Source organism: Cetorhinus maximus, chromosome 1 (genome assembly GCF_964194155.1).
Source record: "Cetorhinus maximus chromosome 1, sCetMax3.hap1.1, whole genome shotgun sequence".
NCBI lineage: Eukaryota > Metazoa > Chordata > Chondrichthyes > Lamniformes > Cetorhinidae > Cetorhinus > Cetorhinus maximus.
Window position 1 is genome coordinate 205,331,264 of NC_135879.1, and position 144,179 is coordinate 205,475,442.

Genomic DNA, 144,179 nt, shown 5'->3' on the forward strand with positions numbered 1-144,179 from the left:
AGTTTGAGTAGGGAATGGCAGGTTCTGCTTCCTAAAGGACATTAATAAATGGTCAGTTATTCAGCATGCAGTGATGAGTGCCTCAATGTACTGTTTGGAGGATGCCAAGAGAGGCAGAGAGGATAGCCGTAGGCTTATGTAAATAGGAGTCAAGTCTGGGACAGTGGAAGGGTAGTAAGAAGGTCAAAAGTGAAAAGGGGTAGAAAAAAAGTGGAAATAGAAGTGATGGGCTCAGGTTGGAATGGCAGCCAAAATGCATCCATTAATGGACTCAAGAAAAACTCAAGTTACATAGGTCTGGTTACATTGTAATTATTAGAATATGTATACTGATAATAAAAGGGGAATAGTGAATGTGGGAATTTGTTGTGCATAAAATGGCTGCTGCATTTCCTACGTGACAACAGTGACTACACTTCAAAAAATGCTTCTTTGGCTGTAAAGTGCTCTGAGACTTCTGGTGATCATGAAAAGCATTATATAAATGCAGGTTTTTCTTTTAGAGATAGGACAAAGTCCAAAGTTAAAGTCAGAGAACTCATGGTGAAATAAAATTAATTTAGGTCGGGTGGAGCCAGCACAGAGCATCAATGAATTGTTGACAAATTATATCCAGAAGGAATTTAAAGACTACAGTATTGGAGAATTGCACTGAAGGAGGTATTTCCATGGGAATCAAGATCCATGAGGCATGCAGAATCAGTTGTGGGACAAAATACAGTACGTGGCAAGTTGGGAGGTCACCATAAGATCCAGAGTGGCAAAGGATTGTCTGTCAGCGCAGGTGTTGAATCGCTGATGAGGAACCAAACTGTAACTGAAGCTGAAAGGCCAGTAGGCAACCAGGGTGCCAGTCACAGGCTCAGGAGGGAACAGTAGCAATGGGGGGGTGGTGGGGGGGAGGGCTGGAAGCTGACTAAAATTCCTTTGAAATTTATGCCACAGAACAGCAGATCAGAGACATGGCAATTGAGTCTCACTGTGCAGTCCAGTGCAGAAACACAGTCTTGATGGCCAGAAAAGTTCAAGTTTGACTTCCCTTTCCTCGCCAACATTTTTGAATATGATGTCCCCTTCCAAATTTGTGTCCAGTTTTTCTGGGTACTGTTATAATCTCAGTAGAGATTAGTGACTTTTTTTTTAAAAAAAAGTTAAAGAAATTTGAAATCAGTTATTTACTTAAAGAATGAAGCCTCAGAATTCCAGAGTTTAAAGCAGAAGAATTTTTTTTACCAGAAAAGAGTCAAACAAAGCAAACACAAATACTATTTTAGTTAATCGCCGATACTCCAAAACCCAAAGTCAATATTAGTTAAACATGAATTAACAGGCAAATTATGGTTGATTTTAAGCTACAAATTATACATTAAAATGGCAGCTACAACTAAGATCAGCAGACCCAGTAAAAAACCCTTTAGAACTCTGTCTTCCTTACAAAAGAATTTCAGCTTCTCTTTTTGTAGGATCTAGCCTGATCCCCAGCTAACAGCAGCGCATGACCCAAACACGTTCCACAGGTACTGTCTTCACCAAAAATGGTACATATCCACAGAACCTCCTCAACTTGGTCTGGATGGCAAAGATCCGCCAATGTTATTGCCAGGTAATGGACACTGCTGCAGCAACTGCTATTTGCTCATTCTGAGCTTCTGGATCTAGTTTGTCTTCTTCAGCTTGCCTATACTCCACTGCTGGGCTCATCAACTTCTGAGCTTGGAGGGCTCTGTGTCCTTTTACATATTTCACCCTTTTTCAGGCCCCCTCAAAGTTTTTGTTTCCAATCGCATTTTCAGTTTTAGTTTCCTTAGAAACGGGGAGTATAAAGATTTTACTTTATGTAATAGACTTTTGAGAGGAATACAGCATGATAAGTGCCAAACCACTTCCCAGATTCTAACCTCTGCAGCATTTGCTTTGACAATTAAGCTACAAATGACATCACGTATCCTGTAATCAAGCCATAAAATGTAACAGTGGATTTCCTCCAACATTTGTCCCATAGTAAAACCATAAAATGTAAACTTACTTTGGCCTAAGGCAATATAGCACATTTTACTTAGGAAGGAGGAATAGACAAAGGCTCAAAGTACGATACTAACGTCTGACATAGAAATATAGGAGCAGGAGTAGGCCATTCAGCTCAGTCGAGCCTGCTCTGCCATTCAATATGATCATGGATGATCATCCACTTCAGTGCCTTTTTCCCCCCCACACTATCCCCATATCCCTTCATGGCATTGGTATTTAGAAATCTGTCAATCTCTGCTTTAAACATACTCAATGACTGAGCTTCCATGGCCCTCTGGGGTAGAGAATTCCAAAGATTCACAACCCTCTGAGTCAAAAAGATTCTCCTCATCTCAGTCCTACATGGCCTCCCCTGATTTTGAAATTGTGTCCCTAGGTATAGACTCCCAAACCAGAGGAAATATCTTACCTGCATCTACCCTTTCTACCCATTAAAGTATTTTGTAGGTTTCAATGAGATTATTTCTCATTCTTTGAAGCTTTAGAGAACACAGGCCCAGTTTCCCCAGTCTCACCATCCCGAAACAAGTCTGGTGAACCGTCGTTGCACTCCCTCTAGGGCAATAATATTCTTCCTAAGGTAAGGGGACCAAAACTGCACACATTACACCAGGTGCAGTTTAACCATGACTTCACTAGTCCTGTACTCAAATCCTCAAGCAATAAAGGCTAAGATACAATTAGCCTTCCTAATTGCTTGCTGCACCTACATGTTAGTTTTCAGTGGCTTATTCACGAGGACACCCAGGTCCGTTTGTATATTCACACTTTCTCATCTCTTACCATTTAAGAAATATTCTGCACATCTGTTCCTCCTACCAGAGTGGATAACCTCACTTTTTTTTTTTTTTACACATTATATTCCATCTGCCATGTTTCTGCTCACTCACAATGTATGTCCAAATCCTCTTGAAGACGCTTTAAATCTTCCTCACAACATAAATTTCCACCTAGCTTTGTGTCATTTGTGAACTTGGAAATATTACATTTGGTCCCCACATCCAAATCATTGATATATATTGTGAACAGCTGGCGCCCATGTACAGATCCTTGCGGTACCCCACTAGTCAAAACAATTCAATGCGAGAATGACTCATTTATTCCCACTTACTTTAATCATTAAAAGGAATCAAGGGTTATAGGGAAAAGGCAGGAAAGTGGAGTTGAGGATTATCAGATCAGCCGTGATCTCATTGAATGGCGGAGCAACCTCGATGAGCTATATGGCCTACTTCTGCTCCTATGTCTTATGGTCTCATGGTCTACTCTGCTTTCTGCCTGTCCTTAATCCATGCCAGTATATTACCTCCTATCCCATGTGCTTTAATTTTGCTGACCAACTTCCTGTGGAGTACTTTACCAAGAGCCTTCTGAAAATCCAAGTGTACTATGTCCACCGACTTCCCTTTGTCAATTCAGTTAGCAACATCCTCAAAAAACTCCAACAGGTTCGTCAAACAAGATTTCCCATTCATAAATCCAGGTGGACTATGCCGAGTCAGATCATTATTATCCAAGTATCCATTTATCACATCCATTACAATAGATTCCAGCATTTTCCCTATTATTGATGTAAGGCTAACAGGTCTGTTATTTCACATCTTCTCTCTCTCCCTTCTTAAATAGTGGGGTGACATTTGCTACCATCCAATCTGCAGGAACCATTCCAGAATCTATAGAATTTTCAAAGATGATCAACAATGCATTCACTATCTCTTTAACACTCTGGGATGTAGAATATCAAGTCCCCGGGACTTAAGTTATGACTGATCCCTGGGCAAGGGTCCCCTAATTTGTTACGATCCCAGCCAAGGTAGCCCAAATTGTTATGCTCCTGGGTGAGGACAGATGAACTGGCTCCCTTTATTTCCCCCTCGGTTGATCGCAACAAGGTTAATTTAAAAATGATCCCTTCCCTCGTGGATACTTTTTCCCCAGTTCAAATGTATTTATGTTTTAAAAGGAGCCAAATTAACCAGGTTTTCTTGAGTCAAAGAGTTTATTAGTTACTAAACACGAGAGAAAAAAAAATAAAAACATAATACACATATTAGTGATGAGAAATTGAGTCCAAAATTAATAGTTAAAAAATATACACAAATCAGTCCTTTGGCTTGGCCCTGAGAAGTAGATGGTGAAACGTTGGAAACATTCCGGCCATTAAGTTGAGCTGATTCCAATAGCGCTGACTTTGGCAGCTGATTTTCGGGATTCTTGGTTCTGCAGGTTAGCTGAAAGGAGCTGTTTTGTTTCCTTTTCGACTGTGGCTTTGCTGACTTGTGATTTGCTTCCAGCAATCAGAGAGAGAGAGAGAGAGAGAGAGAGAGAGAGAGAGAGAACGAACCTTTTTTTAACCTGCAAAGACAGCGATCCCCAGTTGGGGTTCTTCAGCTGTGACCTTCACAGCACATGCACACACCAGAACAGAACACCAGACTAGCACACAGAACTAGGGTTGCAGTTGGCTTTTTTTAAACCCTTTTACTTGTGTATTCCTGGAAGGGGAAAAACAAACATGTCCTCACCCAGATGTATTTTCTTTTCAATTCAGTTCATGCTCACAGTCTGGGATATAACTCAACACAAGGTGGTTTCAGCTGAGATGGTAATCCTTTTCCATTATTTCTGTAACCACAGGTTAGTTCAGTTCAGTTTGCATTGTATTTTTTCCTTTGAAGTGCCTCTGTCTGAAGTAGGCTGTGACACCCTTATTAGGTTCGACATTCCGTTCTCTCTGAACTAGTTGGTCAAGTAATTTTCCAGTGAGTGGTTATCTTACAGTCTGAGCCTGCTTTTGCTTGTATGTCCTTTTTTAAAAAAGACATGTCTTACTTCAAAGTTCAATATGTCCATAAGTAACTTGGGGGTAGAATCCATGGTCATGACATAATGAACCATCAGTATCATTAATTTCATCAATAAACCTTCTTATTAATATGAGTTTCCTTCAATTCCTCTTTCTCCCTAGTCCCTGCTGTATTCTAAAATCCTCAGCTTTACAACTATTTCTGGCAACTTTATAGGTCTTTTCTTTTAATCTTATACAATCCTTAACCTTCTTTGTTAGCCACAGATGACTGGCTTTATTTGGGGTTTTGTGCCTTGAAGGAATGTATAGTTGCTGTAAACTATGTAATGATTCTTTAAAGTCTGTCCATTGCTTATGTACTATCATACCTTTTAGTGTACTTTCCTCATCTACTTCAACCAATTTTCCCCTCACACCTTCATAATTTTCTTTGTTCAAATTTAACACCCTGGCTTCAGATTGAACTACCTCCCTTTCAAACATAATGTAAAATCCTATCATATTATGGTCACTCATCCCTAAAGGTTCTTTTAAAACAAGATTATTTCTTAGCCCATCTTTGTTGCGTAATAAAATAGCCTGTTCTCTAGTTGGTTCCTCAATGTACTACTCAAGAAAACGATCCCTAACACCCCAGAAACTCATGCTCCACAGCATTAGTGCTCATTAGGTTTACCCAGTCTATATGCGTATTGAATTCAACCATGACTACTGTATTACCAATGCTACATGCTTCTATAATCTCTTCATTAATACCATGCCCCACACTACCACTACTGTTTGGTGGCCTGTAAGCAATTCTTACTGCCCCTTGCTGTTTCTTGGTTCCACCCAAACAGATTCCACATCTTGTTCTTCCAATCTGAGATCCTACCTTACTAATGTACTGATCCCATCCCTTATTATCAGTGCAACACCACCTCCTTTTCGCTTTTTAAAAAAAAAAACAATCATTCACGGGATATGGGCTTTGCTGGCTAGGCCAGCATTTATTGCCCATCCCTAGTTGCCCTTGAGAAGGTGGTGGTGAGCTACCTTCTTGAACCACTGCAGACCATGTGGTGTAGGTACACCCACAGTGCTGTTAGGAAGGGAGTTCCAGGATTTTGACTGAGCGACAGTGAAGGAACAGCGATATATTTCCAAGTCAGAATGGTGAGTGACTTGGAGGGGAACTTGTAGGTGATGGCATTCCCATCTATCTGCTGGCCTTGTCCTTCTAGATGGCAATGGTCGTGGGTTTGGAAGGCACTGTCTCAGGAGCCTTGGTGAATTCCTGCAGTGCAACTTGTAGATGGTACACAGTGCTGCTACTGTGCGTCGGTGGTGGAGGGAGCAAATGTTTGTGGATGTGATGCCAATCAAGTGGGCTGCTTTGTCCTGGATGGTGTCAAGCTTCTTGAGTGTTGTAGGAGCTGCACTCATCCAGGCAATTGGGGCGTATTCCATCACAATCCTGAATTGTGCCTTGCAGATGGTGGACAGGCTTTGGGGAGTCAGGAGGTGGGCCACTCGTCGCACTATTCCTAGCCTCTGACCTGCTCTTGTAGCCACAGTATTTATATGACTCGTCCAGTTCAGTTTCTTGTCAATGATAACCCCCAGGATGTCGATAGTGGGGGATTAGTGATGGTAATGCCATTGAACATCAAGGGGCGATAGTTGGATTCTCTCTTGTTGGAGATGGTCATTGCCTGACACCTGTCACTTGTCAGCCCAAGTCTGGATATTGTCCAGGTCTTGCTGCCTTTGGACATGGACTGCTCCAGTATCTGAGGAGTCGCGAATGGTGTTGAACATTGTGCGATCATCAGCGAACATCCCCACTTCTGACCTTATGATGGAAGGAAGGTCATTGATGAAGCAGCTGAAGATGATTGGGCCTAGGGCACTACCCTGAGGAACTCCTGCAGTGATGCCCTGGAGCTGAGATGACTGACCTCCAACAACCACAACCATCTTCCTTTGTGCTAGGTATGACTCCAACCAGCGGAGATTTTCCCCCCCTAAATCACCTTGACTCCAGTTTTGCTAGGGCTCCTTGATGCCATACTCTGTCAAATGCTGCCTTGATGTCAAGGGCAGTCACTCTCACCTCACCTCTAAAGTTCAGCTCTTTTGTCCATGTTTGAACCAAGGCTGTAATGAGGTCAGGAGTTGAGTGGCCCTACTGGCACCCAAACTGGGCATCAGTGAGCAGTTTATTGCTAAGCAAGTGCTGCTTGATAGCACTGTTGATGACCCCTTCCATTACTTTACTGATGATGGAGAGTAGACTGATGGGGTGGTAATTGTCCAGGTTCGAGTTCTCTTGCTTTTTGTGTACAGGACATATCTGGGCAATTTTCCACATAGCTGGGTAGATGCCAAAGTTGCAGCTGTACTGGAACAGCTTGGCTAGGGGTGTGGCAAGTTCTGGAGCACAAGTCTTCAGTATGATTGCTGGAATATCGTCAGAGCCCATAGCCTTCAGCTGTTTCTTGATATCAGGGGGAGTGAATCGAATTGGCTGAAGGCTGGCATCTGTGATGCTGGGGACCTGCAGAGGAGGCTGAGATGGATCATCCATTCGGTCCTCCTGGCTGAAGATTGTAGCAAAATCCTCCTCCAGTGAGTTGTTCTGATGAATAAGCATACAGACTTGAAACGTTAACTGTATTCCTCTCCGCAGATGCTGTCAGACCTGCTGAGTTTTTCCAGCTAATTTTGCTTTTGTTTCAGATTTCCAGCATCCGCAGTATTTTGCTTTTATCTTATTGTAGCAAAAGGTGGCTTCAGCCTTATCTTTTACACTGATGTGCTGGGCTGCTCCATCATTGAGGATGGGGATATTTGTGTAGCATCCTCCTCCAGTGAGTTGTTTAATTGTCCTTCACCATGCACAACTGGATGTGGCAGGACTGCAGAGCTTAGATCTGATCCGTTGGTTGTGGAATCACTTAGCCCTGTCTATCACTTGCTGCTTATGCTGTTTGGCACGCAAGTAGTCCTGTTTTATAGCTTCACCAGGTTGACACCTCATTTTTAGGTATGCCTGGTGCTGCTCCTGGTATGCCCTTCTGCACTCTTCATTGAACCAGAGTTGATCCCCTGGCTTGACGGTAGTGGTAGAGTGAGGGATATGCTGGGCCATGATATTACAGATTGTGTTCGAGTACAATTCTGCTGCTGCTGATGGTCCATAGCGCCTCATGGATGCCCAGTCATTTGTGGCTAGGTCTGTTCAAAATCTATCCCACCTAGCATGGTGGTAGTGGCCACATAACACTAAGGCGAATATCCTCAATGTGAAGACGGGACTTCGTCTCCACAATGACTGTGCGGTGGTCACTCCTGCCATGGACAGATGCATCTGTGGCAGGTAGGTTGGTGAGGATGAGGTCAAGTATGTTTTTCCCTTTTGTTTGTTCCCTCACCACCTGCCGCAGACCCAGTCGAGCAGTAATGTCCTTTAGGACTTGGCCAAATCAGTTGTTAGTGGTGCTACTGAGCCACTCTTGGTGATGGACATTGAAGTCCTCCACCCAGAGTACATCCTGCACCCTTGCCCCCTCAGTGCTTCCTCCAAGTGGTGTTCAACATGGAGGAGCATGGATTCCTTTTTGCCTATCCTTTCTAAATGTAAAATATCATTGAATATTCAGTTCCCAGTCTTGGTCACCCTGCTGCCTTGTTTCCCTAATGGCAATCAGATCATACCCATTTACCTTTATTTGTGGCTTTAAATCATGTACGTTTCTGTGAATGATGCATGTATTCAGATAGAGTGCCTTAACTTTGTTCTTTTGATATTATTCTGCATTCTAAGCTTAGTTGATGCTTGCCTTCTAATTTCACTCGCCACTTTTTTTACTTCCTGTTACCAGCTTTACTTCCTTCCAATTAGGCCTACACCTCAGGTTGCCATCCCTCTGACATGCCAGTTCAAACCCTCTCCAACAGCACTAACAAATCTCCCTGTGGGGATGTTAGTCCCAGTCCTGTTAAGGTGTAACCCGTCCACCTTGTATAGGTCTCACCTGCCTCAGTGCGTCAGAAATCTGATGCCTTCCCTCCTACACGAATTCTCCAACCACATGTTCATTCGATCAATCCTCCTATTCCTACGCTCACTAGCACATGGTACTGGGAGTAATCCTGATATTAGTGCTCTTGAAGTTGTGCTTTTTAATCTCCTTCCTCACTCCCTAAAATTTGCTTTCAGGACCTCACCCCTCTCACTACCTATGTTGTTGGTACCAAAGTGGACCACGACCTCTGCCTGTTCACCCTCCCCCAGAAAGATGTCCTGCAGCTACTCTGTGACTTCCCTGACCCTGGAACCAGGGAGGCAACAGATCACCTTGGAGTCATGTTTATTGCCACAGGAACACCTGCCTGATCCCATGACTATGGAATCCCCTATCACTATTCCTCTTCCACTCCCTTCCTGTGCAGCTGAGCCACCTGTGGTGCCACAGATTTGGCTCTGGCTGCACGCCCCTAAGGAACCATCACCTTCACCAGTATCCAAAATGGAAAATCGATTAACAAGCAAGATGGACTCCTGACTACCTGCCTGGTTCTCTTAGACTGCCTGGAGGTCACTCTCCCTCTCTGCCTGTACACTCCTAACCTGTAGTGTGATCACCTCCATAAACATGCTACCCACATAGTTCTCCACTTCATGGATGCACAACAGTGACCCAGCTGTTGCTTGGGTTCCAAAACCTGGAGCTCAGACTTCTGCAGCCAGCGACACTTCTTGCAAATGTGTCCATCTAGGACACATGATGTGTCCATGACTTCACACATATCACATTCCACTCAACTGGGCTGACCTGCCATAACTTTAAAAACTACTTATTACAAGTAGAAAAACTTACCAGTTACTCACCAATCAGCTTCTTTCCCTGTACCAAAGTAAGTCCCAACTACTGGAGGCTGGAAAAAGAAAGGAGCACCTCTCTCAGCGAGCAACCAAACTCACACTTTACACCCAAAGCAACACTCTCAGTACAGACAAGGCAGCACTGAGGAAGGTCTATTTTATGCTCCCTGGAAAACAACTGATTCAAGCTTCTGAAAACCAGTTTAAACTAGCTGCCAAATTGACTAGCTGCAGCTGCTCTCAGAGAGCTTGTGCACCCATAAAATTTAACTTCTCTTAGCTTAAAGAGTAAATTTTAGTTAATTTCTAAATTAAAGAAAAAAACTAGACTTAGATAGAAACTAACCCTTAAAACCCTTAGAATTGATTAATACACTTTGATTCCTTGATAATTGCACATAACTAAACTGAAACTAATTATTAAACATGGAACCACTACAGTGGGTCTGGACTGGAGCCTCAACTTTTTACAATTTACATCAATAACTTAGATGAGGGGAGTGAAGACATGGAAGTTAAATTTGCAAATGCAAATTTCCAAAGATAGGTAGGAAAGTATGTTGTGAAGAGGACATGAGGAGGTTGCAGATGGATATTGATAGATTGAGTGAATGGGCAAAGATCTGGCAAATGGAGTTTAATGTGGGAAAATGTGAAGTTGTTCACTTTGGCAGGAAGAACAAAAAAGCAGAGTATTACTTAAATGGAGAATGGCTGCATAATTATGAGGTGCAGAGGGATCTAGGTGTTCTTGTACATGAGTCACAGAAGGTTAGTATGTAGGTACAGCAAGTAATTAAGAAGGCTAATGGAATGCTATCCTTTATTACGAGAGAGATTGAATATAAAAGTAAGGATGTTATGATTCAGGGCATTGATGAGACCGCACCTCGAATACTGTGTGCAGTTTTGGTCTCCTTATTTAAGGAGGGATGTAAATGCATTGGAGGTGGTTCAAAGGAGGTTTACTAGTCCTGAAGAAGAGTCATCTGGATTCGAAACGTTAACTCTTTCTCTCCACAGATGCTGCCAGACCTGCTGAGTTTTCCAGCAATTTTTGTTTTTGTTTCTGACTTCCAGCATCCGCATTTTGTTTTTACTGGATTGATACCTGGAATGAGTGGGTTGTCTTATGAGGAAAGGTTGGACAGACTGGGCTTGTTTCCACTGGAGTTTAGAAGATTGCGGGGTGATTTGACTGAAGTATACAAGACCCTGAACAGCCTTGACAAGGTGGACGTTGAAAGGATGTTTCCTCTTAGATGAGCCCAGAACTAGGGGACACTGTTTTAAAATTAGGGGTCGACCTTTTAGGACAGAGATGAGGAGAATTTTTTTTTCTCAGAGGTTTGTGCGACTTTGGAATTCTCTGCCTCATAAGGTGGTGGAGGCGGGGTCATTGAATATTTTTAAGGCAAAGGTTCTGGTTAGGCAAGGGAATGAAAGGTTATTGGGGTTAGATGGCAATGTGGAAATCGAAACCCAAGATCATCAGCCATGATCTTATTGAATGGTGGAGCAGGCTCGAGGGGCTGAATGCTCTACTCCTATTCCTATTTCTTATGCACTTTGCTACAGGGGAGTCAGTTTCCTTTCTTAGTTTTCCTTTTTGGTTTCCCTTTTCAGTTGGGATCTGTCTCAAAAATTACAATCCATACCATGGATTCCATCAAAGCACTTTGCAGCCCTGTGGCCTTAACATCAACTTTTAACAACTTTATACATTGATTAGTTCCCCACTTTCAATACAATAGTTGGTGCAAACATTGGAATATTGCAGATTTGCTGGTGTTTCTAAGGATGGAGACATGGAATAGGTTGGTACTTGGGATGGGGACCCAATTTTGGAACAATTATCTGCATTCTTTCATTCACCAAATCCTTGGAAAGGTGGAGTATTACTTACACCTCTCTCTCTTTCTGCATAGCCTTTCAATTCTGTCTTGTATGCCTTTCCTCTTGTTATATCTTCTTTTTGTCTTCTGCTATCCCTTTACATTTATCTTCTGTTTGCCACCTAAGTGCTTCACACTAAAGAATGCGTGTGTGTGTTTTCTTCACCACATTCCCTTGTTTTATTCTCTTTTTAAAATGTCAGTCATCCACAATATACTCTGGTCTTGATGCAGGGTCCAAAACCTGAAAACATTCCCAGCATTTTATTTTCCACTGGACAGGTCACAGGCTGGGCAATTAACCCTGCCTTAAAGCAACAAGGTGGCGGTGGTGAGGGAACACAATTGCCCCTGAGTTTTGGCAATCCAGGTCTTCTGGGCTAGCTGAATTGGGAGATGGGAGTGGAAACAGCACCACTCAAGTGAGGCCTCTTGACCGATGGAGCGGTTGAGTGGGTGGGTGGATTAGTCGTTGGGGGGGGGGGGGGGGGGGGTGGCTCGGGCTGGTGTAGTTTCGCGATGTCTGCTGGGTAATTGCCGGCTCGCGGCCATGACTTAGCAAAGAAGCTGGAGTCCGCCCGATGACGCAGGGAGGGAAGGCGGGGTCAGGTGATGAACGTCTTTTGAGGGACAACTCTCTTCGCCAATCATCGCAAAGCATCCGGCAATTACGCCGTCGGAGTTTGTGGTCATTGGCCAATGGGCGGGAGGGAAGCGGAGTGGGAGGGAGTTTCCAATCTGGTTTGGTCGGTGCCGGTAGAGGATTTCCCTCTTTCACTTTGTTTGTGTGATTTGCCGACAGAGCGTTTCTTTATTTTTAAATTTGGATTTGTTTTATTAAAAAAGTGAGACCTGGACTGGGCTGGACCGGGAGCCACTGACGGTAAATTATATTCGACACAATTCACTGACGATGAGGGTGAAAGTGGTGGTGGCCGACGCCGAGTTTCAGCCGGAATTGACCAACGCTGGCTGCAGGTTAACGGTGGTGAAGTTCACCATGAAAGGGTGAGTGACCGCGGCGGCCTGGCACGGGGCAGAGTTGTGGGGGTGGGGAGGGGGGGGGTGGTGTTGCTGCTTTCTGCTGCTAGCCCAGGCTTTGCGGCCTAACTGCCTGCGTTGTATCTTGTAACCCGGGAACGTCGGCTGCAGCGGACGGAACTGCGGGTTTCCTCATCGACATTCCTGGCGGCCTCCGCCTTCTTTTGGCCTCTGATCTGGAATGGGAGCATAATGCTGCTGGTTCTGAGCAGAGACTTGAGAGGGGGCGGGGGGGGGGGGGGGGAGTGGGCTGACAGTGTTAGTAACGGAGCCTGTCTCAGTGCAAAGGCTGTGCTAGGGACTGGATCCATTTGGATAGCTAAGAAATTAAAATAGTAGCCCGACTAAAGTAGTCGGCATTATTTATTGTTGCAAATCCATATGGATAATTAAGAAATTAGAATAAGAGTAGCACACTTGTTAGTAGGCATTATAGCAGACCAAACAGTGGAGATAAGGGAAGAGGGGAAGACTCGTAATTCTGAGTGGCAATAATATTGAGGTTTCTTTCAACATTTTTTTCTAAGGATGGGTAGTGCAGTATTCTGTCTTGTAAGACAATGGTTTGTGTTGTGGTAGTTAACTCCCATTAAGCATTACTCAGTTCTGTTGAAGGGTCATGAGGACTCGAAACGTCAACTCTTTTCTTCTCCGCCGATGCTGCCAGACCTGTGTTTTTCCAGGTAATTCTGTTTTTGTTTCCCATTAAGCATCGCCTGGTATGGCTCAGGTGCCCCACTCGGGCATGGCAGTCTTTGGTGCAAAGGAAGATGTGGGCTGACAAGGTGCACGGATTTGCTGGCCTGTTTTCTTTGGACCCTTTTCTTGGCCAGCTGAGCTTTTGGTTTCTGCTCGCCTCTTCCAATGCCCTTCCAAATAAGTCAGCCTCCAGATGACACGTTCTGGGGATCAATGGAATAAATTAATGTGATTAAAACCGGGAATGCTTTTGGAATACGTCTAGGACCGCTTCCTGCATTAGTTTTAAATCCAGCAAGGAGGGGATTGCATGATTCACTTCTGGGGGAAAAAAGAAATGGAAGAGTAGAATGATTGGAAAATAGTGACAAGAGGATAGTTAAGTTCAGTGTGAGGATAGAAACGGTTAACAAAATGTCCAAGGATAAGGGTGCTGGACAGGAAAAAAAGACTTACAATGATATAGTGATCCAACTATATAGTGATAGGTTGTCCAAAAACACTTTACAGCCAACTGGGTACTTTGAAAGTGGAAAAGGCAAAGCTTTGCAAGATGAAAAGGGATCTGGCCAAAATTAATTGAACAGAAAAGTTAGCAAAAAAACATGTTGACATATAAGCAATGAGAAGTTAGAGGTGAAAAAGGGTCTTTGGCAAAGTCTTGCATTCTATGGATAATTACTAAACACAAGGGGGGCATATGATAAATTTAGGGCTTACAAAATAAAGAAAATCTTGAATATAGAAAGTAGTCGGGATGAGAAAAGAAGCATCTTGCATTAACTACAGAGTACGATTTCAGGATTCTAATTATCCTAATGTGCACTTAGATAGTAAATGTCAAGGGCAAAGAGGGCATGAATTCCTGAAATGTGTACAAGGGAATCTTTTTGATCATTGCTTTCATCCTAGCGAAGAAGGAAGCAATGTTAGATCTATCTCTAGAGAATGATGTGAGGCAAGTAGAGAATTTTGGGGAACGGTGATCATGGTGTCATCAGGTTTAGAATAGTTATGAAAAATGACATGGAAAGGTAGTGTAACAATGCTTAACTGGAAGAAGGCAAATGTCAGTGAGCTGAAAGGGGCATGGTCCAGATGGATTGGAATCAAAAATTGGTCAGCGAAACAGTAATTGAATAATGGGAAGTTTTCAAAGAGGAAATGATTCTCGTATAGAGTAGCTGCATTCTCTTGGAATGGAGAATCCTCTGGTGTATGTACACAAATCTTTTGAAGGTAGCAGGACAATTTGAGAAGATTTTTTTTAAAAGAAGCATATGAGGTTCCTGGTTTTATTGAGAGACATAGAGTATGCAAACAATGAAGTTATGCTAAACTTTCATTAAATGCAGGTTAAATCACAGCTGGAATGTTGTTTGGTTCTGAGTATCATTCTTTTGGGAGGATGCCAGGGCCTGGGAGAGTGCAGAAAAATTTACTCAAATGGTATCAGGGATGAGGGATTACCGTTGCTAAGAGATACTGGAGAAGCTGGGGTTGTTCTCCTTAAAACAGAGGAGATTTGAAGTGTTCAAAATCAAGAAGGGTTTTGACTGATTATATAAGAATGAACTGTTTCCGGTAGCAGAAGGGTCAGTCACCAGATGGCAAAGCTTTAAGGTGATTGGCAAAAGAACCAGAGATGACATGCAAAATCATTCTATTTTTGAGTTACTATGATTCTGAAATGGTGGTGGAAGCAGATTCAATTGCAACACTTGAACAAGAATTAGGTATATGATTGAAAGGAAGAAATACAGGGCCATGGGGGGGTGGAAAATTAGGAGTTGGACTAGTTGGATTGCTCTACCAAAGAGCCGGTGCAGGCGCGATGGCCTGAATAGCCTTCCACGTTGTGTCATATCATTCTATGGCTGATAAACTGCCCACCACCCAACATCCCATACCCCTTCAAATCTGCTGTCACCTTCTCGAACAACCCACCAATAACCCCTCTTGCAAGCAACCAATCCATCTCCTAATCTGAACTAGATTTCCTGCATTGTCATGTTTGAACTCCTCCAGTCAGGTTTCACTGTCCAGAAATGGCCCTTATCAAAATCAAAATGACAACCTATGTGACCTTTCCTCATCTTTTTCAACCTGCCTACAGCCTTTGATATGGTTGACCACATTGACCTCATCCAAAGCCTCTTCTCTGTTATTTAGTTGGGCCGGACTGCCCACGCCTGATTTTATTTCAGTCTATCTAGTTATAGCCAGAGAATTATCAGCAATGGCTTTGCTTCCAGCTTCTGCACGAGTTCACTAAGGATTTACCCATGACCTGTTATTTCTCCACAGCAATGTTGTTGGAAGGCACAATGTCAGGTTCTACATATATGTTGACAACACCCATCTCTTTTTTAACTCCTCTACTGCCTCTGATATGTCATGCTTTTCGCCCAACATGACGCATTGGATGAGCGGATATTTCCTCCAAATAAATATTGGGGAAACCAAAACCACAGTCCTTGACATATACTCCATCCCCTAGCCCGTGACTCTATTTGTTTCCCTGGCAATTTTCTTGGGCTAAACCAGACTGTTCACAACCTTGGCATCCGATTTGACTGTTAACTGAGCTGCCAATCCCATATTGTATCTGTCACGGGAATTCCCAACTTCCACCTATGTAACATTGTCTGACTCCCCTCCTGCCTCTGCTCATCTGTTGCTGAAACTCTTATCCATATTAGACTTCCCTGTTCCAATGCACACTTGGCTGGCCTCCCACATTCCACCCTTTGTAAACTTGAACTCATTTAAAATTACTATATCTGAACATGCACCCAAAGTCCCATTTGCCCATCATCCCTATGCTCACTCACCTACATTGGCTTTGATTTGACAGCACCCTCAATTTGAAATTATCAAAGTTATTTTCAACTCATTCCATGGCTTTGCATATTCCTATCTAGGCTTTTCCGATCCTACGCTCTCCAAGGTCTCTGCACTCCTCCAATTCTGGCCTCTTGCACATCCTCTTTTTTTTCGTCTGCCATCGGCTGCTGTGCTTTCAGCTGCTAACGTTCTAAGTTCTGGCATTCCCTTGCTAAATCTCCACCTGTCTGCTTTCTCCACGTAGGAACAGAAATAGGCCATTTTGCTCCTGCCTTCCCCAATATGTCTTGTTACTTTTGGTTATCAAATCTGAATCTCCGATTTAAAGTTAACATTGATCAAGCATCAGTTGCTGGTTTCAGAAGAGAGTTTCAAACTTCTGCCAAAGATTATGTACATAAGTGTTTCCTAAGTTCACTCCTGAAACATCTGGCCCTAATTTTTAAAGTATGCAACCAAGCCCTTGACCCCTCCCCAACCAGTGGAAATAGTTCCTCTCTCTGCTCTCTACCTACTGCATCTATACCGCTTTATCATGAAAACCTCAACCATGTAACCTCTTAACCTTCTAAGTTCCAGGGAATGCATGCCTGGTTAGTCTAACCTTGCCTTTTTAAATTCATCTATGGGATGTGGGCTTTGTTGGCTGGACCAGCATTTATTGCCCATCCCTACTTGCCCTTGAGAAGGTGGTGGTGAGCTTCCTTCTTGAACTGCTGCAGTCCATGTGGTGTAGGTACACCCACAGTGCTGTTAGGAAGGGAGTTCCAGAATTTTGGACCCAGTGACAGTGAAGAAACAGCGATATATTTCCAAGTCAGGATGGTGAATGACTTGGAGGGGAGCTTCCAGGTGGTGGCCTATCTATCTGTCTGCTGCCCTTGTCCTTCTAGATGGTAATGGTCGTGGGTTTGGAAGGTGCTGTTGAAAGAGCCTTGGCGAATTCCTGCAATGCATTTTGTAGATGGTACACACTGCTGCTACTCTGCGTTGGTGGTGGAGCGAGTGAATGTTTGTGGATGTGGTGCCAATCAAGCCTGATGCTTTGTCCTGTACGGTGTCAAGCTTCTTGAGTGTTGTGGGAGCTGCACTCATCCAGGCAAGTGGGGAGTATTCCATTACGCTCCTGACTTGTGCCTTGTAGACGGTGGACAGGCTTTGGGGAGTCAGGAGGGGAGTTACCTGTCCCAGGATTCCTAGCCCCTGACCTGCTGTTTATATGTCTAGTCCAGTTCAGTTTCTGGTCAATAATAACGCCCAGGCTGTTGATAGTGGGGGATTCAGTGATGGTAATGCCATTGAACATAAAAGGGCCATGGTTGGATTCTCTTGTTGGAGATGGTCATTGCCTGACACTTGTGTGATGCGAATGTTACTTGTCAGCCCAAGCCCAGATGTTGTCCAGGTCTTGCTGCATTTAGACATGGACTGCTTCATGATTATGATCTAATCTTTGGAGTTAAGATATAATTCTCATAAATCTATTTTTCACTGCCTCCAAGTCCAATATATCCTTTCTAAGGTATACTGTTCACAGTACTCCATGTGTGGGCTAAACAGGCCTTTGTATAGCTGTAAAGGCGTCAACCCCTAGTCCTGGAGATTGCCCTCGAGAAGGTGGTGATGAGCTGCTTTCTTGAACCACGACAGTTCACCTGGTGCAGGTACACCCCCACAATCCTGCTAATAAGGGAGTTCCAGGCTTTTGATCCCGTGACAGTGAAGGAACGGTGGTATTGTTCCAAGTCAGGAAGATGTGTGGCTTGGAGGGGAACTTGCAGGTCACGGTGTCCCCATACAGCTGTTGCCCTTGTCCTTCTAGATGGTAGAGGTTGCGAGTTTTGAATGCGCTTTCGAAGGACCCTCAGTGAGTTGCTGCAGCGAAGCTTGTGTATGGTACACACTGCTGCCACTGCACATCGGTGGTGGCGGGAGTGAATGTTTAAGGTGGTGGATAGGGTGCCACTCAAGCGGGCTGTTTTGTCCTGGATGGTGTTGAGCTTCTTGAGAGTTGTTGGAGTTGCACTCAACCAGGCAAATGCAGAGTATTCCATCCCACTCCTGACATGTGCTTTGTTGTTGATGGACAGGCTTTGGGGACTCAGGTGATGAGTTACTCCCAAACTCTGACCTGCTCTTGTAACCACTGTATTTATATGGTGGTTCAGGTTCTGGTCAATAGTAGCCCCAGGCTGTTGATAGGGGATTCGGCATTGGTAATTCTATTGAACGTCAAGGGGAGATGTTTAGATTTTGCCTTGTTGGAAATGGTAATTGCCTGACACCATTTAGCTGAAACTAGGAGCAGGAGTCATTCAGCCCTTCGAGCCTGCTCTGCCATTCGATATGATCATGGCTGATCGTCTATATCAACGCCATATTCCCGCTTTCTCTCCATACTCCTTGATGCCCCTAATATCCAAGGCATTATCAATTTCTTTCTTGAATATGCTCAGTGACCTGGCCTCCACAGCCATCCTGAGAATTCCACAGGTTGACCACCCTCTGAGTGAAGTTTTTCCTCATCTCAGTCCTAAATGGCCTCCCCCTATCCCTATCCTGAGACTGTGGCCCCTAGTTCTAGACTCCCCAACCAGGCGAAACACCCTCCCTGTATCTAGTCTTTCTAGCCCTGTTAGAATTTTATACGTTTCAGTCAGATCCCCTCTCATTCTTCTAAACTCTGATTCGTCTGTATTCACTAATGTGTCCTCATACGACAGTCCTGCCATCCCCAGTATCAGCCGAGTGAACCTTCGCTGCTGTAGCCTCTATGGCAAGTATATCCTTTCTTATGTAGGGAGACCAAAACTGCATGCAATATTCCAGGTGTGGTCTCACCAAGGCCCTGTATAACTGCAGTAAGACATCCCTACTTCTGAATTCAAATCCGCTTGCAATGAAACTCTTTCGAGTTATCAACAGTCACAGATTGCAACTCTTTTCGAGTACAATCACAGTTCTTGGTTTCCGGGAGTGGGACATGAACCCACAACCCTCTGATTCAAAGGCGAGGGTGCTATGAACTGAGCCACAGCTGACACCTCTCCGCTTGCAATGAAGGTGAACATACCATTTACCTTCCGAATTGCTTGCTTCACCTGCCTGTTTACTTTCATTGACTGATGTACAAGGACACCCAGATCCCTTTGTACATCCACATTTCCCAATATATCACCATTTAAATAATACTCTGCCTTTCTATTTTTTCACTTCACATCTATCCACATTATACTGCATCTGCCATGTGTTTGCTCTCACACACGACTTGTCTAAATTGCCCTGAGACCTCCTTGCATTCTCCTTACAACTCAACCCTGCCCAGTTTTCTGTTTGCTCAAAACTTGGAAGTATTGCATTTCGCTTCCTCATCCAAGTCATTTATATATTTATAAGACCCATTTATTCCCACTCTCTGTTTCCGGTCCGTCAATCAATTCTCAACCCATGACGGCATATGACTCCTGATCCTACGTGCTTTAATTTTGCCCACTAACCTCTTATGTGGGACCTTATCAAAAGCCTTCTTGAAATCCAAATACACCACATCCACTGGTTCTCCCTTATCTATTCTTATAGCTACACCCTCAAAAAGCTCCAATAGATTAGTTAAGCATGATTTTCCCTTTCTTAAACCCATGCCGACTTTGTCTAAACCCATTAATGCTTTCTAAGTGTTCTGTTACCACTTCTTTTATTATAGACTCTAGCATTTTCCCCACTACTGATGTTAGGCTAACTGGTCTTTAATTCTCTCCTTCCTTTTTTAAATAGTGGGGTTACATTTGCCACCCTCCGAATCTGTAGGAACTGCTCCAGAGTCTATAGAATTTTGGAAGATGACCAGCAATGCATCCAATGTTTCCAGGGCCACTTCCTTTAGTACTCTGGGATATAGATTATCAGGCCCTAATGATTTTTCAGCCTTTAACCCCTTTAATTTCTCCAGCACCATTTTTTTTACTATTACTGATTTTCTTCAATTCTTCCCCCTCACTCGATCCTTGGTTCCCTAACGTTCCTGGGAAATTATTTGTGTCCTCTTTTGTGAAGACAGAACCAAAATATGTGTTCAATTCTTCTGCCTTTTCTTTGTTCCCCATTATAATTTCCCCATTTGTGACTGTAAGAGATGTACATTTGTCTTTGCTAATCTTTTTCTCTTCACATATTTATGGAAGTTTTTACAGTCAGTTTTTATGTTCCCTGCAAGTTTACTCTCATACTCCATTTTCCCCTTTTGATCAATCTTTTTGACCACTTTTGCTGAATTCTAAACTGCTCCCAGTCCTTAGGCTTGCTGCTTTTTCTGCCAATTTTATATGAGTCCTCCTTGGATCTAATACTATCCATAATTTCTTTTGTAAGCCATGGTTGAACCACCTTACCTGTTTTATTTTTGCGCCAGACAGGAATGAATAATTGTTGTAATTCATGCATATGTTCCTTAAATATTAGCCATTGCCTATCCACTGTCAACCCTTTTAGTAAGGTTCCCCAATCCATCATTGCCAACTCGCGCCTCCTACCCTCGTACTTCCCTTTATTTAGATTGAGGATTCTAGTTTAGGATTCAACTTCTTCACTCCCCATCTTAATGGACAATTCTATAATTTAATGTTCTCTCTTCCCCAAGGGAGCCTGCACAAGATTGTTAATTAATCCTTTCTCATTGCGCAATACCCAGTCTAGGATAGCCTGCTGTCTAGTTGGTTCTTCAACGTATTGGTCTAAAAAGCCATCACGTACACCCCAGGAAATCATCCTCCACAGTATTATTGCTAGTTTGGTTTGTCCAATCTATATGCAGATTCAAGTCATCCATGATTACAGTTGTACCCTTACTGCATGCATCTCTAATTTCCTGTTTAATGCCTTCCCTTACACCTTTGTTACTGTTTGGGAGCCTATGGACAACCCCCAGCGTTTTCTGTCCTTTGGTGTTTCTTATCTCCACCCAAACAGATTCCACATCATGATTTTCCGCCCTGATATCCTTCCTCACTATTGCGTTGATTCCCTCCTCTACTAACAGTGCTACCTCACCTTCTTCCCCTATTTGCTTCTTAGGTCCTTCCTAAATATTGAATACCCCTGGATGTTCAGCTCCCATTCTTGGTCACACTACAGCTATATCTCTAATTGCAACTATACCATAACTGTTTATATCTATTTACGCTGTTAATTCATCTACCTTTATTGCAAATGCTCTGCACATTAAGATACAATGCCTTTAGACTTGTCTTTTTAACCTGGTTAGCCACCTTAGCTTTATTTTGCATTATGGCCCTATTTGTTTCTCGCCCGTGCTTTTCGTGCCTTCCACTTTTGCTTCTTACTTTTCTGTATATCGTTTCTATCCTTGTTTTCCCCCTACTCTGTCTCCCTGCTCAGGTTCCCATCCCCCTGCCATTCTAGTATTCCAGTTTAAACCCTCCCCCGACAGCACGAGCAAACACCACCACCCCCCCAACCAAGGACAGTGGTCCTGGTCCTGCCCCAATGCAACCCGTCCTGTTTGTACTGGTCCCACCTTCCCCAGAACCAATCCCAATGTCCCAGAATTTGAATCCCTCCCCACTACACCGTTTCTTCAGCCACATATTCATCCGATATATCCTGTTATGTCTACTCTCGCTGGCAAGTGGCATTGGTAGTAACCCTGAGATTACTACCTTTTGAGGTCCTACTTTTTAATTTCTGTCCTAACTCCCTATATTCCGCTTGTAGGACCTCATCCTTTTTTTAAACCTATGTCATTGGTACCAATATGTACCACGACCACTGGCTGTTCGCCCTGCCCCCTTCAGAATGCCCTGCAGCCTCTCCGAGGCATCCTTGACCCTGGCACCAGGGAGGCAATATGCTATCCTGGAGTCTCTTATCCGGCCGCAGAAACGCCTGTCTATTACTTACTATTAAATCCCCTATCACTACATCCCTGCCACTCCTCTTCCTCCCCACTTGTGCAGCTGAGCCACCTGTGCTGCCATGGACTTGGCTCCTGCTGCTTTCCCCTGCTAAGCCGTCTCCCCCAGTAGTATCCAAAACAGTGTATCTGTTAGAGAGGGGGATGGCCACAGGGGACTCCTGCTCTACCTGCCTTCCTCTACTCTGCCTGTTGGTCACCCATCCCCTTTCTGCCTCTTCAGCCTTTACCTGAGGTGTGACCACCTCACTGAACATGCTGCCCACAACAATCTCAGCATCGCGGATGCTCCACAGTGATTCCACCCACAGGTCTAGCTCCGAGATGCGGTTAGCCAATAGCTGCAGCTGGACACACTTCCTGCACGCATGGTCGCCGGGGACACTGGAACGTCAAGACTTCCCACGTACTGCAGGAGGATCATATTACGGGTGTGAACTCTGCTGCCATGACTTCCATTAGATTAAGCTCAGTAGTTACTCCCTTTAAAGAATAATTATGCTAGGGGCCTTATTCCACTTGAAACACTTGTGCTACAGTCCAAAGTCCTCACTTTATTATGTTTAAGCTAATGGACTGCAGCAGTGTAATTAGTAGAAGTACTCAGCTGACCCTACTTACCAATCCGCTTCCTCCCCGCGTCGTGTCACTTTTTGAAACGTGACGTCACTTTGAACTCCACCGCCTGAAGGCCCTGAGGCCTTCCTCTTCTCTCTGGTCTCGGCCTCTGTTTTTTGCGCCCTTTCATGTTGCTCTCACTGGCCTTTCCTCTCCGGCCTAAAACTCACCTTCTTCCAACGCTAACAGCAACTTTTAGTTCTTTGCTAAATTAAAGAAAGACTAGACTTTAGATAGAATTTAACTCCTTCTGTCACCAACCTCCAGCTGAAGCTCTCTACTGCAGCCAAACACAGCACTCCTTTGCAGGTCGCAATTTTGTCCAGACCTTGCTGCATATAGGTGCAGACTTCAGTATCTTGAGGATTGCTAATTGTGTTGAACATTGTGCAATCATCAGTGAGCATCCCCACTCCTGCCCTAATGACTGAAGGAAAGTCATTGATGAAAGTTGGTTGGTTCTGGTATACAACCCTGAGGAACTCCTGCAGCAATGTCCTAGGACTGAGAGGACTGACCCCCAACAACCATAACCAACTTCCTTTGTGCTAGGTATGACTCCAACCAGCTAAGAGTTTTCCCTCAATTCCCATTGACTCCAGTGGAGCTAGGGCTCCCTTATCCCACACTCGGTAAAATGCTACTTTGATGTCAAGGGCAGTCACTCTCCCCTCACCTCTGGAGTTCAGTTATTTTGTCCATGTTTGGTCCAAGGCTTTAATGAGGTCAGGAGCTGAGTGCCCCTACTGGAACATAAACTGAGCGTCAGTGAGCAGGTTATTGCTGTCTAAGTGCTGCTTGATAGCAACTGTTGAAAACACCTTCCATCGCTTAGCTGATGACCAAGATTAGGCTGGGGTGGTAATTAACCTTTTCTGGACAGCACAATTTTCCACATCCTGCGAGATGCCAGTTTTCTAGCATTTAGAAAATACTCTGTCCTTTAACTGATGAATCACAAGTGAATGACCTCATATTTCCTGACACTGAGATCAATTTGCCATAGTTCTACCTGTCCAGTTCATCAATATTGTATTGTAATTTTATGGTTCCATCCACATTGCTTACAGTGCAGCCTCTGTCAATGAAAATATGCAAATTTGGAAATATGTGGCTTTCAATCCTATCATATATATTGTAAATAAATTTGATAAATTGTCAAGGCCACAACTCAGCTCCTGGTAGGACACCGGTCACATTGAAGAGTTCCTGCCCATTATCCCTACTTTCTATCTCCTGCCACTGAGTTGATGTCCAAAACAGGTCAATAATTAGCCTTCATTTCCATGAGCTTCATCTTGAGCTAACAGGCTATATTAGGGAACTTTATGTAAATAACATCCATAGAGATTCTCCGTTTCACTATTTTAGTCAGCCTGCTTGATTGACAACCCATCCACAAACATTCACTCCCTCCACCACTGACACGCAGTGCTGCCATTGTGTATCATCTACAAGATGCACTACTGGAACTTGCCAAGCCTCCTTGGACAGCAGCTTCCAAACCCACCATCACTATCACCTAGAATTACAAGGCAGCAGACACATGGGAACACCACCACCTGGAAGTTCCCCTCCAAGCCCCTCACCATCCCGAATTGGAAATATATCGCCGTTCCTTCAGTCAAAATCCTGGAACTCCCATCCTAACAGCACTGTGGGTGTACCTACACCAGATGGACTGCAGTGGTTCAAGAAGGTAGCTCATTACCACTTTCTCAATGGCAACTAGGGATGGGCAATAAATGTTGGCCTAGCCAGCAATGTCCACATCCTGTGAATGAATTAAACAAAATTTAGGTAACTAAATTTACCTTCCCCAGCTGCCATGGTGAGGAATGAACTCATGTCCCTGGATCATTAGCCCAGGCCTTTGTTCACTTCCAGGATCATATACAAAAAGCAAAAGAGTAGTGGATGAGGTTTAACCATTTCAGAGGGCATTTAGGAGTCAACCTCATTGCTGTGGGTCTGGACATTCACGTAGGCCAGACCGGGTAAGGATGACAGATTCCGTTGCCGAAAGGACATTAGTGAACAACAGTTGACAATAGTTTCATGGTCATTATTGGACTTTTAATTCTAGATTTTCACTGAATTTAAATTTCACCATCTGCTGTGGATGGGATTCGAACCCCAGTCTCCCAAGAATTATCCTGAGATTCTGGATGAGTCGTTAAGTGACAATATCGCTGCATCACTGCCTCCCCCATAAATTTATATAATCTGGAATTACAAAGCTAGCTTCAATAATGGTGAAATTGTCTTAAAACTGTCTTGTTCACTCATGTCCTTTAAGGAAATCTGTCCTTATCCAGTCTGGTCTATACTTGGTGATTCTAGACCCATAGCAATGCGGTTGACACTCTCCTGTCCCCTGAAATGGCCTAGTATGCCTCTCAATTATGTTCAAGAACATGACTTACCAGCTCCACCTCAAGGACGGTTGTGGTCTGCAGCAGGTGCTAGCCTTGGCAGCAATGTGCACATCCTGTGAATTCAATTTTTTTTATAATTTATTTATGGGATGTGGCATGGCTGGCTAAGCCAGCATTTATTGCCCATCCCTAATTGCTGTTGAGAAGATGGTGGTGAGCTGCCTTCCTGAACCGCTGTAGTTCATGTGGTGTAGGTACACCCAAAGTGCTGTTAGGAAGGGAGTTCCAGGATTTTGACCCAGTGACAGTGAAGGAATGGTGAGATATTTCCAAGCCAGGATGGTGAGTGGCTTGGAGGGGAACTTCCAGGTGGTGGTGTTCCCATCTGTCTGCTGCTCTTGTCCTTCTAGGTGGTAGTGGTCATGGGTTTGGAAGGTTCTGCCTGAGGAGCCTTGATAAGTTTTTGCAGTGCATCATGTAGATGGTACACATTGCTACCACGGTGCATTGGTGTTGGAGGGAGTGAGTGTTTTTGGAAGGGGCTCCAATCTAGCGGGCTGCTTTGTCCTGGATGGTGTCAAGCTGCTTTAGTGCTGTTGGAGCTGCACTCATACAGGCAAGTGGAGAGTATTCCAACATACTCCTGACTTGTCTTGTACATGTTGGACAGGCTTTGGAGAGTCAGGAGGTGAGTTGCCCGTCCCAGGATTCCTAGCCCCTGACCTGCTGCTGTAGCCACAGTGTTTATATGGCTAGCCCAGTTCAGTTTCTGGTCAATGGTAACCCCCAGGATGTTGATTGTGGGGGATTCAGCAATGGTAGTGCCATTGAATGTCATGGGGTGATGGTTAGGATCTCTTGTTGGAGGTGGCCATTGCTTGGCACTTGTGTGGCACCCATGTTGCTTGCTACTTGTCAACCCAAACCTGGATATTGTTTAGGTTTTGCTGCATTTGGACATGAACTGCTTCAGTATCTGAGGAATCGCGAGTGGTGCTGAACATTGTGCAAACATCCCTGCTTCTGACCTTATGATGGGAGGAAGGTTATTGGTAAAGCAGCTGAAGATGGTTGGGCCTAGGACACTACCCTGAAGAACTCATGCAGTGATGCCCTGGGTCTGAGATGATTATTAAAAAGTAAGAGAATTTGTGGGTACAGGGTAAACTGATGCCCATTGACAAAGTAGTTTTGAGCATGTTTATGGCTACTTGTTACAAATATATTGTAAGGGAATTCTGGTAACAGCTTTATTCTATGTGATCTTGAGGGTACTGAATCATAAATTGATGAGGGCCATCTCAACCCTATGTAAGTGATTCACAATTAGAATACAGTATTTTGGCACTTTATTGTGAATGGCATGGATGCCTTGAAGAGAGAATAGAGAGCAGCAGTTTTAAAGCTTAATGCCATGAGGAATATAACTAATGCTTTCATTGGAGAAAAGCAGATGAAGGGGGAGCATAACTCAGATCTTTATAAAAGAATGAGAGACATGTGATACTATGAATTAAGACACTGAAAGCCTGCACCCTGTCCAGTACACCACATGATTCATGGCTGTCAAGTAATGTGATATTAAAATAATAGTCCTTTCACTGGTTATTTTTCACTCCAGTGAACAGCTATGAATCACTGATGAAAAAGTGTTCATCTCTAATAATGGCTGAGTAATAAGCTAGTTGTGATTTCTTTTTAAAGATGTGGACCGTGTGTGAGAATAGCTCCAGCTTTCAGTGCAATGAGTTCCAAATACCCACATGCTGTCTTTCTGGAAGTTGATGTGCATCAGTGTCAGGTGAGTGGATTGAAAATTCCCATAATTAATTCATAAATTAAAAATAAAGTTATCCTCTGGAGTAAAGGTATTTTTATTTTGTATAAAACTGAAAATGCTGGAAAAGTTCAGGCCTGGCAGCATCTGTGGAGAGAGAAACAATTAATGTTTAGAGTCTATGACTTTTCAGAGCTAAAGAGAAGTAGAAATGTGATGGATTTTATACTGTGTAAGAGGGAGTGGAGTAGGTGGAGCAAAATAGGAGGACAGGAATAGGTGGGAACTAAGGAATTTGACAAATGTCATGGACATAAGACAAAGGGAGCGTTACTGGTAGTATTAAAAACTAAAGAAGGTGTTGTTAGTGGCGTAAAGATAACAATGTGTTAATAGTAGAACAAGGTTTGTGCTCTGAAAACAAATCATAAAAACAAGTGATAGCTGGCCCTGTGTGGGGGAATGGGGGTCCTGTTGCTATTCACGATATATATTTATGATTTAGATGAGGGAACTAAATGTAATATCTCCAAATTTGCAGATGACACAAAGCTGGGTGGGAAGGTGAGCTGTGAGGAGGATGCAGAGATGCTTCAGTGTGATTTAGACAAGCTGAGTGAGTGAGCAAATGTATGGCAGATGCAGTATGATGTGGATAAATGTGAGGTTATCCACTTTGGTAGCAAAAACAGGAAGGCAGATTATTATCTGAATGGCTATAAATTGAGAGAAGGGAATGTGCAACGAGACCTGGGTGTCCTCGTATACCAGTCGCTGAAGGTAAGCATGCAGGTGCAGTCGGTGGTCAAGAAGGCAAATGGTATGTTGGCCTTCATAGTGAGAGGATTCGAGTACAGGAGCAGGGATGTCTTGCTGCAGTTATACAGGGCCTTGGTGAGGCCACACCTGGAATATTGTGTGCAATTTTGATCTCCTTATCTGAGGAAGGATGTTCTTGCTATAGAGGGAGTGCAGCGAAGGTTTACCCGACTGATTCCTGGGATGGCGGGACTGACATATGAGGAGAGATTGAGTCATTCAGGATTATATTCACTGGAGTTCAAAAGAATGAGGGGGGGGATCTCATAGAACCTATAAAATTCTTAACAGAACTAGAAAGGGTAGATGCGGGAAGGATGTTCCCGATGGGGGAGTCCAGAACCAGGGATCACAGTCTGAGTATATGGGGTAGACCATTTAGGACTGAGGTGAGGAGAAATTTCTTTACCCAGAGAGCGTTGAGCTTGTGGAATTCGCTACCACAGAAAGTAGCTGAGGGCAAAACATTGTATGTTTTCAAGAAGCAGTTAGATATAGCTGTTGGGGCGAAAGAGATCAAAGGATATGGGGAGAAAGCGGGAGCAGGCGATTGAGTTGGATGGTCAGCCATGAAAATGAATGGCGGAGCAGGGCCGAATGGCCTACTTCTCCTATTTTCTATGTTAGGGAGAAAAAGGATTTAAAAAAAAACTTTTAAAAGCTAATTAAATAAATAAATAATAAAACTTGATTAACAATAAGGTAAAGGTGGAGGAGAGAGTTCATGGTCTGAAGTTATTGAACTCGATGTTTAATCCGAAAGGCTGTAAAGTGCCTAACTGGAAGATGAGGTGCTGTTCCTCCAGTTCAACAATGAGTTCAACAACTTCATACCATGAATTTCATCTTTACCCCTTTTTTAATCCAATTTTAAAAAAAATTTATTTTTTATACCATTTTTCCTCAACAGACCCCCTCCTCCCAAAAAACACAGGGCCACCTGTCACTTGTTTTTCTTTTGCTTTCACAGAGCACTGACCCATATTCTGCTCTTAACACATTCTGTTATCTTACCTTGATGCCACTATGAGCACCTTCTTTATTCTTTAATTAACACTCCTGTCCTGTGTCCATGACATTTTTGTTAAATTTCTCCTTAGTTCCCGCCTATCCCTGACTTATTTTGCTCCATCTGCTCCACCCCCTCTTAAACAGTATAAAATCCATGACATTTCTGCTTCTCTTTATATCTGAAAAAGAGTCATACGGACTCGAAACGTTAACTCTGTTTCTCTCTCCACAGATGCTGCTAGACCTGCTGAGTTTTTCGGACATTTTCTGTTTTTGCTTCAGATTTCCAGCATCCGCGGTATTTCGCTTTTATCTTAGTTTTTATCCCACACTTCAGTTTCAATTAATGCCCCTCCCATGCTTTCCCCTCTTGCTTTCCTTCCGGCATCATCAGTGTGTTGTAATCTGATGAATGCTTATTTCAGTTGTTGCCAGGACCTCAAAACTCTAGCATTTTGCTACTGTTATCTTCAGATCTTTGAAATGCAGACTTGGTGTATCACCTAATCACAACTTCCTGATTTCCCTGCACATCTACAGTTTTCTGTCTTCGTATCATCTGGCTCAGAGTCCATGCCAGCTCTCTATAGAGCATTCCAGTCAGCCCCATTCCCCCACTTTATCACTGTAACCTTGCAAGTTTATTTCCTCGAGTGCACATGCAAGTTTCCTTTTGAAATCATTAATTGTCCCCACTTCCACCACGCTCAGAGACAATGAGTCTCTGCATTAAAAAAAGCTCCTCCTTACCCTTCCCCCTGCATCTGTTGCCCAAAGCCTTAAATCTCTGTCCCTCAGTTCTTGTACTGTTAATTAGTGAGAACAAATTTTTTGTCTATCTTATGTAAACCTGTCATGATTTTGTACACCTCCAAACAAATTTCCCCATAATCTCCTTAGCTTCAAGGAGAACAACCTCACTTCTCTAACAGAACCTTGGAACTAAAATCCCCACATCCTTGGACCCATTCTGATAAATTGCCTCTTCGCCCTCTCACTTCTTCCTAAAGTGTGGTGACTAGATGCAGTACTCTAATTGTAGCCTAACCAGAGCTTCATAAATGTTCAGCATAACTTTTTCCTGTTTTTGTACATAGCACTTCTATTTATGAAGTCCAAGATCCCATACGTTTTGCTAACCACTCTCAATATGTCCTGCCAGTTTCAAAGATCTGTGCACATGAACACCATCCCCTACCCCACCCTATTCTTTAGAAATGTGCCATTATGCCTCCACTGGTTGCCCTTATCCCTTCTGCTGAAATGCATCACCTCACATTTCTTTGTATTAAATTCCATCTGTCACCGGTCTGCCCTTTCTGTTAGCCTGTTGCTGCCCTGTTGCAGTCGATTGGTATCATGCTCACTGTTTGCTACACCTTTGTGTCATTGGAAATGCCTTCACCTAGGCTTCACAATCGGGGAAAATAAATCACTAAGAGAATTCTAGAAATCCTGTCAGTTACAGACCCAGCCTTGTTCCTTCTGCAGTAGATTATTTAGCGCTCTTTATTTCTCATGATTCTATTTTCTTAAGCTTGCATACCATGTGATCTCACTGCATTGCGGGTGCAAATTTAGGCCAAGAGAGGCTCCCAATTTCATATGTGCTGCTATAGACTTAATCAATGTGCTGCTTTTAGCATAAACTTGGGTAAACTGAGCAGTTTTTTGAGCTAGTTGTTTTCAGACACATGATGCAACTTAAACTGTACACCAATGCATCATGTGTTTCCTTTCTTGTCCCAGCGTGAACTGTCAGTGCTATGCAACATGTGGCAAGCTTGGGAAAGGTCTTGTCACTAGTCCCTGTACAATTGCTACTCTATAGCTTGTCAAAGGAAATGTATGCAATATTGCATTGCTAAGTAAAGCCTGTTAGCAAAAGATGCATTGAGCATGCTAACGCTCAGATGTGTAATGACAGCCATATTGAGCAAACAAACTATGTACTGACATTTACATGAGTAAACAGCTTGTTATAGGAACGAGAGCCCAGAACAAATCTTTATACTTTGAGCTGGAATGGCCAGTGTTTTTTATTCGGTCATGGGATGTGGGCGTCACTGGATAGCCAGCATTTATTACCCATCTCTAATGGCCTTGTTCAGAGGTCATTTTTAAGTGTCAAGGCATTATTGTGGGTCTGGAGTCACCAGGTATGGACAGCAGATTTCCTTCCCTAAAGGACATTAGTGAACCAGATGGGTTTTTACGACACTCTGCAATGGTTTCATGGTCATCATTAGACTTTGAATTCCAGATATTTATTGAGTTCAAATTTTATGTGCCATGATGGGATTCGAGCACGGGACCCTAGAGCATTACTCTGGGTCTCTGGATTACCAGTCCAGTGACAAGTGAGAGAAATACTGATGCAATAGGGAGTGGTTTTTTGAGACTCAAGTAAATGCAAGCTTTCTTCCACATGGAAATGCCATCTTAGACCAGGGGTTGGCAACCTTAATATAAAAAAGATTAACTTTTTAAATCTCATTGTCACAATATTTTAAGAGCCGCAATGCTGTTACTCAAATGTCAATAATGAAAAAAAAGGACTGAGATGCATTTCAACAACATTAGGTTTTTACAAAAAATTGTATATTAATATTTTCTCAAATGCAATGCTAATAAAAGTTTAAGAAAACAACCATACCATTTAGTTACCATTAGTGGGTTTGATTGATCATGGTCAGGAGCTGTGCATGAGTCCTATTGACGTGTGCGCAGGTTGCAGATCCCTGACCTAGTTGAATTGCAAATGCTTTGTGCGACCATGTGGTGCGAAAAGCAGAAAATATTAAATTCTCAATGTTGACATTCCTCACTAATGAGATTAATGGGTAAAAACTTAACAAATGATAGCTGCCTGTCACCTTCCTTCTTTAAAGCATAATGACTTGTTGAGATCTTAACAGTTTGTATCAGGTGCAGTAAACCAGCAAGTGCATTTTTCATGGCAGCTTCCCCTTGCATTGCATGTTTGGGAGTTTCTTGTTTAACTTTCTGAAATGCATGTACAACTTAAATTGGCATAACATCTTTTATGTTTCACTGAAAAAGGTGGTTTATGGGGAATGGAGGAGTCCAAATAGTACATGGAATTGTAGTTATGTGACCAAAAGTGCAATCAAAGTAGTTTTGAGGTGTCTTTTGAAGACGCCAGAGAAAAGCAGTCAGGTAGCAATTTATAGAATGCAGGTTGTTTAATTAGTTGAAAACAGTCTTAAATATTGTGAGGAACAAATCAAGGTGCACACAGCAGAGAGCGTGCTGAACATCAGGCTGGAAAAGGCAGTGAAGAGACTTGTAAGATGAGAATTTCTAATGTGATGTCCCTTGTGATCTGCAAGAATGTGGATGATTGCGCTTGAATTTTTATAGACTCGGATATAAGCTGTTAAGTTCAAAATGGGATGTGATTAGGGTGGAGTTTGAAACTGATGAGAACGTTCTTGGAGAAATCAAACTTTGGGGTTTTTCAACAATGGTAACGGTGATTTGGAGATGCATGTTTCAGAGGGTGGGCAACTCGGTTACAGGACTTGAAACTGCAGCTGAGGATCGAACAGGATGTGCATAATTTAAGTGCAATTTTGATGTTAAGGCTCTTTTCTCTCCCACCAAACCTCACCTCTCTCCGCTCCTCCACTTCAACATTGACCGGCATTTATCCTACAATTGGAATTTTGGTTTAAATCCCGAGCAATTGAAGTTGGAATTAGTTTTGCTTTATAAAACCTTTTCTTAAATGTTCTTAATAAACTTATTACTGTTTCAGCAAACAGCAACAGCCAATAACATCACAGCAACACCATCATTTTTGTTCTTCCGAAATAAAGTGAGAATTGACCACCTTCATGGAGCAGATGCCAATGGATTAGAAGAGAAAATTAAACAACATCTGGAGAATGATCCTGGAATTGAAGATCTGGACATTCCCAGAGGATATGTATGTAAAACTTGCTTTGAAAATTGTAAAAACATTTGAGAGATATCGCTTCTTTGTCATTCATCTCAAAATTATCCTATCTTATTTTTATTCTCTGGACTGTTTTTTTTGGATACCCTTACTCTGACCTTGAGAAAGAGCCAGGATCGGTACAATAGCTCTTTTCTCATTCTTCCAAATTGGCCAAAAATTTAAGGGGAAAATGATGGGAATTTTTTGTATCCAGCAATTAGAATCTGCAATGCACTACCTGAATGGATAGAAGCAAATTGAATTGATTGAATCATAACTTTCAAAAATGATTAGATACTTAATAGAAAAGAAATTTGCACAGCTGTGGAAAAAGAGCAGGAGAGTGGGGATAATGGACTCTTTCTGGCAATTTGGACAAAGAGCTTCCTTTTGTGCTTTATGATTCTAAAGTTCTATTCTGTTATTCTGCACTCAGGCTAGGGATCCTGAATAAAAGGTTTACAAGCAGGCAAGAACATGGTTGTTCTCATCTAATTGAAACTAAAATGGACTATGTCTTACCAGTTGCTTAATTTTCACTTATGTAATCAGACTTAACAGAATTGAATTAAGGAAACTAAGGAAATGGAAGCAAGTAAACAGTGGTTCTCCACCCGCCCCCCCCACACGCGCACACACACACACAAAGCGTTGGTATTAAGAACATAACAGAAGCAATAGGAGCAGGGGTAGGCTATTTGGCCCTTCAAGTCTGCCCTGCCATTCAATAAGATCATGGCTGATCTGCCCCACGCCTCAGCTCCTCATAGCCCTCAACTCTCCGCTATTTCAAAAATCTATCTACCTCCTCCTAAATACTTTCAATGATCTAGCTTCCACAACTCTCGGATGTAGAGACTTCCAGACGTTCACTATCCTGAGTGAAGAAATTCCTTCGCATCTCAGTTTTAAATGTGTCCTCTTATTCTGTAACTCTGTCACCTAGTTCGAGATTCCCACATTAGTGGAAACATCATCTCAACATCTACTCTGTCAAGCCCCCTCAGAATCTTGTATGTTTCAATAAGATCACCCCTCATTCTTCTAAACTCTAATGAATAAAGGCCCAAACTGTTTAGTCGTTCTTGATAAGTCAACCCCTTCATCCCAGGAATCAGCCTAGTGAATCTCTTTTTGAACTGCCTCCAATGCCAGTATATCCTTTCTTAAATACAGGGACCAAAACTGTACACACTACTCCAGGTGCAGCCTTACCAACACCTTTTACAGTTGTAACAAGGCTTCCCTAATTTTAAACTCCAACTCACTAGCAATACAGGCCAAAATTCCACTTGCCTTCTTAATTACTAGCTGCACCTACATGCTAACCTTTGTTTAATGCACAAGGACACCCAGATCCCTCTATGCTGCACTCGTTTGGAGTCTTTCTCCATTTAAATAATAGTCTGCCAACCACTGAAGTACCAATCTAGATTATGTCTGACAGGCATGATGGACCGAATGGCCATCTTCTGCGCTGCATCATTCCATGTGCTCACTCTTTAGAGTGAGATTTGAACTCATGACCTACTGACTCAAATGTGAGAGTAATATCACTGAGTCAAGGCTGACAGCTGAAGGTGAATCTCCTTCACTAAGTAAATAAACATTCTTTCTGGGGGGAGGGTGGGAAAATACAATTGAGACTGAACTAATGAGATTCTTGGAAATCCCATTTACATTTTTGGCATATAGCACAAACCTGGTAAGCACATTGATAGTCTGCTTTAATTTATATTGAATTGAACAGTAATTTAATTGAGTACAAAATGTTATTGCTCAGCAATATAAGGCTTTCAGTAGTTCATGGGAAAGAGCCTAAGTTACATACCAGTGATCTGCCCTGATGACCTAATGGGTAAAGACTTAATTACTGACCAGGAGGGTCCAGACAGAAAATCATTGAGCTCTGGGTAGGGAAGGAAAAAGGTAATGATTCCCATTCCAAATTCTACCCAGTGAATGATTAGGTATGACTATCATGTCATTTATAGTTCACTTGCCTGTTGATATTCACTGTTTAAGCTCATGTGAGGCAGTCACTGCGTGAAAGTAATTGGTGGTGTGGGGATGTGAACACTTGGAAATTTAGGAAACCTCCAAATGCACATTTAGGAAAGGAGCTCCATTTATTTCTGAAATGAGGCTTCAAGCCTTGAATGCAGTAGCTAGAATTTGAACAAATAGCATATAGTACAAAATTCAGAACATAAGAGTGGCATAAAATTGATACTGTGCTAAACCTTTCTTAACTGCACTTTTAGATATTTTTGACACCAGATTAGTTTTTTTGGATTCCTTTTTTTTAATTCATTCATGGGATGTGGGCATTGCTGACTGGGCCAGCATTTATTGCCCATCCCTAGTTGCCCTGGAGAATGTGGTGGTGAGCTGCTGCCTTGAACAGCTGTAGTCCATGTGGAGTAGGTACACCCACAGTGCTGTTAGGAAGGGAGTTCCAGGATTTTGACTGAGCGACAGTGAAGGAATGGCGATATATTTCCAAGTCAGGATGGTGAGTGGCTTGGAGGGGAACTTCCAGATGGTGGTGTTCCCATCTGTCTGCTGGCCTTGTCCTTCTAGATGGTAGTGGTTGTGTGTTTGGAAGGTGCTGTCTCAGGAGCCTTGGTGAATTCCTGCAGTGCACCTTGTAGGTGGTGCACGCTGCTGCTCCTGTGCATCGGTGGTGGAGGGAGTGAATGTTTGAGGATATGGTGCCAACATAGTGGGCTGCTTTGTCCTTGATGGTGTCAAGCTTCCTGAGTGTTGTGGAAGCTGCAGTCATCCAGGCAAGTGGAGAGTATTCCATTACACTCCTGACTTGTAGCTTGTAGATGGTGGACAGGCTTTGGGGAGTCAGGTGGTGAGTTACTCATTGCAGAATTCCTAACCCCTGACCCGTTCTTGTAGCCACAGTATTTATATGGCTAGTCTAGTTCAGTTTCTGGTCAATGGTAACTCCCAGGATATTGATAGTGGGGGATTCAGTGATGGTAATGCTATTGAACATCAAGGTTAGATGGTTAGATTCTTTCTTGCTGGAGATGGCCATTGCCAGGCACCTGTGTGGCGCGAATGTTACCTGCCACTTGTCAGTCTAAGCCTGGATATCGTCTGGGTCTTGCTGCATTTGGACATGACTCGTCAGATGCTGAAGCAGTTGCGAATGGTGCTGAATATTGTGCAATCATCAGCAAACATCCCCACTTCTGACCTTATGGAAGGAAGGTCATTGCTGAAGCAGCTGAAGATGGTTGGGCCGAGGACACTCCCCTGAGGAACTCCTGCCGTGATGTCCTGGAGCTGAGATGACTGACCTCCAACAACCACAACCAACTTCCTTTGTGCTAGGTATGACTCCAACCAGCGGAGAGTTTTCCCCCTGACTCCCATTGATTCCAGTTTTACTAGGGCTCCTTGATGCGACACTCTGTCAAATATGGCCTTGATGTGAAGGGCAGTTCCTCTCACCACACCTCAGGAGTTCAGCTCTTTTGTCCATGTTTGTGCGAAGGCTGTAATGAGGTCAGGAGCTGAGTGACCCTGGCGGAACCCAAACTGAACATCAGTGAGCAAGTTACTGCTAAGCAAGTGTCACTTGATAGCACAGTTGATGACCCTTTCCATTACTTTACTACTGATTGAGAGTAGACTGATGGGGCGGTAATTGGCTGGGTTGGATTTGTCCTTTTTTGTGTACAGAACATACCTGGGCAATTTTCCACATAACCAGGTAGAGGACAGTGCTGTAGCTGTACTGGAACAGCTTGGCTTGGAACGTGACAAGTTCTGGGGCACAAGCCTTAAGTACTATTGCTGGAATATTGTCAAGGCCCATAGCCTTTGCAGTATCCAGTGCCTTCAGCTGTTTTGTGAATCGAATTGGCTGAAGACTGACATCTATGATGCTGGGGACCTTTGGAGGAGACTGAGATGGATCATCCATTTGGCACTTCTGGCTGAAGATTGTAGCAAATGCTTCAGCCTTATCTTTTGCATTGATTTGCTGGGCTCCCCCATCATTGAGGATGGGCACATTTGTGGAGCCTCTCCTCCAGTGAGTTGTTTAATTGTCCACCACCATTCACGACTGGATGTGGCAGGACTGCAGAGCTTCGATTTGATCCAAGTGGGATCACTTAGCTCTTACTATCGCTTGCAGCTTATGCTGTTCGACACTCAAGTAGTCCTGTGTTATAGCTTCACCAGGTTGACACCTCATTTTTAGGTATGCCTGGTGCTGCTCCTGGCTTGCTCTTCTGCACTCTTCATTGAACCAGGGTTGACCATCGAAATGGTAGAGTGGGGGAATATACCGGGCCATGAGGTTACAGATTGTGTTCGAGTACAGTTCTGCTGCTGATGGCCCACAGTGCCTCATGGATGCCCAGTCTTGAGTTGCTAGATCTGTTTGAAATCTATCCCATTTGGCATAGTGCCACACAACACAATGGAGGGTATCCTCAATGTGAAGGTGGGACTTCATCTCCACAACGATTTCGTGGTGGTCACTCCTGCCAATGCTGTCATGGACAGATGCATCTGCCACAAGTAGGTTGGTGAGAATGAAGTAAAGTATGTTTTTCCCCCTTGGTTCCCTCACCATCTGCTGCAGACCTAGTCTAGCAGCTATACCCTCTAGGACTCTGCTTACTTGGTCAGTAGTGTTGCTACCAGGCCACTTTTGGTGATGGACAGTGAAGTCTCCCACCCAGAATACACTTTGGGCCATTGCCACTAAGTGGTGTTCAACATGGAGGAACACTGATTCATCAGCTGAGGGAGGGCAGTACGTGGTAATCAGGAGGTTTCCTTGCCCATGTTTGTCCTGATGCCATGAGACTTCATGGAGCCCGGAGTCGATGTTGAGGACTCGTAGGCCAAATCCCTCCTGACTGTACACCACTGTGCTGCCAGCTCTGCTGGGCCTGTCAGCGGGACAGGACATAGCCAGGGACGGTGATGGCATTATCTGGGACATTATCTGTAAGGTATGATTCCGTGAGGTTGACTATGTCAGGCTGTTGCTTGTCTAGTTTGAGACAGCTCTCCCAATTTTGGCACTAACCCCCAGATGTTAGTAAGGAGGACTTTGCAGGGTCGACAGGGCTGACTTTGCTGTTGTTGTTTCTGGTGCCTAGCTTGCTGCCAGTTGGCCCCTCCGGTTTCATTCTTTTTTTTTGAGACTTTGTAGCAGTTTGATACAACTGCGTGGGTTGCTCAGGCATTTCAGAGGGCATTTAAGAGTCAACCACATTGCTGTGGGCCTGGAGTCACATGAGGCCAGACCAGGTAAGGACAACAGATTTCCTTCCCTAAAGGACATTAGTGAACCAGATGAGTTTTTTTTAGAACAATCAACAATGGTTTCATGGTCATCATTAGACTTGTAATCCCAGATTTTTATTGAATTCACCATCTGCCGTGGCAGGATTTGATCCCGGGTCCCCAGTGTATTGCCCTGAGTCTCTGGATTACTAGTGCAGCAATAATAACACTGTGCTATTGCCTCTCCCCAGTGCCTGGGATGAATACAATCTGGTCAAATCTGTAATTTAAGATGGTTTTTAATTAAAAATGGTGGATCAATAATGCATTAAATATCTTCGTGTACATAATTTGTCAATAAAATGCTAGAATTGTTGCATTTTTGTCACATTTTAGCTACCTTTTGCTATTAAACTGGAGGCTATATTACATCTACATGCCCTGGTTAAGGTCACTCCTTAATCTCTCTTCACCGGAAGGATACGCTAGGTGTGGTACTACAGGAGGTCAGCGAGGAGTATTTGAAAGCAGAAGATGCTGGAGACATTCGGGTTTGGCAGCATCTGTGAAAAGAGAGAAGCCGTTAATGTTTCAGGTCCGTGACCTTCCATCAGAACTCACTTTCCGATAGAAGGTCACAGCTGAAGCATTGACTGTTTCTGTCTCCACAGATGCAGCCAGACCTACTGAATGTCTCCAGCATCTTCTGTTTTCAGTTCAGATTTTTAGCATCCATAGTATTTTGCTTTTGCAACTAGGAGTTTTTACTTGGCTAATTTGGTTCATTCACTTTTTGTTTTTCAGATGGATTTGACGCCATTTATAAATAAGGCTGGGTGCGAATGTCTTAATGAAAGTGATGAAAATGGATTTGACAATTGTTTACAAAAAGACCAAACATATTTGGAATCTGATTGTGATGAACAGGTAAGGGTTTTCAATGTTTTTAGACTAAAATGTTATTGACTAAGGATTCACTAAGATTGTACTTCTTGCAGTGATTTAACATGCATCATTTTGTATCCTTCAAGTAACTTAATTTTGATCTCACTTCTGCTCTATATTATCAAGAAAGAATAACCTGCCTGAAAACTTTTATTCTTTTCAGTGAAATGATAATCGTTTTCACTACAATGAAAGATTATATACCGGATTGATGTGTTGAAAGTTTTCAGTAGCCGACATTAAACCGGATATTGAAATTCACTATGATCTGTCATGTTGCTTTTCAGAAAAGTGTCATTGGGTGCACTAAGGTTGGAGAAGTGCTTGGTCTTGCCCTTACCAGTTTAAAAAAAAAAGTCAGCAGCTTGATGAACTTGATTCAGATCCAGTAGATCTAGGAGGATATATTAAAGGGTACTAGGAAATAGGATTAGTGTAGAAAGCCTTGATGTAGTGTTCACACACACAGCACAAATGGTTGTTCTTTTGGCTTCATTTTCTGATTGATTTTTTTTTTCTAATTCTTTCACTGGACGTGCTGCCCAGTATTTTCCTATATCCCAGCAAGCCACCTGTGCCGAGCAGGCTAGTTCAGTATAAGTGCTAGGCCAGCATTTTTATTGCCCTTGAGAAGGTGGTGACGAACTGGTGCCTTGGACCGCTGCATTCATTGTGGTGTAGGTACACCCACAGTGCTGTAAGGGAGGGAGTTCCAGGGTTTTGATTCAACGACAGTGAAGGATATAGTTCCAAGTCAGGACGATGAGTGGCTTGGAGGGGAACTTGGTGGTGTTCTCCTGCATCTGCTACCCTTTCTAAGTGGTAGTGGTCTTGGGTTTGGAAGGAGCTTTGTTGAGTTGCTGCAATGCATCCTCTAGATGGCACACATTACTGCCACTGTGCATTAGTGGGGGAGGGAGTGGATGTTGAAGGTGGTGGATGGGGCGCCAGTCAAGCGGGCTGCTTTGCCCTGGATGGTGTTGAGCTGCTTGTGTTGTTGGATTTTGTGAAATAGATTGAGTTCCTTAATCTAAAGTGGCTTTGTTAGTAAGATGTACCGGTTCTTTTTCTTCATTTTTAAATGCAGTGCTTCTCAGACAGAATATTAAGTGTGACGATGCAGTGAATTGAATTGCTCTGGATTTTAAAAAAATTTAGTTGAGGCTAATTCCTGATGTCCACAGAAACTTGAAAATCCTGTGACCTAGCCTGATGGGTACAGGTAGTTTACTGCACATGGCAAAGTAATGGCAGCATGTTGCAATCGTGTTGAGGTGCTTGAGAAAAAGCTGCTTCATAGATACTTTATTTAAAAAATGCAATGCATCGATGTTTTCAAGTTTGAGTTCTGTTGTATCTAATTTTGAGAAAATGGGATTGGAGTATATGACTGTGGTGTATAATTGTATTTGGAAATGCGTTGTGCATGGAAATGTCCATCTGTACTGATTTTCCTAAGAAATTTTACTCCATCTAGAATTTAATTTCTGTAGCTTCAACATTAATTGAGACTCTTCCTGAATTGGAACAATGGTGGGGCAGAATTTTTAAGCGAAATCTGTTCCTAGCATGGACTCCAATTGTCTTGTACTCTGGTGTATGTTTGTAAAGTGGAAAGCCAATTAATTTTCGTAATTATTCCATCATTTATTAGACAAAAGAGCCTATGAAGTCAAATAGTTAAGTACTAAATGAGTTGATTTGCAAATTAACTGCTGTCCAGACTGGAGATTAAGTTTCCCACAGTGTTATAGCTCTAGAGCGCAAAACTATATATTTTTTATTCTTTTGGGATGTGAATGTCACTGGCAAGGCCAGCATTTGTTGCTCATCCCTTGTTTTCCTTGAACTGAGTGGCTTGCCACAGCATTTCAGAAGGCAGTTAATAAACCACATTACTATGTAACTGGAGTCGCATGTAGGGCAACAGATTTAAAGGGCATGAGCAAACCAGATGTGTTTTTATCACAATTGATAGTTTCACCACCACCATTGGAGACCAGCTTTTAATTATTTTTTTTTACAGATTTTTTTAAATTGCAGAATGTATTAATTGAATTTAAATCCCACCAGCAGCCATGGCAGGATTTGAACCAGAGCATTAGCCTGGGTCTTTGGATCATTCGTTGAGTGACATTACCACTATGCCACTCTCCCTTTAGGGCCATAAGCATGAGTCGCTAATGAAACTGCTTTACCAGAGTGGTAAGTGTGGCTGAGGCAAGCTGCATAGCTGCAGAAAAGCATGTGAGGACGAATAGACGAGGGAGACTTGGTAACGGGGTGAGAAGCAGTAAAGTAGGAGGAGGTGCGATTGGAGCTTAAACACTGGGATAGACATGCTGGAGCAAATGTCTGTTTTTGGTGTTGTAAATTCTATCATTAATAACTCTTGATCTTTAAGGGATTCATTTTTTGTTTTAAACAGCTTCTTGTGACGATAGCATTTAACCAGCCAGTCAAGCTTTATTCAATGAGGCTTCAAGCCCCTGACAATGGTGAGTTACATAATTCAGATTTTTCAATATTAGTCTTTTTAATATTGTTTTTCTCTTCAATTATTTGTCATTGTTGTAATGATTATACATATGAAGAATGGAACTGAACTTATTATCCTCAAACTTCGCTCAATAGCATTGCCTCTATTTTTTCCCACATTCTGCTTTCATTTGTCCAGTTCTGAGTTTGAATTCATCTGTTTATTGCCATATGTACATTCAAGTTGTCTATTTTGGAGAGTTTTCTGTCAAATTAAAGAAAGAATTCACTAAGAGAAGGCACTAACTTCACACGAATCTGTTCCAAATTGCTCAAAATATCGCATTGTTGAATTTCTCAGTAGTTTGTGCTTAAACTATTAAATCATTTTACTTATTGCATGTTTATATTGTAAATGAGTTTTCATTTTCTGTGGCTGAACTCTGCCATTGGAATTTTGTTCAGATTGTTAGTTCAGAGGTTCAGATTGATGGCACTGTGCTATCTTTTTGTAATGGGGGGAAACTGAAGAAGAAAATTGCATAGTTAAGAAACAGCATTGCATTCTAAGTAAAATGGTAAATGTGCTGAACAAATTTTTATACATTTCACTATTGCCCAACAATGATGGGTATTTAAAAACAAAAAGCTAAAAGCTACTGCGGATGCTGGAAATCCAAAACAAAAACAGAATTACCTGGAAAAACTCAGCAGGTCTGGCAGCATCGGCGGAGAAGAAATCAGTTAACGTTTCGAGTCTTCATGACCCTTCGGCAGAACTGAAGCATAGTTAGGAGAAAGGTGATATATAAGCTGGTTTAAGGTGGGGGGGCGGGGGGAGAGAGAAGTTGAGGGTGTGGTGATTGTGGAGATAAGCAAGCAGTGATAGGAGCAGATAATCAAAAGATGCCACAGACAAAAGGATCAAAGAGGTGTTGAAGGTGGTGATATTGTCTAAGAAAGGTGCTAATTAAGATGCCTCCGTCGCATCTGTTCTGATGACGCTACCTTCAAAAACAGCTCCTCTGACATGTCCTCCTCCTTCCTTAACCGAGGTTTTCCACCCACGGTCGTTGACAGGGCCCTCAACCGTGTCCGGCCCATATCCCGCGCATCCTCCCTCACGCCTTCTCCTCCTTCCCAGAAACATGATAGGGTCCCCCTTGTCCTCACTTATCACCCCACCAGCCTCCGCATTCAAAGGATCATCCTCCTCCATTTCCGCCAACTCCAGCATGATGCCACCACCAAACACATCTTCCCTTCACCCCCACTGACAGCATTCCGTAGGGATCGTTCCCTCCGGGACACCCTGGTCCACTCCTCCATCACCCCCTACTCCTCAACCCCCACCTATGGCACCTCCCCATGCCTACGCAGAAGATGCAACACCTGCCCCTTCACTTCCTCTCTCCTCACCGTCCAAGGGCCCAAACACTCCTTTCAAGTGAAGCAGCATTTCACTTGCATCTCACCTAACTTAGTCTACTGCATTCGTTGCTCCCAATGCGGTCTCCTCTATATTGGAGAGACCAAACGCAAACTGGGCGACCGCTTTGCAGAACACCTGCGGTCTGTCCGCAAGAAAGACCCAAACCTCCCTGTCGCTTGCCATTTTAACACTCCACCCTGTTCTCTTGCCCACATGTCTGTCCTTGGCTTGCTGCATTGTTCCAGTGAAGCCCAACGCAAACTGGAGGAACAGCACCTCATCTTCCGACTAGGCACTTTACAGCCTTCCGGGCTGAATATTGAATTCAACAACTTTAGATCTTAAACTCCCCCTCCCCCCATCCCCACCCCGTTTCTCCCCCCTCCCTTTTTTTTTCAATAATTTATATAGATTCTTCTTTTCCCACCTATTTCCATTATTTTTAAATCTAAAACTAAAACTTTGTTAGTCTTTCCACCCCACCCCCACTAGAGCTGTACCTTGAGTGTCCTGTCTTCCATTCTTAATTAGCACCTTTCTTAGACAATATCACCACCTTCAACACCTCTTTGATCCTTTTGTCTGTGACATCTTTTGATTATCTGCTCCTATCACTGCTTGCTTATCTCCACAATCACAACACCCTCAACTTCTCTCTCCCCCCGCCCCCCCACCTTAAACCAGCTTATATTTCACCTTTCTCCTAACTATGCTTCAGTTCTGCCGAAGGTTCATGAAGACTCGAAACGTTAACTGATTTCTTCTCCGCCGATGCTGCCAGACCTGCTGAGTTTTTCCAGGTAATTCTGTTTTTGTTAATGATGGGTATTTGCTGACCTGCCTTGATGTCAAAACAGACTGGTCATCCTTTCCTCTTTACTCATCTTTCCTCTGCCAACATGGAGTTGATAAGGGAATAAATACTGAGTGTGAACCTGCTTCATCATTTTTCAGTGCAGTAAGTTATTTGCCCATATGATTGGCTTTAATTAAGACCTTGAGGGAAATTTCAGTGCTAAGTAAGTGACTGCCCTCAATGTTCATGAACTTACCACTATGCTGCAACAAAGAAGGACATATGAAATACATTGCATTTTAAAGCAAATCCATTTTTTTGATCTGGTAACTAATTGGGAACTTCATGTCTAGCCTTTGTCAACATTAAATATATATACTAATGTAAATTTGAATTTGTGGAAAGTATCCTGTATTGTGTGGTATTCCCTACTTTGTTTAGGTGAGGAAAAATGGGTAACCAATTTATTAACTGAGTATGATTAGTAATGAACTATTTGGTACTAGAGATAGGAACATAGTAAAACATGAGACAATACAAGACTGTCAGTCTCAAAAACTAATACCTTTCAATAGATAGAGTTAACCAGAGCTGAAATCAATGGATCAGTGTGAAGCTCAGTAGCCAGAACATATCAGTCAAGAACAGTCATAGATATTCGGGCAACTAGCAGGTGGAAGAGGAAGCTTCATCTGCGTTTTGACCTTGGTTGTGGTGGAGCCTAACATGAGTGCAAGAACCAAGGCTGAAATGTTTCCAAACATCTTCAGCCAATAGTGCCAAATGGAAGGATTACACCTGGTTTCTTCTTGAGACCACCCACCACCCCACCCCACCACTTTAACTGATACCGTTGTCCATCTACTTCAGTTCACTCTGTGACATTGAAGCAGGCTGTACTGGTCCTAGCAACGTTCCAGCTACAGCACTGAAGACTTGCATGCCTGAACTAGCAGCCCCCTAGCGAAGCTATTTGAGTGAACATAAACACTGGAACCTACTTGACTTTGTGGGAAGTTGCCCAGGCATGTCACTTTCTCCAAAATGTTGGACAAATTGAGCCCAGCTAACAACAGTTCTGTCAGTTTGTTTTATCAATTTTCAGAGTCATGGATGAAGTCATTAACAGCTTCATCAAGCAACAACTGCTCATGAATAACCTCGCTTGATGCTCAGTTCAGATTCCACCTGAAGCACTCTGCTCTGGACCATGTCACAGACATGGATGCAAGAGCAGAATGCTCAAAGATCAGAGTTGCTGATCTTAGCATCAAGGTAGGATTCAAATGCTGCAGTGCTTGTGATTTTGAGGGCTTCAGTAAATTGACCTGTGGTATCAATGAGTAAAAACAGTCAGACCGAATGCATTGAAAGATGGTGTTTTTGGAGGTCAGTCATTGCAGTCCCAAGACATTGCTGCAGGAGTTCCTCAGGGAAGTGTCCTTGGCTCAATCAACTTAGTAACCTTTTGCTCCACCACTAGCATGCTGGGGATCACGATTACCAGATTGGCCTCCAATCATATGGGTGCACTTAATTTTTGACCCATAACAAATAGTAACTTTGGCCAGAAAGAACATTAAACATAACCTGGACCTCTGCTTTCTGATGAATGATACTCCTTTGAAAGTTTCACAAGCTATTTGCAACCAGTTCTACCCCATTGTTCTGCATGTTGACTTTGAAGCTCTAATTAAATCAACACCAAAACTACTTTGGATGAACTGGATTGCATTCCTATGCTAATCCAAGGTAATTTAGCAGTTGTATGGTTTATTGTATGGGTCCTTGTTGGCAGCAGAGACAGAAATACTTGTCAAAGAGTATGCTAAGGGTGGTGAAGAAGTAGAGTTGATGATTCTGTTTGTGTGAATTGATGGAACAGACCATTGGAGGATCTTGATTTCTTGCATTCCATTTGCAACATAGCCACGGTCTTGTGACTTAAAGTGGGGAACTGCTGATTATAATGGAATTTAGCTATTCATTGGGAAAGATTTCAAAAAGCTGGCATGAGGCAATAATTGCTACAATCTTAAATATGGGAAACTATCAAATTATACAGTCAGCTATGGACAATATCACTCCTCTCCACAGAAGAGGGTTTTACCAACCCATTTGTTTTAGGTCATCCCCAGGGAATAAGTTGCTTTCGGATGAAGTTGCTGTAACCAGGCACTATCCATTGAGTCAAATTTGAGACTAACTTCTCGTGCAATCTGATTACCAGAATGGAGATAAATTCATATCCCTGTGACATGTATGTGATATGGGTTATTGTTCAAGACATCGAGCGTCATCAAGTGTTCGCACCACAATGTTGAACAACCTTAGATAGCGTGTTCCTTTGAATGAACAGATCATTTGAGTATATCCCCTGATGATTTTACCCCCAGGATGCGTCAGCTGTTTCCCTTGTGCAATATCTATACTAGTGATTCTTTTTTTCTGGTCAATTTTATGTAAATTTACATATGCTGATCTCATTCTTGCACTACAAGGCAAGGACTTTGCCTTCATAGACAAGGCCTTCTATTGATCTGAAGCTGGCCACTTTGTTTAAAAACCTGCAAAGCTGTCATAGCAACTTTTCACCAAACAGCAAAGCTGCCAAGGAACCCCACAGTGTCACTTTTTGCACCCAGTGAGTTTAAAATGAGCTCTATTTGAGGGACTTGTGTGTAATCTTGAACAGAAGCATAACTTTAAAGCTCACCTGGAAACATCTCGCAAGGTGACTTGCAATAAAGTCTTTACTATTCCACTACTTTGAACGTAGATTTTCTTGAAGTTGAGCAGTTCAGCATCCCAATGTGTTCTACTTTAATTGAGGGCTGTATAATAGTACAACACAACTATATAACAGCATTTGGCTAGTCAGCGTTTTATTACACTAATCCAGATTGATACTGTGGATTTCACTTTACTGACACTTGCATACTTTGAAAGGAGAAATTTGTAAAATGGGCATCAAGGATTATCATTCTTCATGTTGACTACTTGTGGCCTGCTTTGAATAAATATAGGACTTGTTGCGTTCTTGAGAGAGACTCGGCTCAGTTGTTTAGGCTGTTAGCTTTCCTGGGTGATGGTTAATTAACTAACCCATAATTTCACTATATAGTTTAATAATATTCTTGCATTCGCAGGTCGAGGTCCTAAGTTTGTAAAAATATTCACCAATCTGCCACGTTCGTTTGATTTTGATGATGCTGAAAGAAGTGAGCCAACCCAAACCCTGGAGTTGACACTAGAGGACCTCAAAGAAGATGGAATTGTGCCACTGCGCTATGTCAAATTTCAGAATGTTAATAGTGTAACAGTGAGTGTTGATGTTTGAAATTCTTTCAAAGTATATTCAATATTTGTTCCCAAAACATAATCTGATTAAATGATCCTGCAATGCCAATTAACTGTACAATAATTCCTAAAACAGAACACACATGATGGTTTCCATGGAAATGCTTCAGATTATTGTGAAATGATGCCAGTCAGCATAAAGTAGTGTAAATGAAAAGATCTTAGCTGAAATTTACTGGAGTGGAACATCTCATGGCATATGCTGTTAGTTTTCCTGCACCCTTGAGTTCAAATTTTGCACCCTAATTTAGTGGAAGTGAGAGCTGATAATGGTGTGATGAGGTACCAGGAAATCTGGGACATTGGTGAATGGAAGAACCAACAGTGTAACTCATTAACCAATGAGATTTAAAGGTTGAGAAATAAAGTCAAATGACTGACGCTGGCGAATTAATCAAATCGGGTGCAGAGAAATAAAACTGGATTGAGAGAGAAAGGAAATGTTTTTAAAATATCAACTTTTTAAATCTCAGCAATTCATAGTCTGAAAGAGTGAGACTGTTCAGTTTATATTTATATTCTGACCTAGAGAGGTTGGTTGGCAGTTGTTAAGAATCATGTTAAAAAGGTGTTTGCACTATTAATTACTAAATTTTCTGCGTTTAATGTGCAAATGGAACAATTTTGTGAAAATAAGAGGTTACAGGTACGATACTATTTATAGAATATAGCAAGTGGTTTTGGATAATTTGTTTGGAAAAATTGCAGTCTTGGACATTCTTAGAGTGCATTGGCTTCATGTCTTTGCCCTTTTTCCTCCTAGAGTGGCAGATCTTGATAGAAATAAACAAAACCACATTGCAAGCTGAAGATGTGCTGGTTTTCCTATAGCCCTTGAATATGTCAGCATGGATGCTCATGTAAAATGAGTAATTGCTTCAGGAAAGCACAGTAATGTAAAAGGACAAGTATAAGTATGATTAGTCATTGCAAAAGGTGAATTTGTTTGTGTTTGTTAAATCTACCATTTATTTTTGGCTTTCAGCTTTTTATCAAATCAAACCAAGGTGATGAGGACACCACAAGAATTAACTACCTTGCATTTATTGGCACCCCCGTGCAAACCACAAACATGTTGGACTTTAGACGAGTAAGTTTTTCCAATAATAGTTGATGATGTTTTGAAGTAACTGGGCTAGCGGGGCACATCTGGCACTTACCATGTGCCTAATTACAGCTTCCATCTGGTTGAACTGATTAGCCTAGACACCGGAGGCTACACTTGCATATCTCCAACTGGTGGCTGTATGGGGAGAAAGGCAACAATTCAAAGCCAATAGGCATTAAATGTTGTGCCTAACAAATCTTTGGAATTTTTAGAGAAAAGGTGGTGGATGGTAATCGTATGGAAACTTATTTCTTGGTTACTAGCTAATGTGAAAGTAAGGAATAATAAACCCTAGCTGCTTGTCTCCACTGCCTTGAATATTCTTGGGTCAGACCTGATTTTACCAGAGAGATCCAGAAACCATTAAAATTAAGTAACATTCATTAGGAGCTTTGGTGCAAGCCATAAACATGAGCAAGTTTTAGCATTACATAGCTGTTTCACTTGTTAATAATTATGATTATTCAAGACATGCTCTAATAGCTTTCAGAATTGGCTACCTTGATGACAACATTGCTTGTGCATCTAAAACATTGGGCTGAATGTCAGAGTGTATCATGGCTACAGAAGATGCACAGTCATGAGAGATAAAGTAGAGAAAAGTGAAGGGGAAAAAAGTGCAACCTGCCCTGAGTGGTGACAAAAGCAGTGACTTTGGATTTTACATCAGATCTATCATGGCGGCATGGTAGGTAGTTTTGAGTTCCCACTGATTTGATAACTTATCACATGACAGATTAATTATGTTTAGCGGCAGTGGAGTATTATAATTGGCCTTTAACCCTAGGGGTTTGATGGGTAGTGGGTGGGTGGAAGAAATTACATGAAGTTCCAGATGCTTTCAAAAGATATTTGTTGGAGATTTGTGGTTGCTGGTGGGTAATAAATATTAAGAATGTGCATCTGTTCCCCCATTTGTTTGATCTAAAATGGTAATTTTAGTAAACTGCAACTTGCCAGCTTGTGCCAATTAATTCTGGGGGGACAAATTCTAGGTAAGTTTATGAAGTGGCAGATTAATATTCAAAGCATAAAAGCAATAAACTGTGGATGCTGGAAATCCAAAACAAAAACAGAAACAGAAATACCTGGAAAAACTCAGCAGGTCTGGCAGCACCGGCGGAGGAGAGCACAGTTGACGTTTCGAGTCCTCATGACCCTTCAAGAGGACTAAGTAAAAATAGGAAAGGGGTGAAATATAAACTGGTTTAAGGGGGGGGAGGGTTTGTTGGAACGAGCAGCCAGTGATAGGTAACCAAAAGATAACCAAAAGCTGTCACAGACAAATGGACAAAGAGGTGTTGAAGGTGGTGATATTATCTAAAGGAATGTGCTAATTAAGAGAAGAAGACAGGATAGATAAGGTAAAGATAGCTCTAGTGGGGGTGGGGGAATACTAAAAGGTAGAAATAAACAATGGGTGGAAATACATTTTAAAATAATGGAAATAGGTGGGAAAAGAAAAATCTATATAAATTATTGGAAAAAACAAAAAGGAGGGGGAAGAAACGGGAAGGGGGTGGGGATGGAGGAGAGAGTTCAAGATCTAAAATTGTTGAACTCAATATTCAGTCCGGAAGGCTGTAAAGTGCCTAGTCGGAAGATGAGGTGCTGTTCCTCCAGTTTGCGTTGAGCTTCACTGGAACAATGCAGCAAGCCAAGGACAGACATGTGGGCAAGAGAGCAGGGTGGAGTGTTGAAATGGCAAGCGACAGGGAGGTCTGGGTAATGCGGACAGACCGAACGCAGACTGGGTGACCGCTTTGCAGAACACCTTAGGTCTGTCCGCAAGCATTACCCAGACTTCCCTGTCACTTGCCATTTCAACACACCACTCTGCTCTCTTGCCCACATGTCTGTCCTTGGCTTGCTGTATTGATCCAGTGAAGCTCAACGCAAACTGGAGGAACAGCACCTCATCTTCCGACTAGGCACTTTACAGCCTTCCGGACTGAATATTGAGTTCAACAATATTAGATCTTGAACTCTCTCCTCCATCCCCACCCCCTTCCCGTTTCTTCCCCCTCCTTTTTGTTTTTTCCAATAATTTATATAGATTTTTCTTTTCCCACCTATTTCCATTATTTTAAAATGTATTTCCACCCATTGTTTATTTCTACCTTTTAGTATTCCCCCACCCCCACTAGAGCTATCTGTACCTTATCTGTCCTGTCTTCTACTCTTAATTAGCACATTCCTTTAAATAATATCACCACCTTCAACACCTCTGTCCTTTTGTCTGTGACAGCTTTTGGTTATCTCCACCTATCACTGGCTGCTCGTCCCAACAAAACAACCCCCCGCCCCCCTAAACCAGCTTATATTTCACCCCTTTCCTATTTTTACTTAGTTCTGTTGAAGGGTCATGAGGACTCGAAACGTCAACTGTGCTCTCCTCTGCCGATGCTGCCAGACCTGCTGAATATTCAAAGCATAATGTTTGAAGTATTTATCATAAACTAAATATGCTCTTTAAATTTATTTTCCTAGATTGCTGGAAAGAAAGGAGAAAGTCACTAACTGAATGAAGGAAAGACTAGGAATGCTGACTGTGTTGATAAGACCACATTTGGCCAATACTGTGTTTTCTGGACTCTTGCAATATCAATACCATGACTCGATTTGGTTCATTAAAATCTCTTGCTTCCAGACTTCCAAGCAAATCATTGTTCAGTTCAAAATATTTTGTGGATTATTCTTGATTGTGATGAACTGGTTTAATTATATTCTTCAAAGTGAGAATTAGTCATTCTGGAAGTCACCTTGGAATGCACCTGAAAGTTAAAGTTGTGCACTTAGGTTGGCTAGTTATAGCAAGGCTAAATGTGGTGGTACTTTTCAGATCTTCGTGACACATGGATTCCAATGGTAAGCTGGTAGCAGTTTCCACTAAATTTAAGAGATCTAAACATGACTGCATTTGCTGTCTGTCAACTCTGATGCTAATAGTGTTGGATAATTAAAATAATGTTTACCTTATTGTGCCAACTGATTTGTGATTTTTTTTTTTAAATAGACATATTAAAGATTCACTTGGATATTAATTTTTCCTGGTAAATTACACTTTATATATAATTATTTACATTACTTTTTATGCTGGGTCTAGTCCAAACTTTACCTGGGTAACCTTATCAAGCTCCTTCTGTATTTTGCTCTGATTATGGGGGATACTCAAAGATCAATGTTGTGTACCACGAGCCTTTAATACCCGAAGAATGGTTACGTTGTAGCAGGAATGTCCAAGAAGTCTTGTGCACTTTCATGGTCACTGCCCCTAAGAAACATAAACACAAATATCTGGGCTCCCTACTGTAAGGGATAAAAGAATTTGCATTTGTACAGCATCTTTCACTACCTTAGGATGTCTTGACATGTTGTGGGCAGACACATGGAAGATGCAATTTAATAGCAAGTGTAGAGTGGTATACTCTGGGAGAAACAACATGGAGAGAGAGCATAATTTAAATGGTAATATTTAGAGGTTGCAAAATGAAAGAGGGACAAAATGAGTATAGTCACAAATGTTTGAAGTTTCCAGGAAAGTTGATACAAAATCAAGGAAGTTATGCTAGACTGTTACAACCTACAACTGCAATATCGAGTACACTTCTGGGCATCATACTTTGAGGATGTCAGACTTTGGAAAGGGTGCAGAGCAGGTTTACCAGAATGATATCCAGGATGAGTTACTTCAGTTATGTAGAGAGATCGGTGGAGCTGGGATTGTTCTCTTTAGAGCAGAGAAGGTTAAGGGGAGACTTAATAGAAGTATTCAAAATTGAGGTATTTATCAGAGCAAGAAGGGAGAAATTTTCCTCTGGCAAATGGATCTGTAATCAGAGGTCTCTGATTCAAAGTAATTGGCAAAAGGCCTGGGGGTGGTTGAGGTGGAATTAAGATTTTTTCACTTAAGGTTACTATCTGGATTGCACCACTTTACTGGTGGAAACAGATTCCTAAGGAACTCTGAAAAGGCAATTAGGTATGTACCTGAAGAGGACTAATTTAAGAACATAAGGAATAGGAGCAACAGTAGGCCATTTGGGCCCTCAAGCCTGCCCCGCCATTCAATAAGATTGTGGCTGGTCTGCCCCAGGCCCCAACTCCCTTTTCGTGCCAGCTCCTCATAGCCCTCAACTCCCCGATATTTCAAAAATATATCTACATCCTTTAAATTCTTTGTGATCTCCAACCCCCTAGCAATACAGGCCAAAAATCCATTTGCTGCCTTAATTACTACCTGCACTTGCATGCTAACTGTGTTTCATGCACAAGAACTCTCAGAATCCCTCTTTGGATTCTCTCTAAATTTAAATAATAGTCTGCCTTTTGATTTTTCTTGCCAAGTACATGACCTCTCACTTTCCTACATTAAACTCCATCTGCCAAGTTTTTGCCCACTCACTCAAGCTGCCTGTATCTCCTTGCAGATTTCTCATGTCCTCATCACAACATGCCCTCCCATCTATTTCGTATCATCAGCAAATTTGGATACATTACACTCTGCGCCCTCCCCCAAGTCATTAATATAGATAGTAAATAATTGACTCCCTAAGACTGATCCTTGCGGCACTCCACTAGTTACTCCTTTCCAACCTGAAAAATATGCATTAATCCCAACTCTTCTGTGTGATAACCAATCCTCAATCCTTGCTAATACATTACCCCCAATACCGTGAGCTCTTGCACAATAACCTTTTATGCAGTACCTTAGATTCTGAGGGGGCATGGCAGGGTAGATGCTGAGAGGTTGTTTCCCCTTGTGGGAGAGTCTAGGACCAGAGGGCATAATCTCAGTAAGGGAAGCGCCCATTTAAAACACAGATGATGAGGAATTTCTATTGAGGGTAGTCAATCTGTGAAATTCTTTACTGTAGCGGCTGGGTCATTAAGTATATTCAAGGCTGAGTTAGATTTTTAATCAGCAAGGGAATCAAGGGTTATGTGCATAAGGCAGGAAAGTGGACTTGAGGATTATCAGATCAGCCATGATCTTATTTGAATGGCGGAGCAGTCTCGATGGGCTGAATTGCCTACTTCTCCTACGTCTTATGGTCCTATGATAATTGAATGCTTTCTGGAAATCCAAATACATGACATCTACCTTTAGGTTCCCCTTTATCAACTCTGCTTGTTATATCCTCAAAGAACTCTAACAAATTTTTCAAACTTGATTTCTCTTTCACAAAACCATGTTGTCTCTGATTGCATTAAGCTTTTCTAAATGTCCTGTTATTTCTTCCTTAATAATGGACTCTAGCATTTTCCCAATGATGGATGTTAGGCTGACTGGCCTATAGTTTCCTGCTTTTTGTCTTCCTAACCCGTATGGTTACAAAAAAAAACTAACTTGCACTTATATTTTGACTTTCAAAGGACGTTCCAAAGCACTTTACAATCAATTGTTTATTTTGAAGAATAGTCTCAATGTGCCATTTTTCTCATAGCATGCTTCCACAAACAGCAACGTGATTATGAACAGTTAATCTATTTTTGTGATTAAGGGATAAATTTTGGACAGGGCACCAGGGAGAAAACTCCTGCTTTTCTTAAGTAGTGCCATTGGATCTTTAAATCCACCTGAGTGTGCAGCTAGGACCTCAGTTTAACCCTCATCTGTAAGGCAGCACGTCCGATAATGCAGCACTCCCTCGGGACTGCACTCTGCTCAAGTCTTGAAGTTGAACCTTCAACCCACAAGTTTCTGACCTTGGGAAGAAGTGGCATCAAATGAGTGAGGGCTGACAGTATATGGGCAAAATGTTTGTGTGGGATTGCATTGCAAAGTTCTTTCAGAGCCAGCTTAGTCATGACGAACTGCCCTTATTTGGTGCTGTGAAGTTCTATGCTCCTGGGATCTGATGTCATTGGAGAGAGTGAGATCTGTGACGTCTTGTTCTGGGAGTACTTAAGAGATTATAAAATAGTATCATGGAATAGTTCTAGCACAGAAGGAGGCCATTCAGCCTGTCATGTGCATGCTGGCTCTCTGCAAAAGCAACTCACCTAGACCCACTCCCTGCCCTTTTCCTGTGGTGCTACAAATTTTTCCTATTCAGATAATGATCCAATTCTCTTTTGAATGGCATGATTGACACTTGATACTGCCTTCGCCATATGTTCAGCCACTTGTTGCTTTTAGAAAAAGGTTTTCCTCATTGCTATTGCTGCTTTTGCCAATTACTTTAAATCTGTGTCCCCTGGTTCTTGATCCTTCCACCAATTGGAACAGTTTCTCCTTATCTACTCTGTACAGGCCCCTCATGATTTTGAATACTTCTATCAAATCTCCTCTCAACCTTCTCCAATCTATGTAACTGAAGTTCTTCATCCCTGGAACTATTCTTGTAAGAATTTTGGATTCAGGCCCACAGATACCTAAATAAGCAGTTGTCTAGTCTTAAGTAATTTTCAGATGGTTTATTAGGAAACAAGTGTAGATATACTTTTTCTTTCTAATTAGCTAATGTATCTGACCCGTAATAGTTGAGAGCAGTTTACTGATCCCGGAGGATAAATGGATGGTTGGCACAGTGTGAGTTGATCTCAGTAGCTTGTGATAACCACATTCTGCTCTCTCGTCGATCCCTCGATCTTCCCCCTCTATCCATCTTCCATCTGAAGAAGGCAGCTGCCCAATGAGCACTGCCACCTCATCACCTCAGTCCCTGTATTACCAGGACACGGCCCCTGTGCCTGAGCACTTGTTAATATACCCTATTTTTGGGGGCTCGTAGCTTACCCAGTATCAATCACCTATCCAAATTCTTTGAACCAATGGATATAGGACGTGTACCCAAACTGTCAAGATGGTTACCCCCCCACCACCCATTTGTCACCCTGCTCAAGGTCAGCTTTTCAGTTAGGTAAGGGGATGCACAAGATGCCATCTTACCAGGTTAGGAATGTCAATATGGCAGCCTGAACTAAGTGACCTTGCTGTTTCTAAAGACCATTCAGAGGTCCAAGTGTTTAGAAAATCTCTTCCCAGAGAGGCAATCAATGTTTTGCAAATCCTATAAAGATTCTATAGTAGGCAGAAAATACCAGTTTTTAAAGACCACAATTTCTTACATTCTCATCAATCTTTTCTGCACCCCTTCTAATGTATTCATCCTTCCTGAAGTATGAGAAAGGTCAGAAGCTAGGACAGAATATAAAGAATAGCAAAAAAATTAAGAGGAAAATTAGGGTACGAGAGAAAGCTAGCTGGAAATATAAAGATGGTTAGAAGGGTCTCTATAGATAATTAAATAAGAGTTAAAGTGACCGGTGGTCCTATAGAAAGTGAGTCTGGGGAATTAATGGAAAGTAAGGAGGTGGCAGATGAAATGAACAGATGTTCATGTTAGAGGATATGAGTACATCCCAGGAATAGCTGGAATTCAGGAAATGGGAAGGAGGGAGGAACTCTGGGAAAATTACAATCTCCAGAGAAGTGGTATTGAGCCAAATTGTTGGAGCTGCAGGCTGACAAATTCCCGAGTCCTGAATGACTTGAAAGAGGTGGCTAATGAAATAGTTGATGCGTTGGTTTTAATTTTCCAAAATTCCCTAGATTCGTGGAAGCCTCCATTAGATTGGAAAATAGCAGATAATAACTCCTTTTATTCAAGAAGGGAGGGAGACAAAGCAGGAAACTACAGGCCAGTTAGCTTAACATTTGTCATATGGAATTAACATAGGGAAAATGTTAGAAGCTACTATTAAAGATGTTATAGCAGGGCATCCAGAAAAATTCAAGGCTACTAGGCAGAGTCAACATGGTTTTGTGAAAGGGATATCATGTTTAAGTAATTTATTGGAGTTCTTTGAAGAAGTCAAGTGCTGTGGACGAAGGATAAAGTGGGTGTACTGTACTTGGATTGCTTGAAGGCATTTGATAAAATGCCACATCAAAGGTTATTGTGAAAATAAAAGCTCATGGTGTAGGGGGTAACATATTGTCATGGATATGAGATTGGCTAGCTCACAGGAAACAGTATCCATAATGGGTCTTTTTCTAGTTGGCAGGATGTAATGAGTGGTGTGCCACAGGTATCATTGCTGGGGCCCCAACTTTTTTACAATTTATATAAATGACTTGGATGAAGTGATGGAAGGTATGGTTGCTCAGTTTGTTGAGGACACCAAGATAGGTGGGGAACTAAGTAGTGAAGAAAGAGGCTACAAAGTGACATCGGTTAAGTGAATGAGTAAAGATCTGGCAAATGGAGTATAATGTGGGCAAATGTGAAATTGTCCATTAAGGCAGGAAGAATAAAAAAAGCTGATCTAAAGGGTGAGAGTTTGCAGAGCTCAGATTCAGAGTGCATGAATCACAAAAGGCTAGTATGCAAGTATGGCAAGTAATTAGGAAAGCTGAAAGAATATTATCATTTATTGCAAGGGGAATTGAATACAAAAGTAGGGAGGTTATGCTTCAGTTGTACAGGGCACTGGTGAGACCACACCTGGAGTATTGTTACAGTATTGGCCTCCTTATTTAAGGAAAGTTGTAAATGCATTAGAAGCAATTCAGAGAAGGTTTACTAGACTAATACCAGGAATGGAGAAGGTTTACTAGACTAATACCAGGAATAGGCGAGTTGTCTTATGAGGAAAGGTTTGACATGCTAGGCTTGTATCCGCTGGAGGTTAGAAGAGTAAGAGGCGACTTGATTGAAACATAAGATCCTGAGGGATCTTGACAGGGTGGATGTGGAGAGGATGTTTCCTCTTGTGAGAGAATCTAGACCTAGGGGGTCATGGCTTAAAAATAAGGTGTTGCCCATTTAAGACAGATTAGGAGAAATTTTGTGAGGACCGTGAGTCTTTGGAACTCTCTCAAAAGGCAGTGGAAGCAGGGCCTTTGAATATTTTTAAGGCAGAGCTAGATAGACTCTTGATTAACAAGGGGGTGAAAAGTTATTGGGGGTAGGCGGGAGGTTACAATCAGGTCAGCCATGATCTTATTGAATTGCGGAGCAGGTTTGAAGGGCCGAAGGCCGACGACTCCATGGTTATCTGGTGCCCAGAACTGGACATAATACTCCAGTTTAGGCCGAACCAGTGATAAAAACAAAAAACTGCGGACGCTGGAAATCCAAAACAAAAACAGAAATACCTGGAAAAACTCAGCAGGTCTGGCAGCATTGGCGGAGAAGAAAAGAGTTGACGTTTTGAGTCCTCATGAAGACGCGAAACGTCAACTCTTCTCCGCCGATGCTGCCAGACCTGCTGAGTTTTTCCAGGTATTTCTGTTTTTGTTTAGGCCAAACCAGTGTTTTATACACCTTTAACATAAATTCCTTGCTTTTGTACACTCTGCTCCTATTGGTAAACCCAGCTTGTTATATGTTTTATTAACCACACTCAAGCTGCTCTGCAACCTTCAATGATTTATGTAAATATACAGCCAGGTCCCTCTGCTCCTGCACCCTATTTAGAATTGTACTCTTTATCATTTCACTACGTTCTTCCGATCAAAATGAATCACTTCACACTTCCCTGCATTGAATTTCATCTGCCACTTGTCTGCCTACTCCATCACCCTGTATGTCATTTTGATGTTCTAAACTATCCTCCTTACAGTTCTCCAATGCTTCCAAATTTCATATCTGCAAATTTTGAAATTTTGCCCTATACATCAAGATTTAGGTTATTAACATATATCAGGAAGAGCAGGGATCCTAATGCTGATCACTGGGAGACACCTACAAACCACCCTCTCGCCCAAAAAACAAACATTCACCACTACTCTTTGTTTCCTGTTGCTCAGCCAATTTTATATCTGTGTTGCTTCTGTCTCTTTTTTCCCCATGAGCTCTAACATTGCTCACAAGCCCGTTGTGCCACAGTGTATCAAATGTCTTTTGGAAGTCCACGTACACCATGTCAAAAGCATTACCCTCATCAACCCTCAGTTAATACTGCAAAAATCTTTAAATTAAACACAATTTTCCCGTAGCAAGTCCATGTTGACTTTCCTTGATTAAACTGCATTTGCCTATATGACTATTTATTTTATAGTCTCATAGTTATACAGCACAGAAACAGACCCTTCGGCCCATCAAGCACCTATCTATTCTAATCCCATTTTCCAGCACTTGATCTGTAGCCCTGTATGCTATGGCATTTCAAGTGCTCATCTACATACTAAAATGTTGAGGGTTCCTGCCTCTACCGTACCCTCAGTGTGTTCCAGATTCCAACCACCCTCTGGGTGAAACAATTTTTCCTCTAAACCTCCTGCCCCTTACCTTAAATCTATGCCCCCTAGTTATTGACATCTCTGCTAAGGGGAAAAGTTTCTTCCTATCTGTGTCCCTCATAATTTTATATACTGCTATCAGGTTCCCCCCTCAACCTTTCTTTGCCCTCAGGAAAACAACCTTAGCCTATCTTCATAGCTGAAATGCTCTAGCCCAGGCAACATCCTAGTGAATCTCCTCTGCATCCTCTCCAGTGCAATCACATCCTTCCCATAGTGTGGTATAGAATTGCACATGCTGCAGCTGTGCCCGAACTAGCGTTTTATACAGCTCCAACGTAACCTCCCTACTACCCTCCTTGAATAATGGTACCACATTCGCTGTCCTCCAGTCCTCTGGCACCTCTCCTGTGGCCAGAGAGGATTTGAAAATTAATGTCAGAACCCCTGCAGTCTCCTCCATTGCCTCACATAGCAGCCTGGGATACATCTCAGAATCACAGAATCTCTCAGTGCAGAAGAGGCCTTTTGGTCCATCGAGTCTGCACCGACATGTGAGAAACACCTGACCTACCTACCTAATCCTATTTACCAGCACTTGGCCCATGAACTTGTGTCCCCTCGTGACTGACCCTTCACCTCATCTGGATCTGGGGATTTATCTACTTTTAAGCCTGCTAAAACCACTAATACCTACTCCCTTTCAATGCTAATTTGTTCAAGTATATCACAGTCCCCCTCCCTGATTTCTATATTTACATCGTCCTTCTCCATAGTGAACATAGATGAAAAGTAATCATTCAAAACCTCACCTACGTCTTCCGGCTCCACGCACAGATTGCCACTTTGGGCCTTATTCTCTCCCTGGTTATCCTCTTTCCCTTAACATATTTATCAAATTTTGTACTGAATCATTGTTTCTAAAAAAAACCTTTCCGACAGCTGAGGTTGTTGGACTGTAAGCCCTTTTTTTTTAACAAGGGTGTAACATTTACAATTCTCCATTCCTCTGGCACCACCCCTGAGTGTAAGAGTGGAAAATTATGGCCAGTTCCTCTGCAATTTCCACTTTCATTTCCCTCAGTATTATTGGATGCATCTCATGTGGTCCTTTCAACTTCAAATGCAGTAAGCCTAAATATCTCCTGATCAAATTTAAACCCATCAAGTATCTGAACTATCTCCTCTTTCACCATGATCGAAGCAGCATCTCCTTCCTTGGTAAAGACAGATATGAAGTATCCACTTAGTATCTCAGCCAAGACCCCTGCCTCCATGTGTAAATCCCTTTTTTGATCCCACTCCTTTTACTATTTATATGCCTGTGGAGGATTTTTGAATTCCCTTTAATGTTAGCCGTCAGTCTCTTCTCATACTCTCTTATGGGACACTTTGAATTAGATTGTGTTTGTTTGGAGATTGGTGGGTGGGGAGATCATTGGGCCCTGGGCACTGTACAATAGATTTTTGAACACTGAGAACTAAAGTTTTGTAATGTTGGGTGTTGTCTATTATCTGGACATGGCAGTATTTGTGTCGGACAGCTTTTGTCGGTAGGGAGCCCTGAAAAGTTGCACCCAAATTCCCATTGACTCATTTCAAACTCTCAGTCCCTGACCTCCTTCTGTGTTTAGCCCATCAGCCACCTCTGATATCCATCTAAAGCCCATTTTACACTTCAAAAGTACTTCATTGGCTGTAAAGTGCTTTTGAGACCCTCCAGTGGCCGTGAAAAGCACTATATTAATGCCAGCCTTTTGGGGCATGCCCAGTACTTTCCCCATCATTACCTTTTTAATGTTTCTGCTTTAAAGCAGTTAGCCATAAATTTGCTGATGCTTATGGTTAAGGATGAATCATAAGCTGAGTTCACAGCCTCCCGATATAGGTCCCTGACATTCTGCTGGATCACAGAAGCAGACACTTTAATGCACTGATAGTGAATTTGTTGATTTATACAATCCTTGAACATACATTTAAATAGACAAGAAAAGGAATGGCTAAATCTTTCTTGTGAAATTTTCATATCATGTATAATATAGTTTAAACTTTAAAAATGGTTCAGAAGGCATTTTTAATAGCAAATAAAATTCTGTTGCCTAGACAATATTTTTCGAACTATCAACAAAGTGATTATCACAAGGTTGCTGTGGTATCTAGGTATTGTCGCCTGTTGATAAATTTAAATAATACTCGACTTGCCTGAAATAAAGCTTTGATAATTCAACCGCCAGTTTCTCCAGTTTACAAGATGAGGTGTACCCTCCTACCTTTCCCTGTTATGTACAGATTGCAGGCTGAGAAATGTTGTAATTGAGAAAATTACATAGAATGTCCAGCACCGAAACAGGTGATTCAATACAACTGGTCCACACGAGTAATGATTCACACAAGCCTCCTCCCTACTTCATCTACTTTATGATCATAACCTATTTCTTTTTAATTTTCCTTTTGATGCATTTATGCTATTTGTCTGAACTGCTTGTGGTAGAAAATTCCACATTCTAACCACTCTGGGAAAGAAGTTTCTCCTGAATTTTCTATTAGATTTATTAATAACTATCTAGTATTTACAACCCCTAGTTTTGTTCACCCCACAAGTGAAACATCAACATCTACCTTATCAAAACCTTTCATAACCGTTATCTTTATTGGGGTCACCCTTTGCCCTTCCTCCTCCTCCTCTTTCATGATGGGAATAACCTCTCAATTCTGCTGTCATCTTCAAATCGTTTTTATACCTTCCCAAAGTGCTTCTGTGCACAGTACTTCCAATTGTAGTTTAATCAAGATTCTATATGAAATTCACAATGTACATTCTTGAGATTTAGTTGAAAACTCTCTAATTCCAATGAAGTAATATTCAGTTAAGCTACACTTTTTCAGAATTAGAAACCTTCAAGTAAAAGCTGCAACTCAATGGTTAAATTAAATGTTGAGAGATCTTTGAATTTTTAATTTAAGGTTAAAGCCCCCTTTTATACAATATCAATTTTAATTACTGATTTTAATAAGCTTTACCAGAAACACACACAAATGGAGATTTAAGCATCTCAGTGAAATCAATTGTTGAAAAACAAAGATTTTAAAGTGCACAGCTAAAGGTACAGGAATGAAATTAAAATTATTTTTGCAGGGATCAGTGCTGATAAAATGGGATGTGCTATAAAATTATAATTTGCTTCACTGTTTTTAATGCATACTTTCTGTAACTTTCTTTCCATATCCTTTCAGCAATTACTTGCATCCCTTCCACACCTTGCTATTCCCTTTTCTAACAGGTTAGGTTCTGAGTCACTAATTGCAGAAAATCCAAGAATATGCAAAAAAAAACAATAGTGACATGGAGAATAATGATGCAGGAAGCAGGATCGAAATTAAATCAGAAGAGTAGCAGTAATTTCCATTGTAGAGATCATGGGATAGATTACTGTAGGACAAAAATTTCTTTGCACCAGTATTGTCATTGGACTAGTAATCCAGAGACCCATAGCGCTGGGGACCCAGGTTCAAATCCCACCATGGCAGAAGGTGGAATTTGAATTCAATCAAAAAATCTGGAATTAAAAGTTTAATGACGATGGAGCCATTGTCGATTTTTGTAAAAACCCATCTGGTTCACTAATGTCCTTTAGGGAAAGAAATCTGTTGTCCTTACCTGGTCTGGCCTACGTGTCATTCCTGACCCACAGCAATGTGGTTGACTCTTAAGTGCCCTAGCAAGGTAATTAGTTGTAACAAACTGCTACACAGTTGCAAAAAAGGAATGAAACCAGACACACCACCTGGCATCAACCTAGGCACTGGAAAACGACAACAGCAATCTCAGCTCTGTCGCCCCCGCAAAGTCCTCCTGACTAACGTGAAAATTGGGAGAGCTGCCTCACAGTCTAGGCAAGCAACAGCCTGACATGGTCATCCTCACGCAATCATACCTTACAGATAATGCCCCAGACACCATGATCACCATCACTGGGTATGTCCTGTCCCATGGGCAGGACAGGCCCAGCAGAGGTAGCGGTTATACAGTGGGGAGGATGTTGCCCTGGGAGTCCTCAATATCGACTCCGGACCCTATGATGTCTCATGGCATCAGGTCAAACGTGGGCAAAGAAACCTGATTACTGCATATCGTCCTCCCTCAGCTGATGAATCAGTGCTCCTCCATTTTGAACACCACTTGGAAGAAGCGCTGAGGGTAACAAGGGCGCAGGATGCACTCTCGGTGGGGGACTTCAATGTCTATCACTACTGACTGAGCTTGCCGAGTCCTAAATGACATAGCTGCTAGACTGGGTCTGCAGCAGGTGGTGAGGGAACCAACAAGAGGTAAAAACATACTTGACCTCATCCTCACCAACCTGCCTGCTGCAGATGCATCTGTCCATGACAGTATTGGCAGGAGTGATCACCACACAGTCATTGTGGAGACGAAGTCCCGCCTTCACATTGAGGATACCCTCCATGTTGTATGGACATGTATATGACCTCCTTCTGACAAAGCCATGCTGACAATCCCTGATCAAACCTTGCCTCTCCAAGTGGAGATAGATTCTCTCCTTCAAAATTTTCTCCCAATAGTTTCCCTACCACTGACGTGAGACTCACTGGCCTGTAGTTCCCTGGCTTCTCTTTATAACCCTTCTTAAATAGCAGAACCACATTCGCTGTTCTCCAGTCCTCTAGCACCTCCCCCGTGGCCAGAGAGAAATTAAAAATTTAGGTCAGAGCCCCAGCGATCTCCTCCCTTGCCTCCCTCAGCAGTCTGGGACACAAATCATCCAGACCTGGAGATTTGTCCACTTTTAAGCCTGCCAACACCTCCAATACCTTGTCACTCCCTATATCAATTTGCTCAAGAACCTCGCAGTCTCTCTCCCCGAGTTCAATACCTTCATCCTCATTCTTTTGGGTGAAGACTGATGTGAAATATTCGTTCAACACTCTACCGATGTCCTCTGACTCCACCCATAGATTGCCCCCTTGGTCCCTAATGGGCCCTACTCTTTCCCTGGTTATCCTCTTCCCATTGGTATACTTATAGAATATCTTGGGATTTTCCCTACTTTTACCAGCCAGAGCTTTCTCATATCTCCTCTTTGCTCTCCTAATTGCTTTCTTAAGCTCCACCCTGCACTTTCTGTACTCCACTAATGCCTCTGCTGATTTTCTCCTCTTGCACCTGCTAAAAGCCTCTCTCTTCCTTCTCATCATATCCTGAATATCTCCTGAATAAGGGATAAGAATGGTTCTTCTTATCCCTTCCTATCACCCTAGAGGGAATATGTTGAGCCTGTACCCTCCCCATTTCCTTTTTGAATGCCCCCCACTGCTCCTCTGTAGATTTCCCCACAAGTAGCTGTTCCCAGTCTACCTTGGCCAGATCCTGCCTTATTTTACTAAAATCTGCTCTCCCCCAATCCAAAACATTTTTTTGCAGCTTGTCTATTTTTTTGTCCATAACAAGCTTAAATTGTACCATGTTGTGGTCACTATCACTAAAATGCTCCCCCACCACCACCTCAAACACCTGTCCAGTTTCATTCCTCAGAATTAGGTCCAGCACTGCGCCGTCCCTTGTTGGACCCTCCACATATTGACCTAAAAAGTTCTCCTGTACACATTTCAAGAAATCCACTCCATCCAAGCCCTAAACACTATGTCTATCCCAATTAATGTTGGAAAGTTGAAATCACCTAATATAATTACCCTATTCGTGCTACACAAGTGTCAGGCAATGACCATCTCCAACGAGAGAATCCAACCATCGCCCCTTGATGTTCAATGGCATCGCCATCATTGAATCCCCCACTATCTACATCCAGGGGGTTATCATTGACCAGAAACTGATCTGGACTAGCCATATAAATACTGTGGCTACAACAGCAGGTCAGAGGCTAGGAATTGTGTGATGAGTAACTCACCTCCTGACTCCGCAAAGCCTGTCCACCATCTACAAAGCACAATTGAGGAGTGTGATGGAATACTCCCCACTTGCCTGGATGAATACAGCTCCCACAATGCTTAAGAAGCTTGACACCACCCAGGACAAAGCAGCCCGCTTGATTTGCAGCTCATCCACAAACATTCATTCCCTCCACCACTGATGCACAGTAGCAGCAGTGTGTACCATATACAAGAGCCCTGCAGGAATTCACCAAGGCTCCTTAGACAGCACCTTGTAAACCCCCGAACACTACCGTCTAGAAGGACAAGGGCAGCAGATAGATGGGAACACCACCACCTGGAAGTTCCCCTCCAAGTCGCTCACCATCCTGACTTGGAAATATTTCGCTGTTCCTTCACTGTGCTGGGTCAAAATCCTGGAACTCCCTTTCTAAAAGTACTGCAGATGTACCTACATCACATGGACTGCAGTGGTTCAAGAAGGCAGCTCACCACCACCATTTCAAGGGCAACTAGGGATGGGCAATAAATGCTGGCCCAACCAGCGAAGCCCAATTAATTTTTAAAAACACTGTCTTCATTTCCAGTGCTATTTTGTTTCCATATAACTGGAGGATACAATGAATTGATATTGCAGCCTCTGATTTAAAGCAGCTGGTTACATGTGAGGAAGTTACACTGCACAAGTACATGCAATGACAACACAATACCCAGATAAATGTGTTTACCTACTCAAGATTCCACCTCCTGTTTTCAGTGAGGTGTACTTTTTTTGATTTGTTTGCAGGATGTGGGCGTCGCTGGTTAGGCCAGCATTTATTGCCCATCCCTAATTGCCCTTGAAAAGGCGGTGCTGAGCCACCAACTTGAACTGCTGCAGTCCATGTACATACCACTTACAATGCTGATGGGAAGGGAGTTCTATGATTTTGACCCAGTGACAGTGAAGGAACAGCGATATATTTCCAAGTCAGGATGGTGTGTGGCTTAGAGGGGAGCATGCAGATGGTGGTGTTCCCGTGTGTCTAATGCCTTTGTCCCTTTAGGTTGTAGAGGTTGTGGGCCTGGAAGGTGCTTTCAGGAGCCTTGATGAGTTGATGCAGTGCCTTAGTAGATGGTACACACAGCTGCCACTGTGTGTCGATCATGGAGGAGTGAACATTTAAGGTAGTGGATGGGGTGCCAATCAGTGGGTTGCTTTGTCCTGGATGGTATTGAGCTTCTTAAGTGCCATTGGCGCTGGACTTATCCAGGCAAGCTCCTGGGTTGTGCCTTGTGGATGCTGGAAGGCTTTGGGAAGATAGGTGAATTGCTCGCCACAGAATTCGTATCCTCTGACCTCTGGCAGTCACGGTATTTATATGGTTGGCCCAGTTCAGTTTCTGGTCAATTGTAACCCCAGGATGCTGATAATGATGAATTCAATGATGGCAATAACATTGAATGTCAATGTTTATATTCTCTCTTGTTGAAGATGGTCATTGCTTGGCACTTGTGTGGCACAAATGTTGCTGGCCACTTGTCAGCCCAAGCCTGGGTGTTGTCCAGGTCTTGCTGCAAATGGACATGGACTGCTTCAGTATCTGAGGAGGCATAAATAGTGCTGAACATTGTGCAATCATCAGCGAATATCCTCACTTCTGACCTTATGGAAGAAAGGTCATTGATGAAGCAGCTGAAGCTAGTTGAGCCTTGGATACTACCATGAGGAACTCTTGCAGTGATGTCCGGGACTAAGGTGATTGACCTGCAACGACCCAACCATCTTCCATTGTGTTAGGTATGACTCCGACCAATGGAGAGTGGTGCCCTAATCCCAATTTTTCTGGGGCTCCTTGATGCCAGGCCTGGTCAAATGTTGCCTTGATGTCAAGGGCAGTCACTCTCACCTCACCTCCTGGAGTTCGGCTCTTTTGTCTGTGTTTGGTCCAATGCTATATTGAGGTCAGGAACTGAGTGGCCCTGGTGGAACCCAAACTGAGCATTAGCTCAGCAAGTGCTGCTTCATAGCACTCTCAGTGACCCTTTCCATCACTTTGATGATGGTCGAGAGTAGTCTGATGGGGCGGTAATTGTCCAGGTTGAATTTGTCTTGTTTGTGCACAGGACTTACCTGGGCAGTTTTCCAAATGCCAGCTGTCACATTTCAAATGTGTACTTTCACAGAGGCACCCACTACATCAAAATGTTGCAAACTGTAGGTCTTATTTGACCACTGGGGGTGGGGCAAACTTCACCCTTGCTTTTGTTTGCTGTTGAACACATCCCTGAAATTTGGAAAGGGATAATCGACAGATGAAAGCGGTGAGTAGCTCATGCAAAAGCAACTCTTAAAAATTCCCAACACTGATGCAAATACATCATGGACCTTCTGCCAAGCCTCATGCTTACTTGTTGGCCAAGCAGCTACCCAGTAATCCTCCCATTTCAAATAGAAGACCATTTAGTAGTACAGTGTGTGGATATCAAACAAATAGAAGTTCACAGCAAATGTGGTTTATAAAATATATAAATTAAATATGCACACAATGGAAAATACAATTAAGTTGTTTCATTTTAATATCTTGCAGCCTCATTCTGCAGAAAATTGTATTGGGTCAAACAAACAACATAATCTTCTAGTGCAAAATTTTTGTGAAGCTACAGTTTGTGTAGCTGCAGAATTCTGCATGAATTCATGCAGATCTCAGCAAGGATTTAAGAAAAAGTAAGACTCTGCTCATTTTTTGCTAGGGTGAATCTATTACAATGGAATTAGGAGGCTTATATCAGTGCTAAATATTACAAATGATTTGTTCATCTGTTCTACTGACATTACACCACATTTTACTGTTACTTTTTGGCCAAAATTACTGGAATGTGACAGCTCACTAATCTTCAGAGATTATATCAATAACCTTGCGTTTCAAAACTTTTCAATGGTCATGAATTTCATTTTTTCAATTGGCATTAATTTCATTTTATTGAAATTGATATATATTATAGAAATAGTAAACCATGAGGAAAAGATTTAATATAATCTAAGTTTAAATGATGCCCATAAATTACTTTTGCTTTGTGCCAGTGGCTTATGTTGCCTTCTCACCATTCAGAATAAATTACAGCCTTATTAGCCACTCCAATCATCCATAATTCTAAGCCTGTACACTTACTGATGCCTCTCATTTCTCTCTTGTTCCCTTGTTATATGTCTTAAAGCTGCTGGTTAGAGACAGCCCAGGGACAAGAAATCCTCCCTATCATGACATTATGAAGTTCCACTCCAGTGACGTTATGAATAGAGATTGCTGTCCATAACCCACTGTCTGCATTCACAATGTTGTTGCAGCAAGAACTTTAAGATACCGCTACAGGGAAAATTGTACACAAGAGGTCTGTTCACTAGCTGCTGTTGACCAACAATTTTAAAGCATGCAAACAAAGGACCAGTGGGAGATATCAGTAGATGCACAGTAAGTCTTCAATTCCAACACACTTTTGCCATGATCTTAAAAATGTGCTGCCACTTATCTCCTTTCCACAGGCTCTTCAAACTGGGCAGAAGAGTTCCATCAGCTGCATTGCACAGTATGTAATTTTGAAAGTACTCATACTAGATGACGTTAGATAAGATAATACAAAAAGAATGTAATTAAATATGTAACTGGGACAAGGTAAACCACATCTAAAACATTATGAAATTTAGAGAAGAAATGTCAGGAACTGATTGCGATAAATAAAAACAGAAAATGCTGGGAATGCTTTCAACAGGTCGGGCAACATCTATGGAGAGAGAAACAGTTAGTATTTTAGGTTGGTGATCTCTCTCCAGGACTGGATAACAGTTTTAACCATGGTCAAAGCGTGGAGAATGAAAATGACAAGCGACTCGAAGCTAAAGATCATGCTTGTCATCAACAGAGATAGGAGCAGGAGTTGGCCACTTGGCCTCTTGAACATTCTCTGCTAGCCAATAAGATCATGGCTGAACTGACGTGGCCTTAACTCCACTGTGTCCCATAACCCTTCACTCCCTTGTCAATCAAAAATCTGTCGAACTCAGCCTTGAATATATTCAATGATCCAGCTTCCACTGCTTGCTGGGGGAGAGAATTCCAAATGCTAATGACCCTCTGAGAGAAGAAATTCCTCCTCATCTCAGTCTTGAATGGGAGACCCCTTATTTTGAAACTGTGCCCCTAGTATTAGATTCCCCAGTGAGGGGAAACATCCTCTCAGCATCTACCCTACCAAGCTCCGTCAGAGTCTTAAATATTTCAATAAGATCTCCCAAACTCCAATGAGTATAGGCCCAACCTACTCAACGCTTCCTCATAGACAACCCCTTTATCTCAGGAATCAGCCTAGTGAATCTTCTCTGAACCGCCTCCAATGCAAGTCTATCCTTCCTTAAGTGAGGTGACCAAAACGGCACACCCTATAGGTATATCATCAATGCCCTTTACAGTTGTAGGAAGACTTCCTTACTTTTATACTCCATCCCCTCGCAATAAAAGCCAACATTCCACTTGCTTTCCTAATGTACACGCATGCTAACTTTTAGAGATTCATGTACAAGGACACCCAGATCCCTCTGTACTGTAGCATTGTGTAATCTCTCTCCATTTAAATAATACTCTGCTTTACTATTCTTCCTGACAACCTCACATTTTCCCACATTATATTTTATCTGCCAAATTTTTGTCCATTAACTTAACTTATCCATATTCCTTTGCAAACTTTTTGCATCCTCCCCACAACTTGCTTTCCTACCTAATTTCATATCGTCAGCAAATTTGTCTACAATACATTCTGTCCCTTCATCCAAGCCATGAATATAGGTCGATATAGTTGAGGCCCCAGCAATGATCACTGTGGCACTCCACTAGTTAGTTTGCCAACCTGAAAATGACACATTTATCCCAACTCTCAGTTTCCTGTCAGTTAGCCAGTCCTCTATCCATGCTAATATATCACTTCCAACACCGTATGGTCTTGTTTAGTAGTACCTTATCAAATTCCTTTTGGAAATATACCACAGCTACTGGTCCTTCTTTATCCACCCGGTTTGTTACATCCTCAAAGAACTCTAATAAATTTGTCAAACACGATTTCCTGTTCACAAAATCATTTTGCCTCTGGCTGATTGTATTATGATTTTCTAAATGTCCTGCTACTACCTCTTCAAGAATGAATTCTAGCATTTTCCTATTGACAGACGTTGGGTTAACTGGCCTATTGTTCCTGCTTTCTGTTTCCCTCCATTTCCAATCTGCTGTGACCTTTCCACAATCTAAGGAATTTTGGAAGATTACCACCAATGCATTCACTGTCTCTGCAGGCAATTCTTTTAGGATACTGACCATCAGGTCCAAGGGACTTATCAGCCTTAGTTCCGTTGGTATTCCCATTAATTTTTCTCCAGTGATAGTGATTGTTCTAAGTTCCTCCCTTTTGCCTCTTGATTTTCAACTATTCATGGGATACATTTGTGTCTTCTACTGTGAGGGCGATACAAAATATACCTTAATAGCTTCTGCCATTTCCTTGTTTCTCTTGATTAATTCCCCAGTCTCGCCTTCTAAGGACCAATACTCAATTTAGCTACTCTTTTATATACCTGTAGAAGCTTTTACTGCCTGTTTTTATATTTCTTGTTAGTTTTCTCTCGTACCCCAATTTCTCCCTCTTTATTATTTTTTTAGTCATCCTTTGCTGGTTTCTAAAACTTGCCCATACTTCTTCCCTATCACTGATTTTCACAGCATTGTATATCTTTTTTAATTTGATGTCATCTTTAACTTCCTTAGTTAGCTAGAGATGATGCATCCTTCTGGAAGAATCTTTCTTCTTCAGTTGGATATACCTTTATTGAGAGCTATAAAATATCTTCTTAAATGCCTTAAAAAGTCTTAAAAGCTTCTCTACTGTCTTACCTTTTAACCTATTTTCCTAGTGCACTTTAGCCAACTCTTTCTTCATACCCTTATAATTGCCTTTATTTAAGTTTAAGACACTGGTTACAGATCCACATTTCTCACTCTCAAACTGAATGTGGAATTTTATCATGTTATGATCACTTTTCCCTAGAGGATTATTTACTATGAGGCCCTTAATTCATTCTGTCTCATTACACATCATCAAAATAGCCTGGTCCATGGTAAGTTCCATAAGACCATAAGACATAGGAGCAGAAGTAGGCCATTTGTCCCATCGAGTCTGCTCTGCCAATCAATGAGATTATGGCCGATCTGTTAATTCTCAACTCCACTTTCCTGCCTTTTCTCCATAACCCTTGATTCCCTTACTGATTAAAAATCTGTCTATCTCAGCCTTGAATATACTTAACGACCCAGCCAGAATGTATTGTTCTAAGAAACTGCCCCAGAAACACTATGAATTCAACCTTTCAGGCTATCGTTGCCAATTTGATTTTTCCAATTGATGTAAAAATTAAAGTCACCTACTATTATTGCAGCAACTTTCTTGCAAGCCATCATTATTTATTGAGTTATATTCAGTCCTACTGTGGAACTACTGTTAGGGGACCTATAAACTACTCCCACCAGTGACTCCTTTTCTATGCTATTGCTTATCACTACCCAAACTGATTCTACACCTTGATTTTCTGAACTAAGATCATTTCTCACTATTATACTGATCTCATAGTTTACTAACAGAGTTAAACTGCCCCCTATCCCTTTCCTTCTGTCCTACCAATGTGTCAAATACTCTTGAACATTCAGGGCCCAGCCTTGGCTACATTGCAACCATGTCTCTGTAGTGGCCGTTATATCATGCTCATTTATTTCCATTTGTGCTATCAGTTCATCCACCTTGTTATGAGTGCTGCGAGCATTCAGATAAATAGACTTTAATTCTGTATTTTTAGCATTTTTGCTTACTATGATCTTATTTGCTGGTGCACACTTATGCTTGCACACCCTGTCCCTTCCTGTATCATTACCGTGCACTACTACACTGTTGCCTTATACTTACTCTTTAACTTTCCAAATATCCCTTCATGGCAACCCCCAACCACCCCCAACACTATTTAGATTAAAGCCCTTTGAGAGTCCTAGTTATATAATTCACCAGGGCACTGGCCTGAGCGAGGTCCAGGTGATGGCTGTCCCAACAGTACAGCTCCGTTTCTCGCCAGTACTGGTGCCAGGCCCCATGAATCGAAATACATTTCTCCCACATTAGTCTTTGACCCATGCATTCAACTCTCTGATCTTATTTACCCTGCCAATTTGCTCACGGCTCAGGTATTCCCCACTTGGCTGAATGTGTGCAGTTCCCACAACACTTGACACCATCCAGAACAAAGCAGCCTGCTTGCTTGGCACCACATCCACAAACATTCACTCACTCCACCACCGACGCACAGTAGCAGCAGTGTGTACCATCTACAAGTTGCATTGCAGGAATTCACCAAGGCTCCTTAGCACCTTCCAAACCCACTACCACTACCATCTAGAAGGACAACGGCAGCAGATAGATGGGAACACCACCACCTGGAAGTTCCCCTTCAGCTGTGGCTCAGTCCATAGCACCCTCGCCTTTGAATCAGAAGGTTGTGGGTTCATGTCCCACGCCCGGAAAACCAAGAACTGTGATTGTACTCAAAAGAGTTGCAATCTGTGACTGTTGATAACTCGAAAGAATTCAAGTCACTCACCATCCTGATTTGGAAATATATCCCTGTTCCTTCACTGTCACTTGGTCAAAATCCTGGAACTCTCTTCCTAGCAACACTGTGGTGTACCTGGACCTCAGCGGTTCGAGAAGGCAGTTCACCACCACCTTCTCAAGGGCAACTAGGGATGGGCAATAAATGCTGGCCCAGCCAGCGATGCCCACATCCTATAAATGAATAAAAGGAAAGTAATCCAGAGATTATTACTTTTGTAGTTCTGTTTTTCATTCAGCCGCTAGCTGCTCATATTCCCTCAGCAGAACCTTTTTCTTAGTCCTACCTTTGTTGTTGATGCCTACGTGGGCCACGACAACTGGTTCCTTCCCCTCCCACTCCAAGTTCCTCTCCAGACACGAGAAGATGTCCTTAACCCTGGCGCTGGGTGGGTAACATAGCTTTCTGTACTCTCACTCTTGGCTGCAGGGAACCACATGCATCCCCCAATTATATTGTCCCCTACTGCAACTACATTCTTTTTAATGCCCCCCGACTTGAATAGGTTTCTGCACCACTGTGCTGTGGTCAGTCTGCTCACCCTCCCTGCAGTCCCTGCTCTCATTCACGCAAACTGCAAGCCAGTTGAATAACTGCAAGGGCTGAGACTCCTCCATTGCTACCTTCTGGATTCCCAAACCTGCCTCACTTGCAGTCACACTCTCCTTTCCATGACCATGGACCAAATGTGAAGTACCTAGCCTAAGGGTTGTGACTGCCTCCTGGAACAAAGTGTCCAGGTAACTTTCCCTTGCCCTCTTACATCACAGAGTCCAAAGCTCAAACTCCAGCTCATAACTCTGAGCTGAAGTTCTTCGAGTTGGAGACACTGCAGATGAGATTGCTGTGGATCACACGGTGTCCGTTAGCTCCCACATGCTACATTTGCAAAACGTCACCTGCCCTGCCATCTTTATTGTGTTTTATTTAACAGTTTTAGAAATATCATTCAACAATTACCTGTAGTTATATCAAGTGGTTTAATTAGTTATGTTATAAATTTATATCTCCCCAGTACCAGTTTTAACCATAGAACCATAGAAAAGTTACGGTGCAGAAAAAGGCCATTCAGCCCATCATGTCTGTGCCGGCCAAAGGAGAAAAAAGAAACTAGCTGCTCATTTTAATCCCACTGATCCATAGCCTTGCAGGTTACAGCACTTCAGGTGCAGATCCAGGTACCTTTTAAATGAGGTGAGCGTTTCAGCCTCAACCACCAACTTAGGCGGTGAATTCCAGGCACCTACCACCCTCGAGGTGAAAAAGTTTTTCCTCCTGTCCCTCTAATCCTTCTGTCAATCACCTTAAATCTATGCCCCCGGTAATTGACCCCTCAGCTAGGGGAAACAAATCTTTCCCGTCCACCCTATCTAGGCCCCTCATAATTTTGCACACCTCAATTAGATCACCTCTTAGTCTCCTCTGTTCTAAGGAAAACAACCCTAGCCTATAAAAGGTGTGGCTATGGGTACCCGCATGGGCTCCAGTTATGCCTGTCTCTTTATGGGGTATGTGGAACATTCCTTGTTCCAGTCCTGTTCAGGCCCCCTTCCACAGCTCTTTTTGCAGTACATCGATGACTTTCAGTGCCGCTTCATGCTCTCATCTGGACCTGGGAAAATTTATCAATTTTGCTTTCAATTTCCACCCCTCCATCACCTTCACATGGTCCATCTCCAACACTTCCCTTCCCTTCCTTGACCTCTCTGTCTCAATTTCTGGTGATAGACTGAATAACAATATTCATTACAAGCCCACTCCCACAGCTACCTTGACTACAGCTCCTCACGCCCTGCTTGCTGTAAGGACTCCATCCCATTCTCTTAGTTCCTTCGCCTCCATCGCATCTGTTCTGATGATGCCACTTTCCAAAACAATGCTTCTGACATGTCTTTCTTCCTTCTTCCCTAACCATCCACTGTGGTTGATAGGGCCCTCAACCATGTCCGACCGAGTGTCCGAGTGGCAGAATCGGACAGCGTCAGCATGGATTTACAAAAGGGAAATCATGCTTGACAAATCTACTAGAATTTTTTCGAGGATGTAACTAGTAGAGTTGATGAGGGGGAGCCAGTGGATGTGGTTTATTTGGACTTTCAGAAGGCTTTGGACAAAGTCCCACATAAGAGATTAGCGTGTAAAATTAAAGCGCATGGGATTGGGGGGGTAGTGTATTGAGATGGATAGAAAACTGGTTGGCAGACCAGGAAACAAAGAGTAGGAATAAACGGGTCTTTTTCCGAATGTCAGTGGGGTACCGCAGGCCTCGGAGCTGGGACCCCAGCTATTCATAATATATATTAATGATTTAGTGAGGGAACTAGATGTAATATCTCCAACTTTGCAGATGACACAAAGCTGGGTGGGAGGGTGAGCTGTGAGGAGGATGCAGAAATTCTTCAGTGTGATTTGGACAAGGTGAGTGAGTGGGCAAATGCATGGCAGATGCAGTATAATGTGGATAAATGTGAGGTTATCCATTTTGGTAGCAAAAACAGGAAGGCAGATTATTATCTGAATGGCTATAAATTGAGAGAGGGGAATGTGCAACGAGACCTGAGTGTCCTTGTACACCGGTCGCTGAAGGTAAGCATGCAGGTGCAGCAGGTGGTAAAGAAGGCAAATGGTACGTTGGCCTTCATATCCAGAGGATTCGAGTATAGGAACAGGGATGTCTTGTTGCAAATTGTACAGGGCCTTGGTGAGACCACACCTGGAATATTGTGTGCGGTTTTGGCCTCCTTATCTGAGGAAGGATGTACTTGCTATAGAGGGATTGCAGCGAAGGTTTACCTGACTGATTCCTGGGATGGAGGGACTGACATATGAGGAGAGATTGAGTCGGTTACGATTATATTCGCTGGAGTTCAGAAGAATGAGGGGGATCTCATAGAAACCTATAAAATTCTAACAGAACTAGACAGGGTAGATGCGGGAAGGATGTTCCCGATGGTGGGGGAGTCCAGAACCAGGGGTCACAGTCTGAGGTTACGGGGTAGACCATTTAGGACTAAGATGAGGAGAAATTTCTTCACCCAGAGAGTAGTGAGCCTGTGGAATTCGCTACCACAGAATGTAGTTGAGGCCAAAGCATTGTATGTTTTCGAGAAGGAGTTAGATTTAGCTCTTGGGGCGAAAGGGATCAAAGGGTATGGGGAGAAAGCGGGAGCAGGCTATTGAGTTGGATGATCAGCCATGATCATAATGAATGGCGGAGCAGGCTCGAAGGGCCAAATGGCCTACTCCTGCTCCTATTTTCTATGTTTCTATGACCCATCTCCCAACCCTTTGCCTTCACACCCTCCTCTCCCTCCCAGAAGCATGATAGGGCCCCCTTTGTCCTTACTTTTCACCCCACCAGCCCCCATATTCAAAGGATCATCTTCCGCCATTTCCGCCAACTCCAGCATGATGCCACCACCAAACACATCTTCCCTTCACCCCCATGGTTGGCATTCCGTAGGGACCATTCTCTCTGGGACACCCTGGTCCACTCCTCCATCACCCCAGCATTTCATCCTCCTCCTACAGCACCTTCCCATGCAATCGCAGAAGGTGCAATACCTGCCCCTTTACCTCCTTCCTCCTCACTCCTTTCAGGTGAAGCAGTGCTTCACTTGCACCTCCTTCATTTTTGTCTACTGCATTTGCTGCTCCCAATGCGGTCTCCTCTACATTGGAGAGACCAAACGCGACTGGGTGACCGCTTTGAGGAACACCTTGTGTCTATCCGCAAGCATGACCCAGACCTTCCTGTCGCTTGCCATTTCAACACACCACCCTGCTCTCATGCCCACATGTCCGTCCCTGACCTGCTGCAATGTTCCAGTGAAGCTCAATGCAATCTGGAGGAACAGCACCTCATCTTCCGATTAGGCACTTCACAGCCTTCCGGACTTAACATTGAGTTCAACAACTTCAGACCATGAACTCTTTCCTCCATCCTCATCCCTTTTTTTATCCCCCTTTTCTCATATTCTTTTTGAATTATTATTTTTTATCCACTTATTTTTATTTTTATTTATTTTAATTTTCATTCACTGTTTTATCCTCACCTTTTATCCTATTTTCAATCTTTTTCCCACCACCTCCCCTCCCCTCACCCCACCCCCACAAGGTCCATCTGTCACTTGTTCATGTTGTTCTTTCCAGAGTGCTTACCCTTGTCCTGCTATTATCACATTCTGCTTTCTGACATTAATGCCACCATCAGCACCTCCTTTAGCCAGTACCCGTACCAACAACACCCCTTTATCCTTTTATTCATCATATCTTTGGCAATCTCTCTTTTGCCCCTACTTATCGCTGGCCTTCTATCCAGCTTCACCTGCTCCGCCCCCTTAAACAGTATAAATTTCATCACATTTTTACTTCTCTTTAGCTCTGAAGAAGAGTCATACAGACTTGAAATGTTAGCTGTTTTTCTCTCCTCAGATTCCGTTAGACCTGCTGAGATTTCCCAGCATTTTCTGTTTTTGTTTCAGATTTCCAGCATCTGCAGTATTTTGCTTTTATCCTAGCCTATCCAATCTCTCCTCATAACTTCAATTTTCAACCCTGGCAACATTCTTGGAAATCTCCTCTGCATTCTCTCCAGAGCAATTATGTCCTCCTGTAATGTGGTGACCAGAACAGTACACAAACTTCCAGCTGTGACCTAACCAGCATTTTATATAGTTCCATCACTACATCCCTACTTTTGCATTCAATTCCTCGCCCAATAAATGAAAGCCTTCCATATGCTTTCTTGACGATCTTGTCCACCTGTCCTGCCACCTTCAAGGACCTATGGACATGCACTCCAAGGTCTATCACTTCCTCAACAACTTCCCATTTATTGATTATCCCCTTGCTTTTTTTGCCCTCCCAAAATGCATTACCTCACAGTTTTCTGGATAAAATTCCATTTGCCACTTGTCCGCCCACTCAACCAAACCAATGATATCATTCTGGAGTTGACAGCTATCCTCTTCACTATTAAATACATGGCCTATTTTTGTGTCATCTGCAAATTTCCCAATCATGCCTCCCACATTTAAGTCTAAGTCATTAATATGTACAACAAACAGCAAGGATCCCAGTTATGACGTGGCAGATGATGCATACCAGGCAGACCAAATTCACGAGGGAAATTTGTCGTGCTATCACAAAGGTTTTGTAATTTGTATTTATTTTGAGATGCATGCACTGAATTCAGAAGTAATAATTCCACAAAGACTTTTAGAGATTTAAAAAAATTAAATTAAAATATCTATTAACATATGAAAAGATTTCAAGCACATACATAAGACTACAAATTCCTTCTAAAATTCCTAATTACCCTGACTCCCCAGTTACATCCCCTTTTAAGGCAAACAGATCTTAGATTTTAAACAGATCCAGCAAATTAACACAATACCCTGGACAATAGAATTCCAAATGGCTTTCTCTAGCTTCAATTCCAGTGGACAGCAGGCTTATACACAAATACTGGAGGCATCATTAAGGCTATTTTATACATTTCTGTTGGATCTCACAATTTCTTCTTCTGGCATATAGCCTCATTCTCCTTTATATATGTTTCTCTCTTCTTAATATGTCAATTCTATTGTTTCATAAGTCTTTGAAACTGTATCTCCCTCATAACATAAAAACTTATATGTTGTCAATATTTATTGTCATTAACCCTTGGGAAAAATAAACACGCTCCTTAGCCTTGCTTACCTGGCTAGTTGTAAACAAACTAAAATCCCTTTGAAATCCAAATCTCCCTTCATTTATTTAAAAATGCAAATTCCCTTCACACCTTACATGTTAAGCCAACATTCATGTCTACTGATTAGCATATCAAGTACCTAGCTTCTTTTGATGAGCCAAAGCCTGCAGTTTACTTGACTCCAAATGTAGTTAAATCATACACAGACAGACCTAACTATACTTACCCCCATAAACCTACTTTACAATAAACCAGAAAAATATTATGAAAATTATTATACTTCCATGACAGCCCCAACACTGAGCTCTGTGGAACATCACTGGAAACCGTTTTCCATTCACAAAAACATCCTTAAACCATGACCCTTTTTTTCCTGTCACTGAGCCAATTTTGGATCCGACCTGCCACCTTCCCCTGTATTCCATGAGATCTCACTTTCCTGACCACTGCCCCTGTTCAGAGAGATAAAAAAACATGCAGCTGCCAGTAAGAATTTCCTTACACACCTTAATGGGCTCCATCTGAGCTCAAATTCACTTTGAAATGGAGCAGTCAAATGAACTCCCTTCCCTTGACATGGCAGTTGAGAAATCTGCCAATGGGTTCTCCACTGCTATCTACCGCGAACCCACCTTCACAGGTCAATATACGCGCTGGGATTCCTACAGCTCCACGCACTATTAGATTGGTCTTATCAGCAACCTTGTAAATAGGGCCTGCACCATTTGCTCACTGTGCAAGCTTGATGCTGAAATAGGGCGCATCAAAGCTATCCTGTGGAATAATGGCTACCCCGATCAGATCATTGTGCGCTGTATATCATGCAAATTCGTGAATGAGCCTAAGGCTGCTAATTTCGGTCCTGACAAGTGCCCAGTCTACCTCAGATTACCCTGGAAGGGTAAAGTGTCTCAAACATTTGAGCAACAGATGAAGCTAGCTGTCTCACGCTGCTATTATGCAGTAGCAACATGAGTGGTGTTAGTTACTAACAGAATGCTGCCATCAAGCCAAAGGAGGTTCTGTCTACCCCACAAATGGGTAAGGTGGAATTTGAATTTCAGTGCTGGTGTGATGTCAAGTATGTAAGCCGCACACCCCAACAACTGGTGGATTGTATCAAATAGCATATCCCTTCAGCTGTTCGCAACAGGCAAAGTACTAACCGTATTCATCAGCCAGTGCTTGCAAAACTCAGAACATGGAGTCCAACATTAGATGTGATTCCACCATTGGACAACACTTACTAAACAATCCCGATTATGCTAAGAATTACACTAACAACCAATTTATGATTATCAGTCAGGCTTGCAGTATGGCTCACTTACACGTGGTAGAGCTGCATATATTCACACACAGGGCTCTGTCCTTTGCAAACAGAAAGAACATATCCATGCATTGTGCCTTTTTCAACTTAGCAGGGACAGCCATTCCCTGTTTCATCCCCCATGGCAATGCCTTGACTAATCAGAGTCTACCTACAATGTTTGAATTTAAACTAAAGCTTGGCAGTTAACTGTTCCCTGGTGCATTCTCCAGAGTCCATTGCCAACAAACCTCTTATGCAATATAAATTGTTGTTCCCTTTGAGATTTGGTATTCTTGCAAATTTGTCCTGATGAGTGCCAGCTGGAAACCTTTGACAGCATGTCTCTTTTCTCAGCAATACTTGAGAAAAAAAAGCCTTAAATACACTACCACTAACCTATGTGCTCACCTGATTAATGCTTCCAGGCTTCAGCTTTCACGTCCTGCAAATAGTCTCTGGTTCCCTCTCTTGGCCCACTCCTTTTATGTAAAAGGTCAGAACAGCACCTCCTCCCTCATTGCACTGCCTTGTGGTCTGAATGAAGGTGCCCCACAAAGCGACCATCCAATTTGCATTTGACCTTCCCAGTGCAGAGGAGACCATGTCATGAGCAGCAAATACAGAATACTAAATTGAAAGAAGTTCAAGAAAATCGCTGTTTCACCTGGAAGGACGGTTTGAGGCCCTGGATGGTGGGAGGCATCAAGGTAAAAGTGCAGTTGTTGCATCTCCTCTGCTTGCACAGAAAGGTATCATGGGAACGGGAGCAAATGCTGGGGTGACTGAGAATGGAACAGGATGTCACAGGGGAAAGTCTCTGAAATGCTAAAAGGGGAGGGAAGGGTTGTGTTTGGTGGTGGTATAATGCTAGAGGTGGCAGAAATAGTGGAAGATGATCCCTTGAATGGCTGATGGACTAGAGACAAGGGAAACCCTATTGTGATTCTGGGAGGGAGGGGAAGGTGTGAGAACAACGGACACAACAAAGAGCCTATTGCATTAGAAGGGCTTCCTCGGTTGACGGAAATTTTTTAAAAAATTCATTCATGGGATGTGGGCTTCGCTGGCTGGGCAAGCATTTATTGCCCATCCCTAGTTGCCCTTGAGAATGTGGTGGTGAGCTGCCTTCTTGAATCGCTGAGGTACATGTGGTGTAAGTACACCCACAGTGCTGTTAGGAAGGGAGTTCCAGGATTTTGACCCAGCAACAGTGAAGGAATGGTGATATATTTCCAATATATGATATATGAGGAGTGGCTTGGAGGGGAACTTCCAGCTGATGGCACTTCCATCTATCTGCTGCCCTTGCCCTTCTAGATGGTAGTGGTCATGGATATGGAAGGTCCTGTCTCAGGAGCCTTGGTGAATTCCTGCAGTGCATCTTGTAGATGGTACACACTGCTGCTACTATGTGTTGGTGGTGGAGTGAGTGAATGTTTGTGGATGTAGGGCAAATCAAGCAGACTGCATTTTCCTGGTTGGTGTCAAGCTTTTTGAGTGTCAAGGGAGCTGCACTCATCCAGGCAAGTGGGGAGTATTCCATCATACCCCTGGCTTATACCTTGTAGATGGTGGACAGGTTTGGAGGAGTCAAGAGGTGGGTTACTCATCACAGGATTCCCAGCCTCTGACCCGCTCTTGTAGCCACAGTATTTATATGGCTAGTCCAGTTCAGTTTCTGGTCAATGGTAACCCCCAGGATGTTGATAGTGGGGGATTCAGTGATGGTAATGCTATTGAACATCAAGGGGCGATGGTTGGATTCTCTCTTGTTGGAGATGATCATTGCCTGACACTTGTGTGGCGCAAATATTACTTGCCACTTGTCAGCCTAAGCCTGGATATTGTCCTGGTCTTGCTGCATTTGGACATGGACTGCTTCAGTATCTGAGGAGTTGCGAATGGTGCTGAACATGGTGCACTCATCAGTGAACATCCCCACTTCTGAGCTAATGATGGAAGGAAGGCCATAGATGAAACAGCTGAAGATGGTTGGGCCAAGGACACTACCCTGAAGAATTCCTGCAGCGATATCCTAGAGCTGAGGACTGACCTCCAACAACCACAACCATCTGCCTTTGTGCTAGGTATGACTCTAACCAGTGGAGAGTTTTCCCCCGATTCTCCTTGACTCCAGTTTTGCTAGGGCTCCTTGATGCCACACTCTCAAATGCGGCCTTGCTGTCAAGGGCAGTCACTCTCACTTCATTGAAAAAACTGCTATGGATGTAGTATTGTCAAAACAGAAGTAACAGAGATTGGGAAACTAATAATTGTAATTCCGTATAATTGTGTTGTTCTCAGAGAAGATCTAAGATATTGTAAGATTGCAGTGTAGACCTTGTGCAAAATGATCACGAGGGATATGGAAACAAAATTGCTACTATGTGATTACCTGGCATTAGCAAGAAAGATGAGGAAGCTGTGAAGTTCTAAACAGCTTGCCAAGCAGGTGTAAAATAATCGGGAACGACTTGCAATGTCTGAATTCCCGGAATACCAATATTTGAAAGCAAGCATTTGTTTCTGTACCAGTTCTAACCGGCAACCATCTATTCATAACTCTAGATGGTTAGTTGAGCTTTTAAGTGGAAATTCTGAAGTTGCTAACTGCTCAGGCCACAATACAATAGAATAAAAAATGATACAGCAGAGGAGGTTATTTGGCCCATTGTGCATATGCTGGCTCTTAGGTCAAACTATCTAATTAATCATAATCCACCACTCTTTCCCCAAAGCCCTGTCATTTTTTTGCCTTCAAGTATTTATCTAATTCCCTTTTGAATGTTACTATTGGATTTGCTTCCACCACTCTTTTAGGCAGTGTATTCCAGTTCACAACAACTTGCCATGCAAAAACAAATTTCCCCATTTGCCTCAGTTTTTTTTGTCAGAAACCTTAAGTCTGTGTCCTCTAGTTACTGACTATTCTGCCACTGGTGAAAGAATCTCTTCATTTACTCCAGCAAATCCATTTATGATTTTGAACAGCTGTGTCGAATCTCTTCTTAATCTTCTCTACTCTCAGGAGAACATCACTGACTTCTTCCATCTCTCCACAGAACTGAAACAATTTTAGCGAACCTTTTATGTACCGTCTCCAAGGCGTTGACATCTTTCCTAAAGTGTGGTGCCTAGAATTGAACACAATGCTCCAGCTGAGGCCCAACCAGTGTTTCAGAGTGATTTAGCATTCTATTCTTTTGTACTCTATGGCCAGGATTTTGCGGCCCCACTGCAGCGTGTTTCCCCCCGGTTGATGCGGCAAGCCATTTAAATCTCCATTCAGTTTTGCAGGACCGTAATATCCCGCTGGGTGGGAGGGGCCATAAAACCCTGGCCTATGCCTCTATGAATAAAGCCAAAGATCTTGTATGTTTTTTTAACAGCCCTCTCAACTTGGACTGCCGCTTTCAAATATTTGTGCGTATGGATCCCTTGGTTTCTCTGTTCTTACACCCCGTTTAAGATTGTACTATTTATTTCCTATTGCTTCACTCAATTGTTCCTACCAATAACTGGACAATATTTTGCAGCTTATACATCTCCAGAGTAACTCACCTCCTGACTCCCCAAAGCCTGTCCATCATCTACAAGGCACAAGTCAGGAATGTGATGGAATACTCTCCACTTGCCTAGATGAGTGCAGCTCCCACAACACTCAAGAAGCTTGAAACTGTCCAGGACAAAGCTTGATTGGCACCACATCCACAAACATTCACTCCCTCCACCACCGACACACAGAAGCAGCAGTGTGCACCATCTACAAGATGCTTTGCAGGAATTCACCAAGACTCCTTTGACAGCACCTTCCACAACCACTACCATCTAGAAGGACAAGAGCAACAGACGCATGGGAACAGCACCACCTGGAAGTTCCCCTCCAAGCCACTCACCATCCTGACTTGGAAATATATTGCCGTTCCTTCACTGTCGGTGGGTCAAAATCCTGGAACTCCCTTCCTAACAGCACTGTGGGTGTACCTACACCACATGGACTGCAGTGGTTCAAGAAGGCAGCTCACCACCACCTTCTCAAGGGCAACTTCGCCCAGCCAGTGAAGCCCACATCCCGTGAATGAATTAAAATAAAAGAAATTGTGAAGGCTGATAATGGTCAAAACTCCAACAATTCCCTGAATATTTAGAATTTTAGCACAACATTATCAGAATGTTGCCCAGGAGAAGAAGGATTTTTTAAGATATTAGAAAAGACAGTTCACCCAACCAATGCTGAAAGAAAATCATGGCAGTATATATGCTAACAATCAGCATTTAACACAGAGTGTGCCACATGTGCAGGACAAGTCCATAAAAGTCCATGTGAACTTGATACCTCTCTCCTGAATGTTGCTCATATAATAATTCAGGTGCTAGTGGACTTGATGCTAGGGATTCTGCCTGGATTTTATAGATAGGAATTCTTTTGAAAACAGGAGTTCCCACCTATCTTATCAGTCGCTGGTATCCCTTCCATTAGCAATTGGAGTGGCACTGAGGGGAAATGGTTGCAAGATTACAAAAGCATGGATGTTATGTTCTTCTTAATTCTTATTCTTGAGTCCTCTGCTCAAAGGCAGGTACGACCCACAGCACCACAATCTCCACCATGGGTAGGGCAATCAGGCATGTCCCGAATCCATCCCAGCCGGAACACGGAATTGAGACCCATGCTGTAGGCACTAATCTGATCCATACCAGCTGTCTATCCAACTGGGTCCCCAATGAGTTACTGTGGCGACATACATTTTCACATGCATGCCATAGCCTGGAGCTATGGACAGTGATGGTAGGGGCTCCAAATTCTTCCCATCACCTGGCTGACCAGGAATCTAAAACTAGGGGTCACTTTAAAAATAAAGGGTTGCCATTTAAGACAGAGATGAGGAGAATTTTTTTCTGAGGGCAGTGAATCTTTGGAACTCTCTTCCTCAAAAGGCAGTGGAAGCAGAGTCTTTGGATATTTTTGAGGCAGTGGTAGATAGATTCTAGATAAGCAAGGGGGTGAAAGTTTATCGGGGGTAGATGGAAGGTTGCAATCAGATCTGCCATGATCTTATTGAATGACAGAACAGGCTGGAGGGGCCGAGTGGCCTACTCCTGTTCCTAATTCACATGTTCATATGAATCTCTCCTGGTCTTACTGTCTGCCATTGGCTTTGTTGGAAGGGTTTACAAGTTGATACTCAGCTTGTTTGGCCATTTTACGAACGCATCTTTCTTGACCATCGAGTCTATGATGAAAGTATAATAATTTTCATAATATTTTTCTGGTTTATTGTGAAGTAAGTTTATGGGGGTCTGTCTGTGTGATTTAATTACATTTGGAGTCAAGTAGACTGCAAGCTTGAAATCATCAAAAGAACCTAGGTGCTTGGCATGCTAATGAATAAACATGGATGCTGGCTTAGCATGTAAGGTGTGAAGGGAATTTGCATTTTAGATAAATGAAGGGAGATTTGGATTTCAAAGGGATCTTCATCTTTTTACAATGAGCCAGTAAAGCAAGGCTAAGGAGTGTGTTTATTTTTCCCAAAGGTTACTGACAATATTGGGAACATGAAAGTTTTTATATTATGAGGAAGATACAATTTCAAAGACATATGGAACAATAGAATTTACACATTAAAAAGTGAGAAACAAATATAAAGGAGAATGGAAGGCTATGTGGGAGAAGGCCATGTAGGATCTAACAGGAGTGTGTGAAATAGCCTTAATGAAGCCTCCAGCCTTTGTGCATAAGTCTGCTACATAACAAAACTGAAGTTGGGGAAAAGCCATTTGAAATTACACCATCAAATGGGTATTGTGTTAACTTGATGGTTCTGTTTTAAATCTAAAATCTATTCTGGCCTGTTGCCTTAAAGGGGGTATAACTGAGGGTCAGGTTAATTAAGAATTTTAGGTGAAATTATAGTAGTAAGTAATTGTAGTCTTATGTATGTGCTTGAAATCATTTATTTTGTTAATAAATATTTTAATTTAATGTTTAAAATCTCTAAAGGTCTTGGTGGACTTATTACTTCTTAATTCAGTGCACAAATCTTCTCACAATAAATGCAAATTGCAAAACCATTACGATAGTACAACCAAGTTTTCCTTATGGAATTTGTCCACCTGGCACACACCACCTACCATGTCATAATAAGTCCTAGAATGGGTCTTGAAACCCAGAGCTTCTGGCTCAGAGGCAGGGATGCTACCATTAAATCACAAGACCTTCCCTGGAGGTTATATTACTGGAACCTAAAGGCTTGGAGGAACCTGAGACATGAGATTAAATCCAAGCATGACAGCTAAAGAATTTAAATTCCACTTAATTAAGTAAAGCCGTAATGAAAAGCTAGTAGCAGTAATGGTGATCACTACCGGATTGCAAAATGAAGACCTTTGGGTTTACTATTGCACTTGAAGGATGAAAATCTGCCAACTTTACCTGGTCTGGCCTGTATGTGACTCCAGATCCAAAGTAACATGTTTGACTGCTAAATGTTGTTAAGAAATCCAGACTTGTCTTGTCAAGAGTGGAGGCTGGGAACTCCAAGTCCCGGCAGGCCTTGGAAGTTTCGTGCACATGTAGGCTGGGTGTGGGCAGTACAAGCGCAATTTGGCATCTTATAATTCTGCGGGCTGAGGATGGGCCCAGTGCACCTGTGCAAAAAGAAAATGGTGCACAAACCCAGACCATGAGATCAGGAGTGGCATGCCATAGTCAAAGCAGAGTCCCAGGCAGGGTACAGGGAGAGGTCCTAAAGGGAGAGGAGACAGAGAGGGATCCCATTTGAAAAGAAAGGGTAGATAAAGAGGCCCCAAGAAGATAAAGGGCTGCAGTTGACAGACCTTAAGTGAAGAGGACTCAGCGGAAGCCCTGGCATCGAAAAAGGCAGCAGAAGGTTGGTGACTCCATGCTGTGGGCTGTTGTGGCAAAGGTACACCTTTGGGGCAGTAGTGTTCTGCTTGGTGCAGAGATCTAAATCTTTTTCTCATCGCCCTTTTAAATCAGAGAAGGATAGAAAGCGGGAAGGTGAAAGGGAGATGGGTAGTCAGGGAAGAGAAGGAGGAGGTGGAAATTCCCAGGAAGTTTTATCTCAGGCTAAAAAGGGTTGAAGTGACACTTGAAAATTGAAGTGTGTTCATTGTAGTAAAGTTGGGCACATGAAGTCAGTGTGTTGGAAATTACAGGGAAAATCTGTTGGCATTACTGGGATGCAGAAAAATACAGGAAGTAAAAGTTCTGTGGGTTCTGAAGTTCAGGCACAGGAAAAACCATTGGTTTGTATACAGGTAAAACAGGAAAGATCAGTGATAGGTAAAGAAGTGGGAATGTGTTCACAATTTATTCAAGGGAGTTCTGAGGAGCAGGCTGCAGAAATCTTAAAGATTTTGTATGTGAACGGGAAGCCTTTCCATGTGTATCGGGTGGAGTAGGTAAAATTTTAAGAGACACAGGGGCTAGTCAATCCTTACTGTTGTAGGATAGTAATATTTGTTGTTCAGAAGGAGTATTGTAGGAACAGGTGATAATAATTGGGGTTCTTGGAGATGCTATACTATTTCCATTGTGGAAAGTAAATTTAAAAAGAGTAAGTGGAAAACAGTGTTGCAGAAAGGGCATGTGGGGTTGTTTCCCGATTATGTGGTAAAAGGATAACAAGCTCAGAGGTTGAAACAGGAAGGAGAGGAAGTTAAAAGGCAGGGAAAAGGTTCAATTAGCTGACATTGTCTTTGATAAGATTGTTCAGGAAGAGAGAAAGGAGCGGAATGCAGCTGAGGTATTTAGCTCAAGGCAGTTGGTAGAGTTACGATAAAAGCATCCACAAATAAAACATTCATATCATACAGCTAACTCTGAAACAGAGGCAGAATGTATTCCAGAATGTTATTACATTTAGGGTAATGTGTTAATGAGAAAGTGTGGTGGCCACCTCAAGTTTCAGCAGATGAAAACTGGAGGGAAGTACATCAGATTGTTATAACATTTGGATATAGAAATGAGATACTGAGAATAGCTCATGAAAGTCCAATGAGGGAACATTTAGGAATTAGAAAGAAACAGGCAAAAATACAAAAACATTTTTATTGGCCTGGATTGCATGTAGTTAAATTACATGTCAGGTGATAGGGAAACTACAAGCAGTGATTAAGCTGAAACTTTTAGTTCCAATTCAAGCATCTGAAGAACCTCTTACTATGGTCATGATTGATTGTGCCGGAACCCTCCCTAAGTCTAAAAGTGGAAATCAGTACTTACTGACAATAATGGATGTGTCTACAAGGTTTCCTGAAGTGATACCTTTGAGAACTATTAAAACAAAGAATTGTGGAAGAGTTGACTAAATTTTTTTACAAGCTATGGCTTACCAAAAGAAAATACAATCAGATCAGGGTTCAAATTTCATGTCACAGCTGTTTAAGGAAGTAATGAACAGTTTGGAGATAAAAGAAATTGGCGGGTCAAAATTCAGGAACTACTCTCCTGGATTATGTATCAAACTTCAGAGAAAGATTGTACAGAGCATGTGAGTTAGCTAGGTAACATTTAAAGATATCACAGCAAGTGATGAAAGTGAAAGCAGATAGGAAAGTTACAGCTCGTAGTTATGTTGCTGGGGAAAAAATGTTAGTTCTGTTACCAATACTGGATGACTCATTAAGTGTAAGGTTTAGTGGGCCTTACAGGGTTGAAAAGAAATGGAGTGAAGTAAATTATTTAATAAATACTCCAGATAGAAGAAAGAAGCAGAGGGTGTGTCATGTAAATATGCTTATAAAGTACTTTGACAGGGAAGAAGACCAAAAGGAGGTATTAGTGGTGATAGATGAGGAGAAAAAGGTAGAAATGAAGGATTCTGAAATTGATTTTCCTCTAATCAAATTGGATAATGAGGGGGTACTTGAAAATTTAAATGTAATATTTCAATATTACCTTCCAGACGAGTGTTAAAGTGATTTGGAGAAGCTATTGCAGTCACACAATGCTATTTGTGGGAATAAGTTGGGGGGGACAAATTTAGCTACATTTAGCATTAAATGTGAGTGTAGAAGTTTAATCTTTGATAAGGCGATATCTTTATAGATTAAATCCAGCAAAGTTATCACAAGTACAGAAAGAAATTGAATTCATGCTTCAAAATGACATCATTGAGTCTAGTTGCAGTAACTGGAGTTCGCCTAATGTGATGGTACCGAAACCAGATGGAACACAAAGACTGTGGGTGGACAATCAAAAGGTGAATGCAGTAACAAAAGTGGATTCATATCCTATACCACGGTTTTAAGATTGCATAGAGAAAGTGAGACAATCAAATTTTATCACAAAGATTGACTTGCTGAGTGGATATTGGCAAGTACCATTATCGGAGAGAGCAAAGGAGATACCAGCTTTTGTGATTCCAGATGGACTATATCAGTTTAAAGTTATGCCATTTGGTATGGAAAATGTGCCCACAATCTTTCAAAGACTGACAAACAAAGCAATTGCAGGACTGAGCAATTGTGCTGTTTATATTGACAACTTGATAGTTTTCAGTCAAACATGGGAGGAGCATTTACAACATTTGGAAGAATTACTTAGTTGACTACAAGGAGCTAATTTGGTGATGAGTTTGGCTAAAAGTGAATTTGCAAAAACGCAAGTTACATATCTAGGCCATACCATTGGACATGATAAGGTGGCTCTGAGAGATGTAAAAGCCAAAGCTATCATGGACTTCCCTGTGCCTACAACAAAACAAGAAGCTTTGAGATTTCTGGGCATGAGGGGTTTTACTGGAAGTTTGTACCGAATTTTAGTATGGTTGCTCCATTGATTGAACTATTAAAAAAGAACAAGAAGTTTCAATGGACACAATCGTGTCAGAAGGCATTTGACAGTTTGAAAACTGTGTTGACAATGACACCAGTTTTGGCAGTACCTAATTATGACAAGCAATTTAACCTTCCATTGATGCAAGTGATATAGGCATTGGGGGTGTACTGTTGCAAGAAGATGAAACTGGAATTGAGAAACTGCTCGGGTATTTATCATGAAAATTGAATGTACAACAGAGAAGATGTTCAAGGTTGAAAAGAAGACTCTGAGGCTGGTGTTAGTGTTGCAGCATTTTGAGATTTACATTGCAAACAATTCGTCAGAAACAATTGTTTATACAGACCACAATTCTTTAAAGTTTCTGGACAAATTTTGAGACCAAAGTGCAAGGCTATTCAGGTGGAGTTTATTACTGCAACAATTTCATCTACAGATTATACACATGGCTGGATGAGAAAATCTAATTGCAGGTGCATTGTCAAGAGTTTAAAGCTCAATGGATAATTGGGCATTTAGAACCTGGACACTGGACTGAAATGACTTCTGTTGATAGCAAGGATTTGTATATATTATGTTAATACACGCATCTGTTAATGTATTGTGTGAGTATATAGGTAAGTATAGGAGGTAGTGTAAAATGGGTTAAGAAAATGAAGCTGTCCTTTTAAATGATGACAGTTCATTTTTTCGTAAGGAGGAGGTTATCACAAAAGTTTAATAATTCTCATATTATTATTGTGATTTATTGTAAAAGTAGGTTAATAGTGGGCTTTGAATAGTTTCTCTGTGTGTGGGTGTGTGTGTGTTTTAATTCAACTGGAGACAGCTGGACTGGAGGCTTTAATTCATCAAAAGAAGCTAGGTTTGAAATGCTAAATATGTGAACATGGCTGAAGTCTTAGAATGTGAGGTGAGGAGAATTTTCATTTTTAGATTAATCAGGGCAATTTGAACTTCAAAGAGATAGTAGGATGTTACAGCTAGCCAGAAAAGCTAGGCCAAGCAATATGTTTATTTTTCCCAAACGTTACTGATAACATTAGCACCATGAATAGATTTATATTTTGAGAAAGGTAAAGTTCCAAAGACATATGGGAACAATGGGATTTGAACTAAAATGGAGAAACAAGTATAAAGGAGGAGAGGCTATGTGTTAGGGAAGACATTGTAAGATCTACCAGATGTGTGAAAAGCCTGCAGTTTTTGTGCATCAAGCCTCCTGTCTACAGAAACTGAAGCTGGGAATAGCCACTTTGAATTCTACCGTCCAGGGTATTGTGTTGACTTGCCTGGATCTGTTTAAATCTATTTTTTTTACTGTTGCCTTAACAGGGGTGTAACTGGAAGCCAGATTAATTAGGGGTTTTAGGAGTTATCATAGTATTAATTTGTAAACCTATGTATGTGCTTGAAATCTTTTCTTATAAGATAGATATTGTAACTTGTTGTTGGATCCAGTGCCCTTTAGTTTGTTGGGGCTAAAGGATCCCTGTTGCACACTTGTATCGGGGTGACTGAGTTGGTACTAAGACAGGGAACATCAGTAGATTGTTGTTAGAATAAACACATGCTGTTTATTGACAAAAGGTTCTCAGCAGCTATACTCCCATTTTCCAGCACTAGGCCCATAGCCTTGTATGCCATGGCAGTGCAAGTGCACATCCAAATACTTCTTAAATGTTAAAAGGGTTTCTGCCTCTACCACCCTTTCAGGCAGTGAGTTCCAGATTCCCACCATCCTCTGGATGAAAAAATTCTTCCTCATATCCCCTCTAAACCTCCTGCCCCTTACCTTAAATCTATGCCCCCTGGTTATTTATCCCTCCACCAAGGGGAAAAGTTCCTTCCTGTCTACCCAATCTATGCCTACTCTATCTATGCCCCTCATAATTTTATACACCTTAATCATGTCCCCCCTCAATCTCCTTTGCTCCAGGGAAATAACCCCAGTCTATCCAATCTCTCCTCATAACTAAAACTTTCCAGCCCAGGTAACATCTTGGTAAATCTCCTCTGCACTCTCTCTAGTGCAATCACATCCTCCCGATAATGTGGATTCCAGAACTGCACACAATACTCTAGCTGTGGCCGAAACAGTATTTTATACAACTCTTGCATAACCTCCCTGCTCTTATATTCTATGCCTCGGCTAATAAAGGCAAGTACCCCATATGCCTTCTTAACCACCTGATCTACCTGTCCCGCTACCTTAAGGGACCAGTGGACATGCACACCAAGGTCCCTCTGATCCTTGGTATTTCCCAGGGTCTGACCATTCATCGTGTATTCCCGTGCCTTGTTTGCCTTGCCCAAGTCCATCACCTCACGTTTATCCGGATTAAATTCCATTTGCCACTGATCAGCCCATCTGACCAGCCTGTCTAAATCCTCCTGTAATCTAAGACTATCCTCCTCACATTTACCACTCCACCAATTTTCGTGTCATCCGTGAACTTACTGATCAACCCTCCTACATTCAAGTCTAAATCGATCATATATACCACAAACAGCAAGGGACCCAACACCAATCCCTGTGGAATCCCACTGAACACGGGCACCCAATCACAAAAATATCCCTCGACCATCACCCTCTGCTTCCTGTCACTCAGCCAATTCTGGCTCCAATTTGCCAAATTGCCTTGGATCCCATGGGCTCTTAGCTTCGTTATCAGTCTCCCGTGCAGGACCTTATCAAAAGCCTTGCTGAAGTCCAAGTAGACGACATCAAATGCATTGCCCTCATCTACACACCTGGTCACTTCTTCGAAAAATTCAATCAAATTGGTCAGATCTGACCTCCCCTTAACAAAGCCATGCTGACTGCCCTTGATTAATCCCTGCCTCTCCAAGTGTAGATTAATTCTGTCCCTGAGAATTGCTTCCAATCGTTTCCCCACCACTGAAGTTAGACTGACTGACCTGTAGTTCCCTGGTTTATCCTTTACTCCCTTCTTGAATAACGGTACCACATTGGCTGTCCTCCAGCCCTCTGGCACCTCTCCTGTGGCCAGAGAGGTATTGGAAACTTTTGCCAGTGCCCCTGCTATTTCCTCACTTGCATCACTCAACAGCCTGGGATACATTTCATCCGGGCCTGGAGATTTAACTACTTTTAAGCCTGCCAGACTGCTTAGAACCTCCTTCCTTTCTATGCTAATTTCTTTAATTATATCACAGTCCTTCTGCCTGATTTCCATACCCACGTCGTCCCTCTCACTTGTGAACACCGACACAAAGTATTCATTTAGAACCCTACCTACGTCTTCCGGCTCCACACACAAGTTACCACTATGGTCCTTAATGGGCACTACTGTTTCCCTAGTTATCCTATTACTCTTAATGTACTTGTAAAATAACTTTGGATTTACCTATATTTTGCCTGCCAATGTTTCTTCATGCCCCCCTTTTGCTCTCCTAATTTCCTTTTTAAGTTCCCCCCTACACATTCTGTACTCCTCTAGGGCTTCCACTGTTTTGAGCCCTTGGTATCTGCCATAAGCCTCCCTTTTTCTCTTTATCCAATCCTGTATATCCCTCGACATCCAGGGTTCCCTGGATTTGTTCGCTGCACCCTTCGTTTTTACTGGGACATGTTGGCCCCGTATTGTCCCTTTTTCCTTCTTGAATGAGTCCCACTGCTGTGATGCAGATTTACCTAAAAGTAGCTGCTCCCAGTCCACTCTGGCCAAATCATATCTGATCTTATTAAAATCGGCCTTCCCCCAATTTAGAACTCTGATTTCTGGCCCATCCTTGTCCTTTTCCATAACAACCTTGAATCTAACGGAGTTATGATCACAATCTGCAAAATGCTCCCCCACTGATACCTCTACCACTTGCCCAGCTTCATTTCCTAAAAGTAAGTCCACCACTGCCCCCTCTCTTGCAGGACCTTATATGTAATAGCTTAAAAAGCTCTCCTGGAGGCATTTTAAGAATTCCGCTCCCTCTAAACCTATTACACTCTGACAACAGTTAATGTTGGGGTTGAAATCCTCCACTATTACTACCCTATTATTTTTACATTTCTCTGAAATTTGCCTACATATCTGTGCTTCTATTTCTCTCTGACTATTTGGGGGCTTATAGTACACTCCCAGCAATGTGATCGCTCCTTTTTTATTTTTCAGTTCTACCCATATAGCTTCATTTGAGGAGCCTTCTCAGATGTCATCCCTCCTTACTGCTGTCATTGATTCCTTGATCAATATTGCGATACCCCCTCCTCTTTTACCTCCTTCCCTGTCTCGCCTGAAGACCCTATATCCTGGAATATTGTGCTGCCAATCCTGCCCCTCTCTCAACCATGTCTCTGTGACAGCAATGACATCATACTTCCATGTGTTAATTTGTGCCCTCAACTCATCTGCCTTATTCATCAGACTCCTTGCATTAAAATAAGTACCATCCAACCTTGCCAAACTCCCTTGTGCCTTAACTGGCCTGCAATTTCTATACCTTCCAGACTCACTTGCTCTCTCTTCTAATTTTGGCTTTGCATCTCCCCCTGCTGAACATTCTCTCAGGATCCCATCCCCCTGCCAAGTTAGTTTAAACCCTCCCCGACAGCACTAGCGAACCTCCCCACAAGGATGTTGGTCCCATTCTGGTTCAGATGCAACACGTCCACCTTGTACAGGTCCCACTACCCCCAGAAATGGTCCCAATGTCCCAGAAATCTAAAGCCCTCCCTCCTGCACCATCTCTCCAGCCATGCATTCATTTGGACTAACCTCCTATTTCTATACTCACTAGCGTGTGGCACTGGAAGTAATCGAGAGATTACTACCTTTGAGATCTTGTTTTTTAATCTGTTTCCAAGCTCCCTAAATTCTGCTTACAGGATCTCATCCCTCTTTCTACCTATGTCGTTGGTACCAATGTGTACCACTATCTCTGTCTGTTCGCTCTCCCCCTTTAGGATGCCCTGCAGCTGTTCAGTGACATCCTTGACCCTGGCACCAGGGAGGCAACATACCATCCTGGAGTCACATCTACGGCTGCCGACGCCTGTCTGTTCCCCTTACTATTGAGTCTCCTACCATTATTGCTCTTCCCCTTTTTGTCCTCCCACCCTGTACAGTTGAGCCACTCACAGTGCCATGAGCGTGGCTGCACTCCCCAGAAGAACTGTCACTCTCAACGTTTTCCAACACAGAAAAACAGTTCTCGAGCGAGATGCACCCTGGGGATTTCCTGACTACCTGCCTGACACCTTTCTTCTGACTGATGGTCACCCATTCGCTCTCTGTCTGCATTTCCGTAAGCTGTGCAGTGACCATGTCTAAAAATGTGCTAGCCACAAAACTCTCAGCCTCGCAGATGCACCTCAATGCCTCCAGCTGCCGCTCAAGCCGCGAAACCCGGAGCTCAAGTAACTGCAGCTGGTGGCACTTCCTGCACACATGGTTCGTCAGAGCGCAAGGAATGTCTAGGACTTCCCACAAGTTGCAGGTGGTACATATCATGGGACTGAGCTGCCCTGCCATATCTCTAGTTGAAAGAAAACCCCTTACTTTAAATTAAATACAGTAAAAAAATTGTTAAATTATTTATGTGCTTTGAAGAAAAACTAGAACGCTTACCTTTCCTTTGCTTAATCTATTTTAAACTGGAGAAAAACTGGAGAAAAATACTTACTGCTACTCACCAGTCAGCTCTCACCTTTGTGTTGACGTCACTTTTTGAAGCTTCCCCGCACTCACGCTGGTACTGATGTCTCCGCTGCTCTCTCGCGCTGTCTTGTGATGTCACTTTTGTTATTTTCAACAAGAACTAACTGCAGGGCACTCTTCCCACACTGCTTCACTGCAATGTTGACTGCAGGACACTCTTCCCAGACTGCTTCACCACAATGCTGACTGCAGGACACTCTTCCCAGACTGCTTCACCGCGATGCTGACTGCAGGACACTCTTCCCAGACTGCTTCATCGCGATGCTGACTGCAGGACACTCTTCCCAGACTGCTTCACCACGATGCTGACTGCAGTACACTTTTCCTAGACTTGTGTTCTTACAACTCAAAACTATGTCTTTATTCTTCAGACTCTAACTCAAGACTACTCTACAGAGGTAGCCTGTGCTACTCTGTTAATGGGTACCAAGATCATGTGATCTTCCATGACAATATTTCTCTTAAAGGTATATTACACATCAGATTGCTACAAATGTTTTATCTTTCTAAGCTTGTATAGTAAAGTTTATTTTGATGGTTCAAAGCCTGTGGAATCCTCTGGCTTTATTTTCTTCGCAAGTATCTTAGAGCTCAAACTTTGTCTACTTTAAACCTAACTGAAATATACCAAGAACTTGGAGGTCTGGCCCAGCATCATAACAATGCTATTGAAAAAGCCTAGCCACTCAGTTGTTGCAAACTACCTGTACTGTGCAAAATAGTAAGAATAAAGCTGGATGGACCACACAGTATTGACCTAAGCACCAGAAGTGACAAAAGCGTCGCCCAATCAATCCTGCAACATTCTCCTCACTAACACCTGTGGCTTAAGAAAATAGTTCATGACTCACAACAAAGATATATCCCAGTGAGGAAGAAGGATTGTAGGAAGGGGATAAGCCAACCATAGTTAACCAAGGAAGTTAAGGATAGTATCAAAATGAAAGAAAAAACATACAATGTGACAAAAATTAGTGGTAAGCCAGAGGACTGGGAAAGTTTTAAAAACCAACAGAAGATGACCAAAAAAATAATAAAGAGGGAGAAAATAAACTTTCAGGGTAAACTAGCAAGTAATATAAAAATGGACAGTAAGAGCGTCTTTAAATATATAGAAAAGAAGAGAGAGGCCAGAGTCAATATAGGGCCGTTAGAAAATAAGGCTGGGGAAATAATAATGGGGAACCAGGAAATGGCAGAGGAGTTGAATAAATACTTTGCATCAGTCTTCATGGTGGAAGACATTAATAGTGCACCAAAAATACTAAATAATCATGGGGCAAAAGTGGGGGGTGGGGGAGGAAATACATACAATAACTATCACTAGAGAAGAAGCACTAGGGAAATTAATGGGACTAAAGGCCGATAAGTCACCTGGACCTGATGATTTGCATCTTAGGATATTAAAGAAAATAGCTGTAGAGACAGTGGATGTACTGGTAGTAATCTTCCAAGAGTCCTTAGATTCTGGAAAAGTCCCAGAGGATTGGAAAACTGCCAATGTAACACCCCTATTTAAAAAGAGAGGGAGACAAAAAACAGGTAACTATGGGCCAGATAGGTTAACATCTGATATTGAGAAAATGTCGGAGTCTATTATAAAGGATGTAATAGCAGAGCATTTAGAAATGCATAATTAATCAAGCAGAGTCAGCATGGCTTCATGAAGGGGAAATCATGCCTGACAAATTTATTAGAATTCTTTGAGGAGGTAATAAGCAGGATAGATAAAGGAGAATGAGTAGATGTAATACATTTGGATTTCCAAAGGCATTCAATAAGGCTGCTTAATAAGATAAGAGCCCATGGTGTTGGGGGTAGTATATTAGCATGGTTATAGGATTGGCTAACTAATAGAAAATAGAGATTGTGATATGCGGGGCATTTCCAGGATGGCAGCCTGTAACTAGTGGAGTGCCACAGTGATCAGTGCTGGGGCCACAATTATTTATAATATATGTTAATAACTTGGATGAGGGAAACGAATGTACTCTCGCCAAGTTTGCGGATGAAACAAAAATAAATGGGAAGGCAAGTGATGAGGATGACACAAAGAGTCTGCAGAGGGATATAGACAGGTTAAATGAGTGGGCAAAAACACAGCAGATAGAATATAATTTGGGAAAGTGTGAGTGGCAGGAAGTATAGAGGAGCTGAATATTATTTAAATGGAGAAAGACTGAAGGAAGCTGCAGCACAGAGGGATTTGGGGATCCCCGTGCATGAATCACAAAAGTCTAGCATACAAGTTCAGCAGGTAATATGGAATTGTTAGTGGGAAGAAAGTAAGTGAGAATTTATGGCAAGGGAGAATTCATTATAAGGAAACAAATTACTTAAATTAGAATCTATAGGCAGGCCAGCGCAAACCAGTAAATCAACAATTAAACAGTTAAACCAGATGAACTTTATACACCCTCAAATTTTATACACCCTCAGGGTTTGCAATCACCAGCAAGGACCTGGGAGTTAGACTGGAGACTTAGGTTGGAAAACAACTAAGATTAACATCAACAGATAGGGGAAGGACAGATGGTCCCAGTTTAAGTAGGAGGGAAGGTCTCTGCCTGGGTGAAAATAGGGACATATGATGCACGTACCAGAGATATCTGTTTAATGTAAACCTATATGTTGATGAGATTGGAATCTGGAAACTGTTCTTGTACGTGACCAATAATGTATAAATATGTTGAACACTTGTAATTTAGCAGAATGCTATCTCAAGCTGCATTGAGATGGTTCTCCCCTTGCAATTACTCGAATAAACGATCGTGACCTGTACCTGAGACTCCTGTGCTCCATTTGTCAAAGTGACCACAACAATTTACATGGTTGGCAGGATAGTCGGGTTGGACCCTCGAGATGGCTCTGCAAAGTGGGTGAGCAAATTTCATTTACCACCCGTAGTTAGTGCAGTAAGCTTACCCAAGCATAGTCCGGCCGAGTATCAAAGAATCAGGAGGAGGACTCAGGACAGGACAGAGATAGGAGGCGCCGGGGTAGGAGGGGGAGCCGTGCAGGCGGGCTAGTGATGCCAAAGCCGCGCAGGGAGGCCAGACCACTACCCGAAATTGGAGGCGGAGCCATGCTGGCGGGTTACGGTTTGAAATATAACCATAACCGAAGCCGCACAGGAAGGCCAGACCCCAGTTAAGAGGGGGCAGAGTTTTGCTGGCAGTTTACGGTTTGAAATATAACCATAACCGAAGCCGCGCAGGGAGGCCAGACCTCAGTGAAATAAGTGAAACCGCACATACCGCAAGTAACTAAGTTGTTAGGGTCGCGCGAACGTATCGCGCAGAGATAGACGGGAATAAGAACAGAATGCCGTCAGGGAAACAGAATAGCGCTATGGAACTCGACTGGAGAATGGCGGACTACATTACGAGGTTCATAGCAGAACAACAGTCAAGATTAATCACAAAAATGCAGAAAATGGGGTGGAATCCACAGGGAACCCCCGGAGAACAAAAACAGTGGTGGGTAGAACTAAAAGGATAAGGAAAAGAAAGGGGTGATGGTTATTATTACCTTGAATAATTGATCTAAGTTACAAGTGCTGTTTGTGCTGAAGAGAGAGAGAGAGAAAAGGGGGGTACCCCTAGGGAGTTAATAAGCACTGACAGGCAGGAGCAGGGGAAATGTGAGCTTTCGTCAGTTTGATGGTCCCTATGGGTGGAGCCTTCAAGATCCCTTTATTTCCCCCACTGCTACTTGAAGTTTCGTTTAGAATATGAGAGTTTTAAGTCGTTAAGTTAAGGATACAGGAATATAAGTATGTACCCCTAAATATATGTTTGTTTGTGTGCAAGGAAACATTCGTATGAGAGCTTTAATGTGTTTTCTTCCATAAATTGTTATTTAGACCATAAGACCATAAGACATAGGAGCAGAAATTAGGCCATTCGGCCCAATGAGTCTGCTCCGCCATTCAATCATGCCTGATAAGTTTCTCAACCCCATTCTCCCATCTTCTCCCTGTAACCTTTGATCCCCTTACCAAACAAGAACCTATCTATCTCGGTCTTAAATACACTCAATGACATGGCCTCCACAGCCTTCTGTGGCAATGAATTCCATAGATTCACCACTCTCTGGCTAAAGAAGTTTCTCCTCATCTCTGTTCTAAAAGGTCTTCCCTTTACTCTGAGGCTGTGCCCTCAGGCCCTAGTCTCTCCTACTAATGGAAGCATCTTCCCCACGTCCACTCTATCCAGGCTTTCAGTATTCTGTAAGTTTCAATCAGATCCCCCCTCATCCTTCTAAACTCCATCGAGTATAGACCCAGAGTCCTCAAACGTTCCTCATATATTAAGCCTTTCATTCCTGGGATCATTCTCATGAACCTCCTCTGGACCCTCTTCAGGGCCAGCACACCCTTCCTGAGATACGGTGCCCAAAATTGCTCACAATATTCTAAATGTGGTCGGACCAGAGCCTTATAAAGCCTCATCAGCACATCCCTGCTTTTATATTCTAGTCCTCTCAAAATAAATGCCAACATTGCATTTGCCTTCCTAACTACCAACTCAACCTGCAAGTTAACCTTAAGAGAATCTTGGACTAGGACTCCCAAGTCCCTTTGCACTCCAGATTTCTGAATTCTCTCCCCATTTAGAAAATAGTCTATGCCTCTATTCTTCCTACCAAAGTGCATGACCTCACACTTCCCCACGTTGTATTCCATCTGCCACTTCTTTGCCTATTCTCCTAACCCGTCCAAATCCTTCTGCAGCCTCCCTGCCTCCTCAATACTACCTGTCCCTCCACCTATCTTTGTATCATCTGCAAACTTAGCCAGGATGCCCTCAGTTCCTTCATCTAGATCATTAATGTATAAAGTGAAAAGTTGTGGTCCCAACACTGACCCCTGCGGAACTCCACTAGTCACCACCTGCCATCCTGAGAAGGACCCCCTTATCCCCACTCTCTGCCTCCTGCCAGACAGCCAATCTTCTATCCATGCTAGTACCTTGCCTCTAACACCATGGGCTCTTATCTTACTGAGCAGCCTCCTGTGCGGCACCTTGTCAAAGGCCTTCTGGAAGTCCAAGTAGATAACATCCATTGGCTCTCCTTTGTCTAACCTACTCATTACCTCATCAAAGAATTCTAACAGATTTGTCAGGCATGACCTCCCCTTGATGAAACCATGCTGACTTTGCCCGATTTTACCATGCACTTCCAAATATTCTGAAATCTCATCCTTAATAATGGACTCTAAAATCTTACCAACGACTGAGGTCAGGCTAATCGGCCTGTAATTTCCCGTCTTTTGCCTCACTCCCTTCTTAAACAAGGGGGTTACATTAGCGATTTTCCAGTCCTCTGGGACCCTCCCTGACTCCAGTGATTCCTGAAAGATCGCCACTAACACCCCCACTATCTCTTCAGCTATTTCCTTCAGAACTCTGGGGTGTAATCCATCTGGTCCAGGTGATTCATCCACGTTCAGACCTTTCAGTTTTCCTAGCACCTTCTCCTTGGTAATGGCCACCATACTCACCGCTGCCCCCCGACTCTCTTGAACTTTGGGGATGTCACTCGTGTCTTCCACTGTGAAGACTGACGCAAAGTACCTATTCAGTTCCTCCGCCATTTCTTTGTTCCCCACTACTACTTCTCCAGCATCATTTTCCAGAGGCCCAATGTCCACTTTTGCTTCTCTCTTTCCCTTTATATATCTAAAAAAACTCTTGCAATCTTCTTTTATATTACTGGCTAGTTTACCCTCATATTTAATCTTCTCCCTCCTTATTTCTTTTTTAGATGTCCTCTGTTGCTCTTTGTAGGCTTCCCAATCCCAATTTGTGTGTGTAGTTCAGCACTTTAGGGTTGAAAGCCCCATGTTAGGTTAAAGGAAAAGTATACTAAAACATTCCAAAGTTTTGAGTATAAGGTTTGAGTTGAGATTTCTGGCAAAAAAAATTCGCAATTTGAAGGCATCATAAAGCTAAACAGAGTTAGATGAACCAACCTTTGTACCACCCCCTTGCAGATTAGTATCACCAACCTCCAAGCTGATTGGGATTGATATATACGAGTTGCATTAACTCATACGAGTTAGTATTCTAAAATTCTGAGGGGAAAAAAGAAAGGTTACCTGAAATTCAGAAGAATTCTAGGAAAACCAAAAGACATAAACACATGGTCTAGGTGGTTCCAATGGATAAAAAGGGGTTTGTTTTGAAGAGTTGAATTAAATATGAAAGGAAATCTGCATCCCAACAGCACTGTAATTTGAATTTGGGACAATCTTGAGATGCAAAGTGCAGTGTAATTTAACAGATTACTTTGAATAATGAGGATGTTATCCAAAGGTAAAGAATGTGTCAATAAACATATGGGAATTATAACTTGGATACAAATCAATACACATAAGCAAGGTAATTTTAATTTTGATAGCGTAAATCACATTTCTTACAAAGTTTAAAATTTTGAGGTTTGGTTCATGATAAAGTTCTGAAAGGGGAATTTTCATTTTAAAAGGTTTGACAACAATTGGCACTAATTCAAATTCTGAAAACTTTTGTATTTGTAAGTCTGTTCCCAAAATATGAAGTTAAGCTCAAGGCCTTGACAAAATTTGGCAGAAATCCAATTTTTGGCTGAGTTAATGAATCTGGGATAATTCTAAAAGAAATGGACAATTTAGTGGGTTACCTTTGAGACAATAAAATGTTGTTTGAGAAGAAGACAAGGAACATGTCAATTCCTGATTTCTGTTTTTAAAACTGTTATGAGAATATTTTATTTATTTTAAAGTCTCTCCAGGCAACCTGAACAAGATAAGATGGTAGCTGTTGCATGTGTAAAATCTTATGAGGCAAGTAGGAGAAAGAGTTAGGGAAAGAGACACAATATACAAACTTTTTTAAGGGAAGTGAATTTGATAATCTGGCCATCAGCCGAGACATTGGAAATGCACAGGGGGAGATAAGCAAGGATCTAGAGACAGAGATCCTCGTTGACATGGAATAGTTAATCCGGCCTAAAGAGCAAGGAAACATTATAAACGATCAAGACAACAGAGAAACTGACATCAAGAGAATTTTAGGATGATCATGGTCAGGGGGAAAAAAAAACCTTAGAGGTAAAACTATATGGAATCTGTAGTTCAGGAATTGAAATGTAAGGAGAAATAATACTTAACAACAATTTACCACAAGATGGATACAGGTAAAGGGAAAACTGGGAAAAGGCTAAATAGATGTATTACTGATTGTATTAATGTGCCTGCGAGCTACAAAAAGTAAGACCACAGGATTAACACTATGATGACAGACAGAGTTAGGCGGCTCCTTGAAGAGAAGATACTGAGCCATTGAAAGATAGGATAAGAAGGTGCATTGTAGAGTTGTATAGGCAGTTTAAGGAATTGAGGTCTGACGTGGGACAGCAGCAGGAGACAGTAGACTGGAAGGAGTGGAGGGTGCCTATCCAGATGGATTCAGATCAGGGAACTCATTTCACAGGAAGAGTCATTAAAGAAATGTATAAATTTAAATTTAAACAGAAATTCCACATTCCCTACCAGCCACAGAGCTTGGGGATGGTGGAAAGGATGAACTGAACTTTAAAAAAAATCAAATAGCAAAAGCAATTCAAGAGACAGGGAATAGCCCAATATTCTAATGCGCCTTAGGACTACCCCAAGCAGGACCACCAGGTTCACCCCATTTGAAATAATGACAAGGAGAGCAATGCTGTTACCCGAGGGAATCATAGTAAGAGTGGGAGATGTAGGACCACTAAAAGGAAGGATGCGATACTATGTGAGGGAAATAAATAAGCATTTGCATGAGTTAAGGAAAGAAGTCAGAGACCAACAGGTGATTAAGGATATGGAAACAGGCAAATCCAAAGAGCAACAATGGACCTCCCCCCCCGCAAGTGGGGAATAAGGTGATGGTCAAGGTGAGCCAGGAGTGAACAGGCATGGGCCATATGAGGTAATTATGACAGGTGATAAGTGGGCACTTGTAGATATGAGAATGGGAAGTAAATGGAGGCATTACACACAGTTAAAGATACATGACAATTGACCAAGCGGTGACCCGGAGAACGAGAGCCGATGTTATTGTCTCCACAGATCTATGATCCTGGTCGTGGCCGTATCAGTACTGGCAACAAGGTCGGGGATCATCACTGCTCATCCCGCACCGCAGGAAGAACTTTGGTACAGCATGGACAGTGCCGCATGCGACACGCAACGGGGAAGGATAAATGTAACAGCAGGAGAACAAGTGCTTTTGAATTGTAGTAAGGGTTTGATTCAGATCGGGTGTGGGAGGTCCGCCCAAAACAGCCACTACCCAGTCACCTCCCACGTCTACTTCCACAGTCCGAGTAGAGATAATTGAAACCTCTCAAACCACACCGACTGACCCGCCTTGTCCAACTATTTATCCAGCACCGACTGGTTAATCAGAAGTTTTGTATGATAATGTACACCACGAGCTGGTACCCGTAGTCTTGAACATATCCGGAATTGCCCCGCCCCAGTGGTGCTCAACCCATATTCGAGCACTATATACGGCTCGAATAGACCAGCTGATGACTGAAGCATCTCAGTTCAATGGTGAAATGCGATCAGGCTTGGGAGGGAACCACGTTAAACGCAGCCTGATAAATGATGCCGCTACGATATTCAATATAGGGACATCAGTGGTTGATTCAGAACTTGGCAACTGTTGACCAGAAGATCTGGACCTTGAGCTCCAAGCTTAAGGAAATTTTAGAACGGGAACAGGGAATTCACAACACCCAATTAAATACAGACCAGGACATGACACGGTTAATTCAAAACCTGACTACCATGCTCGAAAGTCATGCGGGGGCTATCAATAAACTGATTGAGATAAAAAAAATATTTCAGATGAAGCAAGCAGAAGTGATGTTTACAGCACTTATGGACCCTGGACACTGGAACAAGCCCAAGAGAATTTAAGACAGATTAATGAAGGGGTAGTTCCTTCATGGGTAACTAATGAGCATTTATTTAATCTTTCAGGATACAAGGATCATGACTTGACCGGTTGCCAGCTCAGAGGTTTAACATGTGTATTTAGAATGAAAGTTGAATGTATAGTAAATAATAATATGCTAATTGTCTTATTGTACTTGTTATACCTACATCAACACCCGGCAGGACATTATATAGAGTAGAAAATATTGGGGTTATACAGGGGGATTACTATATTAAGTACTATGATATTCCGCCATATGCAGTGGACATATGGTTAGGGAATATAGTTAGCACCACATTAGAAGAGTGTAGGATAGAGGCCACCACAGTAGTATGCACACCCAATAGATGAAGCTAAGTGCCAATTTAAAGCAACAACGAATTGTACAATGGAAACTATATGGGCTGCAAAAGAACCAACCCATGTTGCATACACGGGGAATGGGAGATATTGTATTACCACGTGGCAGCAGAAGATCCAATATGGGAACAACCGGATATGCCCCATCCATAATCATTCAGTGTACCTACACCCAGAGGCGCCAGCAAGGGTAGGGAAAGTGGAACTGGTCGAAATGTACAAGAGAGGAACGACTACTATTCAGGTCAAGGAAAGCCTTAAGGATAACCTGACACAGTATCTGAACCAGTTGTCCTATCAAATTCCCTTATTACCCGAGCACCTAACCACGATTCGGAGACAGGCTCAGCATATATATAGAACTTATTATAAACTGCAGCAACAGGTTAGAGCCTTAAAAGAGGATATCGAGCAAATAGGTTCCTCCACATTGTAGTGGTGGAATTGGGACTCAAATGTATAAATACACCCGTGGATTCAGATGATCTCCTATGCCCTGGTTGTGATTCAGCTGATACTAGTTAAATATTTAACATACTTGATTCATCGTACCCAAAGGTGGCAAAAGAGGTGGTGCTGGGGGAGTTTTAGAAGCCAGAGGCCTGAATTGAATGGCCAGATGATACAGGTGGTCTGACGGTGCCCTTTACAACCCAAAGCTGGATGACTGGCCAGCATCAATGGGCGGCGGTGTGTAAAGGGATGGACAGAACCACTATAGTTGGCTACCTTGGGCTAGGCCAAGGGCCAAAAGGGGGGCCTGTTAGGGGGAAGAAAGTAAGTGAGAATTTATGGTAAGGGAGAATTCATTATAAGGGAACGAATTACTTAAATTCGAATCTATAGGCAGGCCAGCGCAAACCAGTAAATCAACAATTAAACAGTTAAACCAGATGAACCTTATACACTCTCAATCTTTGTACACCCTCAGGGTTTGCAATCACCAGCAAGGCCCTGGGAGTTAGACTGGAGACTTAGGTTGGAAAACAACTAAGGTTAAATGTGCTCTTCAACAGATAGGGGAAGGACAGATGGTTCCAGTTTAGGTAGGAGGGAAGGTCTCTGCCTGGGTGAAAATAGGGACATATGATGCATGTACCAGAGATATCTGTTTAATGTAAACCTATATGTTGATGAGATTGGAATCTGGAAACTGTTCTTGTACGTGACCAATAATGTATAAATATGTTGAACACTTGTAATTTAGCAGAGTGCTATATCAAGCTGCATTGAGATGGTTCTCCCCTTGCAATTGCTCGAATAAACGTTTGTGACCTGTACCTGAGACTCCTGTGCTCCATTTGTCAAAGTGACCACAACAGGAATGCAAATGGAATGTTGGCCTTTATTTCAAAAGGAATGGAATATAAAAATTGGGAAATCTTGCTAAAACTATACAAGGCACTAGTTAGCCCACACCTAGAATACTGTGGACAGTTTTGGCCCCATTATCTAAGGAAAGGTATACTGGCATTAGAGGCAGTCCAGAGAAGGTTCACCAGGTTGATCCCGTGGATGGAGAGATTTTCTTATGAGGACCTAATTCTGGGGAATGAAGCTGGACAGGTGACTGAGGTGGTGATGGGCGAGCATTTTAGTGATAGCGACCACAACATGGTACAATTTAAGCTTGTTATGGACAAAGAAATAGACAAGTTGCAAAAAAATATTTTGGACTAGGGGAGAGTGGATTTTAGTAAAATAAGGCAGGATCTGGCCAAGGTAGGCTGGGAACAGCTACTTGTGGGGAAATCTACAGAGGAGCAGTGGGGGGCGTTCAAAAAGGAAATGGGGAGGGTACAGGCTCAACATGTTCCCTCTAGGGTGATAGGAAGGAGTAACAAGCCCAGAGAACCATGGATAACCAGAGACATTCAGGTTACGATGAGAAGGAAAAGAGAGGCTTTTAGCAGGTACAAGGGGAGCAAATCAGCAGAGGCATTAGTGGAGTAGAAAGTGCAAGGTGGAGCTTAAGAAAGCAATTAGGAGAGCAAAGAGGGGATATGAGAAAGCTCTGGCTGGTAAAAGTAGGGAAAATCCCAAGATATTCTATAAGAATATCAATGGGAAGAGGATAACCAGGGAAAGAGTGGGGCCCATTAGGGACAAAGGGAGCAATCTATGGGTGGAGGCAGAGAACATCAGTAGAGTGTTGAACGAATACTTCACATCCATCTTCACCCAAGAGAATGAGGATGAAGGCATCAAACTTGAGGAGAGAGACCGCAAGGTTCTTGAACAAATTGATACAGGGAGTGACAAGGTATTGGAGGCGTTGGCAGGCTTAAAAGTGGACAAATCTCCAGGTCCAGATGATTTGTGTCCCAGGCTGCTGAGGGAGGCAAAGGAGGAGGGGCCCTGACCCAAATTTTTAATTCTTCTCTGGCCATGGGAGGGGTGCCAGAGGACTGGAGAACAGCAAATATGGTTCTGCTATTTAAGAAGGGTTGTAGAGAGAAGCCAGGGAACTACAGGCCAGTGAGTCTCACATCAGTGGTAGGGAAACTATTGGAGAAAATTCTGAAGGAGAGAATCTATTTCCACTTGGAGAGGCAAGGTTTGATCAGGGATAGTCAGCATGGCTTTGTCAGAGGGAGGTCATGCCTAACAAATTTGATTGAATTTTTTGAGGAGGCGACCAGGTGTGTAGATGAGGGTAGTGCATTTGGTGTAGTTTATATGGATTTCAGCAAAGCCTTTGACAAGGTACCACATGGGAGACTTATAAAGAAGGCAAATGCACATGGTATACAGGGTAATTTGATAAGGCGGATCCAAATTGGCTCAGTTGTAGGAGACAGAGGGTGATGACAGAAGGATGCTTTAGTGACTGGAAGCCAATGTCCAGTGGATCTGTGCTGGGTCCCCTATTATTTGTCATTTATATAAATGACATAGATGACTATGTGGGGGGTAGGATTAGTAAGTTTGTGGATGGGACAAAGATCGGCCGAGTGGTTAACAGTGAAGTTGAGTGTCTTGGGCTAAAGGAAGATATAGACGGGATGGTCAAATGGGCAGATAAGTGGCAGATGAAATTTAACCCCGAAAAGTGTGAGGTGATACACTTTGGAAGGAGTAATTTGACAAGGAAGTATTCAATGAATGGCATGACACTAGGAAGTTCTGAGCAACAAAGGGACCTTGGCGTGTGTGTCCATAGATCTCTGAAGGCGGAGGGGCATGTCAGTGGGGTGGTGAAAAAGGCATACGGGACACTTGCCTTTATCAATTGAGGCATAGATTACAAAAGTAGGGAGATCATGTTGGAGTTGTATAGAACCTTGGTGAGGCCACAGCTGGAGTACTGTGTGCAGTTCTGGTCGCCACATTGTAGGAAGGATGTGATTGCACTGGAGGGGGTGCAGAGGAGATTTACCAGGATGTTGCCTGGGATGAAACATTTAAGTAATGAAGAGAGGTTGGATAGACTTGGGTTTTCGTTGGAGCAGAGAAGACTGAGGGGTGACCTGATCGAGGTGTACAAGATTATGAGGGGCATGGACAGGGTGGATAGGGAGCAGCTGTTCCCCTTAGTTGAAGGGTCAGTCATGAGGGGACATAAGTTCAAGGTGAGGGGCAGGAGGTTTAGGGGGGATGTGAGGAAAAATCTTTTTACCCAGAGGGTGGTGACGGTCTGGAATGCGCTGCCTAGGAGGGTGGTGGAGGCGGGTTGCCTCACATCCTTTAAAAAGCACCTGGATGAGCACTTGGCACGTCATAATATTCAAGGCTATGGGCCAAGCGCTGGTAAATGGGATTAGGTAGGAAGGTCAGGTGTTTCTCACATGTAGGTGCAGACTCGATGGGCCAAAGGGCCTCTTCTGCGCTGTGATTCTGTGATGCTGAGAAATTGAGTAGGTTGGGCCTGTACTCATTGGAGTTTAGAAGAATGAGAGGTGACCTTATTGAAACATATAAGATTCTTAGGGGGGTTGACTGCCTAGATGTTGAGAGGTTGTTTTCCCTTGTGGGAGAGTCTAGAACTAGAGGGCATAACCTCAGAGTAAGTGGGCATCCACTTAAACAGATGAGGAAGAAATTCTTCTCTCAAAGGGTAGTCAATCTGTACAATTTTTTACTGCAGAGGGCTGTAGAGGCTGGGTCATTAAATATGTTCAAGGCTAATATAGACAGTTTTTTAATCAGTAAGGGAATCAAGGACTATGGGGAAATGGCAGGAAAGTGGAGTTGAGGATTATCAGGTCAGCCATGATCTCATTGAATGACGGAGCCAACTCGATGGGCCGAATGGCCTACTTCTGTTCCTACATCTTATGGTTGTCTTATGGACTTGTGCCAAAGGAGCACTGTTCCACAAACTGGTCAAGCAACTACCTGCCACAAGCATAGTCTCAGAATTGTACCTTTCAACCAATGTCACAGGCTCCTCCATCACCATCCCGGGGTATATCCCTTCCGACTGTATAACAGATCCACCAGATGTGGCAGCGCGATGGTGCACAGTCAGGAGGGAGTGGCTGAGAGCGCTTAACATTGATTCCAGACACCATGACCAAGAAAACATGGGTGAGGAAACCTTCTGCTGGCTACCGCCTACCATCCTCCAACAGATAATGAATCAGTACTCCATGTTGAACACCACTTGAAAGAAGCATTGAGGGTAGCATGAGCTCAAAGTGTACTCTGAATGGGGTACTTCAATGTCCATCACCAAGATTCCTGACTGAACTCTACTGTAAGACATAGCTGCCAGATTAGGCCTGTGGCAGGTGGTGATAAAACCAACATGAGAAAGAAACATTCTTGATTTCATCATCACCAATCTGCCTGTTGCAGATGTATCTGCCCATGGCAGAGTGATCACTACACAGTCCCTATGGAGACACACTGTCTTCACACTGAGGACACTCTCTGTCATGTTATATGGCACTACCATCGTGTTAGATAAATTCAAAGCAGATTGAGCAGCTCAAACCTGGGCACCCATGAGGCACTGCGGGTCATCAGTAGCAGTAGGATTCTCTTCAACCACAATCTGGAACCTCATGACATGGCACATCCCTCAAGCCAGGAGACCAATTGGATGGAGTAATAGCTAGGACAAAGATGCTTGTGGTTGTTGGAGGCCAATTATCTCAGGCCCAGTATGTCGCTGCAGAAATTCCCCCGGATAATGTCTAGGCCCAATCATCTTCAGCTGCTTCATCAATGACCTTCCATCTAACATAAAGTTAGAAGTGGGAATGTTCTCTGATGATTGCACAATGGGTCGCACCATTCATGACTCCTGATACTGGCAGTCCGTGTCCATAGGCAGCAAGATCTGGACAACATTCAGGCTTAGGCTGATAAGTGGTAAGTAACACCTGCACTACACAATTGCTAGGCAATGACCATCATCAAGAGGGAATTTAACCATCTCTCCTTGGCAGTTAATGCATTACCCTCACTGAAACTCTCATCATCAACATCCTCAGTGTCACCAGAAACCAGAAACCTAACTGGAGGAGCCACATAAATACTATGGCTCCAAGAGCAGGTCAGAGACTGGGTGTCCTGTAGGGAGGTGATGGCATAGTGGTATTGTCACTGGACTGGCATTCCAGAGACCCTGCGTAATTCTCCGTAAGGGTTCGAATCCCACCATGTCAGATGGTGAAATTTGAGGTAAATAAAAATCTGGAATTAAGAGTCTGATGATGATCAGGAAAACAGAGCCAATTGTCAGAAAAACTCAACTGGTTCATTAATGCCCTTTAGGGAAGGAAATCTGCTGTCCTTACCTGGTCTAGACCATATGTGACTCCAGACTTACAGCAATGTGGTTGACTCTTAAATGCCCAGTGACAAGAGCAATTAGGGATGGGCAATTGATGCTGGCCTAACCAGAGGTGCCCACATCCCATGAATGAATAAAAAAAAGTGATTCACCTGACTCCCCAAAGCCATCTACAAGTCAGTAGTGTGATAGAATACTGTAGTAATTGTAGCTTTAAGAAATGTAGTGACTGTAGCTTATTGAGTTGTATAGTATCACATGACAGTGTGAACAAATCAGCTCTAAGTGCAGGGAACCTTAGAGTGGGAGCTCTCTTTCTAATTGTGGAGCTTGATGGAAGATGTAACTGCTGCTGCAGTCTGTAAATAAAGTTTGATCATTTCTAATGAGAAACCTGCCTGGAAAATCAAGCCTGTGATGAGCATGGGATTGGGTCTTGTGTTGTCCCATGCCCAACAACTGTGAGTATCTTGTTTAAGCAGAAGAAAAGGAAAATATACTCACAAGGTATGCTGCAGAGTTCAAACAGAAGCGCTATCATTTTAAGTTAAAAAAAATGTGCCCCGATCCAAATGGCTGAGAAATCTCCTGGAGCACTCCCGACATTTTAAAAAAACAGGACCTGCAGAGGCAAACATAATAAGAAAAAAAGGCAATCAAAGCAGAAAGCAGTGCTGCAGTTTTAAATTTAAAGAGAAAAAAAATGGCCTTGATCAGACCACAGGGCTGCTGTGTCCCCTGACATGTGGGACTTCCAACATCAAAGGAACCTGTGAAGTTAGTAAAAAAAAAACCTGCAGAATAGTCCAGAAAAGGGAGAAGAAATCGCTGCTGTGTTTTTCCCAACAGGAACAAGGTTTTACAAAGTTTTAAAAAAGCAGCCTTGTTTGCCAAAACTTGAAAATGCGGGAAATTCAAAAACAGCATAGAAAATCCGACAGCTGCAGAAACAGCCCGAGTAAAAAATAACAGTTACTGCTCTTAAAGCGGCAATACATTTAAAGTGGTAAATACAAGAAAAATGGGTATGGACAGAAAATTAGAAGAGACCCCAGAGAGAGATCAACACTCAATACAGGTCCATTGGCAACAGGAGACCCCAGAGAGCAGGCAACTCTGCCAAAGTCAACAAGAGACCCCAGAGAGAGGGCAACTCCACCAAGGACAACAGGAGGCTCCAGAGGGAGGACAACCAGAAAATAAACAGTTGAAAGAACAGGTGATTGTCCTTCAAGATCAAATGCAAAAGGAACGTGTAACCATTTAGCAACAGGAAGAAATGAAGGCTGTCTTAAACAGTAGATGCAAGCACAGCAGAAGAAACTCAAAGAGGGCTCAGGGGAAGCCCTGGTCTTTAAGAGGGCTCACAGGAAGCCCTGGGAGTTATATATAGCTGGATACAGCCAGGAAACAGGAGTTTGGAGAAACTCCAAGGCAGTGCCAGCTCAGTGAAGCTAGCTGTCTAACAAAAAGCTGAAGAATCAGCTGAATGAAGCTAAAGAAGCTTTGGAAGGAAAAGTCGCATAACTTTCCAAGATGCAAGTGGTTACCTGGTGTAATAGTTTCTGTGACTGGACCCTTGTTCTACCACGTGAAGTGGAGGGCCAGATCACCCGCAGACACGTGGATCATTTGAGAAGAAGGGAGAAACCCCAACAAAATGATGTTCCACCTGTAACCATTGCTGAACCTGTGGTTCCTGTTGAAATTGTTCAACCAAGGATAGACCTATCAGATGTCTCTGTCAGAGTAGATAAAGCTGAACTGCCTGTGCCTAAAGAGATACCTGATGTTGCTGCAGTTCCAGAAAATCGGAGCAGGTAACACCGAACTGCCTTTTGTAAAATTCATTCACAGAATGTCGGCTTCGCTGGCTGGGCCAGCATCTATTGCCCATTCCTAGTTGCCCCTCAGTAGTTGGTGGTGAGCTGCCTTCTTGAACCACTGCAGTCCATGTGGTGTAGGTACACCCACAGTATTGTTAGGAAGGGAGCTCTAGGATTTTGACCCAGTGGCATTGAAGGAATGGCGATATATTTCCAAGTCAGGATGGTGAGTGGCTTGGAGGGGAACTTCCAGGTGGTGATGTTCCCATCTATCTGCTGCCCTTGCCCTTCTAGATGGCAATGTTTGTGCGTTTGGAAGGTGTTGTTGAAGGAGCCTTGGTGAATTCCTGCAGTGCTTCTTGTAGATGGTGCATACTGCTGCTACTGTGCGTCGGTGGTGGAGGGAATGAATGCTTGTGGATGTGGTGCCAATCAAGTGGACTACTTTATCCTAGATGGTGTCCAGCTTCTTGAGTGTTGTGGGAGCTGCACTCATCCAGGCAAGGGGGAGTTTCCTTCACACTCCTGACTTGTGCCTTGTAGATGGTGGACAGGGTTTGGGGAGTCAGGAGATGAGTTACTCGTCGCAGGATTCCTAGCCTCTGACCTGCTCTTGTAGCCACAATATTTATATGGCTAGTCCAGTTCAGTTTCTGGTCAATGTTAACCCCCAGGATGTTGATAGTGGGGGATTCAGTGATGGTAATGCCATTGAACATCAAGGGATGATGGTTAGATTATGCCTTGTTGGAGATGGTCATTGCCTGACACTTGTATTGCCCAAATGTTACTTGCCACTTGTTAGTCCAAGCCTGGATATTGTTCAGGTCTTGCTACTTTTGGACATGGACTGCTTCAGTATCTGAGGAGTTGTGAATGGTGCTGAATACTGTGCAATCATCAGCAAACCTCCCCACTTCTGACCTTATGATGGAAGGAAGGTCATTGATGAAGCAGCTGATGATGGTTGGGCCGAGGACACTACTCTGAGGAACTCCTGCACTGATGCCCTAGAGCTGAGATGACTGATCTCCAACAACCACAATCATCTTCCTTTGTGCTAGGTATGACTCCAAACAGTGGAGAGTTTTCCCCCTGATTCACATTGACTCTAGTTTTGCTAGGGTTCCTTGATGCCACACTCGGTCAAATGTGACCTTGATGTCAAAGGCAGTCACTCTCAATTCACCCCTTGAGTTGAGCTCTGTTGTCCTTGTGTGGATCAGGCCATAATGAGATCAGGCGCTGAATGACCCTGGAAGAACCAAAATGTGCGTCAGTGAAGAGGTTATTGCTGAGTAAGTGCTGTTTGATAGCACTATCAATTACTTCTTCCATTACTTTGCTGATGATTGAGAGTGGACTGATAGAACGGTAATTGGTGAGGTTGGATTTGTCCTGCTTTTTGTGGACAGGACAAACCTGGGCAGTTTTCCACATTGCCAGGTATACGCCAGTGTTGTACTGTACTGGAACAGCTTTGTCTAAAAGGACTGTAATTCTCTGGGGAGTCAATGGGTGATAAGCATAAAAGGGGAATGTTCCTCTCTGCAGTTTAAAATTTAAGTTGCCTACACAAAGAAAATAGTAAGATAAAAGCAAAATACTGTGGATGCTGGAAATCTGAAACAAAAACAGAAAATGCTAGAAAAACACAGCAGGTCTAGTAGCATCTGTGGAGAGAGAAACAGAATTAATGTTTTGAGTCCGTATGACCCTTCTTCAGAATTCTAAATGGATGAAGGTATCGAACTTGAGGAGAGGGACTGCGAGGTTCTTGGTCAAACTGATATAGGGAGTGACAAGGTATTGGAGGTGTTGGCAGGCTTAAAAGTGGACAGATCTCCAGGTCCAGATGATTTGTATCCCTGACTGCTGAGGGAGGCAAAGGAGAAGATCGCCGGGGCCCTGATCCAAATTTTTAATTCCTCTCTGGCCATGGGGTAGGTGCCAGAGGACTGGAGAACAGCAAATATGGTTCTGCTATTTAAGAAGGGTTGTAGAGAGAAGCCAGGGAACTACAGGCCAGTGAGTCTCACATCAGTGGTAGGGAAACTATTGGAGAAAATTCTGAAGGAGAGAATCTATCTCCACTTGGAGAGGCAAGGTTTGATCAGGGATAGTCAGCATGGCTTTGTCAGAGGGAGGTCATGCCTAACAAATTTGATTGAATTTTTTGAGGAGGTGTGTAGGTGATGGTAGTGCAGTTGATGTAGTCTATATGGATTTCAGCAAAGCCTTTGACAAGGTCCCACATGGGAGGCTTATAAAGAAGGCAAATGCACATGGGATACAGGGTAATTTGATAACGTGGATTCAAAATTGGCTTAGTTGTAGGAGACAGAGGGTGATGACAGAAGGATGCTTTAGTGACTGGAAGCCAGTGTCCAGTGGCGTACCACAGGGACCTGTGCTCGGTCCTCTATTATTCGTCATTTATATAAACGACATAGATGACTATGTGGGGGATAGGATTAGTAAGTTTGTGGATGACACAAGAAGGGCAAGTGGGTGAAGTGACAGTTGGTGACCATATCGGGAACAGTGATCACAATTCAATTAGATTTAGCATTACCATGGAAAAGGGCAGAGATAAGGCAGGAGTAAAAGTCTTGAACTGGGGGAAGGCAAATTTTGCAGAAATGAGAAGGGACTTGGCTGAGGTGGACTGGACAGCACTGCTGGAGGATCAAACAGTGGAAAACCAGTGGAAAGCACTAAAAAGCGAGATCCTAATTGTACAAAGTAGACATGTCCCCTACAAAAATAAGTGTGGTACTGCCAAATCTAGACCTCCCTGGTTGTCTAGAGGAATACAGGGGAAGATCAAACAGAAAAAGAAAGCGTACGATAGGCACAAAGAACTAAACACTGCAGGTAGCCTGGATGAATATAAGAAGTGCAGGGACGAAGTAAAAAATGAAATAAGGAAATCAAAGAGAGGGCATGAAAAAAGATTAACAAGTAAAGTTAAAGATAACCCAAAGATGTTTTACCAATACATTAATGCTAAAAGGTTAGTTAAGGAAAAAGTAGGACCTATCAGAGATGAAGATGGAAACTTGTGTGTAGATGCAGAGGCCATGGGAAGGGTTTTGAATGAATATTTTGTCTCCGTGTTTACAAAGGAAAGAGAGGATGTAGATATAGTAGTCCAGGAGGAACACTGCAAGATATTGGACGGGATAGTCATAAAGAGAGAGGAAGTACTCGAAGCGTTGAAATCCTTGAAAGTTGGTAAGTCACCAGGGCCAGATGTATTGTTTCCGAGGTTGCTGAAGAAAGTCAGGGAGGAGATAGCAGATGCTCTGAGGATGATTTTCCAATCTTCACTAGATATAAGGGAGGTACTGGAGGACTGGAGAAATGCAAACGTAGTTCCATTGTTCAAAAAAGTATCAAAGGAAATGCCAAACATTTATAGGCCAGTTAGTCTTACATCGGTGGTGAGCAAATTAGTAGAATCAATCCTGAGAGATAGGATTAACTGTCATGTGGAAAGGCATGGACTAGTTAGGGATGATCAGCATGGATTTGTTAAAGGAAGGTCTTGCCTCACAAATTTGATTAAATTCTTTGAGGAAGTGACAAGAAGGGTTGATGAAGGTAGTGCAGTGGATGTTGTGTGCATGGATTTTAGCAAGGCATTTGACAAGGTACCACAAGGCAGATTGGTCAGGCAAGTAAAAGCCCATGGAATTCAGGGTAATGTGGCAAACTGGATAAAAGGTTGGCTTTGTAACAGGAAACAAAGGGTAATGGTCGATGGATGCCCTTGCGAATGGAAAGTTGTCTCAAGTGGTGTTCCACAGGGCTCGGTGTTGGGACCCTTGCTGTTTGTGTTATATATTAACGATTTGGGCGTGAACGTGGGAAGCACGATTGGGAAATTTGCAGATGACACAAAGATTGGCCAAGTAGTGGATAGTGTAGAGGATAGCCATAATCTCCAAAACGATATAGATGGGTTGGTGGAGTGGGTGGTAAAGTGGCAGATGGATTTTAACATAGAGAAGTGTGAGGTCATACATTTAGGGAGGTCAAACAGTTACAGGGATTACAAAATAAATGGGAATATACTAAGAGGGGTAGATGGAATGAGAGATCTTGGCGTACAAGTACACAGGTCCCTGAAGGCAGCAGTTCAAGTAGACAAGGTTGTAAAGAAGGCACATGGAATGCTTTCCTTCATTGGCAGAGGTATAGAATATAAAAGTAAGGATACAATTTTGAAATTGTATAAAACACTGGTGAGGCCACAACTGGAGTATTGTGTGCAGTTCTGGTCACCACATTACAGGAAGGATGTAATAGCTCTGGAGAGAGTGCAGAGGAGGTTTACAAGAATGTTGCCAGGGTTAGAAAAGTGTAGCTACGAGGAGAGATTGGATAGGTTGGGGTTATTTTCCTTAGAACAAAGAAGGCTGAGAGGTGACTTGATTGAGGTGTACAAAATTATGAGGAAATAGATAGAGTGGACAGGATAAAATTGTTTCCCTTGATGGAGCATTCTAGAACCAGGAAACATAGATTCAAGATAAGTGGCAGAAGGTGTCGGGGGGACATGAGGAAGAACTTTTTTACGCAGAGGGTAGTGGGTGTCTGGAATTCGCTGCTCAAGTTGGTGATAGAGGCAGAAACTTTAAACTCTTTTAAAAAGTACCTGGATCTGGACCAAAAGTGCTGGAAACTGCAAGACTATGGGCCGGGTGCAGGAAGGTGGGATTAGAAAGGGCACCTGGGTGTCCTCGGGCCGGCATGGAAAAGATGGGCCAAATGGCCTCCTTCTGTGCTGTAACTTTTCTATAGTTCCATGGTTCTATGGCCGGGTGGTTAACAGGTTAACCTGGAAAAATGTATTAATTTTGCTTCCAATCTGCACCCCTCCATCATTTTCACATGGTCCATCTCTGACACTTCCCTTCCCTTCCTTGACCTCTCTGTCTTAATTTCTGGTGATAGACTGTCCACCAATATCCATAACAAGCCTACCGACTCCCACAGCTACCTCGACTACAGCTCCTCACACCCTGCTTCCTGTAAGGACTCCATCCCATTCTCTCAGTTCCTTCGCCTCCGTCGCATCTGTTCTGATGATGCTACCTTCAAAAACAGTTCCTCTGACATGTCCTCCTTCTTCCTTAACCGAGGTTTTCCACCCATGGTTGTTGACAGGGCCCTCTACGGTGTCCGGCCCATCTCCCACGCATCCGTGCTCACGCCTTCTCCTCCATCCCAGAAACATGATAAGGTCCCCCTTGTCCTCACTTATCACCCCACCAGCCTCCGCATTCAAAGGATCATCCTCCGCCATTTCCGCCAACTCCAGCATGATGCCACCACCAAACACATCTTCCCTTCACCCCCCACTGGCGGCATTCCATAGGGATCATTCCCTCTGGGACACCCTGGCCCACCCCTCCATCACCCCCTACTCCTCAACCCCCACCTATGGCACCTCCCCATGCCCATGCAGAAGATGCAACACCTGCCCCTTCACTTCCTCTCTCCTCACCGTCCAAGGGTCCAAACACTCCTTTCAAGTGAAGCAGCATTTCACTTGCATTTCCCCTAACTTAGTCTACTGCCTTCGTTGCTCCCAATGCGGTCTCCTCTACATTGGAGAGACCAAACGTAAACTGGGCGACCACTTTGCAGAACACCTGCGGTCTGTCCGCAAGAAAGACCCAAACCTCCCTGTCGCTTGCCATTTTAACACTCCACCCTGTTCTCTTGCCCACATGTCTGTCCTTGGCTTGCTGCATTGTTCCAGTGAAGCCCAACTCAAACTGGAGGAACAGCACCTCATCTTCCGACTAGGCACTTCACAGCCTTCCGGGCTGAATATTGAATTCAACAACTTTAGATCTTGAACTCCCTCCTCCATCCCCACCCTCTTTCCATTTCTTCCCCCTTCCTTTTGTTTTTTTCCAATAATTTATACAGATTTTTCTCTTCCCACCTATTTCCATTATTTTTAAATCTATACCTTTTATGCCCTGTTAGTCTTTCCACCCCATCCCCACTAGAGCTGTACCTTGAGTGTCCTGCCATCCATTCTTAATTAGCACATTCGTTTAGATAATATCACCACCTTCAACACCTCTTTGATTCTTTTGTCTGTGACATATTTTGATTATCTGCTCCTATCACTGCTTGCTTGTCCCTACAACCACACCCTCCGCCCCCCCCCCCCCGCCCCCAACTTCTCTCCCCCCACCACCCCCCACCTTAAACCAGCTAATATTTCACCCCTCTCCTAATATTACTCAGTTCTGTTGAAGGGTCATGAGGACTCGAAACGTCAACTCTTTTCTTCTCCGCCGATGCTGCCAGACCTGCTGAGTTTTTCCAGGTAATTCTGTTTTTGTTTTGGATTTCCAGCATCCGCAGTTTTTTGTTTTTATCTCTGTGGTTAACAGTGAGGTTGAGTGTATTGGGCTACAGGAAGGCATAGACGGGATGGTCAAATGGGCAGATAAGTGGCAGATGGAATTTAACCCTGAAAAGTGTGAGGTGATACACTTTGGAAGGAGTAATTTGACAAGGAAATATTCAATGAACGGCATGACACCACAAAGTTCTGAGGAACAAAGGGACCTTGGCGTGTGTGTCCATAGATCTCTGAAGGTGGTGGGGCATGTTAGCGGGGTGGTGAATAAGGCATATGGGGCATAGATTACAAAAGTAGGGAGCTCATGTTGGAGTTGTATAGAACCTTCGTGAGGCCACAGCTGGAGTACTGTGTGCAGTTCTGGTCGCCACATTATAGGAAGGATGTGATTGCACTGGAGGGGGTGCAGAGGAAATTCCCCAGTATGTTGCCTGGAATGAAACATTTAAGTTATGAAGAGAGGTTGGATAGACTTGGGTTGTTTTCATTGGAACAGAGAAGACTGAGGGGCGACCTGATCGAGGTGTACAAGATTATGAGGGGCATGGACAGGGTGGATAGGGAGCAGCTGTTCCCCTTAGTTGAAGGGTGAGTCACAAGGGGACATAAGTTCAAGGTGAGGGGCAGGAGATTTAGGGGGGATGTGAGGAAAAATCTTTTCACCCAGAGGGTGGTGACGGTCTGGAATGTGCTGCCTGGGAGGGTGGTGGAGGCGGGTTGCCTCACATCCTTTAAAAAGTATCTGGATGAGCACTTGGCATGTCATAACATTCAAGGCTATGGGCCAAGTGCTGGTAAATGGGATTAGGTAGGTAGGTCAGGTGTTTCTCACGTGTCGGTGCAGACTCGATGGGCAAAGGGCCTCTTCTGCACTTTGTGATTCTGTGATTCTGTGATCTCTCTGCCATGTATGAGCATCTGTTCCTCTATTGTTCTGGCCAACATGACATTAACACCTCATACAGGAAGCCTTCCTTACAATGTGAGGTGTTGCTGGCTTGTCTGCTTGTTCTGTCTTTCCCATTGTCTGGTCTAATCTGCACTGTTAGCTTATCCTTAACAATGTGATTAATGTCTGACTTGCATCAGTAGGTTAAAATGTTATCATTTCAAATTATTCAAAGTGCAGGATGGTTAATATGGTCATACAGGTGTCCATTTTAAACAAAAACAGAAAATACTGGAAGAACTCAGCAGGTCTAACAGCATCTGTGGAGAGAAAAAAACAGTTAATGTTTCGAGTCCGTATGACTCTTCTTCAGAGACTCTTCTTCAGTTGTCCATTTTACCTCTATGCTCAAACTCTTACAGGGAGAGGGAAGGAGAGTGGAAATAGATGATAATAAATGACAGGAAGGGACAGTGGAAGAGAGGGGAAAGGAAGGGAGAGAAATTAATGGATGACGATAGAGACAAGATGGAAGGATGTCAAGAAAGCAAAGAGGCAGAAGTTGGGACTAGAGCTTTATGTTGGGAAGGAAGATTGAACTGATAGGGAACAGCGGGGGTGGATTTACAATGAAACACACTATACCATGGCATGGGCCCCCAAATGATAGGGGGTTCCCAAAATGATAAGTGAGTGCTGATCTGTTGGAAGTGCTGTCTTTCAGCTGAGACGTAAAACTGCCTGCTCAGGGGTCTGTATACAAAAAGTTCCCCTGTCAGTTTCCCCCCCTCTCAAAAAGCCAAAGATGAAAAGAAGAAAGTGTCAACAGGAATCTAATTATCAGGAAGAAATTGACAAAGTCAGCTTAAAAGATGAAAATCTGATTACTATGGGCAGAATTTTTAGCTCGGTGGGCAGACATGCGCTCGAGCTGATTGGATGAGAAATCACGCGAGATGACGTAGGGCGAGTGTCCCCATGTCATCCCGCGCTTGCGTGATATTTCGGTCGGCGGGCACACGCAAAAGTCAGAAGTGCGCCTGCCGACAAGAGGCCAATTAAGGTAATTAAAGGTGCAATTGTCTCCGATCTTTCGTGGTCCGTCCAACCTTATGGTTGGTGGACGGGCAAATTAGCCAGGTGGACTTTGCATTTTTCATGAACCTCATCCAAGGGCAGGATGAGGTTTCTGTTATTAAATGAAAGAAAAAGAAAAATCTATGGACAGCATTTTTATCATGTATATGTTCAGGTGACTGATTGTGTTGCTTGCACATTTTCTTCCTGATTTTAAAAACTTTATTTAATGCTTTTCAGGTCTTCAGCTCCCTGAGGCAGCTCTCTGTCTTCAGGGAGCTTTCTGTCAGTGCTCGCCCGTGCCCGCACTGACGTCAGCGCACCCCCCTCCTCCCGCTCCCTACCCCGGCAGCGCTGAGCTTCTCAGCGCGTGCTTCATGCTGGTTGCCCGCTAATTGGCCAATTGCACCTGCCTGCCGACCAAAAAATTCTGCACTATATATATCACACAGGAAGATATTTCCCGTGAGGGGATAGAGGATTTAATTTGTAACCGTGTTTGCCATTTTGTATGATCCCTTATGGAACTAAATCAAGATTCAAACCAATTGATCGCAAGGTGTAATAGAGGGCAGAGGTGATTCACCACAGCAACAATTCCAGCTCAAACGAGCAAACCTGTTGTTCCATAAAAAGTCAGACATCGCACTATTCAAATTCATTCTTTTTTTTTACGTGCAATGTTTCAGGACAGTCTTTTCTCATAACAAATTGTTCAAATTTCATTAGCCTCTGAGCAAATTTCTGTCCTGTCACTCACTTCAGTAACTGAATTTGCTTTGATTCGTTGTTAGCAAATCGAAATGCATTTGGCAGCTTAAAAAGAAGCTTTGAACATTGGCGTCTAAAACAATGTCACTTAGTCAACTTAAATTCATGAAAAATAATCAACTGGGAGTTTAAGGTGATCACTTGGGGGGGCTGGGAAAGTGCAAGAAAGAAGACAAATGAATAAAAACATTATCATCTGAGTGTGAGATTTATTCTGCATTTGGAGTTCAGAAGTAGATAGCTCTACTTGGAATGTAAGTTTACCAGGTACTTAAATACGAGTAGCAGAGTTGGATTTCCTGTGGCAGGTGTGACTGTTGGATGCCTTTATCGTGTATGCAGATCGCTGGGTGACATAAGCCATGAGAGAGAGAGTCGGCAGGGTGACTACTGCCTAACAACCAGCTGCAGCAAAGTGCCAGTCGAGACAGGACAGGGAGCCTCGCTTTAAGAGCACATACTACAACATGGCTGTGTGGACACGTCTCCTTAGATCTCTCATCTGCCTACTACTCTCACTGACAGTGATTGCAGGTGATGGGACTCATTTTCCAGAGAAGTTACTGGTGGCGGAGCGACCTTGCTGCGACCCAAGGTTTCACCAGCCATCATTGCCTGGAACACGGCGCATGCACTGCCTCATTATCTGGGCTGCACCGAGAGGTTAGACTACCCCAAGGATAGGATCACTCTCTGGTGAGCAAGTGAGTTATTTGAGTCGAGACACTAAAACAAACTATTACGTGATTTGTGAGCTTGATGGGGCTGGAGCGAAGGGGGCGGGAGAGGATGATGGGGAGGGGAAGGAGGATTCGGGATAAGCAGCCTCAGCCTGCTCCAGGCAATGTGGTTGGATGGCTGAGATCTGAGAGATGGTAAACACTCTCCAGTGATGCCCCTGTAATAATGCCGCCCCTTACGGCTTTTAGATTCACCCTTCTGTGCTTGCTCGGTTATCGTGCGTGGGCTGCTTTCGCCAAAGCGCTGCAGGTTTCACTCGTGCAGGGTGAGTACGACGAATGCAACACAGTTCCAGGGAGAGGAATGGTGACATGGTTCTAGCTTTCAGAGGCCCCAGGTTGCACTGCTGGGTGGTTAGTTTTCAGTGTGGGATCTAAAATGAGAGGGGTGAGGGAGAGACAGAAACGACCTGGATACGCAGCACATTGATTTTACTGCATAATAACCCTTCTCTTTGTCGGCAGTACGGCGGCAGGAAAAGAAAGCCTGGATTTTGGAAAACCCGATTGGGGATCTGAGTTGAACTGAACAATGACTGGGAGGATGGGGTGGATGGAGTGAGAGTCAATGGGGATGCCATTCCATTGCGGTGCTATTCATTCAGGGGGAACCAGGCCGAAAGGGGGTGGTTTTGATGTTTTCTTGAAGCTTCAGCCTTTTTTTTTGTGTGTGTTAATGGGGGTTCGGGCTGGCAGTTTTCTGGAAGAGCAGGGGGAATTTCCCCTGCAGCCCTGCTCTCCATCAACCAGCGTCACAAAAGCAGATGATCCTGTCAAGGTCATGTGTTGTTTGTGTGCAACAGTGATGGCAACTCAACAGTACTTTATTGGCTGTATTGTCATTGTTCCCAACCACCGACTGTCTCAAAGCCTTTTTACATTTCAGTCTTTCTGTTAAAACCTCCAGCATAAAGACAGGGAGAGAGATCAAAGAAAGTCACAGGTTAAATTAACCTGACGAGTGCTAGTTGGGAAACTACATGATGACCCCCCTCCCGCCCATACTGCCTAACCTACTTCAAAAATCCTATTGCCTACTTCATATATTGATGCATTTCAAAGGGCAATAAATAAATTGTGAGGTGAGCTTGGGTATGAATTAACTGTTTTATAAAATTGAGCTTAACCACGGACTCTTTTTGACTTTTTTCGATCCGAGAAATTGGCAACAAATTGAACCCTATGAAACGAGCTAAACAGTCAATTCCGAGATGAAACTCACAGTGCAGCACCAGCGATATCAGAAGGATCATCGTTTCTCTCTCCACAGAAGCTGCTTCATCTGCTGAGTATTTGCAGCATTTATGTTGATACTTGAGGCATCTAACCGGGCCAGGTCCGTTCTCAAACTCCAGAAATTGATCCCTTCCAATTAAATGATTTAATTGCTCGAGGTAGCACCGTGTCCTGTTCCACAGCCAGTCGAAAGCTCATGTTTTTCACAACATGAGCTGCTCAACAGAAGTTCCTCTAGGTTCGGCTTGAACTCACAACCTCGGCATTGCACACGCCTCAATCCTGCCATTAATGAACCACGTGCTAACCGATTGCGCCACAAGAGCAAAGCAGCACTCATTTGCATACACGTTTTAAGATGTGTCATCTCATTAGAGGCATTAAATTTTTTTCGATTGGGTGGCGAGAGCTGAGGTTGTATAATAGTGTGCAGAAGTAGTAGCATGACTTTGAAAAAGCTGGTGAAATAAGCAATGCCCTGTTGTTTTGGATCGTATTTGGGGTGGGGCAGGGGAGATCCTGAGGTGGTGGCGGTGGCTTGGGGAGGTGTTTGGGGGGGGTGGGGGCTGGGTGGTTGTGAGACCCCAAATATGAAACTGAGCACAGGGCCCCACTAACTGTAAACCCACCATTGGGGAATAGGGATGGAAATTGGAGCATTAACTGAGGGGAGGAAATGCCAGCATGAACTGAGGGAAATTGGAGGAGATCCAGATGAAAGACTAACATGAGGGATTCTGCTGAAAAACTAAGTTACGTTTGAAAATCTGATGTCAAGGATAAACGGGATAGAATATGCAAAGCCTGTTGGCATGAATTGGGCGCAGGGAGCAAAGCCTGCACCAAAAATGCCTGGTCAAAATTGAGCCTCATTTAAGTTGGAGCGGTGATCTGTTCACTGGGGAAGCAGATGTCAACGGAGGGCTGCTCTGACCCCAACAGTGGCCCTGAGGTAAGGTCTGGGATAGGGGCTAGAACAAGACAGTGGAGAAGGGACTTCAGATTTAAAGGACCACTTTGCTTAGTGCAATTGAAGACAGAGATTGCCTGCACTAGGCAAGGCAGGTGATTTAAAATAAAACTTTAATTTTTTTCCGCCCGTGATAATGGTGAAACTATGTTGCAACACCTAACCCTACCCAACAAGCACAGGTGTCGTGGCAACACATGAACAGCCAGAACCAGACAGCAAATGCAAAGCATCTGGCAGTTTCATTTTTATCATTGTTATGTTGCAATATAATCATTTAGCTCGGCAGGATGTCTGATATTATTAACATTACTTGATGGCTTCTGCAAGTTATAGTCCTTACTCTGTGAAGTGTACACTCTTTGAGGTAGAAATTGGAACGCATTGCGCCTATTGTTCGGGTGCCTTCCTGCGATCTATTTACCTCTTAAACAATTAAACTATATTCAATGAATTCCTTCCAAACATATGTATGCAGATGCTCCTACACCGCACAAGTTCCCCTCCAAGTAACTCACCATCCTGACTTGGAAAGATATTGCCGTTCCTTCACTGTGGCTGGGTCAAAATCCTGGAACCCACTTCCTAACAGCACTGTGGGCGTATCTACACCACATGGACTGCAGCGGTTCAAGAAGGCAGCTCACCACCACCTTCTCAAGGGCAATTAGAGATGGGCAATAAATGCTGACCTAACCGGCGACGCCTACATCCTGTGAAAGAATAAAAAAACTGTGTAGAGGAATGTGTTCTAAATTATCGAAACTGAACACGAAACTAGGTGATTTTCATTGATTTTAAGAGCAGAACACATTTAATACAATTGTAAAACAAAACTGTTCTAAGTATGTAATTATTTTTGCATTATCAAAATAGCGTATCTGCTATTATGTTGAAAAGTTTAGTTAATGTTATAAAAACCTGCATCATAAATCAGGGGGAAATACATGAATTTTTACATAAATTAGGGGGAATACATGCATTTTTACAACCCTTTCGACTATATTTGCAGTTGTTGAATTATCCAGCAGATGTCAGCATGCACTCTTTGAACATAGGCTGCAAAACTGGAGCAGCTGTCGCAGTCACACGACCCCTCAATCCTCAGTGTCTTTCGTACAGAACAGAGTTGGCAGTCGCTTTGGAAGCTGGTTTTACTGATGGACAAGGTCATTTTTACTGACAAAATATATGCTGTACAGATGGCAAACAAACAACATAAATATGAACATACAACAAAGCATGATAATCTCCAGGAACAGTAAAGACCATCAGGCTGAGGGAGCCTATTCCTTCCTTAGAAACCAGCTACTCCACCCACCCACATGATCTCATTACATCCGTCAATCCCTCATTCCTTCAGAAATGCATCTAGATGACTTTTCAACCCACTTCTGCTTTTCACTTCAATTAATTTTATTACAAATTTGCTCTAAAAAGTCATCCATTCTTAATAAATGTTAAAACCCCCAAAATATTCTTGTTTCCTTTCCAACACTGAACAAGCAAACTTTACGGATGGAAAATTTTCTTTTAATTAAAAAGTCAGTAAATTTACTTATGATTGGCAAGGTTAGTACAAAAACAATGGGTTTATTCATAATTAGAAATTAATATATTCCAGTCACCATATAAAAACCTCATCTGAAGTTTCTTTGGCATTAGCTATCCAGCTGGAAAAATTAATTTAAAAATTAAATAATATAGTAGCTGTGTGAAAATTCAATGAGATTTGCAAATCCATATAATGGTTTATGTTGAAAACTGCCATATATGAGCACTATACTGATAATAAATGCAGTACACTTGCAAATCTTTTTACAAAAACCATCTAAATGCTTACATTGTATATCCAAGTGCCAGGATCTGCGGTAGAACAAACCTGTGGTTTACATTCTCCAATATCATTTTTCCATTTATTTTGTTACGAATTGCCAATACCATCTGCTCACCTGTGTAGTGTGCTTAATACGACAGTCCATTCATAGACTATGTTTCAGTAAAATCCTCACATTTCCTAAAAGGGTTAGTATACAATGTATATCGCATAAAATAACAGATGGTCAAGGATGGATTACTGAGATGTATGTGATCCCTTGCTGGTTCTGGGTTTATATGTGCGTGAGTGGCACACAGATGCTGCCAAGCTAACACTGAGTTGCATTGAGATTCATTTGCTGCCACCCATTTTTATTCTTATAAAATGAATACCCGCACATGTTGTAAGGATGAAATAGATACAGTGATGTGGACTTTCTTTCTCTTTCAGCATACAGCCAGTGAGGTCAGTCGGCTTACTGGATTTAATCTTTAGTACTTTACCAGAAATTGTACATAACGGACAATAGCAAGGCAGCAATTAGAATCCAGTGATATTTATTAGCACTGAAATGCTCACAAGGATATGCAAACGTGGTTGGTGACACTAAATTTTTGACTTAAACAATTGGAGATAGAAATTAGTTTTGGCTCATTTCCAGGCCCGAAATAGGCAGTGCACTGAGAAATGCACTGGAAATCGAAGGCCCAAGACACACAGAGGAAATTGGGCCTGCGGCCTGATCAGTCAAATGGCAGTTTGCTGCAGATGCCAATTGTGCATCTGGAGGCAACTCGCCAGCTTCACAAAGACAAAATTAGGATGGCTACCTCCTTGGCAATGGCTCTCATATAGGTCCTGGGAGGGGGGAAGCAATTGAGAGGGACAGGGAGTCGATCGACAAGATAAGAGAGGAGGATTGGGAAAGAGGGATGGGACAATCAGAAGGAGCACTGAAGAAAATCGGGAAGGATAGAAAGGCCAATGAGAGGGAGCCAAGCTAGTAACAGCACTTCGGGACTGTTATGGAGCCAGTTGGCACTCCCCCTGCTCCATATTCAAAAAAATATATTTTAAAAATTTGCCTATTTGTTGGTCTCAAATGGTACTTTAAGCACCGCTGATTAGGCCACATATAGAAATGTTTATCCTGAATGCAGCTGACAGTAGGGCAACCCACCTTTGGGAAGTAGACTTCAAACATGCATTAGGCACCCTGTTTCAGCAGACCCTGGAAGCCTATGCAATGCTTTTATCAATTTGGCAGGGAATGCTCTCCTGGCAGTGACTGGCATGTGAAATGTGTGTGTACACTCCACCCATCGTATTGAATGCTTAGGTGCTGTTTTACGCCTGTAAAATGAATAAGGCATCAATGAATTTCTAGGCAGTGGATTTGAAGGGAATACAAGACCACCTACCCCTTGGAAAGTAAGAGTCTACACGAGGTAGAGGCTCAAAGGATCTCAAAGTACACACGCTTCTGACACTAGACAGAGTACGGCTTGGGCACAGAGTATGAAGTTGAAAGAGAAGATTCAAAGGGTTCAGGGTAAACATGTATGGGATTTGGGATTTGATAGAGCAATAGGCAGAAGTTAGACATATATTGCCTCCCTGGTGCCTGGGTCAAGGATGTCACAGAACATCTGTAGGGCATTCTTAAGGTGAGGGTGAACAGCCAAAGGTCATAGTTCACATTGGTGCCAACGACATAGGTAGAAAGAGGTCCTGAAAGCAAATTTTAGGGAGTTAGGTAAGGCATTAAAAAACAAGACCTCACAGGTAGCAGGTTCGAGGGGTTGAATGGCCAATCCTGCTCCCTGTTTGTATGTATCTCTGGATTACTCCCAGTGCCATGTGCTGGTAAGCATAAAAATAGGAGGCCAGAGTTGTTGAATACATGGCTGGAGAGATGGCGCAGGAGGGAGGGCTTCAGATTCCTGGGGCATTGGGACTGGTTCTGGGGGAGGTGGGAACTGTACAGTCCGAGCGGTTTGCACCACAATGGGGTCGGGACCAATATCCCTGCTAGGAGGTTTACTAGTGCAGTTGGGCAGGGTTTAAACTAGTTTGGTAGTGGGATGGGAACCTGAGGGTAGACTCGGATGGGGCAAAACCATAAATGGAAATGGAAGTCAGAAAATTAGTGAGTGAGTCTGGAAGGTAGAGGAAACAAAGGATAGAAAATTTAATAAAAGAGTTTGGCAGTGCTCAAGGGTATATACTTCAATGCAAAGAATATAGCAAATAAAGCAGATGAGCTGAGGGCACAGATAGAAACCTGGCAGTATGATATCAAAGCGATTACAGAAACATGGCTTAAAGAAGGACAGGAATGGCAGCTCAACATTCCTGATTAAAGAGATTTCAGACAAGATAAAGAGGGGGATAAAAAGGGAGGGGGATGGCAATTTTGGTTAGACAGCTGTAAGGAGGGATGATATGTTAGAAGGATCATCAACTGAGGCCATATTGATTGAGCTTAGGAACAAAAAAGGGGCAGTCACACTATTGGGAGTGTACCATAGGCTCCCAAACAGTCAGAGGGAGATAGAAGAGCAAATATGTAGGCAAATCTATGAGAAGTGCAATAGCTATAGGGCAGTAAAAGTAGGGAATTTTAACTGCCCCAATATTAAATGGGATAGTTTTAGTGTGAAAGGAATGGAGAAAACAGGATTTTTAAGGTGCATTCAGGGGAGCATTTTTGGCCAGTATGTAATAAGTCCAACAAGAAAGGGTGTGGTTCTGGACTTAGTTTTAGGTAATGAAGATGGACAGTGGAAGGAGTGGCAGTGGGAGAGCCTTTTGGTGGCAGTGATCATAATTCAGTTAGTTTTAACATAACTATGGAAAAGGAAAAAGAGCACACAGGGTAAGATAAGGCAGAAGAGGAAAGCTTTTGTCAGAAACTAAGGCCGGAATTTTCCGTCCCATTGGTGTCGGGCATCATGGCAGGTGTGAGTGACCAATATGGCTGGAAGGCCAAAAAGCGGTTTCACAACGTCATGAAACCGGTGTGCGATCATTCACTCCACCCGTCAATGGCTGGCCGCGTTTCCTGCTGTCGGATGTCGGAAGCGTCATTTTAATACATCTGCATATAATTATAATCCCTGCACACTGGAATCATCCCCCCACGCTGGATCATCCAGGCACATTGGTGTGATTGCACCCTCACGTGTTTCACAACTGTACATAAGTGACTTGCACCTGGCGAGCTGCAGTTTGCTTGGGACTTCAAGGTTTGTTTGTGCATCTTGCTTTGGGTAACACTTGTGGTCATCAGCGCCAGGCTTCGCAGGCTGCACCACATCACTTTTAGGGGGGCTCACAGGCAGGTCTGTACCTTACAGACCAGCCATAAGACGGGGGTGACGTTTCAACGGCTGCAGGGCGAAGGCTTGCTTGGGGAAGGGGGAGAAGTGGCCTCAGGCAAGAGAAAAGTTTGCAGGGCAAGGGCTGTACTGGGGAAGGAGGGTATCCCAGGGTGTGTGTGGGGCACATGCTGACCTGTGCAAGCGACCTCAAGATGGTAAGAGCTGAGGAGACAGTCTCCAGAGGTGATGAGGCCAGATGGAGATGTGCCCATGTGTGTGAGAGTGAGCAATGATGTCCCTTGAGCTGGCTGCGAATGAGATGCCAGTGAAGGTGTGATGGTCTTGTGAGTGTGTGAGTTTAGAGAGATGAGATGGTTGCCTTACCCTAGCAGCACAGATGAGATCATTCATCCTCTTTCTGCACTGGATGTCCAGCCTCTTCTGTGCAGTGTTGGCATTGACCACCACTGCTGCCGCCTCCCAAGCCAGTGTGGTGAGATTGCGAGACCTCCTGTGGCAGAGTGAGGGTGGAGGACATCAGGGTGGGTCTCCAAAAGGCGGGTCACTGAGCACTTCCTGGCTTTCAGTGCTACGTCTTCACTGGAGCAGTGCTGGGCTGCAAGCTTTGAGAACTGTATGCGCGGTTGCAGTTTTTATATGGCATCCGGGGTGAGGAAACGGTGAGGTAACGGCATGGTGGGCGATTCAGAGGCCGCCTGCTTATGAAACGGCTTGTCTTCTGTGGCTGCATAATTACTGAGGTGGGAAGCAGACGATATGGTGTGAAAACCCGCCATTGAGGCCAGTGGATAAAACGTCCTTTTTCCCACGTCCTACTGCACTGCAAATTTGGAACGATTCTGCCCCAAGAACTCAATACTGCAGAAAGCCAAGAGGGGTATAGAAAATTAAGTGTGAAATCAAAAAAGAAATTAGGAAAGCAAGGAGAGAGCATGAAAGAATATTGGCAAGCAAGATCAAAGTGAACCCAAAAATGTCTTATCAATACATTAAGAGTAAAAGGATAACTAAGGAAAGATTAGAGCCCATAAGAGACCAAACAAGTAACCTGTGTGTGGAGGCTGCAGGTGTGGGTATGGTTCTTAATGAATACTTTGCATCTGCCTTCACAAAAGAGAGGGAGAATGCAGATCTTGTAGTTAAGGAGGGGGTGTGTGAAGCATTAACTGTGATAAACAAAGGGAAAGAGGAAGTATTAAGGGATTAGCATCCTTCAAAGTGGATAAATCACCAGAGCCGGATGAAATGTAGCCCAGGCTTTTAAAAGAAGCCAGGGAGGAAATAACGGAAGGTTTGACCATCATTTTCCAACCCTCACTGGATAAAGGTGGGGTGCCGGAATAGAGCAAGGGATAGACTGAATAATTACAGGCCAGTCAGTCTAACCTCGGTAGTAGGCAAATTATTGGTATCAATTCAGAGAGACAGGATAAACTGTCACTTAGAAAGACAGGGAGTATTCAAGGATAGTTAGCATGGATTTGTTAAGGGAAGGTTGTGTCTGACTAACTTGATTGAAGTTTATGAGGAAGTAACAAGGAGGATTTTTAAAAAATTCATTCACGGGCTATGGGCTTCACTGGTTAGGCTAACATTTATTGCCCATCCCTAGTTGGCCTTGAGAAGGTGGTGGGCTGTCTTCTTGAACCGCTGCAGTCCATGTGGTGTAAGTACACCCACAGTGCAGTTAAGAAGGGAGTTCCAAGATTTTGACCCAGTCAGGATGATGATTGACTTGCAGGTGAACGTCTAGGTGCAGGTGTTTCCATCTATCTGCTACGCTTGTCCTTCTACATGGTAGTGGCTGTGAGTTTGGAAAGTGCTGTTGAAAGAGCATAAGACCATAAGACCATAAGCTGTAGGAGCAGGAGCAGGAGCAGGAGCAGGCAATTTGGCCCATTGAGTCTGATCTGCCATTCAATGAGATAATGGCTGATCTGATAATCCTCAACTCCACTTTCCTGCCTTTTCCCCATAACCCTTGATTCCATCACTGATTAAAAATCTGTCTATCTCAGTCTTGCATATACTTAACGACTCAGCCTCTACAGCCCTCTGCAGTAAAGAATTCCACAGATTGACTCCCCTCTGAGGGAAGAAATTCCTCCTCATCTCTGTTTTAATTGGGTGCCCCGTGACTCTGAGATTATGCCCTCTGGTCCTAGACCCTCCCACAAGGGGAAACAATCTCTCAGCATCTACCCTGTCAAACCCCCTAAGAATCGTATATGTTTCAATAAGGTCGCCTTTCATTCTTCTAAATTTCAATGAGTACAGGCCCAACCTACTCAACCTCTCCTCATAAGAAAATCCGCCTATACCCAGGATCAACCAAGTGAAACTTCCAATGCCAGTATATCTTTCCTTAGACCAAATTGTTCACAGTATTCTAGGTGTGGTCTAACTAGTGCCATGTATAGTTTTAGCAAGACTTCCCTATTTTTACACTCCATTCCCTTTGAAATAAACGCCAACATTCCATTTGCCTTCTCTATTACCTGTTGAACTTGTATGTTAGCTTTTTGGGATTCATGCACAAGGACTCCCAAATCTCTCTGTGCTGCTATGGACAGATGCACCTGCAGCAGGCAGGTTGGTCAAGTATGTTTTCCCATCTTGTTGGTTCCCTCACCACCTGCTGCAGACCCAGCCTAGCAGCTATGTCATTTAGGACTCAGTAGTGGTGCTACCAAGCCACTCTTGGTGATGGACATTGAAGTCAGATTCTGTGCCACTGCCACCCTCAGTGATGTTCAACATGGAGCACTGATTCATCAGCTAAGGGAGGGCAGTACATGATAATCAGCAGGAGGTTTCCTTGCCCATATTTGACCTGCTACCACAAGACTTCATGGGGACAGTATCTGTAAGGCATGATTCCATGAGGATGACCATGTCAAGCTGTTGCTTGATAGTCTGTGAGACAGCTCTCCCAATTTTGGCACTAGCACAGATGTTAGTAAGGAGGACTTTGCAGGGTCAACATGGCTGCATTTAAGAGTCAACCACATTGCTGTGGTCTGTGCACATGTAGGCCAGTCCAGGTAAAGACAACAGATTTTCTTCCCTAAATTAGTGAACCAGATGGTCATCATTGGACTCTTAATTCCAGATTTTTATTGAATTCTAATTCTACATTCTGCCATGGTGAGATTCAAACCTGGGTCCCCAGAGCATTACCCTGGGTCTCTGGATTACTAGTCCAGTGACAATACCACTTAGCCATCACCTCCCCATAACATATTGCTCTAAGAAACTGTCTTGAATACACTCTATAAATTCTTGCTTGTGTCTACCTCTGCCAATTTGATTTTCCCAATCTACATGAAGATTAAAATCACTCATGATTAATGTACTGTCTTTTTTACATGGCCTCATTATCTCCTGATTTATTCTCTGTCCTACAGTATAGTTACTGTAAGGGGGCCAATAGACTACACCCACCAGTGTCTTCTTCCCCTTGTTATTTCTTACCTCCACCCAGATGGATTCGACATCTTCCGATTCAAGATCTTTTCTTGCTATCGTGCTTATTCCAACTCGTACTAACAAAGCTACCCCACCACCCTTTCCGTCCTGCCTGTCCTTTCGAAAAGTCACATGCCCTGAATATTTAGTTCCCAGCTTTGATCTCCTTATAACCATGTCTCTGTAATGGCTATAAGATCATAGCCATTAACCTCTATTTGTGCTGTTAATTCATTTATTTTCTTCTGAATACTGCATGCATTTAAATAAAGAACCATTAATTTAGCCTTTTTACCATTTTTTCCCCTTTGACCATATTTGCTGCTTTTTTTTATGTTTGTACACTCTGTCCCTTCCTGTCACACTCTGGGTATCATTAACTAAATAGTTGCCCTAAAATGCTGCCATATTGTTTCGCTTTGTAAGCCTAGTATCCCCTTTCCAGGAACCTCCCCACCTCTATTTAGTTTAAAGCCTTCTCTACAGCCTTAGTTATTCGATTTGCCAGGACACTGGTCCCAGCACGGTTCAAGTGAAGCCCGTCCCACTGGAACAGCTCCTTTCTACCCCATTATTGGTGTCAGTGCCCCATGAACTGAAACCCATTCCTCCCACACCAATCTCTGAGCCACGCATTTAACTCCTTGACTTTATTTACCCTATGCCAGTTTGCATGTGGCTCAGGTAGCAATCCCGAGATTATTACCTTGGAGATTCTGCTTTTTAATTTAGCTCCTAGCTGTTCAAATTCTTTCAGCAGAACCTCCTTTCTAATCCTATCAATGTTGTTGGTACCAACGTGGATGACAACAACTGGATCCCTCCCCTCCCACTCCAAGTTCCTCTCCAGCCCTGAGGAGATGTCCTTAACCCTGGCACCGGGCAGGCAACACAGCCTTCGGGACTCACGCTCATGGCTGCAGAGAATAGTATCTATCCCCCTAATCATACTGTCCCCTAGAACAACTATGCTCCCATTTCCTCCGGCCACTTGAATGGCTCCCTGTACCACAGTGCCGTGGTCAGTTCACTCATCCTCCCTTCAGTCTCCGCTCTCATCCACGCAGCTTTCAAGAACCCTACAGAGTATTGGTGAATTCCTGCAATGCATCTTGTAGATGGTACACCGTGCTGCTACTTTGTCTCGGTGGTGGAGAGAGGGAATGTTTGTGGATGTGGTGCCAATCAGCCAGCTGCTTTGTCCTGGACAGTGTCAAGCTTCTTTAGTGTTGTGGGAGCAGGCAAGTGGGGAGTATTCCATTACTCCCACACCTGACTTGTGCCTTGTAAATGGTGAACAGGCTTTGGGGAGCCGGAAGGTGTGTTACGCATTGTAGGATTCCTAGCCTCTGACCTGCCCTTGTAGCTATAGAATTTGTATGGCTCGTCCAGTTCAGTTTCTTGTCTATGATAACTCCCAGGATGTTGATAATGGGGGATTCAGTGATGGTAATGCCATTGAATGTCAAGGGGTGATGGTTAGTTTCTCTCTTGTTGGAGATGGTCATTGCCTGGCACTTATGTGGCACAAATGTTACTTGCCACTTGTCAGCCCAAGCCTGGATATTGTCCAGGTCTTGCTGCATTTGGACATGGACTGCTTCAGTATCTGAGGAGTCACGAATGGTGTTGAACATTGTGCAATCATCAGCGAACATCCCCACTTCTGACCGTATGATGGAAGGAAGGTCATTGATGAAGCAGCTGAAGATGGTTAGGCTGAGGTCACTACCCTGAGGAACTCCTGCAGTGATGTCCTGGAGCTGAGATGACTGATCTCCAACTGCCACACCCACCTTCCTTTGTGCTAGGAATGACTCCAACCAGCAGAGAGTTTTCGCCCTTATTCCCATTGACTGCAGTGTTGCTAGAGCTCCTTGATGCTACACTTGGCCAAATGCGGCCTTTATTACAAGGGCAGTCACACTCACCTCACCCCTGCCATTAAGATCTTTTGTCCATGTTTGAATCAAGGCTGTAATGAGGTCAGGAGCTGAGTGACCCTGGCGGAATCCAAACTGAGCGTCAGTGAGCAGGTTTTTGCTAAGCAAGTGCCACTTGATAGCACTGTTGATGACCCCTTCCATTATTTTACTGATGATTAAGAGTAGACTGATGGGGTGGTAATTGGCTGGGTTGGATTTGTCCTGCTTTTTGTGTACAGTACATACCTGGGCAATTTTCCACATAGCCAGGTAGATGCCAGTGTTGTAGCTGTACTGGAACTGCTTGGCGACGGGTGCGGCAAGTTCTGGAGCACAAGTCTTCAGTCCTATTGCCGGAATGCTCTCAGGGCCCATAGCCTTTGCAGAATCCAGTGCCTTTAGCCATTTCTCGATATCATGTGGAGTATATCGAATTAGCTGAAGACTGGCATCTGTGATGCTGGGGCCCTTCGGAGGAGGCCGAGATGGAACATCCACTCGGCACATCTGTCTGAAGATTGTAGCAAATGCTTCAGCCTTATCTTTTGCACTGATGTGCATGGCTCCTCCATCATTGAGGATGGCCATATTTGTGGAGCTTCCTCCAGTGAGTTGTTTAATTGTTGACCACCATTGACGACTGGATGTGGCTGGGCTGCTGAGCTTAGATCTGATCCATTGGCTGTGGGATTGCTTATCTCTGTCTATCACTTGCTGCTTATATTGTTTGGCACGCAAGTAGTCCTTGTGTTACAGATCAACACCTCATTTTTAGGAATGCTTGGTGCTGCTCCTGGCACGCCCTCCTGCCCTCTTCTTTGAATCAGGGTTGATCCCCTGGCTTGATCGTAATGACAGAGTGGGGGATATGCTGGGCCATGAGGCTATAGATTGTGTTCAGGTACAAACCTGCTGCTGCTGATGGCCTACAGCGCCTCATGGATGCCCAGTCTTGAGTTGCTAGATCTGTTTGAAATCTATCCCATTTAGCAGAGTGGTAATGCCACACAACACAATGGAGGGTACCCTCAATGTGAAGGTGGGACTTTGGACAGATGCATCTGTGGCAGGCAGGCTATTGAGGATGAGGCCAAGTATGTTTTTCCCTCTTGTTGGTTCCCTCACCACCTGCCACAGACCTATTCTAGCAGGTATGTCCTTTAGGACTCGGCCAGCTCGGTCAGTAGTGGTGCTACCGAGCCACTCTTGGTGATTGACATTGAAGTCCCCCACCCAGAGTACATTCTATGCCCTTGGCACCTTCAGTGCTTCCTCCAAGTGGTGGTTCAACATGGAGGAGCACCGATTCATCAACTGAGGGAGGGCGGTATGCAGTAATCAGCAGGAGGTTTCCTTGCCTATGTTTGCCCTGAGGCCTCATGGTGTCCAGATTCGATGTTGAGGACTCCCAGGGCAACTCCTTCCCGACTGTAAGCCACTGTCCCGCCACCTCTGCTGGGTCTGTCCTGCTGGTGTGGCATTCTGTGAGGATGGCTACGTCAGGCTGTTGCTTGATTAGTCTGTGAGGCAGCCCTCCCAATTTTGGCACTAGCTCCCAGATGTTACTAAGGAGGACTTTGCAGAGTCGACAGGGCTGAGTTTGCTGTTGCCGCTTCCGGTTCCTAGGTCGATGCCGGGTGGTCCATCTGGTTTCACTCCTTTTTTGTGACTTTGTAGCGGTTTGATACAACAGAATGGCTTGCTAGGCCATTTCAGAGGGCATTTCAGAGTCAACCACATTGCTGTGAGTCTGGAGTCGCATGTAGGCCAGACCAGACCAGGTAAGGCAGATTTCCCTAAAGGGCATTAGTGAACCATTAGTGATACATGGTTATCATTAGACTTTTTTTAAATTCTAGATTTTTATTTAATTTAAATTCCAAAGTCTGCCATGGTGGGATTCGAACCCGGATCCCCAGAGCATTACCCTGGGTCGCTGAATTACTAGTCCAGCGACAATACTAGTGCCTCCCCCTAAATTGATTGAGGGTAGTGCAGTTGATGTAGCCTAAATTGATTTTATCAAGGCTTTTGACAAGGTCCCACATGGCAGACTGGCTAAAAAAAAAGCCCATGGGATCCAGGGGAATGTAGCAAGCCGGATACAAAATTGGCTCAGTGGCTGGGAACAAAGGGTAATTGTTTGCAGATGTTTTTATGACAGGAAGGCTGTTTCCAATGGGGTTCTGCAGGGCTCAGTACTCGGTCCACTGCTTTTTGTGGTATATTTTAATGATTTGTACGTAAATGTAGGGGGAATGATCACGAAGTTTGCAGGCGACACAAAAATTGTCTGTGTGGTTGTTAGTGCGGAAGATAGTTGTAGACTGCAGGAAGATATCAACGAACTGGACAGGTGGGCAGAAAAGTGGCAAGTGGAATTCAACCCAGAGAAGTGTGAGGTGATGCATTTGGGAAGGTCAAACAAGGCAAAGGAATACACAATAAATGGGAGGATACTGAGAGGTGTAGAGATAGTGAAGTACCTCGGAGTGAATGTCCAAAGATCCCTGAAGGTAACAGGACAGATTGGTAAGGTGGTTAGAAGGTATATGAAATCCTTTCCTTTATTAGCCAAGGCATAGAATATAAGAGCAGAGAGGTTATGCTGGAACTACATAAAACACTAGTTAGTCCACAACTTGAGTACTGTGTGTAGTTCTGGTCACCTACTTACAGAAAGGATGTAATTGCACTAGAAAGGGTACAGAGGAGATTTACAAGGATGTTGCCAGGACAGGAAAATTGCAGCTATGAAGAAAGAGTGGTGTTGGATCCAGTGCCCTTGGTTTGTTGGGGCTAAAGGATCCGGACTCCATGCTTTGTTCAGGGTGACCGAGTCGGTACAGAGACAGAGAACATCAGGAGGTCGTTGTTAGAATAAACACATGCTGTTTATTTACAAACTAAACTCTTCAGCTATACCTGTCTGCTCACAACATAAAAACTCTGTCTTCACTCATCAGTGACTAACCCAAGACTCTCTCCCACATAGAGGTAGCCTGTGCCACTCTGCTATTGGACAAAAAGATCATGTGACCTTACATAACAATACTTGTCTTAAAGGTATATTAAATCTCAAGTTCCTATATCCCTCCCCCTTTACTGAAAAATATATTTTACAATTTTTCAATACATCATATTTCTTCGACTCTTTTAGGTACAGTTGGCCCTTCAAATGGTTGAGTTCTTTCAACAGGAAATGTTGATTCAGTCTCGAGCACTGGTGGAATCACTTCTGGATTTTTGGCTTCTCTATTTCGTATGTGATCCACATGTTTTCTTGTTATTTGATCTTCAACTTTCACATGGTAGGAAAGAGGTCCCTTCACAGCACTTATTTCACCCAACAACCATGCTGGTCATTCTCTAAAATTTTTCCCAAATAATTTCTCCCCTACATTAAATGTTCTGCCCTGACAATCATGTCCCATTTTCTGATTTCCCTGCCTTCCTTCTACCTTCCCCCCCCCCGAGATTGGCCTAATTAGGCTCAGCCTCGATCGGAGACAACGCTTCATTAACAGTTCAGCAGGTGTGACACCTGTTGTCGAATGAGGGGTGGTTTGATAGTGGAATAGAAATCGTGATAATTTAGTTGCTATTGAATCTCCAGACAATTTTTTAATACCAGATTTGAATGTCTGAACCACTCTCTTGGCAAGTCCATTGGAAAAAGGATCGTGTTTTCACATGAACAATACCATTGAGGCTTGTAAGTCGGTTAAATTCAGCACTTGTGAATGCTGTTCCATTATCTGATACTAGGACTTCAGGTATCCATTTATAGAGAAGCTTTGTCATAGCTTGTCCATTGTCGCTGAAGATGTGGATGACCTTACTTCGTACATGTCCATCCATTTTGAATGTGCATCTATGATAAGGAGAAACATTGTCCCCATAAAAGGTCCCACATAATCAATGTGTACATGTACCCGTGGTCTTCCCAGCCATTCCCAGGGGTGTAATGGGACTGTTGCAAGTAATTTTTGTTGACACTGTATACAGCTTCTTATTAGGTTTTCTATTTCTCCATCCATTCCCGGCCACCACATATAGCTACGTGCTATTGCCTTCATTTTATAAATTCTGGGATGTGCACTGTGAAGCTCAGATAACAATGGTTTTCGTCCTTTCGGAGGAACAATTACACGAGCTTCCCACAATAAATTACCTTCTTGGCTGGTTATCTCGTTCCTTTTCCGGAAATACGGTTTCATTTCATCGGATTCTTGTGTTTTTAACCAACCAGAAAGAACTTGATTTCTCACTTGGGGTAAGACTGGGTCTCAGTTCGTCCAATGTTTAATTTGTTTTGCACATATCGATGATGAGTCCAGGAAGTTTAATAACAAGACATATTCCTGAGGAATTAGAACATCCTCATCTTTTACCTGCAAGTGTAAACGACTGAGTGCATCTGCATTTGCAATTTGACTTCCGGGTCTATGAATGAAAGTATATTCATACGCTGCCACGATCAACTCCCATCTTTGTACTCTTGCTGAGGCTATAGGGGGTATAGCCTTGTCTTCACCGAATAGTCTTAATAATGGCTTGTGGTCTGATATGATAGTAAAGGGACAACCTTGCACATATTGATGAAACTTTTTAACACTGAAAATAATTGTCAGGCCTTCTTTTTCAATTTGTGAGTACATTTTCTCTGCAGTATTAAGTGTTTTCGACACATAACCTATAGGTCATTCAGATCCATCATGCACTCGATGAGAAAGCACAGCTCCCATTCCATAAGCTGATGCATCATGCGTTAATATCAACTCTTTCTTTGGATCAAAATGTACTAGAAGTGTAGATGACTGTAACAACAGTATAATGATGCCAGTTCTGTCGAAAGATTAGGCAAGAAGCATCCATAATAGTTAATCATGCCCAAAAATGATGGACTCATCACCGATATGTGCAGAACAAATTAAACATTGGACGAACTGAGACCCAGTCTTACCCCAAGTGAGAAATCAAGTTCTTTCTGGTTGATTAAAAACACAAGAATCCGATGAAATGAAACATTTTGGATGTATTCTTTGTTTCTGGGGCTTCTTTAATGCCTTTCACTTTTTCTTCGATTGGATGTAGGCCTTGTGATTCGACCTTGTGACCTAGATAAGTTACTTCTTTTGCCTGGAATGTGCACTTTTCCTTTCTCAAGCTCACTCCAACCTGCGAAAAACATTTCAGAACTTTCACACACAGTTCTGATGAAGAGTCATACGGACTCGAAACGTTAACTGTGTTCCTCTCCGCAGGTGCTGTCAGACCTGCTGAGTTTTTCCAGCTATTTTTGTTTTTGTTTCAGATTTCCAGCGTCCGCAGTATTTTGCTTTTATTTCAGAACATTCTCCAGGTTCATCAAATGTTCCTCTTCTGTAAGTCCAGTCATGAGAATGTCATCCAAATAAACTACAACATGGGGAAGACCCTGTAATAAACTTTCCATGGCTTTTTGGAATATGGTGCAAGCAGAAGATACACCAAATGGCAAACGGTGTATTGATACAATCCTCTATGTGTATTTATGGTGACAAACTTCCGGGATGCCTTCTCTAATTCCAATTGTTGGTAGGCATCAGGCATGACTCAAATTTAACTTCATGTAAGCTGTTCCACCTGCTAATTTACTGTATAAATCTTCAATTTTAGGTATAGGCGGTGTCTATCCAATTTTGCCACTTGATTGACTGTTAATTTATAGCCCCCACATATTCTAATGCTTCGGTCAGGTATGAGAACAGGTACAATTGGAGCTGCCCACTCTGAAAATTGTACTGGTTGTATCACTCCCAGATTTTCTAATCTGTCCTGTTCTGTGTCTACCTTATCCCACATTGCATAAGGTACTGGTCTTGCCTTTATGAATCTTGTTGTTGCCTCTGGATCTACATGAATTTTTGCTTGTAGCCCTTCAATTTTTCCAAGCTCTTCCTTGAAAACTGAGCCATATTTCTGTAGCAGCTGTGAAAGTCCATTGGTTCTTAGTTGGAAGATTTCATTCCATTCCAATTTAATTTCTTTCAGCCAGTTTTGTCCGAGGAGACTAGGCCCCTCACCTGCTACTACCATCAAGGGTAATCTCACTATTTGACCTTCATAGTTTACTGAGACTTTACATACGCCCTTAATTTGTGTAGGTCTCCTGTGTAAGTCTTTAATTTTTCAACAGTTTTTTCAAGATTCAGCTTACATTCTCCATGATTCAAGTATTGAAGAGTATGCTCTCTGCTCACCATAGTAGCCACATGAGGTACCACCTCCAGTCTAATAGGTTTCTCATTCACTCTCATGGTTACATAGATAGGCTCCATTCTTCCTACCTTTAAATTATATAGTGAACAGATATCAGCATTTATTACTTCAGGCTTTTCAACGCTGTTTATCTTATTGGGTTTTTGACTTTGCTTGACAGTCTGCCTGATTCTATCTTTACAATTTCTCTTAAGCATCCATATCGATGGCAGAAGAAACATTCAATCTTTTTAAATTGTGTTTCATTACAGCACTGTCTACTTCCATCTCTGTTACTATGATGCCGTGCTTTTGCTGCTGAGATCTCCTTTTTAATTTGTCTGCTAGCGGTGGCTGCTTCCTGCTTCAGAACAAAGCTCTGCGTTTTCGCGCTCCTTTCGGTTGAAGCTCCCCACCCAACATGGAGAACGGTGCCATTTTGCGCTCCCCAAATGGTTTCTGATCTCACACGGCACCTTCCATTGTAAGACTGATTTCGTCTCCCCGTTGGAGCTCCTGGTTATAAAGGGTGCAGCAGATGATGACGATGCTTGACACTCTCTACGGACTGTTCTTAAAAATTCATTCACAGGATGTGGGCATTGCTGGCTGGGCCAGCATTTATTACCCATCCCTAGTTGCCCTTGAGCTGCCTTGAGGTGGTGAGCTGCCCCCTTGAACCGCTGCAGTCCACCTGGTGTAGGTACGCCCACAGTGCTGTTAGGAGATGGGGGTTCCAGGATTTTGACCCGGTGACAGTGAAGAAACGGAGATATATTTCCAAGTCTGGATGGAGTGACTTGGAGGGGAACTTCCAGGTGGTGGTGTTCCCACCTATCTGCTGCCCTTGTCCTTCTAGATGGTAGTGGCCGTGGGTTTGGAAGGTGCTGTCTAAGGAGACTTGGTGAATTTCTGCAGTGCATCTTGTAAATGGCACACACTGCTGTTACTGTGCGTGGAGGCAGTGAATGTTTGTGGATGGGGTGCCAATCAAGCGGGCTGCTTTGTCCTGGATGGTGTCCAGCTTCTTCAGTGTTGTAGGAGCTGCACGCATCCAGGCAAGTGGGAAGTATACCATCACACTCCTGAATTGCGCCTTGTAGGTGGTGGACAGGCTTTGGAGAGTCAGGAGGTGAGTGACTCGTCACAGGATCCCTAGCCTCTGACTTGCTCTTGTAGGCATAGTATTTATATGGCTAGTCCAGTTCAGTTTCTGGTCAATGATAACTCCCAGGATGTTGATAGTGGGGGATTAGTGATGGTAATGCCATTGAACATCAAGGGGTGATAGTTGGATTCTCTCTTGTTGGAGATGGTCATTGCCTGACACCTGCCACTTGTCAGCCCAAGCCTGGATATTATCCAGGTCTTGCTGCCTTTGGACATGGACTGCTCCAGTATCTGAGGAGTCGCGAATGGTGCTGAACATTGTGTAATCATCAGCGAACATCCCCACTTCTGATGGAAGGAAGGTCATTGATGAAGCAGCTGAAGATGATTGGGCCTAGGACACTACCCTGAGGAACTCCTGCAGTGATGTCCTGGAGCTGAGATGACTGACCTCCAACAACCACAACCATCTTCCTTTGTGCTAGGTATGACTCCAACCAGTGGAGAGTTTTCCCCCTGATTCCCATTGACTCCAGGTTTGCTAGGGCTCCTTGATGCCACACTCTGTCAAATGCTGCCTTGATGAAAAGGGCAGTCACTCTCACCTCACCTCGGAAGTCCAGCTATTTTGTCTATGTTTGAACCAAGGCTGTAATGAGATCAGGAGCTGAGTGGCCCTGGTGGAACCCAAACTGGGCATCAGTGAGCAGGTTATTGCTAAGCAAGTGCTGCTTGATAGCATTGTTGATGACCCCTTCCATTGCTTTACTGATGATGGAGAGTGGGCTGATGGGCCGGTAATTGTCCAGGTTGGATTTGCTTTTTGTGTAGAGGACATACCTGGGCAATTTTCCACACAGCCGGGTAGATGCCAGTGTTGTAGCTGTATTGGAACAGCTTGGCTAGGGGCACAGCAAGTTCTGAAGCACAAGTCTTCATCACTATTGCTGGAATCTTGTCAGGGTCCATAGCCTTTGAAGTATTCAGTGCCTTCAGCCATTTCTTGATATCACGTGGAGTGAATCAAATTGGCTGAAGACTGGCATCTGTGATGCTGGGGACCTCTGGAGGAGGCCGAGATGGATCATTCACTCGGCACTTCTGGCTGAAGATTGTTGCGAATGCTTCAGCCGTATCCTTTAGCATTGCTTTGCTGGGCTCCCCCATCTTTGAGGCTGGGGATATTTGTGGAGCCACCTCCTCTAGTGAATTGTTTAATTGTCCACCGCCATTCACAACTAGATGTGGCCAGACTACAGAGCTTTGATCTGATCCATTGGTTCTGGGGTCGCTTAGCTCTGTCTATCACTTGCTGCTTATGCTGTGTGGTACACAACTAGTCCTGTTTTATAGATTCACCAGGTTGACACCTCATTTTTAGGTATGCCTGGTTCTGCTCCTGGCATGCTCTTCTGCACTCTTCATTAAACCGGGGTTGATTCCCTGGCTTGATGGTAATGGTAGAGTGGAGTATATGCTGGGCCATGAGGTTACAGATTGTGTTCGAGTACAATTCTGCTGCTGCTGATGGCCCACAGCGCCTCATGAATGCCCAGTCTTGAGTCACTAGATCTGTTTGAAATCTATGCCATTTAGCAAGGTGGTAGTGCAACACAACCCAATGGAGGGTAAAAGCAAAAAAACTGCGGATGCTGGAAATCCAAAACAAAATCAAAAATACCTGGAAAAACTCAGCAGGTCTGGCAGCATCTGCGGAGAGGAGCACAGTTAATGTTTCGAGTCTGAATGACCCTTCAACAGAACTAAGTAAAAATAGAAGAGAGGTGCAATATAAGGTGGGGTGGTGGGACAAGTAGAGCTGGATACGGGGCCAGTGATAGGTGGAGATAACCAAAAGGTGTCACAAACAAAAGGACAAAGAGGTGTTGAAGGTGGTGATGGTGGTATCCTTATTGTGAAGACGGGACTTCGTCTCCATCACAACAGTGCAGTGGTAACTCCTACCGATTCTGAGATGGACAGATGCACCTGCAGCAGGCAGGTTGGTGAGGATGACGTCAAGTATGTTTTTCCCTTTTGTTGGTTTCCTCACCACATGCTGCAGACCCAGTCTAGCAGCTATGTCATTTAGGACTTGGTAAGCTTGGTCAGTAGTGGTGCTACCGAGCCACTCTTGGTGATGGACATTGAAGTCCCCCATCCAGAGTACATTCTGTACCCTTGCCACCCTCAGTGGTTCCTCCAGGTGGTGTTCAACATGGAGGAGCACTGATTTATCAGCTGAGTGAGGGCGGTACGTGATAATCAGCAGAAGGTTTCCTTGCCCATGTTTGACCTGATGCCATGAGACTTCATGGGGTCCGGAGTCGATGTTGAGGGCTCGCAGGATAAATCCTTCCCAACTTTATATCACTGTGCCACCACCTCTACTGGGCCTGTCCTGCCGGTGGGACAGGACATACTCAGGGATGGTAAAGGTGGTGTCTGGGACATTATCTGTAAGGTATGATTCCGTGAGGATGACTATGTCAGGCTGTTGCTTGACTAGTCTGTGAGACAGCTCTCCCAATTTTGGCACTAACCCCAGGTGTTAGTAAGGAGGAATTTGTAGGGTCAACAGAGCTTAGATTATTGTTGTTGTTTCCAGTGCCCAGGTCGATGCCGGGTGGTCCGTCCATGGTTTTATTCCTTTTTTCTGTCTTTGTAACGGTTTGTTACGACTGAGTGACTTTCTAGGCTGTTTCAGAGCCAACAACTTTGCTGTGGGTCTGGAGTCACATGTAGGCCAGATCAGGTAAGGGTGGCAGATTTCCTTCCCTGAAGGACATTAGTGAACCAGATGGGTTTTTACAAAAAAATCAGTGATGGTTTCATGGTCATCATCAGACTTTTAATTCCAGATTTTATTTTTATTGTATTCAAATCCCACCATCTGTCATGGTAGGATTCAAACCCAGGTCCCCAGAGCATTACCCTGGGTTTTTGGATTACTAGCCCA

At 43.2% G+C, this 144,179-nt stretch overlaps 1 protein-coding gene across 1 annotated transcript; it reads left to right on the forward strand.

Moving 5' to 3' along the window:
* The first annotated feature begins 12,318 nt into the window (after positions 1 to 12,318).
* On the forward strand, positions 12,319 to 51,051 carry txnl1 (thioredoxin-like 1). The gene is made up of 8 exons (XM_078552165.1): positions 12,319 to 12,610; positions 26,819 to 26,915; positions 32,503 to 32,673; positions 38,758 to 38,880; positions 41,327 to 41,396; positions 46,754 to 46,926; positions 47,950 to 48,054; positions 50,563 to 51,051. Exons 1-8 carry the CDS (start codon positions 12,516 to 12,518, stop codon positions 50,590 to 50,592), a joined length of 864 nt encoding a protein of 287 aa, XP_078408291.1. The 5' UTR covers positions 12,319 to 12,515; the 3' UTR covers positions 50,593 to 51,051.
* Positions 51,052 to 144,179: the final 93,128 nt, after the last annotated feature.

What these genes read in the sequence shown, in the direction of transcription:
- txnl1 (XM_078552165.1), top strand. Translation starts at nt 12,516, where the DNA reads ATGAGGGTGAAAGTGGTGGTGGCCGACGCCGAGTTTCAGCCGGAATTG. An exon ending in GTGAAGTTCACCATGAAAGG is followed by an intron (nt 12,611 to 26,818) that starts GTGAGTGACCGC and finishes TTCTTTTTAAAG; the next exon opens with ATGTGGACCGTGTGTGAGAA. An exon ending in TTGATGTGCATCAGTGTCAG is followed by an intron (nt 26,916 to 32,502) that starts GTGAGTGGATTG and finishes TTACTGTTTCAG; the next exon opens with CAAACAGCAACAGCCAATAA.